Source organism: Chaetodon auriga, chromosome 8 (assembly GCF_051107435.1).
Source record: "Chaetodon auriga isolate fChaAug3 chromosome 8, fChaAug3.hap1, whole genome shotgun sequence".
Classification (NCBI taxonomy): domain Eukaryota; kingdom Metazoa; phylum Chordata; class Actinopteri; order Chaetodontiformes; family Chaetodontidae; genus Chaetodon; species Chaetodon auriga.
Genome location: NC_135081.1, coordinates 2030978 through 2175156, shown reverse-complemented (window position 1 = coordinate 2175156; position 144179 = coordinate 2030978). Strand labels below are relative to the sequence as shown.

General features: G+C 40.8%; 2 protein-coding genes and 1 pseudogene across 4 annotated transcripts; all 3 read right to left on the bottom strand.

Annotated features, from left to right (window-relative positions):
* Positions 1 to 49867: 49867 nt before the first annotated feature.
* Positions 49868 to 79951, bottom strand: hace1 (HECT domain and ankyrin repeat containing E3 ubiquitin protein ligase 1). Of its 2 annotated transcripts, none has more exons than XM_076736654.1 (24): positions 79648 to 79951; positions 78432 to 78486; positions 76876 to 76965; positions 73051 to 73155; positions 71784 to 71859; positions 71505 to 71636; positions 69490 to 69572; positions 69074 to 69170; positions 68872 to 68973; positions 68448 to 68554; positions 67200 to 67350; positions 65015 to 65334; positions 63564 to 63632; positions 63302 to 63389; positions 61640 to 61751; positions 59586 to 59683; positions 59367 to 59454; positions 59120 to 59269; positions 57653 to 57849; positions 55988 to 56119; positions 54691 to 54789; positions 54283 to 54353; positions 54085 to 54198; positions 49868 to 52672 (listed from the first exon to the last, which is right to left on the bottom strand). In XM_076736654.1, exons 1-24 carry the CDS (start codon positions 79736 to 79738, stop codon positions 52570 to 52572), a joined length of 2730 nt encoding a protein of 909 aa, XP_076592769.1. In that variant the 5' UTR covers positions 79739 to 79951; the 3' UTR covers positions 49868 to 52569. The 2 variants fall into 2 exon arrangements, with proteins under 2 accessions (XP_076592769.1, XP_076592770.1); XM_076736655.1 differs by having other exon boundaries at positions 65015 to 65319; positions 79648 to 79948.
* Positions 79952 to 86669: 6718 nt separating this feature from the next.
* LOC143324309 (uncharacterized) lies at positions 86670 to 106470 on the bottom strand (annotated as a pseudogene). The gene is made up of 12 exons (XR_013077457.1): positions 105903 to 106470; positions 105263 to 105371; positions 102732 to 103004; positions 99687 to 99849; positions 99296 to 99362; positions 97998 to 98250; positions 96104 to 96228; positions 95443 to 95630; positions 91992 to 92100; positions 91602 to 91769; positions 91312 to 91453; positions 86670 to 87745 (listed from the first exon to the last, which is right to left on the bottom strand). The product of XR_013077457.1 is annotated as an uncharacterized LOC143324309 (transcript).
* A 9560-nt stretch (positions 106471 to 116030) lies between these two features.
* Positions 116031 to 127073, bottom strand: LOC143324775 (syntaxin-12-like). Its single transcript, XM_076737498.1, has 10 exons — positions 126712 to 127073; positions 125000 to 125155; positions 124091 to 124160; positions 123876 to 123975; positions 121540 to 121677; positions 118737 to 118780; positions 117753 to 117858; positions 117580 to 117652; positions 117396 to 117478; positions 116031 to 117036 (listed from the first exon to the last, which is right to left on the bottom strand). Exons 2-10 carry the CDS (start codon positions 125097 to 125099, stop codon positions 116944 to 116946), a joined length of 807 nt encoding a protein of 268 aa, XP_076593613.1. The 5' UTR covers positions 125100 to 125155; positions 126712 to 127073; the 3' UTR covers positions 116031 to 116943.
* Between the last annotated feature and the right edge of the window lie 17106 nt (positions 127074 to 144179).

Sequence of the window (144179 nt, the reverse complement as noted above, 5' to 3'; positions counted from 1 at the left end):
TTGGTGTTGGAGCTTCTCAGAGTACAGCCGTTTAGCCTCTTTCACCGCCTTGCTAAACTTGTACTTCGACTCTTTGTATCTGTCTTTGTCCCCACTCATGAAGGCCTCTTCCTTTGCCAACCTTAGCTGCCTGAGTTGGGCTGTGAACCAGGGTTTGTCATTGTTGTAACTCACCCTGGTGCGTGATGGAACACAGCAGTCCTCACAGAAGCTGATGTAGGACGTCACAGTCTCCGTGTACTCATCCAGACTGTTGGTAGCAGTCCTGAACACATCCCAGTCAGTTGAGTCCAAACACGCCTGGAGATCCTCCACAGCCTCACTGGTCCACTTCCTTGATGTCCTCACTACAGGTTTGCAGAGCTTTAGTTTCTGCCTGTACGCAGGAATCAGGTGCACCATGACGTGGTCAGAGTGGCCCAGTGCAGCACGGGGGACGGCGTGATAAGCATCCCTGACGGTGGTGTAACAGTGATCCAGAGTGTTCTCCTCTCTGGTCGGGCATTTGATAAACTGTCTGTATTTAGGGAGTTCGTGGGTGAGGTTACCTTTGTTAAAGTCGCCAAGGACAATAACTAAGGAGTCCGGGTTGGTCCGCTCCACACGCAGTATCTGGTCCGCGAGCATACGCTATGCGTCCTGCACGTTGGCTTGCGGCGGGATGTAAACGCCGACCAGAATGAATGAAGCGAACTCACGGGGTGAATAAAAAGGCTTACAGTTAATGGTGAAATATTCCAGGTCCAGAGAACAGTGCTGCTGGATCACTGTCACGTCCTTGCACCAACCACTGTTGATGTAGAAACAGATTCCTCCACCTTTAGTTTTGCCGGAAAGTTCCGTGTCTCTGTCCGCGCGGTGGAGTTGGAAGCCAGCCAGCTGCAGCGCAGAGTCCGGTATTAATCCACAGAGCCACGTCTCGATGAAGCACAAAACCGCAGATGAAGAAAAGTCCCTGTTTTTACCCAACAGCAGTTGTAATTCCTCCAGTTTGTTGGGCAGTGAACGCACGTTAGAGAGAAATATTCCCGGTAACGCTGTGCGTAGTCCGCGCTGGCGAAGGCGCACGAGCGCGCCGGCTCGTTTTCCTCTCCTCCGGCGTTTCACTGCGTGAGCAAGGGTGAGCACACCTTTGACCAGTATGTCCAAAATTTCCACTGTTGGGAGCAGAAATTTAGGAAATAAATCCTCTGGTGTTGCTCCCCTGATGTTCATGAGCTCTTCTCTGGTGAAAGAGCTCCGGGTACCGTCACAAAAAACAGAGTTAAAACACAAAACAAAACAAAACAACGCGCACCAACACACCGAGGCAGCCGTCTGCGGCGCCATCTTGATCAGATCAGAAACATTTGATCTAAATTTGATCTAAATTGCTCTGTGTTATAATAACACAGAGCAATGTGCTCTAAATATCTTTACATTTATGTAAATGCATGTACAATATTTGTACACCTGAATAAATAATAATCAAATGTAGAGACAGTGATTTAACAATATGTTAAGGGGTAGTTACATTTATACAGTCAAACAGTTATAACCAACCCTTTGGGGGTAACCATAATGCTGATGTGAAAATGAGTTTGACACCCCTGCCTTCACAGATTCAGCTGAGCTATCAGCAGGCACAGCTGCTAATTGTTAGTAGCAATAGTTCTTCAGTTTGACTGTTAGTTTAGAATTGGCTTTATGATAGAACTTGACTAGATATGTTGGGTTGGCAAGGCTTCTCACGCTAAACTCTGATTTTCTGAGTCTTTTCTAATATGAAATGCCCCTGTGATCATCGTTTAATATAGTGAAACCACAAGTTTCAAATAACAAATATGCTTCTGTCCTCAGTAAGTTTTTTTGTTTGTTTGTTTTTTGGCTCTAGCACAGGATGCTGTCAACAAAGGTCTGATTGGCTCTGTTGTTTTTCCAAAAGCGCAAACAGACGTCAATGAGCACACCAGACCACATTTCAAAAATACAGCCTTGTCTGCCTTGTAATATGGAAAATAATCAAAATGATGGTTCATTTTTTCTGAAACGACCTGGTGGCATGATTCTTTTCATTATTTATAAGGTCTTTCCACACTATATAGAGACTTGGATATCCTCAGACATAGTCAAAAAATAACGAAAGAATTTTGTGTCCTTGAGAGCTGAGCAGTGTGTCCAGATGGAATAACTTGTGGTGCAACTGTTGTGTAATATGCCTGCCACCTGTCTGCATATAGGGGAGGCCCCTCAGCTCACCAAACATTATTTGTGGGTTATTGTGTATTAGAGTATTAGAAAAATGTCAACGTCTGTCTAACCAGGTCTGGAAAGTAATTAATTTCCCACAATACCATTACGAAATGTGTGTGTGTGTGTATATATATATATATATATATATACACACACACACACACACACACATATATACATATATATATATATACACACATATATGTGTATATATATACGTCTATGTATATATATATACACACATATACGTATACGTATATATATATATATATACGTATATATATACGTATACGTATATATATACACGTATACGTATATATATATATATATATATATATATATATATATATATATATATATACACACACACACACACACACACACATTTAAAATCATACCCAAGCACTGTCCACTGTCACTTCCTTTTTAGCATAAAGCGTGTACAGAACTCATGTCTACTAACACAATAGTGGCGGTAAGTTGTGGAACACCAGGACTAGAGACAATATCGATCCTATATGGGCTTCGAGCTAACATGCAGTATTAAAGGTTCACCTGCAACAGGTGGTAGAAATAATAAAGTTTCAGAGAACTTTGGGTTTCTTCCAGTTGAGTGAAAAAAGTGAGTCTCCACAGTGCTGATCTGTCTATTCTATTCTATTGCTGTCAGTTTTTAGAAGTCACAGGGAAAACAGAAAGTAAGAGGGAGGAAAAACAGCTGGATACCCTAATGTTAGGTTCAGACAAATGTTAGCACTGTAAGAAAACAGCCCAAGTTCTTACTCTAGTAATGTCCAGTCAGTGACAATGTAGGAGGTAGTATGACTTTAATGTACCGAGGTGAAGAAAAGGGAAACTCTCAACTGACTACTACAACCTGCAAGGCAAGCACAATATGGCAACAGTGTAGTCGAGCTTGCAGGCTAATCTTTTAGCAATTTTCCTGCTGGCTGACCACTACTGGCTGTGTGAGCTGCAGGTTTAACAATGTTGTTGATGAGCTGTTGATTAAAAAGAGTTTTTAAATGGATAAATTCAATTTGGATTTGTTAATTGAAAATGATGTGTTTTTCCCCACCGTAGGCCATTGAACTGTGCCTTCTTCATTATCTGATATTTCCCCAGCCACATATTCTGAGCAGAGCTAGTGGAGGTCTTTTGCTGGGCAACAGACTCACACATTAAAGTATATGAGGGAGAATTCTGTGATAATAGACCTGACATAAATAGGCAATCAACTTTACATTTAATACATACTAAATTGACTTAGAAATGTTTTTTTAATTATTATTTTATTAAAATTATATTAGCTACAAGTTATGTTTGCATAAATATTCATGAAGGGTATAATGTCAAGTACTGTGTGATGTGTTTTGAAGAGAGGTTAGTTCATTACAAGACTTTATTTAGTATGTTTATGTTCCAATCATAATTTTTTCATTTGAAAATATTTGTGGTGATCACATTTGGATCACAGTGATGAGGCACCACTTCGTTATAAAACAAAGTAGAGGTCAAAAAAAGGAAACACTGGAAGTCTCCACACCACACCACAAATCTTTCCCTTTGACACTAAATCATTTCAGCAAGACCTTAAATCATCCAGCAAAAAAGTTAAACCTTCCACAACTTGTCACAATGCAACATGATGTCATCCAAAGCCAAATGCGCTGGCCAATCTAATTTGAGCAAGTGCACATTACTTGTGGATTACTTTGTTTTCAGAATTGTTTACCTGAAGCAACATGTGCCCACCAATGCATCCTCTTACATGTTTTAATACAGTGCTGTTTTTAGTCCATCTTCAGAAACCTTCTCATTGTCTGCATGGATCTCTGTCCCTTCCTCAGCTACGAAGCCTGTAAAATGCAAGGGGCTGTACACTGAGTGACATTTAGAAAAAATATCAATACTTAAAAAATCAGTTGTATTACCATGGAGTTCACAGCCACTGGGATGTATTTTAGCTCCATGCTAAGGTAGGATTAAAGGAGTGAGAGAGGGTTGTGGTTGAGGGGGGCTCGCAGGGATAGTGGGGCCACCGAGATGACTCGCAAAAAACACCAGGCCGTTATTGTCATGCTTTAATGGAGAGTTTAGCATTCAACACATCAATTTTATTCTGCTATGGTTTGGGCTTCATTTGGAATTCAGTTACAGTTTGATATTAAGGCAGCGGTAAGATGGGAGAGGTAAGATGGCAGAAATAAGAGAGAGAAAAAGAAGGTGAAAAAGCAGAGGCCTTCAAGGCAAAGCTGTGATGGTGGTAATGGCTGTAATTTTTTGCCACACATCCAGAGCACATCAACAGCAGGAGCACATTAGAATAAAGAATCTGTGTTTCTTTTGTATTTTCTATCAGAACTGCCTCGAGTTCAGCTGAGACAACAACAATGTCCAAGGGAGTGGAGTGAGGACTCAAGGAAGACAGAATAATGAAAGACATGTTGGGAAACTAACAAATGGATGTAGATCAGATGGACATGATGGTTAACATGCACTGCTTTCACATGTACAATAATAATGTGTTAATTCCCACCTTTCAGCAGTGAATTCTGGATAATCTGTGCAGATACTAATAACAGTTTCCGTCTACATGCAAATACTTAGAGTATGGGGGGTTTCCAGTTTAAGGTGATAGTACAGCTAAGAAGTTGGCATGGTTTACCAATGAATAAATCATAAGTCACGTTTATATACTTTCAGCTTCTAGGTGCAAAGCAGTAGGCAGCCTGTTACAGCAGCTCTCACTTCTTTCCTTGTTTTTGGATTTTGTCTTATTTTTCTGACTTGTGTCGATTTTACTCTCGTGAATCACTTGCACTTTAACTAAACTTGCACTGATGAAACTGTTGCTGCAGGAGGAAAACTAGTGTAAAGGTTAGAGAGAGGATTGAGATGCACAAGAAATTTAAACCATCTCTTCCATTAATTACTATTGGGAATGTGAGGTCACTTGCCACCAAGTCGGATAAATTAAACGTCTTGGTGAACAGCCAGTGTACCTACAGCGAGCAATGTTTGCTCTGTTACACTGAGAAGTGGCTGAAAGAGAATTTACCAGACAGCCTTCTTGAACTCGCCCTTCAGACAGGGCAAAAAGAGAGTCAAGAAGAATTGACCAAGTATTTGTTGATATACAAAGAATTTGACTCAAGTTTAAACATTGCACTCAGTTTATTTGCAAAAGACATACAGCTCAAGGAGGACAAAACAGACAACTAAATAAGAGATTGCACATAAAGTTAAGTAGTGCAAAAATATAAAATAAACAGTAAACAATATATATAAAGAATGAGAATTACAATGCGCAGGGATTTATGTTGAATCAGACCACAACCTGGTATACCTTGAAACCACTGGTAAGCCAACACATAAAGAGCACAAGGACCGTGAAGGTCTGGTCTGAGGACCCCAAGGAAGTCCTCCAGGAGTGTTTTCAAGTCACAGACTGGGATCCGCTCCAGATGGACTACAGGTTCTCTCACTGCGTAACAGACTACATCTGTTTCTGTGAGGACAGCATTACAGCCTCCAAAAGGGTTCACTGCTTCCTGAACAATAACCCTTGGATCAATGAGATCAAAGGCCTCCTGGAAGGAGCAAAAGCTCTAAGAGAGGCCATTAACAAATACAGGGAAAAGACTGAGGACAGAACAATGCCAAAGAGGTGCAGAATAGGATTAAATGAATGACAGGCTGTCGCAAGCCAGAATTTGCTAGCTGACCAATTTTTCAACTGATTTGATATAACTTTAATTATGGAAGACCTCTTCCATAGTGCCAAAGAAAAAACGCACCAGTCCTCTCAATGACTACAGACCTATGGCACTTAAGTTACATGGTATAATGATCATTGAGTAGTTGGCTCTGTGACATGTGCTTCCCTGGACTTGCTGCAGTTTGCCTACCAGCCACACATTGGAGTGCAGGATGCTGACATACAGGGTACTTTTTTGACTCTTCCAATGCTTTGAACATCATTCAGTCCTGCTCCAAGGGGAAAAGCTGCTGGCAATGCAATTGCACCCTGAAAATACATCCTGGATCATGGACTACCTCACTGGCCACAGGATGTCAGAGTGAATGGTGGTTCCTTTTAGGTTGTATTGAAAGACTTTTGCTTCCTCTCAGGTTCCTGCCACCTTCAGAAGTTTACCAACAACTCCTCTATTGTTGGATGTATCAACAAAGGCAATGACGATTGCAAAGGGCTGATAGAGAGCTTCAACACATGGTGCAACAAAAGCCATACTTCAATCAAAAAGTGAATCTACCTTGTTTCACCCAACCTAACCCCATCTTAGGAAAGACAAATAATACAGATGCAACTATAGCTTCCATATATGAACAAAAATGTGTTTTGAAGGGAGTAACCCGCCCTATAATTTAAATTAATTAATAAATATAATGTGAATAAATTCTCTGAGTAGGATAAGACATCTCAACAGCATTTACTCTGACAAAGCCAAAGTTTATTATATAAGTACGTCTAGGCAGATAAGGCATGTCTATCAGGTACAATAATTTACATATGGCTATCAGGTACAATAATCCTGGTTTTTATTGGCGCTATCCAAAGTAAAATGATTAGCATACACATATAGCCAGTGTGTGCAAATCATTTTCTAGTTTATATAGTTTTTGCAGTTGCTGTGGGGCCATCAAGTTAATCCACTGGGTGTTTCCTTCCTCGGATGGTGGGAGTAAGTCAGTGAGAATGTGCATAGCCCTTTATCTGCATGTTACTGCAGCCAAAGTACAGCACATTATTTTTAATATGCACTCATCATGGTAATGGCATAATTGTAAAAACTATGTTAATAGAATTTGAATTTGACACCGGTGACAGTGACGGAACTGGTATACCACCCACCCCTACTAGACACACAACATTGACGTCCTCTTTAGGAAGGAACAGAGCAGTCTGTTCATCCTGAGGAGACTCAGGTCCTTCAGTGGTTGCAACAGGCTCCTATAGATCTTCTACCATACTGTAGTCACCCGTGCTGTCTTTGCCATGGTGTGATGGGGTGGTGGCATCAAGGCTGGTGAGGCCAGCAGAGTTAACAGGCAGAGGAACTGGATAGTCTGTACTCAATGGTGGAGTAGGATAGAGGACAAGATCAAAGCCATCCTGAATTACCTCACTCACCCTGTCCATGATGAGCTGTATACCATACCACCCAGGTATAAAACACAGCACTTCAGGTGCTCATTTATGCCATCAGGCATGATTCAGACCATCCTGCTTTGCCTCAATAACCTGAAATGGTACAAAGATAACTGGTAAACAGAGGTTAAAAACATTTTTAGGTTACAAAAAACTGAAAATAATGTAAATTTCAGAGTTATGAAAAAGGCCTTTTTAGGGAACAAGTTATGACTTAACAACAGCTCTTCTCAAGTAAATAAAGCCTTAAAAGTTGTTGCTAGCTATTCCTAGAGGTGTTCCTTTTTTTTTTCTTTTTACCTATAAATCCTCTGTCTATATAAAAGCAATGTTGGAAGAAACTGGGTTACTACACCCTCTGAAGCATTATTTGGATATTACACTGAAGGAAGTTATATAATGCTATCATAATGGCAAGGAAAGTACAATTAACAAAGGAAGCCCTTATAACCTTCAACTGCAAACCCTTTCCTTTAGAGAAACGACAAGTAAAGCCAAGGTGTCCATATTTACAGTTTCTTACACCATCAGAAGGCACTTGGAAACTTAAGAAAAGTCTGACAGGAAGAGGTCACAAAGTCACTACAGAATTAGGACACAAAACACAATAGTCACAGCCTGTGTGATAGGCAATTCACAGGAAATCAGTTTCAAGCAGAGCTCAACACTGGTCAAAGTAAGGAAGTCTTGATTCCAACTGTGAAGAGAAGACGCTGCGCCACAGGTTTGACAGGGCAAAAGGCAGTAAGAAAGCCACTGGTAAGATGGCAATATAAGAAAAAGAGGCTTGCTGGGGACATGAAGCAATTGACTACTTTGGAAGGGAGACCTGGAAGAGAGTGTTCTTGAATGATACATCAAAATTTTCAAACTTTGGGAGTTTACGAAAGGATGGTTCCTCAGTGTGACACCAACTGTCAAACGCTGATGGTCTAGGTCTCTTTTGCTGGATATACAGTTGATGACTTCAATGGGGTGACTGGCTCCCTGAACCAAAAGGGCTATCATTTTGCAATACCATGCAATACTCAGTCTGATCTACAGTTAATTGGTCAGGGGGTTCAAATCATGGCTTCAAATCATGAGACCAACAGCACAGTCTCCACACTTAAACCATACTGAGTTGGTTTGTAATGAATTGGAAAGAAGGATGAAAGCAAAGCAACCCAGCAACACATTTGTGAGAACTTCTGCAACAGTGTTGGCAAGAACTTTCTGAACAATATTTGATTTCCATTGTAGAAATTATGTCGCAAGTGTTTTCCGCTGTTATGTCTAACATGACACGGTACATCTCAAGGCAGCTACCTTGAATCAGGAATTTTGATTCAATTTGAGAGGAAAAAAAACGTTCCATGATTTCCTTTTCTCTCCATTTGTATTGTTTTATGCTTTATTTTACATAGATACATTAAACTGTCTAAATTTGAATAAAAACTGGAAAAATGAAGGTGTTGTAAAACTACTTAACAAGTAGTGTGTTCAACGTTCCACCCAATACTGTATTTCATGTGCCATACTGTATTTTATTATATTATATTTTACATATTGTGTTAATATGTTGTATTTCTATTGTATACAGCTTTGCAAGTCATGCCAAAACAGCTGATGTAAATCCCTTCCTAAAGAAAGCTAAGAACGATGGTATCCAACCTTCCATTCCTAAGAGATTGGAAAAGATTTCAGTGCTGTCCTGCAGGAATTTCTGGCTTTAGTGTAAAAACCAAAGGTGGTTATGGGTGTGGAAATTGATGGTTTGGAAATATTTGATACATTTGTTGTAATTTAGCAGGGCTTTGTGATGATTTATCGGGGTGAGAGCAGCTCTGATTGTGATCAAGGAGTACACAACAATAGACTGGGTTAAAATCATTTATTGTGGTCTCAGCTAAATAGTTAAAACACACAAGTCCACCCTAACACTGAAAACAGATCAGATGATTAAAAATGGGGGCAATAAATTGAGCAAGCTAGAATAAAATCTAATTAATTGTCATAAGAAGATTAAAAGTCCAAATCTCAAAACTAAAGAGCTAAAAAGGCTAAAAGTCACTTGATGGCGATGTGCGGTCCGTCCCTGTGTGTAGCTCGACCTTGGCAGTCCTGTGTCTCCTCCTGGGCTGCGTTGGCTCCTTTCCTCCAACCTCACATGCCGGTAGCCGTCCAGCTGCACTCTCGTTTCTCTGCCCGTTGCCCCTCCATCCGCATGGCGCCTGCCTCCCATCTACACACGGGCCATCTCTACCTGTCAGGCTCAGCTGGTCTCAGTTTTTCAATCAAACACCATGGGCGCTGCCTCTATGTGCTTCTCTCTTGTGATTGGTTAATAAAAACCAACCATTAATAACTCCACAGGTGTAGGTGATCTTACATCAAGTGACAAGTGACATTCAGTCCCCGTTTACACATACATTCTAAAAATTCTGGCCAGAGTGGACATTTTGGAAAACTTTGGTTGCACGTTTGCATGTGAACTGAGAAAAACTGAGAAAAACAGAGTTTTAGGTAGCCAACGTCACATTATGCGCCAGAACTTGCACCTGCGCCTAAAGTGCGACCTATGTTTACATTTTCATTTGGCTATGGTGATCATGGATGCATTCAGAGTAGCAGTTGCATTTATGTTGGTGCAAACCCTTTTCGTATGTTTGCGTTTGCAAATACAGCTGCTCTATTATATCAAGGAGCAGAGAAATAGAAATAGCCAGCCATGTGTAAACGTAGCCTTAAATGCTGGTGGCACGGTGGCACGGTGGCAACACTATCGCCTCACAGCCCGGGTTCGATTCTCGCTGCGGGCACCGGGGGTGTGTCCTCCACCATGCCTTCGGTGCCTGCTGCTCGAGGAGGGCCTTTCTGTGTGGAGTTTGCATGTTCTCCCCATGTTCACCTGGGGTATCCTCCGTAAAAATATACCCCCACTAAAAAACATGTAAGAAGATCACCACCTGACTAATGGTGACACCGAAGATGGGTCCCCGGGCGCCGGTCTGGCTACCCACCGCGGTCTGCCGCGGAGGGGGGACGACCAGTATGGGTTAAATTTCAAATTTCAAAAGTCAAATTTCACCTCGTGTGCAGTGTCCAGCATGTGCATGTGTGTGACAAATAAAGGGGAATGTCTCCCCCCGATTCTTCTTCTTCTTCTTCTTCTTCTGAAGTGAGCTCTACAACGTCACTTAAAAGCATGTAATAAATAATAAAACCAGGATCAAACAATAAAAACACATCTAATAAAAGCATAAAACATGCAATAAATTAACTATTAAAACATGCATACAATCCATGAATTACAAATAATCACAATAAAAGGGGGATGTGATTTTAAACACATATCAAAGGGATGTGTGTTTTACATCAAGCATGGAGACATGCAGATGACACATAAGTGAAGCATAGTGCATGTTCAGGGCAGGCCATGGAGGTCACGCTCAACCCGCATTATAGCTTCAAATGGCTGATGGCTCTGTGGATCTTAAACCAGCCCACATCAGCTGATAGCTCAGTTGATTCTCTATTTTAAACAAATGAAAGAGCAGAGTTGTGCTCTCCCTGCTTCAGGTTTTTCACGTAAGCATGTGAAAGGACAGGGAAGTCCCAGAACATAGCCATATATACCGCCAAGTGTAATTTCTGCAGTATTAATAAATATTCTTTGATTAAGTGGTCCTGACTGAACTGTACATCTGTGCTGAACCAAATGGCACTGCAGCTATAGGCTCTATTTTTAACTGTCTTTTGGAAATGAATAAATGGATGAGCAATCGTTAAATGAGGACAAAACTGAAAATCTTATGACTCTGCCCAAAACAAAAAGAGAAATAATGCTTGATAATTTGGGTAAATTAACTTCCTGGATTAAATCTGAGTTTGGTGGCACAGTGGCAACACTGTCGCCTCACAGCTAGAAGGTTTTTGTATGTTCTCCCGTCTTCACCTGGGGTATCCTCCACAAAAAACCCCACTAAAAACATGCAAGAAGATCACCACCTGACCAAATGGTGACAGAAAGGAACTGGCACCGCTGTCAGCTGACAGCCCACCTCTCCTGGTCTGCCACGGAGGAAGGACTTACCAGGATGGGTCAAATGCGGAGGAAAAATTTCACTGAATTTCACTGAAACATAGCATGTGCATGTTGTGTGTTGTGATTAATAAAGTATGTTCTTCTTCTTCTAAAAATCATGGTGTTATCCTAGATTCAGATCTAAGATTGAAGTTCCATGTCCACAAGGTGTCGAAGACATTGTTTTCCCCCCAGAAACATAGATAAAGTGCGAACATTAATGAATAAAAAAAATGCTACAAAAAAGATTTATGACTTTATTTCAAGATGACTTGATTACACTTACTAATTCAAAATTCTGCACTAAACACTGCAATCATCTGCAGCTGGTTTACTGGAGGTTCCCAGCAAAAGCTGGAACAAAGGCTGCAAATCGGGGATGCAGCCTTTGTCAGTTATGCCCCAATGCTCTGGAACACACTACAAATATACAGTACATATGAGAAAGACCAGCTTGCTGAATATTTTTGAAAAAAGCTTAAAAGTTTTTTCTTAAATTTAGTCTTTAACCAGCTATGACTTTCCTTATTTATGATACAGGCCTGAAACTCTTGTTTGTGCTTTGTCTTGCAGTTATGTACTGTTGCACTTCTTTTAAAATGTTGTATTTTACTTGATTTTAAGCATTCTGTGTGCTTTTTAACTGTGTTTGATTATTATTGCTATTATTATTATTATTTTTATCATTATTATTTGTTAAGTTTTATTTCTCAAATTATATACATTTCTCTCCCTGTTTTTGTGTTTGTTCTGTCTTTTATGTCAAGCACTTGGTGCATATAATTTCTTTGTTGTAAAGCACCATAAAGCAGCTGCATTTCTTGAATAAATGGTGTTAGTTTGATGCATTCTGTCTGGTTTTATGTATTTGTGTACTCTGAGGTTGTACAGAAGGTGGAAACAATTTTCCTTGCAGAAGGACAAATAAATCTAAATCTAAATCTAAATCTAAATCTAAATCTAAATGCATGCATGTAACGTTACTCACCAGTGGAAGAGTCTCAGTCCATCCTGAGTGTCATCATTGATTAGCCTGCCAACCCCTGGCAATGAGCCAGAAATCCTGTAATTCATAGTTCACTCATTCTACAGAAATAGATACTCAGACTTGTCTGATGCAAAACTTGAGTTTCATTCATTGTATTGAGTGTATTGAGTTTTTTTTCTTTTTCTTTTTCTTTTTCTTTTTTTGCTTTCTGGGATCCTGAAGAGGAGATGTTTGTTGAGATAAGGACTGATTCACAGCATTATCTAATCAAGTATCTATGTGTCACTATGGAGTGTGTTCACACTGATATAGCCTTGGACAGTCCTTGAAATTATGAGTTTTCCCAATTACTGTTATCATTATTATTGTTATTATTACTAGTATTATTGCAGTGTAGTAATTCCCCAATGTAAAAATACTCATGCAGGCAGAAGTCTTGCATGTAACAGTTTGTGCAAAATTGCAAAAGTAGTTATTGTACAGGGTGGTTCCATTTATAGTGTTATATTTACAGTATACTATAGTACTCCAGTGGTGTTACTGATGATGATGTGTACGAAGCAGAGACACATTTTCACAACTTATACTCTTGGGTTGACTGATGTGTGCAATGCATCATTTGCATTGATCTATGTTTTAAAAAAAAAAAAAAAAAAAAAAGTTAATGGTAACCAGTTTGAAAGTACATTTCCGAATCAGTAGGGTTTTTTTTTTACTATTACATCCGCCCTTCCTGGATTTTCAAACTCCATTCCTCAAGTTCCCCCACACAAGCTCTCTTTTATAATTTTGTATTTTCCAGCCTTAGATTATTTCCTCTTAATCGACAAAAAAAAAGAAGAGAAAAAAGAAAAAATTGATATCGAATTGATATTGACTTTGAAATTTGTAGGCTACTCTTTCAGCACAGAAGGATCCTCAGTAATGCATATGGATGTATGTAAAGTAAAAATATTTACAGCACTGACCAAGCTATATTTAAACTGAGGTTTGAAAGTCAATGGTAGCATGTATTGACTTGAAAACACACAATATGCTGATTGCTTCAGATGACAGCATATCTGCCCCTTATAATTTCATATAGTTAGCAGAATCACCATTTTGCCTTTGTGGAACTTTCAAAGCCATGAACGTAGCAAAACAGTAATATTTATATGCCCACGTTCATTTAAATGTGCTTACAATTCAATGAATTAAGAGCAGCTGATTGTATTATCCACAGGAAGGGAATAAATAATATTTTCTTTTTCTTTTTTCTTTTCTCTCTCTTTTTTTTTTTTTTTTTTGAGAGGATCTTCTTGAAAAGGTCAGCACGTATGTGACAATCTAGCAATCTGTTTTAGACTTTAGCCAGAAGGCTTAGGCTATTGAGTCAAAGATGGCTGGCTGTCAAACAGTGTAATGACTGCTGGTATGCTGCTGTGTGAGGATGATTAATGTCTCAGTGAATTACTCCACTTGATAGCGGTCAAGTCATCAGTTGCAATACATCTTGCAGTGCATAAATAGGTGCTTTAAAAGCATTTAGAAAGGCTTGACATGTACTGAATTAAAGAACAGCCTAAGCTTGATCCTGAACATGAGGATGACAGTCACTGGAAAATTCCTCTAAAGTCCCAAAGCCATGATGTTAAAGCAACAACAGCAAACTCTAAACTCTTTGTAGATTAATGTATGGTTCAGTGAGAGTCAAGGCCAAGTTTCATGCCACATCACAGCTCTTCATTCATTAATAAAGAACAGTGGACTGGGTCCGTCAACACTGGTGAATAATTCATCCACCTGTGCAGTGCTCAGAACTTTTAAAAAGGCCAGCATCAGCAGTCAAACTGGACTTCAAATGCAGAAACAAGATTCTGACTAACATTAAAACTGTTAAATACAAGTGGTAAACATCAGTAGGAGAGACCTGGTTCCTCTGATGCTGTTGTCTGTGAGGCATCAATCTTAGATGCCATCAGCTATTCTCTGACACCAATTTAGTCTCTGGGGACAATAGCCAATGTTTCAGGGCTTCCGGTGTAGTCAGCGGATATTGGATAATGGACAACAGATATCCAGGCCAAGACTTCCTCTTCTACACGGCAGTCATTGTTTACAATCTGATTACAAACTTGACTTTCAAACTCAATAACAGCTTTACGCGCCCATTAGTTTTTACTGACAAGGTAAATCTTCTGTGTGTTACAGCCACTTCTTTCACAATGAACTGTAGGTCTATGGGGAAAAGTCTTTTTGGCCCCATGTGCATCATGTGATATAATGACACAGTTCGGCCACTATGTCAACCGGGCCTCAAAGCCACTTCTTTGGGATTTTGGTAGCCTAATGATGCCTTCAGCTGTCTCGTCCTGCCCTGTGATTGGTCAGTTGTTTCTCTAACTATGGAAAGAGAGCACAAGACCTAGTCACAAACCTGAGATGGGCAGTGATTCAGAGGTCTGAGACCTCTTTATTTATTAGCAGCAGGACGGTGCATGTGGAATTGAGTCAAAATAAATGAATGTGTGTGGTTATGCTAATGAAGGAGTATGTCACCCAGTGCAACAATGTGGCTCACTGATTTTTAGACAACAAAGGAACTGTGTGGCACAGAGGAATAAGATATATCACAAATAATGCTGTCAGTATCATTTCATTGTTGGTTTTGTTCTGTACATGGAATTTACAAATAAAATAAAAGCGGCTACACTACTGTCAAACATAGCAGTGAAAGAAAAACGCCACCCCGGGAGTTTGCAGAGTTTATCTTTTTGACCTTCTGCCCTGTGCTCTTCTTGCTGATATCTGTGTGAAGTTTTTGCTCAAGTGCTCAGCCATGGAAACAAAAATAGGAACTGAGAGCTTTTAAAGACTCCATCCCTGTGCCACCCATCCGTCATCTAACAACAAGAAGTCATGTCATTATTGCCTCCCTATGGGATGGGAAGCATCCAGACGAGCGCCCTAATCAGAACATGGACTCCCTGGCTCAATCATCCCTGTCAGGGGCAATAATTACTCTACCGTCATCTTAATTAAAACCTGGCCTGGTAATTAAGAGTCATTGTTTACCTTGCAGGGGCAGCATTGATATGCATGTCGTCAGTCACTATTCCTGGCTTTCATTGCCCTTCCTCTGCTTCAGGCCATGAGCCTGTCACTCGTCTCTTCTTTTATTGATGCTCTTTTCCTCTCAGAAAGGCACTATAGGCTTCAGGGGAACCTCCACCAACACCCAATTATCCCATGTTTGCTGATTGTCCCAGAAAGGATGGCAGTGGAATGCTTTGATGTGCAGAGGACCTTCCCAGGAGGTACAATAGAGGAGCACAGAGGGAAGGAAAGGCAAATAGGGGTCAGGGATGCAAATTGAAGGAGGGACATAAGGAGGGTTACTGCAGAAAAGTTTAGTATGTGTGGAGGAAACGAGTTGATGCTGGCTGTTGAAATGTGCTCATCATCTTCTCTGTTGCAGATCATTGAGAGAGGCTGGTTCAGAGGACCTGTAGAGAGAGCCCAACACACTACAGTCTCAGTGACACATTGTAAAGAAACAATTCTCCTCTCTAGCTGCTCTTCTCCTACAAGTTAAGCAAGATGAACATTTGTCATATCAGGAGACAGTGCCAGGAGAAGCTCCAAAAATGTCAACATATTTACAAGAAAATTACACAATAACAAAAGCAGCTCTGACTAGTAGACCAGAAAAGGGCTTGACCATGTGGATGTGTTGCTGGGTAACAGGCCGTCTTTCTGTAGCGCAGCAGCAATGAAAGAATTGTCACTGCTGTTGCTACCCTCACCAAAAGACAACGTTAAATCATGCTAATGCCAACCTCTGATGCTAACCACTAATGGTGGAGAATCATGGCGTTCATACGGTAAGGGTTTGCTAAATGGCCTTTTAAAAATGACATTGTGTTAATGTGATTGCAGTGAGACGGAACCTAAGATTGATTTATTTTTTCAGATGATTTGGGCAGGCGCACTGAACTGCAGGATGTAGAGACTAGTGTGTTTACTCCTGGGATAACCAACAGAGAGAGACAGACAGACAGACAGACAGACAGAAATACAATCACAGTAACAGTGACAGTTCTAATAATAGACTCTTAACTATGTGTTGTATATATCACATAGTACATACATATATGATATATTTATACGTGTGATATATGTATATACAGTGTATGCAGATATTTTATTCTCTGAAAAGAGATGCTTGACTCCTTTTCCTCAGTAGATGGTTTTCTTGAAACAGAACAGTAGAAAGCAGGATGGAGGCCAGTGTCATAACAATGTTATGATGATAACTTTTTTATGTATTTTAGTCTAGTCCTTCTTTCAGACTAAACAGTGTTCAAGTGTTATAAGTTTACTGGCTATTTGTGCGCTGATGTCTGGAACTTAAATGCACATTATAGCATCGCGCCAGAAAAGGGCCAAAAATTTGTGTTTTCCAATTGGAATCAATACCAATTGTAACCTTTCCCACTGAAAACAAAAAACAAACGTCGGATGTAAGATGATATGATGGCTGTTGTAATGAATACAGTTTAGGCTGATGGGAACAGCCAGCCATGGTATTCCCTGGTCCCAGACTAGTTGTGGCCTTGTGAGTTGGGTGATATTCAGTCATCACCTTGGCAGCAATCTTTACTGGCAGCACTCTGGGCACTCAGTGGCTAGAGAGGACATTAAGCTTCCAGACTCAATGACAGAAGAAGATATTAGGTGTCCAGTAAAGGGAACAAACTTAAGAGAACTGGCAACAGCTCTTGGAGCACAGAATAAATCTGGTGATTTGTTCGGAGCCTGTGATGGAGTGAGTGTTTGTGTGAGTTTTCCTCTGCTCAGCTCAGTAACGAGGCCGTGGGAGCCTCCAAGGGACCAATTTTCTTCAGTTCTGGGGGCCATGTTGTGTCTTTGTGTTTAGTTGAAGGGAATGAGGAGAAAGAGGAAAAGGAGGTGAGATTAGAGTAATTGGTGTATGTGTTAACACCCAGACACCTGCCCCTATGCTATGTCTGCCACAGTACCTCAAAGATCACTGTTGACTGTTTTCTTCATTCCTGTGAGACATTTGTTCACTTTAAGCTGAACAGAAAAGAAAAACCTCTCCAGAGGATGATGAGTTTTGGGACAATACTAGACAACTACTACTGTAGTGATTTTCTACAGCTCCCATCAAGTGGACTGCTCCATATTTCACATTCCAACATAACCTCCCTCAAACTTCGCTGTTTTTCTGCCCTTTGGCCAGAGTTGCACATCATTCCCGACCCTCACCTGTACAGAGGTGTTGAGCTACAACAGAGAAGATCTCATTAGAAGTCCACCACAAGAGTGAATGTAACCCCAAGCCAGACAACTCATCCACCCTTCATTACTGCAGGTGCTTCTGGATGCAGCAGAGAGGAGGGTAAATGTCAGATGCCGCAGGGTCTTCACAAAGAGGATGTGACCGGCAAGTCCGAGAGTTCCAGCTTTGTTTCCACATACTGAAGTACAGTGTAGGTATGCCATTCCAATGACCCTGGGTCAGCAGCCTCCTGTGCAAAGTATTTATCCCAGTGACATACGAATGAAATACAGCAGTTAAGTAATTACATTGGAATTACTCACGCCTGCTCTCAGAAATGTTTGACAGGATTGGAGAGTCAATTTATTTATGGTTTATTCACTTTTTACTTAGCAATCTAAGTTTTTTGGAATCTGTGTTGAAACAAGGAAGTGTTTTGCTATTTTTCAAAAGCACATAGTACATGATCTGGAATGCAGAGCTGACTGGATATTTTAATAATAATTTAAGTTGTGTCTAAGTCAGAATGAACGGTCCATGGCAGCAAATCCTGCCAAAAAAACTGTTGAAGCACATGATAGTAATCTTGCCCATGACAAAGTAGTAGCAAAAGAGTCTTGTCCTTTTACAGATAAAAGTGAAAATTCCTCAACCACTGCAACGGGCATAGCACAAATTTCTGGACTCTGTACAAACGTATTCTCTATGCATCCCTCTCCACATCTGCTATGCTATTCATTTTAATGTCTCTGTGGGCCCTCCTCACATCAGGGCCCTGTATACTCACCCCCCACCCGATTGTTAAATCAGTTACCATGTGTTTCATGTTGTGGCTGTCTAATTTTTGCAATAGCATTCTGTTTATCTGCTGGAATCTGGAACCTGTTTCTGCCTTACTGACCTGCATGTTTGACCTTTAGCTTGTTTATTGGAGTTTGGATTCCTGTCTGCTCCTTATTGGATTTGCTTGCTGGTATTGGACAGCTTTTTGGTTTTGACCCTCACCTGCTTCACTTACTCTGTAGCTTATGTACCTCAGTTTCTATTATTGAATCACTGAACTGTACCAGGTCTGCCTTAGTCATTGGTGTTTTTTTTCTCCTTCTTTCTGCTTCCTCTGTATTTCTGTAACCCTGTTTGCACATCAGTTGTGACATTGCATCTCTTTTGTGGAATAGTACACTCTGGTAAAGCAGGGTTATATACAATCAGTATAACACAGATAATGCAATTGCTTGCAATTTGATCATTTATTATGACACAACTCTGCAACTGAACAGTAGTTTGCATCTGATAGATGTCATACTTACACACACACACACACACACACACACACACACACACACACACACACACACACACACGTATCATGCTGCAAAAGATATGCTTACCATCCATGGGTGCAGTGAATTGTGTTTGCAATGTGTTGCAGCCCTTCCTTATCATTCCTAAATGCCCCAAAAGAAATAATAGAATTGCTGGAGGAGACAACTGGATTTGTCTTGCTTTGTCAGGATCTATTTCAATATACAGACAAAATAGTGGACAAATAAATGAAAACATATCATAATATGAGAATATCAAGTAGTGGATAAACATAGAGCCACCTTCAGGCCTTCCTGTGTCACCTTGAACCCCTACGAAAATCCATTGGACAGTTTTACATGAAGGGCAGTCTATCTATCTATTCTACTACTCTCCCTTGGTATGTTTAGGTCTGCTGACTGATGGCAGGTCTGTTCATTACTATTATCTGCTGTTTCTTCTGACTGCAGATAATCAGATGGTGGATGGTGAGTGTTCATATGAAGCACTGACTCCTCCAACCTGACCACAGAAGGGAAAGTATAATCACTCAGGCTCCCCCACCCTCTGCCTCGCAACCCTCCTTGCCTCGCTGTCTGTCTCCACCACCGCAGTACCAAGCCAGCAGAGTGGAAAATTGTGTCTTGTCATTTAATTAAAAAAAAATCTTTGTTTTCACAGTATTAATCTTTTTGCTTTGCTCCACTTAAGTTGAAAGCTCAGCAAAATGAAGCATGTCGTATCTATATCAGCGATCTGTGGGGATGAGTTTGAGAAGGCACAAAAAGATGAATAATGACCAGCTGCTCTTTTTGCCAGCATGTTAATGTTTGCTCCTGCATGAAAACCATAAATTACTCCTTCCCAAAGCCTCAAGGTATTTCACTGAAATCCTTAATTATTAAGAAAATAGCAGTCCAATTTGCTTCCAACAGGTGGACGCTGTGCTGCTGTGTTCCCATCAAACTGTTTGATTAACCCAAACATAGGCTTTGTTCAACAAATTACAAAATAATCTTGTCATGACTAAAGTGGAAATAAAACAAATATAGACATCAGATAAATTGTCATCAGGTTTTGAGCATTCACATAGGATGAACACACAGGTACTAGTATAAAACAACAACCATGGACACAGAGATTACACCACAACAGAACAAAATGGCAAATACAACATTTTCCCTCTCAAACTTCACTTTATGTAGGATCAACAGCTGTTCTATTCTAACACATATATAAGCTCAGAGCTAGAGGTCAGCGACAATTTTTATAACTTTCCAATTTCTGGAGTTTTTGGTGCTTGAGGCAAGACTATGTAAATTTACCCAAGTTTATTCAACTTCTGGTCTGTGTCATGTCATCAACGTCATCTGTAAATACATGAAAAAATTGTCCCTTAATGACTTATCAAGTCATTAATATTTCCCGTGTAATTCTGTCACTATCCAGGTTATTGATCACCTGTGCAGTGTATTTGACTCCTTCACACGTGATGTCTAAACTGAGGTACAAGTATAATATGAGAAGTTCACTTATGAATGTCCTGACTATGTTTTATGATCAAAAATTAATTTTAATACCAGTTTTCATTCGGCCTACTGTGAAATTAGCAAAGCACTAGATATTTTTTACAGCTGAATAGTTCTGCATTAAGAAACTTGTCAACTATCCTATAGTACTTTCTATAAAATCAGTGTCACTGTGCATGCAGAATGGTCTAAACAGGATGAGGACAGACATTTAACAAAATACTGAAGCAGCAGCAGCCAACCACAGCACTTTGATTGCATGTTCTTTGTTTGTGTCATGTTCACAACAATCACATTGAAGCAGTCACTGGCGATGAAACTTGTTCTTAGACATCTTTCAACAATGCTTATACAATGTTTGAACAGAAAAACATGCCCGTGAATGAGAAATGAGAAAAAGAGAATTTGAGACATAAGGCATACAATTGTTTCAACTACAGTATGGTTAAGTTTAGGGAAATGCCATGTTTATGTAAAATAAACTATTGTCAAGGTATGGTTAGGTTTAGGCAACTAAAACATTTGGTTAAGGTTGGGTAAAGATCATGGTTACAGTCAATAAATAGGCGAAGGCTAATTGCAGGTCAGTAACACGATGCACGAACTTTCTCTCGCATCTCTCATCTCCCAGTTTTATAAACTACATGTCTGACACCCACACCTCCACACCCTTACTCTCTGGCCTGCAAAAAAACTATATTAACTATGAATAGTGCTTCCTGCATTGAAACTTAACAACAAAAAGAATTTTGTCCAATATGGATGTAATTCCCATATATACTGTACTGCAATGGCCAGTATTTACATGACATGTCCTTGCACAGGGATACAGATAGTGGCTCTATACATCCTGAGATTGTTTGGTTAAAAATGTCCATAGTTATCCTTTGATCTCAGTCAGCAGATGAGAGCACAGGTGAAGAAATGCAGCCAATGCAAAGCACAAGCTAGAGGACATCACTGATTGTCAGTCATTATATTTGGTCCCCTGTAGCCTCATTAAAAGGAATGCATTTGGTACAGTCAAACAATCCCTACGTACAGTATGTCTGACAGGCTTGATCAATTTGGAGAAGCGATGGCTGGCTCATGTAAGGGGCATGTTGGATGAAAATACAAATGGATGTGGATGGAGGAAGGCTTTCATTGAAGTGCGGGAAGGGGATCAGATGGGCTCATGATTTCAACCACGGAGAGTTGGGAAAAGAAGGTTATACTTATTAACCTTTCTGAAATGGCTCATCAGCTGAGTCTTTATTGATGACCTGGGTTATGAAGTCACAATGATTTCTCTAGGAAGCTGAAATGAAAGGTTAAACTATTCACATTAATTGCTCTATGAGGTCGCTTATCAACAGCCCTTTAAGCTTCAGCCAGCACTGTAAGAAGAGCAAGGATGAAGGAAAGAGACTGAGAGGAGAGGATGAAGGTGGTCAGGCATTTCAAGTTGCTCCAAGTTATGAACAAACTGTTTACTGATAGTGTCTTGCTCTCTAAAGGGCCTATGAGACACTGACAACAGCCGTCACCATCGGCAAATAGTATACATTTGCACATAAATGTGCAGCTCTTACTGCTGGAGTCCACACCAAGACTGGCACTCTTTGTCTTACTCAGTAAAAACACTATATTGCCAAAAGTACTGGCTCACCTGCCCGACTTGCTTATGAACTTCAGTGACATGCCATTCTTAATCCATAGGGTTTAATATGACGTCGGTCCACCCATTGCAGCTATAACAGCTTCAACTCTTCTGGGAAGGTTTTCCACAAGGTTTAGAAGTGTGTTTATGGGAATTTTTGACCATTCTTCCAGAAGCGCATTTGTGAGGTCACACACTGATGTTGGACAAGAAGGCCTGGCTCTCAGTCTCTGCTCTAATTCATCCAGAAAGTGTTCTGTGGGGTTGAGGTCAGGACTCTGTGCAGGCCAATCAAGTTCAACTCTCTCATCCCTGTCTTTATGGACCTTGCTTTGTGCAATGGTGCACAGTCATGTTGGAACAGGAAGGGGCCATCCCCAAACTGTTCCCACAAAGTTGGGAGCATGGAATTGCTCAAAATCTCTTGGTATCCTGAAGCATTCAGAGTTCCTTTCACTGGAACTAAGGGGCCAAGCCCAGCACCTGAAAAACAACCCCACACCATAATCCCCCATCCACCAAACTTTACACTTGGCACAATGCAGTCAGACAAGTACCATTCTCCTGGCAACTGCCAAACCCAGACTCGTCCATCAGATCGCCAGATGGTGAAGTATGATTTGTTACTCCAGAGAACGCATCTCCACTGCTCTAGAGTCCAGTGGCGGCGTGCTTTACACCACTGCATCCAACGCTTTGCACTGCACTTGGTGATGTATGGCTTGGATGCAGCTGCTCGGCCATGAAAACCCATCCCATGAAGCTTTCTATGCACTGTCCTTGAGCTAATCTGAAGGCCACATGAAGTTTGGAAAAATATAGGAGTGAGGAAATTTCATGACTGGACTTGTTGCACAGGTGGCATCCTATCACAGTACCACGCTGGAATTCACTGAGCTCCTGAGAGCGACCCGTTCTTTCACAAATGTTTGTAGAAACAGTCTCCATGCCTTGGTACTTGATTTTATACATCTGTGGCCATGGAAGTGATTGGAACACCTGATTTTAATTATTTGGATGGGTGAGTGAATACTTTTGGCAATATAGTGTATGTACAGTATGTACAAACCATGTTGGATTACACAGAAAATACTGGCTAACGCAAATACTAAGAGTGAGGATTTTGGAAGGTGGTGCTAAGGATGTGTGACAATATTTTTCATCTCTTTCATGTCAGAGATGTGTACGAAACCCCCCTAGTGTCAGGTGAGAAAAAAAGGAAATCCGTGGATTTGGAATGAAAGCCCACGGATTTGCAAACCATACACACGGATTTACAAATGGTGCCAGCCGATGTGTAAAAAGAGAGTACCGGCTTGGCAAACGACTGTCACGAAGGAATGGGGAACAACATCCGTGACATCTACCTGAGTAAGTCCAATTGATCCTGATTTAAGGATGCAACTTCATGTAGAGTCATGAAGCGTCAAACAGGGTGAAGACAGTTTTGAGTTTTTAGGTGTGTCTGGCGACTGTGTCTGTGGACAAAATCATGTGTAAATTCCTCTGTGCTTCAATCTAGTAATATGAAATAGCCATTTTTCTACAAAGAGCTGCATTCTTGTCCTACTCCAACCTCGATAATGTCGAGCCCACTTTTGAACAATCAAATCATATATTTCCTGACATTAGATCAGGCCCATCATTCCTTTCTCTCTCATCACTTTAACAAAGCTTGATGGCTCTAATATACCAGTTAATTGTGACTTTGATTTGTGAGTTTGATGCAATTTATGTGCATATAACTGTATCTGCATGTATGGTCATATCCATTTTCTGTTTGTTCTAGGTGGTTAGGTGCCCGACTGCCTTGCGATATCAAGGGACAGCATATTAGAGGCCTTTGCACAGACTGTTTAGTCATCAAACAGGGTTGCCTGTAATTTAGAAACCATTGTTTTTCACATACACGTACAGTTTTCACAGTAGTTCTCTACATTTACTTCTTCAGACCTCAGAGCAATAGATTTTTTTTTGTGGTTGTATACAATCAGACAAAACTGACAAATACTGACCATAATGTTTTGGAGATAATATGTCTTTAGTTGTGTAACATATCTGGAAGTGTTGTTTTATGTTTTATAAGAAAGTTTTTAATGTTTGTTTTGTTAAATGTTTTTGTATTTGGGATTCTACAAAATGTACTGGATAATAGAATGTAATCCAGCCAATTCGCAACAGCACAGTGATACCTAGCTACTGGAACATTATGAAGTACAACCTTGACCACAAGGGACACCTCCTTACTAATATTGATGCATTTGTCCTGCTGCAAGGATAGTGGATGTAGGGTAGCTAAGACTGCTTCAAATAATGTCACAGGCCTATGTCACACACCAAACACATGTACTTGAATGTTGTAAAGCTGTATACAGTCAGGTAAGAAAAATGATAGGAATAGGAAAACTCCCTCCTGTTTACATATCCAAATTTCTTGCTGCATCTCTACTTGAAACACTTACTTGCGTTTCCAGCATCTTATTGTGAATTTTCCTCAGATGTTCATGGTAGCTATATGAAACAACAGTACAGAACAACAACAGCATGACAGTACATGTATTTTCTACAGATGGAGCTTTAAGAGTGGATTGAGTTTTCTTTTTTTTCATTCCTTCTTACAGGCTGTATGTAACATTACAACATTCAAGTACTTGTGCGTGATGTGTGATTACATGTTGAGAGTTTGTGATGTGTATGTACACACATACAGTGGCATGCATATATTTGTACACCTATTAAACGTATTACTTTTATTCATTTCTCAGTGAATATGACAACAAATCACTGTATTCTGACAAAGCTGAGTTTTATAAATATTTATTTTACTAACCAAAAAATGGAACTCCAGAATAGGATAAGAAAATGGTGCATTTAATTCAAATGAGCTGTTGCAAAAATTTGGACACCCTACAACAAATTCTACAGGTCTTAAAATTTTAATATTTTATATGGCCTACTTTATTTTTAAGAACAGTACCAACTCTTCAAGACAAATATTTTGCTGTATAGGATCACTGAGAAAGTATAAATTCTTAAGGAAACTAGCTGTTTTTCTGAAAAATCTGTTCCCCCCTATAGATTTCTCATATTCACTGAGAATGGATAAGTCATAAGTTTAAATACAGGTGTACAGATATATGCATGCCACTGTATGTGGAGTAGGATGTTTGCAGCTTATCTGGTTGGCTGATTTGCAGGTGTCCATGAATAAAAGACCCATGGAGTTGTGTTCTCTCACTTCTCTCACCGTTGTATTTGCTTCTTTTCTAGTCATTGTATCTAGTGTATGTATTTAAAATTCTACTGTTAGAGTTACTTAGGAGTGATGTTTCTCTCACTCACCGCTTTATTAATTTCCTGTTCAAAGATGTGTGAGCAGATATTTTTGTCAGACTTTCCAGGAATGAAAGACCAGAGTTATTTTACAAATCCAGTTGGTAAGATAATCTTGAAAATGAATTAGCATCATCTTGGTCATCTATCTTGGTCATCAATTTCAATCTTCTTGAATTCTAGAAGTTATGATGATGTCTTCTTCATAGGTAAATCTACCATTAAAAGTGTAGGCCAAAGACCTGACCACTCACAGCAGTAATGTATGCATGTACTCTGAATGTCAGTGTCATGGCCCCCCATGACAGATTATCCCAATTCAAAGTGCCCCTATTATGCTCATTTACAGGTTCATAGTTTTATTTTGGGTGTCTACTAGAATAGATTTACATACTTCAATGTTCAAAAAACACATTATTTTCCCATACTGTCCACCTCTGCAGCACCTATGTATGTTTGGTCTCTGTCTGAAATGATCTGTTTTAACTCCTGTCTCTTTAAGGCTCTCCTCTGTGATTGGTCAGTCGCTTAGCGTGTGTGTTAGAAATGTCCCACCCCTTACCCAGCTGCTTCCTGATCAGCTTTTAACAGCACTGTAAGAACATTCATTTTGGTGTCATTTTTGTCTAACCAATTTGAGCCTGAGTCTGAGACTAGAAGTCAGGAAGAACAAGCCAATAGACCTGAACCACCTTACAACCAAAACTGAAGCAGGGCGTTTCACAGTCCTCCGCTCTAAGAAACATTATCTAAACCAAACTAGCTGGTAGGTGGACTTTATGCTAATGTATTACATGTGATGTCACCATGCCACAGAAGTGAAGCTGGACTACAAACAAGGCATTTCAGGCATTTCAGAAGCAGTGTTTTCAGTGGGAGAGAATAATTCCCTTTGGTCTGGACTTTGGGCTTTGTAACTTAGCAGAACTTTTACATGCATACAAATGTAGTAAAGGGGAAAACCCAAAAAGGAGAAGCTTTTTCAACCTTCTTGTTGATAAGGCTGGAAATTATGGTTTTATCCGGCCTCTGTTTTTCTCTGAGCAATGACAGGAAACTTAGGTCCATTCTGTTAAAGGGGAAAGATGATATAATGCCTGTCAAAATTTGTCTTGAACGAGTCAGTTTCAAGTTCAATATGTACCAAGTCACCTATGGTATGAGTTTAGCCTACTGGATAAAACTGAATCAAAACTTGTAAGTTCTATTGGTTTCGGTTTCATATTCTCTTTCCTTACCTTTCTCCTGTCCCTGTCCCCTCAACTAGTCAAGTAATAATCACTGGAGGGGAGTGATGGTTGGCTGCTCCACCAGCGAAACAAAATGAAGCCAAGGCTTCCCGAGCATTATTTAAGCATCCACGCAGACTATGGTGGACTATGTTTCATTCTGTTGTTGTTAAATCTGGCACAATTCTGTTAGCACTTAGGCTCTCTGGGATTAAAACAGGCCTACCTGACCACTGTTTCCAGCCTTTTCATTCAAGCAATGATTGTCAAAGCATAATGAACAATATAAAAATTGTTGGCTAACTATTTGCTTGATGAACAGATCTCTCGGCAATGGTAGCAGTGTGACTCTGATGATGGGCTTTTTGCATGAAAACGCAGCTGCATTCTCCAGATGCCAAATATCTTAGCGTTATGATCACTTTCATTTCTGATATTATAGCAATATTCAATTCAATTCGATTCAATGTTATTTGTATAGCGCCAAATCACAACAAAAGTTGTCTCAGCACACTTTCCATATAGAGCTGGTACAGGCCGAGCTCTTTTATCTACAGAGACCCAACAATTCCCTCATGAACAAGCACTAATATTGCATTGAGTGTGTGTGTGTGTGTGTGTGTGTGTGTGTGTGTGTGTGTGTGTGTGTGTGTGATTTTTGTCCATTAAATCAGACAGAAGACAGATTTTTGCCCTTATCTGCGGTATGGCTAGTAGAATCAAGAGGCACTCAATGCCTGCCTGTTATCCATTCATTAAGATGCAGGCTGACATCCCTGGTGCTGAGCCTCCTTGTCCTCACCACCCGCAGAGTGAAATAGCTGTCTTCAGTCAGTTGGTGTTGATGGCATTCTTGGCATTTGTTCAGCCTTCAAGCTTATTGATTACTCATACTTGTAAGTGCTCCCTGCCCAAAAGACAATGTAGTTCTAGCTAGTAACAATGTGCTTTCATGTGACAATAACAACAAGAAAATAGACATTTCAAAAATGTATTCTGTTCACTGGTTTGTGTTATGTGACGCCATTATTTCCCAGGTGCACCGGATGCAATTCCCAAGTGGCACTTTTAGCTTCAAGCTATAAAGCCTAAAAGTGTCCAATAAGATAAATGAATGAATAAAAAAAATTCTAAATAACTGCATTTTATAAAAACATATAAATGAAGCATTTCTAAAATATGGAAAAACTCAGACCCAACTCATTATTATGAGAAATAAATGTTACTTTACCATTTTTATTTCTTGTATTCATTGTTCCTATTATTCTTTTCAGTCTCGCCTACGATACCCAGCACTCATTGCAATACACGCTTTGAGACTCAGAGCAGTTCTCCCGACCATTGGAAGAGCAGGATGTAGGTGCTTTCATGCGCACAAAAACACATATTGCCCATTAGTTGTAGACAGCTGTACGTAAGAACTGAAACATGAGAACAGCTGAATATTTGATACTCAACGGATATATTTTATATGGGTGGAGGATAGATAAGATGAATATATTCAAACAAGAGACACAACATGAGTTGTCCTTCCTAAAAAAATCATTGGTAATGTTTTATAATTGCTTAGAGATACATTTCTTTATTTTAATACAGTCATCCAATCTACAGAACTTAGGATGTTTACAGCATTCTCTACTTCCCACTCTCCCTCTCTCTCTGTTTCTACCTCGTCTCATGTGCCACTGAACAGCAGGATGAGATAATGTCTTTTTCAATTCAAAGACTTAGCATAGCATTATTGCTTCTGCAGATGTTGTCATGGTGTTTATTCTCCCAAAACAAGGACCTCCTCTCCTTCTCCTTCCATCTCCTCCTCCTCCTCGTCCTTAGTTGTGGGTCATTCATTGCTTTTTTTCATCCAGTGATCACTCATTCAGTCTTTCTTTTTTACATTTATATTTTACCCATTTATTATTCATCCATTGATTCATTTATATGCATATTTGTCTCCTCAGTATTTGCTTTTGCAGGTATATTTCAGTTATTCTTTAATATATTTATTTTTCATTCCTTTTTCTTTTATGGGTCACATGCACCAAAGTAGTTTCTCCTGAGACCAGAGCTTTTTGAATTGTATGTGATGGGAAAGCATCTAGGCATTTGGTATTTTATTCTGTCACCCACTGTTGAAAAATGCTAAAAACAATGGGTAAACCACTGCACTCATCAATACCACTTTTTACCAAGCCATTCAATTACAGTGGAGGTAAGATGGGACAAATAGAGCCTCACTTCAAACTGTATCTTGCTCATATAGAAGTGCTCCTTGAACCAGGCTCCGTCCAACTTCAGTTCTTGAACCAAATGATGGTACTCTCCGATGCTTCCTCACGCACAAAATCTCATGAACCCAAATAGAGAGGTCAGTCCATCCTCTCTACCGATGTACTTCAGTCTTCCCATCATCCAGAGCAATGGCTAGAGCTAGTACTCTGCCTTGTGTCTGTGAAATTAGGTACTTGCAAAGCATAGATTAACTTGTACTTCCATGGATATGCCGCATCATAGCAATCAAAACATCTCAGCTAAAAAAAATGGGCCTCAAAGCGTTCTCAAGTGCTACCAGCTGGGCATTTTCAGGAGAATGTATGTAGGAGAATGATATTTTCAGTTGAGAAAAAAGGCTTTATTGGACACAGCCCCTTATACATTCATTCATTATCATATATATTTAATGACTTGGCAGTGCAATGCAAAGTGGTCTGATGAGTCAGCATCTGAAATTCTCTTTGGAAATCATGGACACCGCATCCTCTGGGCTGAAAAGGAGAGGGACTATCCAGCCTGCTAACAGTGCAAAGTTCAAAGTCAGCATCTGTGATGGTATGGGATGCATTAGTGCACATGGCATGGGATACCAACAGCATGGTAAACATGACCCTGTACCAACTTTTTTGAAACGTGTTGTTTTAAATAATAATTTTAAATAAGGATAGAGTTTTCAAAAATAATGGAATTCCTCAGTTTCAACATATTATATATTGTCTTTGTGCTATTTTCAATAAAATGTGGGGTTTCAGTGTTATGGTTATGTTGTCTTGGCTAATGTCAAGTTGTCATAACACAGACATCCAAATGATGTCAATATTGAATTAAAAATAATTCATTTACTACACACTGTATATATTCGCGAACTCATCCATCCATTCAAAGATTTATTCTTTCCTGTAGTCACTTTTTTCATAATTGTTTCTTCATTTCTGAGAGATTTTTTGATATAGTTCTATTTCTCAAAGAATTCTTTCATACTTGCAGCCAACAAGCTCGTATCATTTGTCAGAGTAAATCTAGTGTGGATCGATAGAAAGCCATTCCAGCTTTTACGAGCTGCTGCTGTAGGGCTCGGTGAGGAGTAACATCAGTTCTCCTGCTGGGTGGCGTCTGTAGGCGGTAATTAGAGCCGAAGCAAGAGACGTCAAATCAAATCAGATCTGAAATGTGGCATTATGCAGCCTTAATGGAGATTAAAAACTCTCAACATCAGCACTGCACAGCTCAGCCTTACCTGCCCTGTCTTCACGTCTGACCAACAAAAACACTAAAAGCTTCCAACTGCAGCTCCACATCAAGGCTGTGCTCTGAAATGGGATAATTTTCCCTGTATCACAGCCACAGAGTACAGCACATGCTTTTAGACCTGGAATGTGAATGCGTGCCCTTGAGTCTGTGTGTTTGTCTGTGTGTGTACTTCTACTTACAACACACTGAGGATCAGTAAGTTTATAACTAACAGAGTGGAGACATTTTTGAAAAGTGAGGACATTTGGGGCAGTTCTCACAACTACGTTAGGCTAGAATTAGATTTAGGTTTGGGTTAGGGTCGGAGTTAGAGCTTTGAGTTTAGGTGGTTAATGTTAGGGTAAGGGAGGGAATGTTACGGTTCGAGCTAAGGAAGGCCAGGACCCAGTTGCGGAGACAAAGGAAATCGGGATTTATTGATCAAAAGTACGAACTAAAAATCACCTGAACCAGGGAAAAACGCATACAAGCGAAAAAACAGAAATTCACCACCACAGAAAGAAATTATCAAAACAAAGACGATCAGGAAAAGGAACTAAGAGCAATAACAAAGTAGCAAAACAATGAAACTCAAAATCACCAGACAACTTGGAGAAAACTACTATCAGAATAGCTGAACAAAAGGCGACTATGAAAAACTCAGTGAAAAAATAACAATTCGAGAGAGCACTGGAGGCAGGAGGAGCGGGACTAGAGCTGAGAGAGTTTATGGCAGCGAGCTGCATGCGACAGGGAACAAAGGGAATAGTCCGGCACAGGAGGTGAGCATGAGGTGCCTTAAGAAGCCGAGCTGATTAACTGATGAGGTGCAGGTGTGTCTCATGAAGCTCGCTCCCAGAGTAACTCGGCCCGCCTCTCTCTCCCGCTCCAACCTGCTGAGTGAGATTGGAGGAAAAAAAACACAGTATCAGGGAGATGACCCGAGACCACAGCCATGACAGGGAATGCATTATGTTAATGAGGGTCCTCATAAGGATAGAAGTACGGAGGGGTGATACCTGTGCATCTGTGTTTGTTGTCAGGCAGCTCACTGGGACTTCTCAGTGTTTGTTGAGCAGGAACTACCAAGGAGATCCAATAGTAAACTGGACCAAAGTTCTGCTGATTTTTGGGTTTGGACAAAGTGGCCTAAGTGACCTCTGTATAAGAACAGGAGTGACCCTGGAATAAGTGAGTTTTGATTCCAGAAGTGACCCGTTACACCAAACAGAGCAACTGTGGCTGGTAACACAAAACATCCATATTTGCAACCGCACAACATATCCTAGTGAATTTACATCAACGTAAACAATAGTAGCACTCAGCATATTTAAACTTACAGCCTCATTTTCCAGTGTTGATGAATCTGAAAACACATGCAGTGTTTAAAGTCAGTACAATGATGAGAACTTCATCAGTGATAGAGCTAAAATTAGACTACAGCTCCTTCTATCTTTCTCGTCTCTTATAGAGTCAATAATAAAACCTCAAAAAAGTTAATAGATTGTTTGCATTATACACACAAACATTGTCTTAGTCATTTTCTGGTCATTATTAAACAATAAAATATTCAGTAACACCCCCACCTCCTCTACCTTGCATTATTGAAAAACACAGGGACCACAACTTGCACCACTATCTTGGCGGACTGTCTTTGTTGACACAGTCCCTGTCCCAAACAGTGCAGCAGAGTCCTTCACTTGGAGCTCTGAACATCTTCACTAATATGGAGGAAAGCCAAGAATATTTAGAATTACTGAGTTTGTAATTTTTGATATTCTTGATCACTGAAATGTGACAATGATATATTTTGGAAAGAATGGGCAACAGTATAATGGCATATTACATTATATTTTCATTTTCAATTAAATTTTATTTACATAGCACCAAACCACAACAAAAGTTATCTCGTGACACTTTTTACATAGAGCAGGTCCAGACCATACTCTGCTCTAGTCTACCATACCAGTAGTTCACCCATTCACATGCACTTGGCGATGGCAGTGTGGAAAAACTTCCTTTTAAGAAACAGCGAGAGAGAGAGAGATGTACAGCAATGATAATAATAACAATGTTAATAACAATGACAGCTAAAATAATAGTACAAATGTGATAAAATTGTATAATAGCATATTTCCATATGAATATATGATAGTGTATGTATACAACAGCAATGATATGTATATAGTAATAATACAACTATGAAAAATAATAATAACATGTAACACTGGCTGGCTCGAGTTCTACTTTCTGAGATTTCAGGAAACATAAGTAAGCCTGCATTCCAGGAGCTCAGTTTTCTAGTGGGGTAATGGGGAGCTATATAGATATGGCCTGGTTTCTGCCTGGTAAAAGGAAGTTTTTCCTCGCCACTGTCGCCAAGTGCTTGCTCATGAGGGAATTGTTGGGTCTCTGTAGATAAAGAGTTTGGTCTGTACCAGCTCTATATGGAAAGTGTCCTAAGACAACTTCTGTTGTGATCTGGTGCTATATAAATACAATTGAACTGAATTGTATTTAATTGAATATGATGGTGTCTGAGGAAGTGCAGTGGTTGATGTAAATGATCAATAGCTTTTGACAAGTACAAAGTTGTCTTTTGCATGTCTTTATACATGGCAAAAATAAAATATTAAGGAGAATTATTGATATATACAAAAGTTTTGTTTATTCACCCAAGTGTCCTACAGCAACATGAGAGAATTAGTGACATATGGCTATATACTTGATACGTGAGAATTTACAACATACATCTATGTCCATTTTGTAAGTGGCCTTTTTGACCATAGTGTGAAAGTCTTCTCACCAGGGTTCAATCAACTTGGTAAAGATTCTGTTTTGTTTTCCCCACATCCCCAATACAGTTCAGTCCAATTCAGTTCACAACCACAAAAAGAAGGATACCGCAAAAGTCTGGGTTTTACCATGGATCCTCACAAAACTCCGCCAAGACTGGCAACTACTGCACAAACTCTGCTTGGCAAATATACGCATTCACCGGATTATTCCTCTTTGCTTCCTGACACAGACTCTAGAGACAAGGCTAATGTTTTACCATGAGTGCCTGGTACACCATTTGGGAACCACAAGTGTAGACAGCCATATGCCAGTGACTGATAGCTGCTAGTGCAGTAACAGAGATAGTTAAGGTTTTCAATGGTGAAGGGAAATGTCACCTGCACTACCTGTGCACCTTATGCTACCTCTGTCCTTATTTACAGCTGATGAGTGGTTTTGTCACATAACAGAATACTTTCACAAAGTTTCTACCAATCTGTATTTTCTATTTGTTCTATTTGTTAGTCTAACAAGAGAGCATAAGTATAACTATGTGAAGCACAGTGTCATTTCCTCTTACTCTCCAAAGGTAAAAGCACCAAACATATATTTGAGAAACAGTATCACATTCCTGTAGGATAAGACATACTTTTGGCTCTTCCTCAGTAAGGTAACTCAATAGGACATGATCAATAAGATCATGAGGCCGCTCTACTTTGATCCCTTAGACCTTTGGTTCCTCAGCATTAGCCAGTGTGGCTAATTTCCCAATCTTAACATTGATGTAGATATTATTTCTATGTTAACTATGAGGATTAGATGTCAGTCAGTGTTGGGTGTAGCAGGGAGTGATGATTAGACCTTTTCACTCCAGGATGCATTCAGAGACTAATCAGAATAATCACTTTAATGAGGCCTCTTTCCAAGTCACGCCACGGAACACCGGGGAACCTCACGACTTCTTCTGTGGGCCAGTTACATTCTCCTTAATGAGATGAGATTGGGATGAGAGATGAAAAGTTTCATAATACCCATATGCAAGAAAACTCATATCTGAAACAAAGTGTTGCTGATCAATGTCAATGGCTGCTAGAATCTGATGCTTTCTGTGTGTTTGCTGGCAAAGCTCAGCAACCACAAGTGGGCTCAACTACACACAGTGCACCATGCCAGCCTAGTGTTCCTGGTAATGTGTTCCAGTGTTACTAGTATCATTGGACAATCGGGCAGTGCATGACTGACACTCAGTGTCAATGTTCAGTGTCGCCGTTATGCAGAGAAGTGGTAACTACAACACGTGCATCAACTGCCATCTGCCATTCGAAAACATCATTCAATGGAGTGAATGTGATACAACTGAGATGATGCTGGGAAACAGTACAGAGGACACAACAGCACAGGTTATTGTGTTGTATCAGTTACCTGTATTCTGGTGGCATACATTTTTGTCTATTGGCTACAGTATCATTATTAAACTATTAAGCTACAATCAGATGGTACCAACATTTCTAAATCCTACACATAATAACTTTTGCATTTGAAAGTCAACTTGTCAACTTAGAAATTACTTAATTGTTGTTGTCACCATAAACATGGTTGTTGTAACCCTAAACCATGACAGAAATCTGTTGTCTATTTACAAAACCAGCAGAAACCAGGCAGCAGGTAGCATTAATTGGTTCAGCTTTATTTCATTCAACCATCATCGTTGTTGTTTCCTGACCTAAACCAAGCACTCACTCTTTTGATGGCAAAGCAACCACTTTGGGCAAGACTGACATGTCTCAACAAATGAACCCCTGTGGACATTTTTGATGACATTCCCATGAGCCTCAGTTGCACTTTTAGTAATTCACAAAGTTAGAATAGAATTTAGTTAGAATGCTAATATGATAAACCAAAATGGTGAAGATACCTACTTCAAATCGCCATGTTTGCATTGTCACTGTGACCATGTTACTAGTTGAAAGCCCTGCTATGCCCAGGCAAAGCCTCACAGAACGACTAGCATGGCTTTAAACTGATCATCTTTACAATCTTTACAAGTAGTCATTTTAAGCCAAACCATAATCTTTACAAAGAGTTTTTGTGCCTAAACATAACCAAACTTCAGTGGAAGATCAGGCAAGGGTCATATGAGTCATTTTTGATTTGGTATGATTTTAACAGACAACAACAAATTATATTGTTCTGATAGATCATAAATCGCTCAAATTAGTGATTTTTAAGGATACTGAGAAACAACATATTGTGTTGTTTAGTTCCGGAGGACATGGAAATCTGTCAGCTCTGAAACAGCCTCTGAAGCTGCATTTATACCCTCACAACTCTACAATTAACAGGTATGACGCTAATAATACTATTTATAATACTTCATGTTGATATGTGCTTGTATGGATTCAATTCATCAAGTTAGGTGCTTCCTAAAGACAACTACTGGAGTGCCGATCAATTCTGCTCTGATGTAACCAATGAAAATGCATCATATAGACTGACTTTAGACTGCTCCTTTATTGATCCCAGTTTGGGAAATTATTTTGTTGCCGTAGCGATTTAACATACAAATAAACACAGAATGTATATAACAATTACTTAAAAGTAACCAAAAAGTAACAAAAAATATAAACAATAACAATAACAATAACAGCAGTTTGTTGAAAATAAAAGTATAATAAGTATAACTAAATATATAGTTATATAATATGTATTATAATGTATAATACATATGATATAATATTATAATAATATAATAAAAATACAATATAACTAAGTATATAAACAAGTATTTACAGCAATAAATTTGTGCAGTTTCAGATGATAGGATAGTAACATATCATTGGTGGACAACACTGATTTGGTTTAAGAAAAGGCCAGAATTGTCCTGATACATGTTCAGTATGTATAGTCTACTGGTCTTATCCTAGTCACCTCTCATTATCCCCTATGCTTTGTGTGGAGGGCGAGAGGCAGATGAGGCCCTTTAATTATCCTGTACTGGCACACATCAATCATGTGTCCATGGGACCTTGCAAGCCACAGAAAGGCAGATGAGACGAAAATCCGTTTGACCTGTCCGGGACTAAATTAATTATCCAAATACTCCTTTCCTAGTGACTGTGCTGCCCAGATAACTTCAGAGCTATTTACAATAGACTGCCTCGCCAAGATAACAAAAGAGCCAGTTGCCGTATAAATCATTTCACATAGTAAACGATAGGCACAAAACTCCTGAGACTGCCAAACTCCTAAGACCTCCAAGGAGACATCAGCATATTTTACCTTTTCTCTCAGTGAAACTGATGATAAGGTAATGAGCAAAAATACACTGAAAAAACCTGAAAATAAGACAAACCAGAGGTGGTTTAACTTCATTTATTTTGTCACTCATTTGCTCTCATGTTCATCTTGAGCCCATCTTCAGTCTCTTCAGTTGCTTCTTTAGTAATGCAGTCATCCATTTTGTTTTTATCTTGCCTGAAGCACTGAGGAGTGGTTGGAGGAAAAGTGTGGTTGCAGGAACGGGTGTCACTCGTTTCTAAAGCCCATTTATATCCTATCCTATCCACTCAATTCACTTCAATTCAATTTTATTTGTATAGCCCCAAATCACACAGAAGTTGTCTCAGGACACTTTCCATATAAAGCTGGTACAGGCCAAGCTCTTTATCTACAGAGACCCAACAATTCCACTCATCCCCTTGGCAAGAGGCAGAGTAGTGATATTTTAATCCAGAGTTTTCACCGTGGCGAACGACCATAGTCGGGAGATTTCAGAGTTCTGTAACAATCTTGATTGGTAAAAGCGCCCCACCAAATGTCACCACCCTGCATGGGACAATACGCCTCCCCCTGTTCTCCAGGAGTAAGCACATTTCTCTCCAGAAAACAAGAACGGAATGAGCTCCATACATATTTTCACTGGTTGGAAAGAAGTGTCAAAGGCTGCCGTCTGTTATCTCTCTTGGAGCACCAAGACTCAGTCATCTTCTTACATATGCTAATGGGAATCCATTTCCTTGCTACCCAAGTCTTTATTTCTTACTGTTCTTTATCTCCACAATTTCAAGAGAAAAGCCTACCTCAAGAGACATTTTAGTTGTGATATTTTCAGAAAGAATCACTCAGAGAAGAATGGACACTGCATGTTAAAGACAAAATGATGAAAGTTAAAGAACAAGCAAGAAGTAATCATATTTAAACTGGACCTGTGCCAATCACATGGGAGGAAGGAAATTTGGCCTCAAAGGTCTTTGCAGTGTGTGACTGCTTGACATGAAGCAGGAAAAATGGAGCTGTAAGATCAATATGGCATGTCAGCGGCCCACAGGCCTGACAGAGACACCCTGAGGCCCAGCTCCACAGATGAAGGGTGGCGGTGAGTGTGGCTGCAGAGAACTGCAACCCAGTTCGCTTCACAAGTGGCAACATCAGAGCCAATGTCAAACAGAGGTGGAGAGAGTTCAAATACGGAAACATGATTACTGTTTTGAACCGCCGACCTCTCGAAAGCGCTCCAGCACTAATGTGTATTCATGACTGCCAAGCAAAAAGAGGCAAGGCCAGGGTGTGGGAGAATCCACACACACCTACACACACATACACACACACACACACACACACACACACACACACATTATAGAGTAGTTAATCCGTGCTTTCATGGGCTGACCCTTTCATAGTGCTGTGAGGCAGGAAAAAACACAAGGAGGGTGACCCTGCTCATAACCCTGACCTCTCCTCTGGGGCCAGAAGCAGAAGAAGGAGAGGAGGAGGATCCATGAATAAAAAAACAACCTGAGGCATTCACTCTTCCTGTCTGCCCTCCAGTGTTCACACAAGATCCTCTGCGTCAACGCTGCCACCTGGAGACACTTTTGTTTTCTGATGGTCTTACAATGTTACGCGTGTGAAGTTCACACTTTATGCTGTTACCTTTTTTATGTCGCTTTACATACAAATTTAACTCAGCTCAGTCATTTCTAATTCATTCTGAGCCAAATGCAAATGGTACCCAATGCACCATGAACAGGGACAGTCCCAGATGGTTGCATAGAAATGCTCATGGAAGCAGCTGTGTACTGCTCTGTATCAGAGGTGGGGCGGTTAACCAGTCATGCATTTGCCGAACCAACAAGTTAAACTTCATCCTTGAAGTCTCTGCTTTTGGAAAACTCTACAATCCTGTTTGAAAACACTTCTGATAAAGTATAAATCTTGAAAGGTAAACCTCCAGCCTCTGAAGCAGTAATGAGCACACCGCTGCTTGGTGGACCAGAATGAGACGACGAAGATGTGGCACTTAAAAACTGCCTCAGGCTAGCCTCATAGAGATGACAGTTTTCTTTAATTGGAAGTGTTTTTAAAAAATTAAGTTCAACTTTTAACAGTTAAAATCCTGAGGACTATGTGTTTGTTTTGGCTAATATACATCTGTTGTATATTATGGAGCAACTTTGATGTAGCCAGGTTTTCTTTGCGTGGGCTTTGACAAAACCTAGAACATCAAATAAAGAAAGAGAAAGGTGCTGTACATGTACATTTGTAAGTTGATATATTTATTTTAGTGCTCAGTGCATTTTTTTGTTGTTGACATCTGCACATCCTCAAAAGCTCTTAAGATCAAGAACTTTAAACTTGACACAGAATGTTACAACTGTTACATGGAAAGAAAGAAGTGTTTTGTTGCTTGAACTGACCGAAGATTACATGATCGACAATATTATGCACACTTAGAGCAAAGTATAGGGAAATAAGTGATTTGTGTCAAAATATGTCAAAATGTGACACTGTGAAAACAGCATAGCATTTAGCATAGCGCAGTGTCATCACTATACACAACGCTACACATCTAAAGTGCCACTGTTGCTTTGCCAGCTGGTAAAAAAATGCTAAGTGAACTAATCCTCCATGTAAACAGTTTGAACTGGTTAGACTTGGAAAAAAAAAACTGCTGTACTGATATATTTTTAGTTCTGTTCAGTTCTTTGCCAACTTGACCTGCTCTGTGCATCTACCAGTGATATTCTTTCACAACTTCTGCACACACAGGTGAGCATCTTGGCTTCAATTCTACTTTTTCACTCAGACACTTACAGGTTTGGTGAAGCATAAAGCAGAGTCATTCGGGTCTCTTCTGCATGGGACTGACATTGACTCAACAGGATGAGCAGGTGGAAATGACAAGAGAGGGAGACTGTATGTATTAAAATGTTGGTTTGAGCTTTTGTGTTCCAACACAAACCAATGTGTTGACGCTTTTTACTGTGAGCAGACAGAGTGGCAAGTGCTATTCAGACAAGCGGACACATTCTGAATACTCAGTAGGACTGACTATTCCGTGTTGTGGTGAAGCCTATTTCTGTTGTTAGCTCGTAGGGCTGTGACTCAACCCCCCCACCCCCCTTCAAACCAACCCTATCTCTGAGGCCAGGTTGGCACAGCTCTGAGTGAATTAATGAATGAAAGCAGCTCCTGTAACGAGGATGCCAGAGAACGTTAAGGCTGCAGCCCAATCCTGGTAAGCAGCAGTGAGGTCTGCAGTCTGGTTCAATGAGTCGCGCTCAGAGAGGGGGAGCTGGAGAAAAGGATGGGGGGGGGGATAAAGCTGATACCTGCACCTGCTGCAAATACCACCTGTGCGCAAAGTACAATCCCAACAACAAAGGGTTCAGTGGAGCAACAGAGAATGGATCTTTATGCTCAGAGCAAAGCTGAACAGTTCATTTACTTCAGTGTAAGGACCTCTGGAAGAAATATGACCTACAGAAAACTAGGTGGGTTCATTTAAATAATGGTAATTGTATTGGTAATTAACTAATTTTTGAGGGAGACCTGAGTATAGAAAACATGTATGATTTCCAAAAAAACACAACAGTGAGATGCAACAGTACATGCATTCACTCTGAACCATTTGGTTCAGGATGTTTGGTTTGGTATGTGATCACCTCCCTTAGTTCAGTATGCCTTTGACCCAAACAGCTACTTTCAAAAGAGTCTATTTATATCTTCTGCTTGCTCGTGCAGACAGAAATTCGAAGCTCCAGTTTTACTTGGAAAGTTTTGGCAGTGCACCAGTGCTAGTCAGCTTAGCCCGGACAGCCTCACTGCTCATGTAGCATTGCTGCCTCCAAATGACAAACACAAGTGAGAGACTAGAGCTGGAGGATCCTCCCATGAGATTTAGATCCACTGTATGGCCATATAACATTTCCCAGTTAGTTACAGAGAAAATGGAGTTTAGTGTTAAACCGTGCGCTGAGATAGTTCAAAGGAAATCAAGTAAGTCTGTGAACACACTTCAAACATCTAAAGTCATTTACGAAGGCATCCCCCGAATGTGTCGATCAGTGGAAGATAAAAACAGACTAGAGTCAGCAGCCTCATACTGCGGTCATAGAGAATACACAATTAAGGGTCAAAGTGCTTGAGCTTCGCACAATGTGCCCTCTTGTGTACATTTCAGTCAGTATGCAAATCTGCAAAAGCTGCAGTTGTTGAGGGCTTATCAACAGATCAGAGTCTTACGAACATTCTGACATTTGTGTTTTTTCTTATTGACAATATGCCTGTACTTGAGTGAATAACAATTATGGCTAATGAGCCACTGTTGAATATTTACATTTTTCAAAATAAATGAGAAAAATGTTATTTTAACTTTTTCTCTTTCTCAGTGTTACAACATAGGGAGTCTGCACACACACACAAAAGCCCAAAGTCAAATTATCTTATATAATTCACAAGAAAATGAGATGGAGTGTGGAGATATGGATGTGGTCCGTAGTGTGGGGCATGTGTGGATGAATGAAAGTATGGGTGTAAAAATTGCCAACCCAAGCCAAACTAAAAAGGTGTGAAGGCCATGAGGAGAGATCAAGCTGTTTAGAGAGCAGTCCTTTTGTGCCTTTGCCCCTCTCTCCTCTGCAGGCAGTGGTTCTGACCACTCACCCAGACTTTCGCAAGAAGGAGACAGAGCAGCACAGGCAGTGGCGTTGCTCAGGTCTCTTGGGGCTCCAAGCAAGAAATCCCTGGGGCCCCCACCCCACCCATGCACGCCGCATCTAGGACATTTGAGATGAATACTGAAAAAATAGATTAGTAGTTCTCAAAGTGAAAGCCTGAAGCCCAGGCCTATCAATACTCGTCATTGTAAATAAGTGGCCGGGGGCCCCCCTAGTGGCCAGGGGCTTCAAGCAGCTGCCTGGCTTACCTGTCCACAAGCCACGCCCCTGAGCACAGGAAAACAGGTGGGCCATCACACCCACTTTACCAAAAACAAATGTAATGTATATCAATTGTATTATATCACCAGTGTGTTGGAAATATACTGGAATATACTTCAAATGAAGTGAAATTAAAGTACACTTTATTTAAGCATGCTAATAGTGTATTACAATGGGTTTGAAAATAATTCAATTCAATATTCAATTCAATATTCCTTTATTAGTCCCAAATTACAGCAGCATCAATAAAGCAGATAGAGTAAGATAAGAAATGCATGTAAATTAAAAACAACATCAGTATATACAAAAGAGGGAGAAGTTTAAATAAAAAATAAAAAGAAACGTGATCTTAAGAAATTGTAAAAACTGGACTAAAATTAATGTTTCTAATACACTATAGTGTACTAATTTTTGACATATTATTTTTTTTATCCCTGTCTGCACTACTCCCTGTTCATCATGCCTCAGCAACCAATACTGAGGTCATATTGACTTCCCATTCAGTAATTGCAGCATGGTTAAGGTCAGGGAAAGATGGTATTGGCATTGATGATAAGGCATTGTTAGGGAAGAAAAAACACTTGGGAAACCTCGGAATATGGTCATACTGTAGTCTGGCAAACCTTTGGTAAAGGTTAGGAAAGGATAGTGGTCATGAAGCAGGCCTGTTACAGGAACAGGCACCTCTGCATTCTGTCTTTCCAATTGGAGGATGCTCAGCTTCCTGCATTAGCACTGAATGATGGCCCTGAACATCAACTGTGAGGACACACCTTACATGTCACTGATCCCTGTTTGAAGATTCTGTACCAATGAGCTGTACGGGATCATTGCTGATGCTGTGACAGTGTACAATATTGTGGTTATATTACATTTTATTCAATTTGTGAACTAAAAGTATTACATTTGTGAACTAAACTGCGGTGGAATTAATCGAATCCTAATTTTGCCGAAATCCCTCCCTCCCTCCCTTTCATTCAATCAAATAAAGGTCTGTTGTCATTTTCCTTTGCTGTGGGTGGGTAGGACCACTAATGTTAGTATGAGTTCTTGGGGATGCCTACATGGTTGTCTACTCATAGCCTAAGCTTTCACAGCTTTTCACCAAGCTTCAGCCAAACAACAGCTTTGACCAAACAACAATTGCAAAGGGCTTGTTTATTGTGTTTGGCTTCATAAGCACATAAAGAATCAAGGCCTGATTTCTAACCTATATTCTCTTATCTGTGCTCAGACATGTTCTTTACCCACAAGGCCAACATTAGCAAGGAAAAACAGCTCACCTATGCACAGCATCATGGTCACATTTTTTGATTGGCTGCCAAGTTTCAAGAGGGTGGATCATACCTAATATGAACCTCCTAGAGAACAGATGCCGCAGAGGAGAGTAGAGATATGGATGAGTTAGAGTGGTGTGCTGCAGCTGAAGAGCATCTTTTTGCTGAGGCTGTGATGGACAATGAATGATGACCTTCGATCCTTAAAAAGCCTTAAAAAGTATTGCATTTGATTTTAAAAATTTAAGGTCATAAAATGTCTTATTTACCATTTACTTGTGAGAGGTCTTAAATTATGAGATGACACTTAGACTAACTGGGACATGTCCAAATACCTCATCAAATCTACCTTTCTTACTGTAACTAACTTATATTATATGCTTTTCTATGACTCATTTTGTGTGGATTTGCGTGTTACATCTTGTATTCACACAACTCATTATGAATGCTGTGTGCGAACGGAAGAGAGAAGAAGCTCATGAGGAAACTTGACTCCAAGATGAAAGGTATGGTTAGTTGTCATAACAAGAACTTTCCAACAATTCCAAGGTGGCTTGGAAGATGTGACAAAAAAAAACTTTTAAACTTGGAACTATGGGAATTGAAGCAGTTGAGTCCCATATGAAATGATGTTATTGGAGAAACTACAGCACCGATGGAGTGGTGTCTGCTACTACATCGTCAGCGCCTGCTGGATCACCGACTGGTAAAGTTGCATCTAATGATACAGTGGTGGCTTCTGTTCAGACTAGTGTTTCGTTACGTTTTTCACCGACAGCCACTCTGAGGGCCAAAGTGATGTGGATTCTGCACACAAAGTCAGCATCATTCATAAAAGTCAAACAATGATAACCACATACTTTTCAAGACTGAGAACATGTAAACGTGTGGAATCGATCAATTTATGACTCCCCAGACTGCCTCAGAGCAGATATTGGTTTGTAGGTTGTTGCTGACTGATGTGTGTGTCCCATTGTTATTAGATAGGACTGATTCAGAGTCATTGTGTGATTCTCCCAGATACACAAGCTGACAGTTCTCTGAGGATGTAAACAGAGGACTCACACCCTCTGCATGTGCAAGCATGTGTATGTGTGAGAGAGGGAGACATTTTACCCATTTGGTTGAAATTAGGCTAGGCTACCCCATTCTTACTGAAAGGTTAAAATTAGATTATTTTATAATGCCTACAAACACTCACTGATTCTTTATTTTCTTTAAATTCACTTTGAGAGTAGCAGAGGACTTAAAAATTAATGCATAAAAAGTACAAATTTGTGCATAAAATTTCACCATAATGGAGGAAATGAAGTGCCTGTCACTCTCCAGTGGGCAGACCTCCAGACACCCACGCTTGATTTGTGTCCCCAGGTCATGGAGCTATTGGTAAGGTGTCCTTTATTTTCCACGTTGAAGGTGGCAACCCGACTTGTTGCAGAGATAAAATGGCAGATTTTGTATTGGGTCCTTTATTAAAAGACGGCTTCTCACAATAGTGACAGACAAGTCATTCATCATAATGTTCAAAGAAGGCGTGAATAAAACAACAAAAAACAGACAGCTAGACCAATTTGGACTGTCGGCCAAAGTGTATTGAACTTGGCAATGGTGTGTTTTCTTGTTCATGAATCGTCTGTACAAGAAAAAGTGTGTTGTTTCTGCTTTTTCTTCATTACATATGCGGCCTTTAAATTTTGCATATCTTGGAAAAATGACCCTCTTCATATAAAACAAGGATTGATTTTTCATAAATGGAAAAACTGTATTTAATTTTTCATAGAACACTGGCTCTTTTATTGTTTTCCATCATACATCCGCCCACTGCAGTTGTGGGATGACCCTGAGGCATACAACCCAATGTATTCAAATTTAAAACAACTAGCAGTTTCCTGCTGACTTTCTTAGTCCATCTTAACCTTCTGAATGCTTACTAAGCTCCCATGAATGCCCGCACCCCTGCATCTTTCATCCATAATCCAATCAAAGGTACCCAAAGGGACAAGGTGAGTCCTAATAACCATTCATTTCTCCTCAATGAGGACCAAGCTTTCTGCAGTAATAATTACTGGGGCAGTGAGTGTAATGGTTTGAGACTTGTGCCATCAAACTTGCTCACTATCTGGGCTGCCTTTTTTATCATACTGGTCTCAGGGGTGTTTGTCAATAACTTTTCTGCGGTCAGCTGCTATTAAACCTAAAGGATGGGTTCACAGTTGTTCAAGTCTGTCTTAAAACAAGAGTCAAGTGACTATATGAATGCTGAAACAGGTTTGCATGCTGGAATCATTCCTCTTGTTCACTGACCATTGAAAGATCACCTCCTAATGCACTTTCAGTGAAAGTGTTGGAGAAGAATATCGTGTTGACATAAAAAATGTGATAATGTCAAGGATGATGAATATGAGGTATAAATTCATTGAATAATACAAACTAGTGACTCAGTGAACACAGTTATCTGTTACAGACTTAAAGCAACAGGCCAAGTTAAAGTGGTCTGAATGTGTGTAGATCATTACAGACTTACAGAAACGTGAGTGTATGTAATGTCCCCAGAAGTGATGGAAATATGACTCTGTGTGTGTGTGTGTGTGTGTGTGTGTGTGTGTGTGTGTGTGTGTGTGTGTGTGTGTGTGTGTGAGGAGGTGAGGCAGAAAGAGAAAGTCAGAAGATAGGGAATGAGGAGGAAGAGGCAGGACAAGGTGTTTTGCAGAATGGAACAGGGTGTTGTTGTACAGGAGAGCAGCAGCCTGAGTGTGTTCCTGTGTGTGAAAGTGCAGGGTTGAACAGATGTAATCATCTTGTGTGGATGCAGAGGTAATAACTCCACAAGGGGAAAGCTGGAGAAGTAAATCTATCTCTGTCATGAAGACATGGAGCAATCAGGAAAAACCTCTGCCAGCAGATACAGAAGCAGCAGTTTAGAGTTTAGGTGCAGGGAGGAGATCACCTGTGTGGGATTTAAAGCCAGAGAGGAGCAGATGGGCATGTTAAGGACAGTCACATTATTTGACTAATTTGTGTACTACTGGTGTTTGTTTGTTGATAGTCACTCTTTCAATTAGGCCAGTAGTCTACAACACTTCATTTAAGGGTGAATTAAGCAACTTAAAAAATAGGCCAATTATAACAAGAAATATGCAGGGCACTTTGCTTAAATATGCCTTGAATATTTAAAACATGTAAGTTAAGTTCCAGAGTTCCAGCAGCAGGACCACTGGGCCACTATACATGACAGCATGTCCAAGTGGGCATTGCATGGGTTTGAGAGTTGTCCTTTGTCTCCATAAAGGCATCACATACATTTTCCCATGTGGGTTGCAAATGGTATCCAAGTGAGCTTCAGGTTAGGCCATGTGAGTAATCATTCTTATCAAAATGGGCCCTTACACAGCATAGGGGCCCCTTTTGATGTCCCATTTGTACCTGTAGCTTGGTTCACTTGGTGCAAACTAAGTCAAAAGACACAATCTGTTGTTGTTTTAACTCTTGCCTGGTTTACGTTCACTGCTGCACTGACAGCAAGTCATGCAGAAAGCACTCTGCACTGTTCTGGTGTGAATACACCTTGGTTACAACCATCACAAAATCCTATGGTTGGTCAGCTTTGTTCACACACCCCATAAGAACCACACCAGAGTTCAGTTGGAAGTGGACCGGGACCCAGCAATTCAAGCTGTCTGGTAATTTGGTCCTCAGTTCTTCCATTTGATTGACTGCTTTTACACCACGCTAAGTGAACCAAACGAAACTGGCAAACGCACCAGAGGGCGCTGAATCACACCAAACAGGTTAGGTGTGAACACTCACTTATAGTGTATGCTCTGATTTGCCAAGGTGATAAGAGAACTGGGGGTGGCAGCTTACAAAGGCCACACTTTTTAGCCAATCTTCACCCCAAGTAAAATGACAACTTCAAGCAGTCAGTATTAACACAAGGTACAACATGATGTTGGCTGGGTCGGAGAGTTGTTTGCTGATTGATAACCTCTCCTTGATCAAGTCCCATACACATTAGTTCAGCATGTATTGTGCGAACTGTAGTTACTATTCAGAAAGTGCATTTGTACGGAGGCAGAGGCCTTTAACATTTACTGCAATGTGTGCCCCATATGACTTGAATTTGGGCTAAATAGTAATAAAAATGGCTGAGTGAGCACAATCTGGAACAGGTATATTATGTGGGGCCAAAGACCCTGACCCTTATCTTACGTGACCTCTATGATGGCACTGTGGTACATAAAATATCATGAAGTGCCCTCTATGATGGCCCAATGCGCAGGAAAACATGATGCAGGGTCCTCTGGGGTGCCTTTCCAAAGGAGAAAATGTGGTGCAGTGCCACATAGGCTGCCTTACATGGTAGAGAATGGAACTGTTTTTACCGTAAATGTAGCTCAGCTTTCTCGTGCTGGGGCACCACAGCATGCACCTTGTACTTACCGTTTGTTTTTTTTGTTTTTTGTTTTTTTCCACCCCTGCCCTTCAAACAGCCTGAGTGGACCACTGCTAATGACCAATCAAATTCCCTGCATCATGTCGCTGTGGAAGATTTTTGACTGCACTGTGGCCTCATTTGAAGACAGGAAGCTTGTTTGTTTAGCTGCACATTGGAAGCATACTAAGGATTCTGACAGCAATATTATCCTACTAAATTAAATAATGTTTGAACACTAGAGAACACATACAGTAGTTAGATATTCAGCAGATATTGTACAGATCTATAAAGGTGAAGTTGTACTGTGCTGTGACAGATCCACAGTGTTTCAGGCCTGCCAGCAGGAGACCAGCAGCACTTGAAAAGCTGTGACCATGGCAATACCAGACTAATGTTATGAAGGCCTTGTTGCTATGGCAAGCACCCTGTGTTTAAAGAAGAGTGCAGTGCATTATTGGTAAGGGGGAGTGGTTACCATGGTGACCAGGTACCATGGTGAAGAATAAGGTTGGACAGATATAGTGTATGGGTTTACCGGGAGAGCAACCTTTCATTAGTAATCAAATTTTATCCATTTGGTGTTACCTATGGTGATTCTTGTGTGGCCTGGTCACTAGTTTAGTCTACACCTTTGATTCTTTAATTTTTGAGCATTAAAACTGACTGATTAAAAGACACATTGATATTTACAGCATTACAAGTATACCAACAACATGAGGCTTAATCAAAGGATAACAATATCAGAGTGGAAACCAATGAAGTTTCCTTACTATGGATATCACAGAAGTTCCTGTTACTATGAGTAAAACCCATTAATAAGTACTGCTATGATCCTGGAATGATACTTACTGATGATACTGAAATACTGTCACTGTTTTTCCTACAAAGCCCGCACTTTCTTAACTCTTTTTTTTTTTTTTTTTTTTTTTTTGCAATATGAAAGAATTTATTTTAAAGTAAGAGAAATCACTTTTTCCAGGTCTTTCTAAAATGCTGTTCTCTCTTTCTGTGTAACTGTGTACCTATCTAATTGGTCACGTGAAGCCCAGTCCCCTAGTAGTTGTACATCCCAAGATTGTAATGGATGACGTGTGGATTTGCCTGCTGCTTGTACCATGGCCAATTTGAGTAATTTGAGTTTTGATTGAAAGACATATTCTTGGTGGCCCAAAGGTTGCAACCTGCAACCTGATTTCTTTTTGTGACCTGACTTAAATTTTCAAATCTTTATCAGTATCTGAATTTGAGCAACCCGAATAAAGCTTTTCAAACATTTCAATTTCTAAACCAAGACAAAATTTCAGAGGGGAAGTTAAACCACATTCAGCTAGATGACTTTTTGAAGTAAAATACTTCAGTGGTACTATTATATATTATTAGGGTTCAAACCCCAAACAGGCAGACACCTATTGTGTTTGTGCTGTTTTATTATTATTAATATTATTATCATCATTGTTTATTTGTTGTATTTGGCAACAGCTCTAATTACCATTAGCTGAGATGAGCTACGAACATGAAACACAGGCCAATAACTGGAAATTATGTGCAAATGCTTCCCAAGAAATATGAGCCCAATCACCCGAAGATGGTGCTGTAATTAAGGCCCACAAATGCAATTCTGGGACTCCCATACAGCTCACATCCTCAATCTTCAGCTCAATTCAGTTTAGTTATAAAGCACCAAACCACAACAGAAGTTGTCTCATGAGAATTTCCTCATAGAGGTCACCTGGAAATTCCCCCATGAGCCAGCACTTGGTGACAGTGGCAATGAAAACCTTCCTTTTAACAAGCTGACACCTCAAGCAGAACCAGACTGTAGGTGTACAGCCATCTGCCTCAACCCATTGTGCTCTACATAAATTGGACCATAAAAATCCGCCATGATGGATTTTCTGCCATTTTGAATAATAATAATAATAATAATAATAATAATAATAATAATAATAATAATAATGAATAGAATTTTTTTTAAGTGTAACTATATCAACAGCAAATTGGGCATTCTGTATTGTGGGACTGTCACACAATAAACTTTGCAAGGAGCAGGGCAAAGCAGGAAAATGGCCACAGCTCATTGACAATTTGTTCATTCGGAAATCTGGGTACAAATCATCAGGGCTGGGCTTGTAAGTTGACCTACTGAAGCATTTTGAACTCAGCCAATAGCGGGTGCCACAGAACCCAAAAATGTGGACCACCAAACCCAGCAGACAGAATTTCACCAGTTTTGGTGTGTGCGTGTTCTGGAGGCCAGTTTTAACTCAAATCTGCAGGGCCATGCTGACTGGAGCAAGTGACCGTGGCCTATCACATATTTTGCTCATAACTGAAGATGCTACATCCTAACTGAACTCACTGGAGACATCCTGTACTATCTCTCGAACATATACAGTTCAAATCCGGGGGGGAGGGGGCAAATTGTAGAACTGTGTTTGGTCTCACTTGTTTTACATAAAATTAAACTAGCTGAAGTGACTTCGCTCACCTTTGTGTAACAGGGTGAAGAGCAAGCAAGTTTGCAGCCACTGGAATGTGCTGTTAGGACAGAGATGCAGCAGATGCTTAATGGTTAGGGGCCATTTAGAACCAGTAAACCTGCTGATCTAAACTGGTGACCCAACACAGCACTCACGCTGTGGCCACATATGTCTTTCCAGGCAAATGCACAGCTCAGTGCATGCACACATACATAAGCACAAACACAAACACAAACACACACACACACACACACACACACACACACACACACCAGAGGGCTTCACATCAGCTTGTACCTTCTTCTCACTCAGTGCCTCCTTTTTTCACCCCCACACAAACATGAGACATGTTTTTGTCTGCAGCTTGCTTGCAAAATGACCAAATCACCTGGATTGTCAAAACAAGTTTTATTGGATAAAATTTCAAAGCACAACATAAATTTATGGTAAAATACCATTTGATATTGTATAAATGCTCTTATTTTCAATACACTTTGACATCAGTTTACAAAAGCATTTCAGGCGAAGCATTCAAAACAATGCTGAAAGATAATAAGAGATATCAAATCAATATGTACTCTCCCTTTACAAATGGAAACATGGTAAACTTCAAGATATGATCCCATCTCTTTTAGAATAAAAACATATTTTCAGCATGCTTGTATAGGCAAAAATACAAAGAAAAGAAAGCAATAAGAATGATTCCAGCTTTGAGTTTTGGCACTGTGAGCCAAATATTTGTCATGTACATATCCTGTATTGCTCCTTGTGAATATCTCCTAAACTGGGACAAGTACAAACAGAAAGCTATCACTAAAGAAGATTGCTATTCGTTCATGAAGCACAAATACAGATCACAGCAAAACACTCACTTCAGAAATGATAAAGCATTTCACATATTAAACGATATGACATGTGCATTTCATGCTACAGGGACAGAGGGGCGTGTTCATGCAGCTCTGCAGACAACAGACAACACCTTGGCCATACACTGTCAAATACCTCCATAAATATATTTACTCTGCAATTTCTCTTCTGCAAAAACATATTCCATCACGGTTTGATAAGTCCAGTGGATAAATGGGGAATGACGGACAAGAAGTCCAAATGAAATTGAAACTCATCAACACATCAATATAACTGCTTATATGGTGAAAAAGTGGTTATGATTTTTTTTTGACAGACATTGTAATATCTGTGTGGGTATGCACAGGAGTGCAGTCAGGAATCTGAGTGCCTTAATGTGATTTATTCAGTTAACTGTTCACTTATATTTTCTGTAACTGTATTAATATTAAAGTCTAAATACTGTTTCCACCCTTCTTTACAGATGCAAGACTACAATTCTGGTGGACAAATACTGAATCTTTCATATTTTTGTTCATCTAAAAGTAGCCAAATTCAATTACATTCACTGGAGCCTATAGCAATCCTGTGGTATTCATTTTAATTAGCCCCCAAATTAACCCCAGAGTAACTGTGGGGGCATAGGACTGGGGGACAAAAGGGGACGGACTATACAGAGCTCATGTAGGGAGGGCCCACAAAAATAATGGAATTAATAGCCGTGGATGTGGGGAGGGGCCCACAGAGACTGCCAATATACAGGGTCCAGAATTTTGTGCTGTGAACCCTGAATAACTGGTCCGGTCATTTATCGTCACCACATCCGGATCCATGAAAGAGATAACTAATGCTGCCAATACCAAAAAATTATATGTCATGGGAATCAGTTAAAATGTTAGGCTAACTAACTTCAAGGCTGGGCTAATTAGTTTTGAGTCCTTCCAAATGTTAATTTTTGTAAAGGGACAGACAGCTTAAGACACTAACAGAAGTTGTCTCCTAGAGCAGGAAAAATGTCTCATCCAAATGAATGGTTATGGGTCCTGATGAGCAGGTGGCACCATGCATAGTAGTCTCTGCAAGCAGTGTATGAATGTGTGTGTGAATGGAGGAATGCTGACTTAATCTGTATGGAAACACAAACAGTCCATGTGTGTTTCCATTTTAGCGCAGAGCAGAGCATTCTGATGCCTTCAGCCTGCTGCAGATAAGAAAACAGCACTTAAAAGCATTGATTACTTATTTTTTCGTCAGGGTTCAGGAGTTTTTTTAATGTACACTCTATGGCCAAAAGTACGTGGATACAGCCATCCACATGGGTGGTGAAAGACTGAAAGCAGAGTAGTGGAGGCTGCTGTAACAGCACATTGATGCTCATGGTTTTGGAATGACATGATCATATGGCTGGAATGAAGGCTTTCCACACTGTTGGCCATGAGTGCATTGTTTTTACTAGATTTAAAAAATTGAGAATCTGATAAGTTTGGCTTATTTTGTTAAATAAGAGATTTTGATTTCTTCATGGTGCAATAAGGTTTCAAAAAAATCCTGTGTCCTCTTGGCACTGGTATCTTAGATGTCTGATGGCACCCAGCCCTGACAGTCAGTGGTTTTGGTAGGTTTGAGTGGAACTACTGGCCCAAAAGACAATAACCGTTAAAAGAAGAGATGGACACAAGACAAAAAAGAAAACTTAAACTGAGGCGAGAAGTATTTGTAGATTTATTCTATTATACCAGCGTGCCGATGTAGGCCTGATGTTGGCCCTTTAAAGTAAGCTACACTGTGAACCTGTTATATGGATATGATGCACTTTGATGAACTGCATGTTTGAAACGATCGATTCTACACTGGTTCCATTCAATTGATACCTGACATTCAGTAAGCTTGCGTAAATATGTTATGTTGTGATTTGTGTTTTAAGTAGAGAATTCATGGTATAAATGCTTTGTTTCTTAAATGAACGTGCACATGAAAATAGTCAAATTCAAAGATATTGAATCATTATTTGCATAAATTACCAGCGTCAATCCAAAAAATAGAAGTTCTGGCACAGGTACGAGTGGTGATCCAGAGGCTGTGCTCGCCGTTCAATCTGTCGTGCCTCTCCAGCAGCTCATTTACAAGAATCTGGTTTTCCCTTTATAGGTCCAGCAAACGCAGTGCCTGACTACAAAAAGAGTGTCTGTGGAGGAGGTTAGAGTGTTGCATGAGTCTGCAGACACTCACAGCAGCAGGAACTGATATGGTGTTTATGCCATGGTGTACCCGTAGCTCCCACAATGCAGTGCTACCAGCAGCCGGTCTCTCAGGACCTCCTGGCTCGGGTATTCTGGGAGTTTCAGCATGTTGATACTGCAGAGAGGAGTAAAATGGGGGGGAGTGGGGTGAACATAGTCAACTCAGTGGAATCCTGTGGTCGTAACGATCTATCTAGCCAGTGGAGAAGTGCTCTCATACCCATCCAAAAGAAAGGCCGGCGGCAATATAAATTACCTGTTGCACATACCAGCATGTGGAGACCTCTCCCTGTGTTCAAATTAGTGTATGACGATACCGCTGCCCAGTGCTAACAACACAGAAGAGACATACTGCCCTCTGGTGCTTAGTAATAGTTGTCAAATGTCCCTCAGTTAAGGCTAGAGTAGAGTAGTGGGTCTATTTATTCATTCCTTAAAGAGAGGGATCATTAGAGTGCTTAGTTTCGCCTGTTGGAGAATAAAACTACAACTCTGGCAGTAATGTTGAGCATCTTTGCCAACACAGTAGGATGTACGGCGCTGAACCAGGGCTGAAAGGCCATTTAAGGCGAGTCTGACATAATTCCAACTGTGAGCACTTTTGAGATTGAGTCCAAAGAGAGAAGACAGTTCTCATTTAATATTCTGCATATGGTTATTTTACTGTTGTTCATAGTCAGAGTCAACTGTGTCCTTTGAATTTAGATTTAGTTTGAAATGTGATAGGAACAGGAAACACAGTGCTGTAGTTTACTCAAATACTGTCAACCAGAATCAGATGATTTAACTGAAAGGTTCACTCTCCTTTAGAAATACATTTTAAATGTAATCTTAAATTTTGCATTATAAAATTAAAATTGGGATTGTAACTCACAACAACACAAATATTTAAGACAGACGTATTCAGTAACGCTTTTACAGGTCCCACAGTTTCTCATAATTTCTGATAAAAACTATAAAAGCTGATTCATAATCTTAAATTCAAAGAAAGGTTCCTGAAAATTTCAATATAATTTTGTGCAAAATGGAGAGGGTTGAAGTAGTACACGTCCAAATAATTAATTCAAATTAGCATCTTAGTCAGTGCACAGCAAGACATCTGAACATGCAAAAAAAGCTAAATTTGTTTGCAAGTAAGCGAACAATTCAACAAATATATAAAGAAAAGATGTCTACTGGGGTTTAAATTGATCTCTGTCAGTTTCTCATCAAGATTTGAACTGTTCTTTAAAAGAATGAACTATTGCTTATAAACTCAAACAACTTATTTGTTTTAGAAGCTAATACTATATTTTCAGAAAACTACAGAGGAAATTGTTATTGTTATTACATGGCAAAGACACGCAATGGAAAATGTGCTGTACCGGCGGCTGTTTAGATTAGATTCAACTCATCTGAGAAAATGAGACCATGTCAGTCAAGGATAATAGAATGAACACCTTAAAAAAGGACTCAAGGCAAAGACCAGACTCACATACTGCAGGCTTGAATAAACTGAGTAAATACAAGCATAAATAGAGTCATTACCAGGTACTAGAGGTAGGCAGTAGGTTGGAGGTGTATGGCACTGCAGCAACAGTGAACTTCTGTAAACCGCTGCCACCCATTAGGTAGGCAAAGCCCCCATGAGGAACCCTGGAACTGATAGAGAAGGATATTTTACTGAAATAGACATTCACACATTTTCCTGTATCAACAACCATAGCGGAAATTCAGTAAACAAACCTTCCGGTGACAAACTGAAGCAGAAGAACCCTTTCCTCCTGGGTCAGGTTCTTCACCACCTCCCAGAACCACTGCAAAAAGTTACAGATAGGTTAAGCACGACTAACAGGAAGACACAGAGAGTTAGATAACCAAGAAGGTGAGGTGGTTCTGTTTGTTGGTCTCTAGTACTGAGTACTGTTGGAAAACGTTGAGCTATTTCTTCTCAACCAGCTTCTTTAACATCATTCTCATCATCTTTCTAATGAAATTAGATATAATAATTTAAGTTATGAAAACCTGTGCCTAAGGCTTGGACAACCTCACTGGTAAACATCAACATCACTGGAAACCTAGATGACTGAAGTGAAACATAAGTGTTTAGTCTTAAAGGGTTCAGTGTGTCAGGCTGGAAGAAGAAGAGCCCACCTGGATGACTGGCTCCTGGGAGTCGTAGCCACTGGTGTACTCAGTGTTCCGACACCAATCCTGCACATCGATCTCTGGCATCCCTGACAGTAGGAGCTCCTGTATGCACACACACGCACATACGGCATGAAGAAAAACTACAGCTACAAACGCATGGTAAAATTAGGGTTAATCAACCAATACTGTCCTCTTATACGATGAATGTGATGCAATTTGTTTGCTAAACTGGTTATCCAGGGACAGTCACTCACCTGCACTGATTCTTAGGAATGCACAAATCCGACCTTTTCCCCTTATACCAATTGGATACCTCACCTTTGAGTATCTGCCAACACCGGTGTGATACCAGTGCTCAATTTTTCTAACATTTCATATCCTTCCTGCATAGAAGTCATTTGATCTATTTTTTTTATTGTGTTTTTATTGTACTTTATTGTGTTTAGACAAATTTAGCATTTGAGACCTTTGGCTTTATTTATCAAAGCCTGGTGTTATTCTGTATTTTTCACATTGTCAACAAATCCCATGGGCAGACCCAAGCCAACAACGAGTTGGTCTGTCACTCAATATTTTATGACTTCTCTACCCTGTCTGTGGCATCCAGGCCAATTGGTTGCTATTGAAGTTGTAAATTTTTCATCAGATCTCATAAATACATAGTTTTAATGTTAGTCCAGTAGAACAGTGTGTGTAGGAACAATGAAACTTTATGCCACAGAGGAATAAGATATATGAAGCTTTGGATATACACAAATAACTTGTTAGTCGACAGATTCAGCGTGGGTTTGGCTCTACACATGGGAGTTGTTGGGAATCAGAATAATATAGGATGTTGCCATCCTTACTTTAAACTCTATGAACATTCACACTGCTGATAGCAGCTGATCAGAGTGACAGTGAAACAGCTGTTGTGCTGTGAAAACACGAAACAGGCCGGTCAGTTGCCAGTTGCCCTGCAATGACAGCATGACCGAAACATGTCCAACAAATCCAGGGTGGGATAATCAACATGCTACACTATTGATCCTCGCAAGAGTGTGGAGATCTGCCGACACACACAGAAAAAAACCCTCTAATGGAGCTGGAGAAGAGGGAGGGGCTTCAAGGTGACCCCAGCCCTCCCACCCCCCTTTACCCAAACATGGCTAATCAATCCCTGCATCAGAACTGAGCAGGCGGCAGGCAAAAGGGAACAAGGAGAATACCAACTGCAAAAAGACAAAGAAGGGGGAGAGGAGGAGGAGGGGGGAGGAGGAAAAGTAGGGAAGGACAGGGAGGTCTGAGGAGGACGACTAACCAATTCATATTCGTCGAAAAGCTGGATGAGCGAGGCAGGGATGAAGGTGTGGAATCCGCGCAGGAAGGCGTTTATCTGAGGCTGGATGGCTCGCGTCATCCTCAGCTCTGTCACCAGCTGGACGTACTCAGCCTGAGAGAGGACACACACACATAGATCAAAGTCCTCCAGAAATACTGACGGACAAGAGAAAGAGACAGAGCTCATACATAGTTATTCTTCCTGCTCCTGCTGGACTGCTCTCTGCTTTGCAAGACAGTGCCATCTGCAGGAGCACCACAGTACTGCACTCTCTAATGAGGACTCTTCCAGGCAATAAGCTGGAGGAGAGAGATCAATCGCTCATAGGAGACCAACTATGTATGAATATATTGGAGGGGAGCTTAGGCTGGTCATTAACGCCACCTTCAGCCACACTGCTGCAGCATGACACCACAAAAATACTCAACTCAATGTCCAATGTTCTCCTCAGACTTTTAACAGAAAAAATTGAAGTACTTTCCGGGATTAAATTTGAAAACAAAAATTGAGGAAAAGAGGACAGGGGTTATTGGTAGATTCAAGTTAGGGTTGAATGATATGGCTTAAATAAATGTCACATTATTCTAATAATGACAATATTGTTTAGAAATGAAAGTTTGCATATATGGACAGTGTTTGTTATATCAGACATCTCCACACTTAGCTTTTAATCACTGCAACCAACTCCATACATAAAGACCCATGAGTGCTCTGAGATGTTTAGGCTGATTCAATCTGTCATAAACAACATACATGTAAGACCCCTGTCCCGATATTCACAGAACCAAAAGAGAAAAGGGAAACAAGGAAAACCAAAAGAAAGAGAGCACCCTGTCTTTAAAAACAAAAAAAAAACAAAGACATTCTGACTATTTCAAATAATATTGTAAACCAGGGGTACTCAAAGTGGGGGGTGGGCCCGCATAGAGCTACTGCAGTAGGGTGGAGGCTTCTGAAGGGGGGACATGCCAGAAAAAGTTTGAGAACCACTGTCGTAAGCCGTTTTCAATCTTGGCCGCCACACATTCAGATGCAAAATAAGCAGATATGAATGACTGTTGACAAGGCCGTCTACTTTAACTGAACTGCTTTCAAACACATGCAAATATCTGCTGCCTGGCTATTTACGTATTTACATACATGATGTGCTGCAAAATACTTCAATATTTTTAAAGAGATAGCTCAAATTTAAGGAAATATGCTTTCCAGCTCTCTTCCTGAGAACTCGAAAAGACTGATACCTCTCTCATGTCTGTACGGTACATATGAAGTTGGATCTAGGGGCTGGTTATCTTACCTGAACTTAAAGAACTGAAAGAGCTGTAAAGGGCAGTTATTAGTGAAAATTTGGAAAAATGTAAATGTATCACCTCGTAGAGAAGAATTTCATTTTTTTATTATTCCCTACCAATAAACATCTGACGACCACTTCTATTCTACTGGGTTTGTCTTTATTTTACCTATAATTAGTGTAAATTTATAGAGTGTTTTCAAGAAAACCTCATTAACTTCAAACTTATCAGAGGCATATGTACGTAAAATAAAGTGTTACCACCCAGCACTGAGCTTTGTCCTTTCACCAAACAAACACGTTCATGCGTTATGGGTGACATCATGCCTCTGACTGTGTTTGTGGTGACTCACCTTGTTGTCCTGGGTGACCAGGATGCTGGTACCTCCAGGTTTGAGTGGTACTTCCTCCATCGCCCCAAACACATCCGTCTCAACAGAGAAGGTGAGCTCCAGACCCAGATCACTGATGTCGTTGTCCAGAATCCATTGCAGGTTCTTAGCATACTCTGGATCAATGGACGACACATCCTGATAGTTCACAGGGATGCCTGGAAAACACAACCACACAACATACACTGAATCTAGTAAAGAAAGTCAAGAGCACTGGATCAGGACACTATGCCTGACTAAAAGTGAAGGAAGTCAGACACATAATGCTTAAACTGTAAGCCAAATTTCACATTTCATATTCAGTAGGTCTTGACATTTTCCATTTCCCTCAGATTCTGCCTCATTTCAGGATGGAAAATCTTCCAAATTGAATAATAACATTTTTCTCTGAGCAATTAAATATCTAGAACATAATAATCAAGGTCAAAATGATATTACAAATGAAATATCTCACAAAAAGGCAGTATTTCCATAATGCTAAGCTAATCTGTTGTGTGTAGTAACATACTTGTCAAGAATATAATCAAAACGTCACAACAGTCATGTCAGATTACCACCAAATCTACAATAATGTGTAACCAATAAAAATGATCGACCTCATCTAACACTGAATACTTTGAACCTACACTGTTTTTACTAAATTTCTTATATTTCTCGCCAACGTCTCAGCCAGACATGTCAAACTGTGATGTTTTTTTCCAAGCTAGGCTTCTCAGAAATAACATCATTTGTTATGTCAGTGGTTCTCTACTTGTTTTTCCAAACATTTTTCAGATTTGCTTTGTTTTGGGTTTTTTGGCCTTACTTGGACAGTAGAGACATGACAGGAAGTAAGGGGAGACATAAAGGATGAACTAGCAATAAAGGCCCGACTTGAACCAGGAACTTTCTGTATGTCCAAAGGCCACAAGGACAGAGGAAGAACATTCTTCATAAAAACAGTTCTAACGTTTCCAAATGATCTGTTTATTAACACAGATCAAATATCTGTACATGAATGGACAGAAGAAAGCTGCAGTGTTCCATGGATATATGAACCGTGTTGATGGGACGCTTTCAGCCTTCATGATGAACAAAAAACGTCTTCTCTTATTTCCATTTTGGATGAATGTGATCAGACTCCCAGAAGCTTTAGGTCATGTGAGCTGGAAATACGATGTCACCATGGAGTCAGTAAAAGTGATGCTAAATTAGCTGCTGGCTGCTCCTGTGTGTACCCTTTTATGAACAACAATCACCTGGATTACTGTTGATACTGTAGAAATGATCACGCTTTGTGATTTTGAGGGAAGATCTGATCATTTCTAATCCCATTACTATTACAGGAAACCACATCAAGCAAATTTAAAGGGTTAAAGGCGGACCTCATATATATCAACTTGTACAGTAATCTGAGCGTTATCTACACATAAGCCTGCATTCTTTTACCCAGTATGTGTTTGTAGAAGGAGCGGGTGAAGTAGATGTTGACCAGCTGCCGATGGTACAGAGCTAGGCCCAGGATATGACCTGCGAACCGGAAGTAGTTCAGGTGGTCTGGGTTCACTGACGAGTTGCTGTTGGGCTGAAAAGTGGTACCTGTACATCACACACACATAAACACACATCTTCACTCTCCATGATGAAATTTTGCTTGTCATTTGAATGTGATCACAGAAAGCAACACGTCATGTACCATCAGCTGACTGAGTGAACAGAGCGTAGTCTGGGTTGATGATCTCATTGGACAGGATGTCAAACCACTCCCGAACCACACCCTGACCCTGAAACACAGAGAAGACCCAAACATAACAGGTCACTGCTTTGGAGGAAATGAGTCCATCAGCTGACAGCAGAAACAGGCCAACAGAAAGCACTGAGAACTCATGCAGTGTCATAGAATTTAGAAACTCACCATCCCCTCCTCGCCATGGAAGCGAACAGCGATACCCTGTTTGAGTTTTTCATTGGTGGACTTGGATACCATCTCACAGCTACTCCTGAATATGGAGTCTGTTAGTATGAAGAAAAATATAATTAGTGCACGTGTAACAAAACTTTGAGGACAAAAAGATGGGGAGAATGGGAGGTAAATATGGTGGTGGGTTAGAGCCACAAGCTTTCTGTTGTGACTGTGAATGGGTCAATGCTGATTTCTGTTGTAAAAGCACTTTGAGTCATCAGTGGACAAGAAAAGCACTACATAAATGCAGCCCATTTACATAGTGCTAAAGAACTAAAGGATGTTTAGTTCTTAAATGAAACCTTCGCTACCTTTTATGTGGATGTCCAATCAGTGTTGATTGTAAATGTAGTCAATTGATGCAATAAACTCATTGTGCTGTATTGACTGAGTAAACTGAGTTCTCTGGCTGCGAAATCTGTTCATCTGGTTCCAGCACTGTCACTTCACATGTACCATGACATAGTTGGGGGTAAGGAAAAGCTACAGCCTACTTCAGCTTAGATTTCTAGCGTCCACCTCTGGGTAACCAGGGGTGTGCTGATCCTCAAAAACAAAACTTCCTTGTTCTCCTTGCTTGCATTCCAAACTAGCTCCTCCAACAGTGAAAATGGCAACCAAAATGTGAGTGCAGCGGATGTTGTGGGCGAGGATTCATTTTATAGTTTTGGCTGACTCGGATATTCAGCTGTATGTATTCTAGTATAGCTGAAGAAATGCAGCACAGGGAGGCATAGAAATGTGAGAGAAATGTCCCCAGAACAGCTGGAAACCTGGAAGGTGTGCATGAACATTACGCGGGCTGTAGTGGAATAAACTCTACGGACCTTTAACTTAGTCAATTATGTTTGTGGGCTGTACAGGAATTTGAAGATGTATGTTTTACATGTAAATATTGTCAATGATTTGTTTGAATAACTTCCAGACTGCAGCAAGACATTTATACATAGCACAGAATTTCAAAATATAGTAAAATTATAGTCTACACAAACCCATATGAAATAAGTAAATTTAAGGTTTGGCATGAGCTATTAGATGTAGATCTCAATTGGAAAATCTAAATTTGGAAGCCTGTGTCGTGGACACACAGCATCCCTCCACTTTCTCACATAGAGCCCGTGACTTGACTTCAAACTTGGAGGCTGTAAGTTTTAGCATGTTTCATGTTTTGCTGTCTATTTTGTAGGTTGGCCTGTTGAACTAACCACCACTTCAGCTGAACCAGAGGTGTCACCTCTGGAGGATTAAAACTCTAAGGCCTTCAGTGTTGTGTAGACCCACTGGGGGGCACCAGAGATCATAGGGGGTGCACACAATTTTATCTGCGCTGAGGTTGTGAGGATACCAAAATTATATTTGTGCATATTAAATTTATAAAATCCCAGTAACACATCCAATTGGATAAGAACAAGAACCTACAACTGCTGTTTATTTTTGCAAATAAAAGTTTGGAATTAATCACTTTATTCTTTTAGTGCATGTATGCAGGTAGGAGTTGGGGTTGGGGAACCACTGGTCTAGACCACTGGCCACTGTGTTGGTACAGCACAGATGCCAACATTGCACTGTGTTAGCCAGCATGCAAGTGTGCATTCCTGGGAGATGACTCTATAAAATGACAGTGTACTATGAGATGTCTGACAGTATTAAAGGCCCTCAAGCTCCTGGTTTTATTACTCAAAGCAGCCCTTCTTGATTGCTTTTTATCACGCATTTTTTTAAGCAGTGCCTAAAATAAAGTGTATGTTTAAACCACGTGAAATATCTGCAAAGTCAATCAATAAGGCTTTCACTGAGGAATTCTGGTGTCTGTTTGGCTTTAGCCTCATCCTAAAATGAGAGTAAATGTTCACAGCGTACCAACAGCTGGCACATTCTCTGTGCATTAGGCAATAAAACTGGCAACATTACACTGGAGTGTAAATTACATCAGCGAGTGGACTTTGGCATGATGTTCTCTTTATACATGAACAGTGGAAGTGTATGCTGGTGAGCACAGTCAGTACCTCTGTGGATGAGCAGGATGTCGTTCTCGTTGACTGGACGATGAACCATGTCTGAGTCTGGCTGGCCGGCCAGCAGATGCTCATAGAACCACTCACAGCGATCCTTGAAGGGCTGAGGAGGAAAACAAGACTTCAAGACATCCCACACTGCACAGCACTTTCCTAAACTAATTACCACTTCGCTGTGCTTTTAACTCGCAGACTGTGGATTTTTCAGTCTCAACCGACAGCTCTGAGAGCTTTCTGTGCTAAAATACTTGTCTGTAATACAGAGATGAGGCTGGGGTCTATTTGCATAATGTATGCCTTTGTTCTCTAAGCGTTGGAGGTAGAGTGAAGGATGAGCGTGGAAGAGAAAGAAACGCTTTTCTCCCTAGGGCTGCGGGGCGTACCGAGAGAGGAATCAGGAGATGAAATCAAATTCACAGGTTAAAGTCTGTAATTAAAATAAGGGCCTACTCCCAGGCGAGCCATAATCCATGGGTAACGAGGCTCGAACGCTGCAGCTCAAATATGAATACTGAAGAGTGAGTGAACAGCACACAACTCGGAGCAGCACTTAAAATTTATGAAGCCATATAAATGGAACTTAAGACAAGTGTTATCGCCATGGTTGTAACACTGTTAAATGATCCTGAAGTGAAGACGGGGGACTTTCAAAGTCACTTTCTATAAAGTCCCTGAAGACACAAACATAAAGACACAGAGGTACTTTTCCAAGTAGAAAATGACGAACAAGGTAAATACTTTTGGAGCTACAGTGGAGTTTGTTTATGAGAGAGAAACCAAGCAGTGTAGGGTTGATGGGAGAAACGTTATGGATTTTATTCAGTTTTGGAGCTAAAACCTTGATTCCACTAGAGTGCTATGTAAATGTTTTATAAAATCTAATAATGAGAAATCGCTAGTCTCTTTTTCTACAGGAACACATAAAACAAACATTTTTTTGATAAGAATACCTTGAATTCGGAATTATTTTGAAAAGAACTATAAGTACAATGGGTACAGTAGGGCACATTTTACAGTTGAAAAATGAACTAGATTCACATTCAGAGATGAATACTGCAGCTTATGCTTATTCACATTATTGATTAATCTGTCTAGATTTTTAAATACGTGTTTGGTCTCATTTTGTCTGAGCAACAGTCCAAAACTCAAAGTTTACAACGATATAAAACAGAGAAAAGAATCAAACTCTCACATTGGAGAAGCTGGCTTCCTACATGACTTCAAGCATTCTGAAAATACTTGCCTGTTACGTTTCTATCAAATGACTAATCAATTAATGGAGAATTATTCAATTGTTACAGAGCAATGCATTGTGGGTTATAATGTTGAAATGATTAGTCAGTTAATCAATTCAAGAAAGACTGAATGAATGATAAATGTGGGAGCTAAACAAAGATATTTTGGTATCCAATATACAGTATGTCTACACTAAATCTAACAAATATTGCCATGTCTAACAGTGCTGCAACAGACCATCCAAACTACAAGAAGAAAACATTCAAATTCATATGAGAAAAAGTTTACAGAAGTTGTGCACTTCTTGCTCAAAAAGGAACAGACCATATTTTCTGATGGACTGAAAATAGCTTCCAAACTTGTGCTTCTGTATCAAGTCCCTCAAAGCATTTAATCAAATAATTCATTGTGTCTTACCTGGCCCTTGATAATATGCATGAAGCGTGACATCAACTCTGGACATTCCAGGAGAAAGTGGAAGTGGTTAAAGATGATCTTTGGATTCCTGATAAAGGAGAGGCAGAGAGATGAGCAGAGAGATAAACAAGACGGGGAAGTGAGAGAACAGAGAGACCAGGGTGGAAATAAATTAAGAGGAATAGAAGTTGCCAGATCAATACTCAGTCTCTCTGTACTGCGTGAGGATTCTGAAGCATGGCACAGGGCCACGTTGACTCACCTGGTTACAAAACACTTGAGCACCTCGTCATGCTTGCAGACAAACTCAATGAAGCGAGGAGACGTCATTCTGGGTGAGGAGAGGGAGAGAGGTGAAGAGTGAAGAAGATGGAGTGAGAGACAACATCTCGGCAACAGCATCTGATTTACAATTAGATCAGTCATTTCCATCTGAAATGGCAAAATCACTAAAGTGAAAACGATCAGACATCACATATCTGGAATGCTGATGAAAAGAGCAAGAGCAACAAAAACAGAAAGACAGCTCACTTCAGCAGGCTGTCAATAACAGGCCTCTATCTGCTGTTAACTGTTATCTTTAATGATCTAATTGAATATAATTATGGACCTGGAGAAGGGTTAAAACAAAGAGAGATAAATGTGGGAGCAAACAGGAGGTAGATGAGGCAGGGCTGGTCACAGTGGGAGCTGTCTCAACTTCTTGGAAACTAAGTACTGAGAGAAAGAAATAGTGATACTATGTGGTAGTAATTAGTAGTATTTTTGCTATGAATCCAGATCTGTGGAGATGTACTGTATGCAATCAAGGGATAGAACGTTCATGTCCTTGTCCACAATGATACACCAAAATCTGCACAGCGGAGATTACATAGTGACAATTCCCACCAGGGGAATGTAGGCTGTCTGCAGAGGACGTGTGTTTCAGTCGTCCACCTCACGTGAGTTACGCTTCTATTTTAGTCACTACGGCTGTTTCAAACCTGCTGCAACTTGATCTGTCTTTTTAGGTTTCAAGTCTAGTTTCTTCAGCGATTGCAGTGATTGCATTTTGAGCTGAGTGCTGCCAAAATGCATCTTAGACCAGTGCAGTGCTGTGCAAGAACAAATCTGGATCAAATCTTCAGGACTGAAGCTGCTGCTGCTTTCACTGCACAGACAGTGTAGACAAGATGTTAGACTATGAGCCTACAGATGGATGCTAATGTAATACTATATGAACAACAGTGGGCAGGCTTCATACTAAATCATGTATTAGTACAGCAGTAGTAGTGGTAGTGGTGCTAGCAACAGAAGTGGTGGATGTGCTAAAAGTAAAAGTATCAGCAATAGAACAGCAGTATATTAATGGCTGTCAACTCGTGTCAGCAGTGGCAGTGGTAGTACCAAAAGTAGTCATAGTAGTGGCTGCAGTAGCAGTAAGGATAGTGGTATTAGTGTCAGAAGATTTACCACAGCAATAGTGACAGTGACAGAACACACAGGAGTGGTACTGCAGAAGTAGGAATAGCAGCAGTCGTGTGGTAGAAGCACTAATGTCAGCAGCAGTACAGAACAGGATTGTGAGCCAGCAAAAACAAAAATGTCACTGTGGAACTGTAAGAGGTCCGTTTGGATCACGGCTGATTATTATTGCTCTCCAGGTTAAATGACGCTGCTTGTATTTTGATGAGACACTGTGTGACAGCTGACAGATGAAGGCGGAGCACAAACCCTTGTGGCATCTGACAGGAGCAGCACATATAGAAGGCTTGAATCACAGCGCTGAGACGATTGGCTGTCATGGATATAACGTCCTCCCCATCGGCATACGCCTCAGTTTCCATGACAATCTGCGGGTCCAGTAAGGAGGGGAGCTTTGGCATGGAGCCAGAGTGGTCAGCCTCCCGCTGTTTGAGAAACAGAGAGGCTATCTCGCTGCTGGACGTGGAGGAGGACGGGTTCTTCCTGTTCCTGTCCAGCTCTGTGGAGATGAGAACCAGCCACTCATCGAGAGAGTGCCACAGCAGCTCCAGAGGCTGCAGAGAGACAGACTGGGTGAGAGACACTGGATCAAAGACAAAGCAGGTGGAATGATCCCTGAGGACATTTCATGGCAGGAGTGACTTTGACCTTCAGGGTGCCTGCAGGTGCAAGTTTCATTTAAGGTTTTAGGGCCCTTTTCACGTTATCTGGGATTGGAAGATTAATTTCAAAGAAAAAATGCTCCAAAGAATGACCTCTGTCTCACCGAGTAAAAGCCAAGACAGAATGGAATCTACCTCAGGTCATTTTCAGGAACATTATCAGGACTGTCAGGGACCTGAGAACAGCCAGTCAGTCACACCAGAACAGAAGTTTGCTTTTCAAGGGTCAGGTCATACCAAATTACAAAAATACATTTGCTTACTGACCTCTTGTCCTATCTAGCCACTGAGGGCTGTGCTGTATATGACCATGCTTTCAATCTCTGATTGTTTCTGATTATTTTTTGCCTCCATATCAATACAGTGGAGATGGATGGATTTTTGTTTGTAGAGCCCATAACAGATAACAAAAAAAAAATCCACATTCTGTGGTCTATAGATCAGTAGATAAACTTTCTATAGAAGAAAACACTCCTAATGAACACTCTTCATCTTCACTGTCTGAAAGGCAAGTATCTGAAAAGAAAAGAAAACCAGAACTATCTGTGTGGCTAGATATGGTTGCTGTTACTTAGGTGAACAAACCCTTCAAAAAAACATGAGAAAAAGCTTTTTTTAAGTTTATATCAAAGCAAAATCATGTGAGGTGATATAACAATAAAACTGTTTTTTTGAGTCCTTACAATTAGCAAATGGATGTGCAACCATGTGCCATAGATAGAAAAAGCCACAACATTACAATGCAGAGCTAGTTCCTCCTCGTTGTGAGTTGAAGGTATTTTCTAAGTGAAATCAGAGTAGTGTTCAGACAATGACACCATCCCAACCCCAAAAGCATGATGACACCATTTCAGGTTGAGTGACATTGAAATATATCCTGTGGAATTTGTCATACTGTCAGAGATTTTGTTGCACCATCTATACTCCTTCCATATTTTTGTTGTGTCAGGTGATTGCAGGCAGTGCTACAACTCACTGAACAGAAATGCTTTCTGACAATATTACATCTAAAGGATTGGAAGGACCTTCATGTCAGGTATGTAATTGCTGGACTAGCCAACAACAAACTCATATGAAATTTTATTATAAACTGACTGAATTTCCAGAAAATGTGCTGTTTCTACATACAGTTACACAGAACATCATGGCATTCTCTATATCTATGCTGTGACACAAAATGACATGAAACATGATAGAAAGTTTTATCACCTAACCCTGACTGCTTTCATTCAGTGACAGATGAAATGTAAAGGTGCTGCTACCTCGACACTGCAGAGTTTCATGTCATCATATTTGACATGCAGAGCTTAATGATTATGATCCAGTCTGGTCGATTCTTGTTGATGTTTTATTTGAACGGATACATAGATATATGACATACCATGTCTGTTGGTGCTGTTTAAAGCTTGATGGATCTCTTTCCTATCGGAATATTTCACAGCCATAGTCGATCAAAAATATTGTGGGAGCAATAAACAGTGTGCAGATTTTTTTTTTTGGCTTTCCTGTTTTTTTGGATAGTCATACTTTTCTCATGAATTAAGCTTTAAGCATCACTTAAGCATCAACCAAATCATGATTTCAAAAGTACAACTGATGATCAATTTTGATATATTACTTAGTTTGAACTGAAAAATGAAGCTTTCTCTGCATTTTAATTTCACAATTTTGCAAATAACACAGAGCATGCACACTTCCATCCCAGCAGCCTCCTCAGTGGCTCTTACAGCACCTACAGATCACAACACACTGTACATACACCGCCTACTAACCTTGAAGACCTGGCTGCGAGGCGTCTTGTTGCCATTGTAGCCCATGTCATTGCCATTGTTGGGTGATGAAGGCCCCAGGCGGAACACATGGCAGAAAATACGAACAATTCTCAGCAGGCTTTTCATTTGAGCCTCAAAACTGCTGGACAGGCTGAGGAGGGACAGAAGCACATCTTAGCACTACTACTCAAATTGAAAAGTAACAACATGAAATGAAGCACACTCAGATGAAACAGCTGCAATGGAGGGAGGCATCATATTGAAATATTTGCTGTTTGTGATTGTTTGCACACGTCTGCAGTCAGTGAAGGGCAGGAGCACCGATTCCTCAGATTCAACTGAATCAAACAAGGAACACTGAACCTTTTCATACATCTTTGGTCCTCTATTTCCTCTCAGGCATAATCTTTCCTGTGAGGTGCTGACTGTCACACGTGGCACATGAAGACATCTTCCCAGAAAAGTCTAAAAGGGGAAAACTGCTCTCTTCAGTCCATCAGTCATCACTGAAACTAACTGAAATATACAGTTACACATTAACTAACTTAACTAAGAATACTAGTTATGTGTCACATTTAAACAAATTCCCTAAATCATTAGATTAGATATTAAACCTTGATTTTTAATGTGAATCTGAAACTGTATCTCAGTTCACTCAATGGCTGGATTTCCTTTCAAAATGGTGATTGAGATGAACTAGGGGTGGATGGATTTAAGAAATGAATTTTAACTTGTGGTACTGAGGCTCTGCCCAACTAAATGATGAAGAGGACTCAGCTGTCAATCGTGATGTCACACCAACTTTATATAACATCACATGACTCATTAAAAGTAGGCGTATCAGAAAAATGAGCTTTTGAACATACATCAGTGTGATAAGAACTACCTAAAATAACGGAAACCAACTTTGGAAAAATGATTTGATTAGTATTTAACATGGAAGGGGCAGGGTTTATGACCTATACTGCAGTCAGCCACCAGGGGGCAATAAATATGCTTCATGTTGTCAGCATGTTGGCCATCTTTATGCACAATGATCTGAGCATCTCACTCTCAGAAATAAAGAGAATAGCCAGTAAGTTTTTCCCAGAACGAGTCCTACCTATAAAACTACAAATAAGTCTGTTTAAAACTAGAACAGTGTAAATGTTAGTTACAATAATGGCTATACAACAAGATCAATATGTAACAACATATAACAAATAAGAAAAACAGAGCAAATATGTAATTAAATATGTACATTTATACCTGAGAAGCTTGTGTCCATTGGTGGTTGCCACTTCAGCAAGACTGGTCAAGATCCTCTGGTAATGACTGTCACTCTGCTGAGAGACATGCTCCAGAACCTGCCTGAGCTACACACACACACACACACACACACACACACACACACACACATTAAACATAACCAATTAATGCCTCATCCTAACTTTAGCCTAACCTCACTAACACACCTTACCCCTAACCTTAACCTTAATCAGGACCTCAGTTTTTCCTCATAAGGACCAGGTTTTGGTCACCACAAGGACTACTGATCCCAACAAGGTTGGTTTTTATACCAGAGAAGCTCCCTAAAAGGCAACTAAAACGTTCAATACATTTTATACATGCATCACATCAACAGAAATGTATACACTTCATATCAATGCATATGGAGACAAACCGGTCATACCATGTTCTCTTTAATATCATCATTCTGTGTCATCTGGATGAGGGTCTGGAACAGTCTGCAGTGATGCTGGATGAGGATCTCACAGGTTTCCCCATATCCACCCTGAACACACACATTGGAGCTCAACATAAACAGAACAACATGACACTAAGAGGACAAAGCCTAAAGTGCATGAAAAGTGAAAAGGTAGTGAAAAACTCACCTGCACACAGAGATCCATGGGAGTGATTCCATTCTTGTCAGCGAGGTATTTGGCACCTCGGGAGAGCAGGATCTGTGCTGTGTCTCTTTGGCCATGGCTACAGAACAACACAAGGTTTCAATACAACTGGAGTAATGGACTATCTAATACTGGCACTTTGTTATGCAAAGCCATCTGTGGGGATGTTTGAACATGACAATCACTGGGTTATTACTGGATTATTTAAGTATTCTGACATGTAAATTGATAACTGTGAAAAGCCAGCTCCTGTGAGTTAAGACAGAGTCTGACAGATTTGGAAACATAGATGTATCAGTGAATCTCTACCTCTGAACAGTTAAGAGAAGTGTGAAAGAGGTCAGATGAGACCTAACTATGAACAACCAACATTACAATGACATGTCTGATGACATCACCTGCAGGCAAAGTACAGAGGCGTGGCTCCAGAGACATTTGGCCGGTTGATGTCAGCTCCACTGTCCAGAAGACATAACACCGTCTGAGCAGAAACAACATATGCTCATATCACATGCATGGAAATATCAAACTGAAAACTGGATAACAAGAAAAAAATAACAGATGTCAACAATCAACAACATTCAAGTACAATATGAATAATAATCATATAACGGCAAAGTATCCAGAGGGTGAAAAGACTGTAAAATTAGGGAATCCCTCTAAAAGGATAATTCTGGTTTACTGTTCATATTTCCAGAGGAAGGTTCATATTTCCAGAGGAAGGCCGAGCTCCATCTACTAGCTGTGAGCACAGCACAAGTGGGCGTGCCCTCTGCTGTGGCTGTCTAACGCCGTGGCCACAGTAGGGTTCCACCACAAGGCTGCACCATTACAATACTGTCACACATATGTATCTAATGGGTCTAACACCAACCACATGCAGGGCCTCTGCAGGTGCAGTGAAGTGACAAAGATGCATTGGCTAAGCAGGGTCCAAAAGATCTTTTTGGTCTGCAAAACTGCTGGAGGGAAATTAGAAGAGCAACTGTATTGTTATATATTGTATTAATATGTAGTATTAGGTTGCTGGGAAACTAACTGTACGTAACTCTGGATGAACACGTTCAACCTGCAGAGTTACTGGACTGTATACACGTGTCTGAGGAAAAGAGGAAGTCTATAAATAATGGCACCTGCCTGACTGTTGTTGATAAGAAGGGACAGAGGCATAAATCAACTGAGATTTGAAAAGGAAACGAACAATGAATGTTATGTCAGAAGTTCATCCATCATGTCAAACGGTTGTGCATCTTGCTTTGAAATGAGCTGACGGTGTAAGATGTAACCTGAAATGTAGAAAAGCTGAGGGGGGACTGCCTCTCCTCAGTCATATTAGTGTAAGGCTGATGATGGCTCAAGAACAGAATGATGGCTAACTGGAGCTGGTCTGAATACTTTCTCACCCAAACAAAAACTGACACTTCAGTTTCCATGACAGACACAGGGTTATTAAAAACTCTCCTCATGCTACGTCTCTGCAAATGTTCTTTAACTGTACTTCTTCCATGCTCTTAATCTTTCCCTATAGATTGATCTGCTCCTGCGATGTGCCACCACATACAGTATTGCAGACTCTCTTTGTGTTTTGCACAAGATTCTCTTCTGTGGTACCAGTGGCACTGGTACCTGGGCCAGGTAGTGTGAATCAATCAAACTGCAATACAGTCACTGACAATTATATACTGCACAGTGCACCAGTCTGCAGGTCTGATGCAAAGCAAGACATAGTCAAACAACTTCTGTGTTACAGTGGTGAGTTTGTAGCAAAATACAACTATTTCAGCAATTTTCTGTATTTGCCAGCTTGGATTGAGGGGCGGGTTCTTAATTTGGACCTGGTGGCGAAGCTATTCCTGAACACACATATCTGTCATATCTGATGGAAGCAGCAGGTTCAAATCCTGGCAGCACCTGGCTGTACAACACTGTTTTTGGCCCGTTTTACTTTCTTTGGTGCTATAAATAGTAGCCAGCCAGTCACAATCACTGCTGCAGCTATAGCCAAGTTGTGTTTCAGCTTCACAACCACAGCCAGGAATAACCAGCCAGTGTGCTGTTGCCACACCCAGTGGCTATGGGTGATGCCGAGTTCCCCAAGAAATCCGGATCAAAGAGAATGCAAAAAGTATTATGAGGGAACAAGAAAGTAGTAAACGAAATAAATTTCCCACAGTGATCTTACTGAGGCAAAACTACCTAACATTTACTACCCTCAAACTACAGGCCATTAAGTCCTGAAAGCCTAACAAGCAGCCATGCTGCTCCTAACACCCACCTGGACTAAAGTGGCCTGAGCTAAGCCAAAGGTCGACTTCTGTTGCCAAACTTTGAGCCCCATACTCTAAACATCAGGGCTAAAAATACATACAGTACATCATTTTTCAATAAAAGAGGTATTTTCGAATTTGCTCACAGTTTTGTGTCCATTCTGACAGGCTACATGTAGCGCTGTCTGCCCCATGGCATCTTCCACATCCACATTGGACACATGCTGGACCAGATCATGGAGGAGCTCCGTCCGCCCATTCACTGCCAACCAGTGGATCTGCAGCAGAGGTTTGCACAACTGTCACTGTCCTGACTACAGGTGTTAAATAACCACCAGTCACACAGATAACAATCATCTGATTACAATGATTTTAAGATATTAATTTACAATAACCACACCATGACAGGATCACATTGTACTCACAGCAGTCAGTCCCTCGTTGTTGCAGATGTTCACATCAGCATTATATTCCAACAGTCTGCCCATACACTTCTTCTGTCTGAGGGAACAGGAACACAAGAAAGTGTTTGGAGACAGTATCATCTCTCTCTCTGTCTGTCTGTCTCTCTCTCTCTCTCTCTCTCTCTCTCTCTCTCACACACACACACACACACACACACACACACACACACACAGGCGTATGGGGACATTACATAGATGTATATTCATTCCCTGGAGACTTTACGTTTTTATCCTCACCTAACCATAATCACTACTTGCCTTGTCCTAACCTTACCTGAACCTTAACCCCACCCTAAAATGTAATGATTTACATATTGGGGACTCGCCTTTTGTCCTGTTAAGGAAGGTGAGTCCCCACAGTGTAACTGTGTAAACAGCTATATGTCCCCACAATGTGAAGAATACATGGACACAAAGATACACACACACACGCACGCACGCACGCACGCACACACACACACACACACACACACACACACACACAGTCGGGTCCATTGACTACAAGTGACTACATGCAAATAACATCTACCAGTCTAATGAGCAGGCATTTAATAAAAGATGTCAGAGTCATGGATCGATCTAGATGTAGATCCAGATGTATTCTCTTGAAAATGTTGTGCTGTCTCCAGTCCCTGGGCCAGTTTGCTGATATTTATTTGTGTTTGGCCAGCCAGTGGATGGCTGTAGGATCTCAGATTAAAGAGGATGTTGCAGCAGCTAATGTCTACACATTAATACCACACCGGCTGGAGGGTGTCTGGGGTTTCACATATCACTGGAGTAATCATTGAGGAGCCTACATCAGGGCTCATATCGTCTGACACACTAATCCACTGGCAGCATTTCCATAGGAGAGTTAAAGGTAGAGGTAATGCACCAAGAAACATAGCAATGGTCAACACAGATGTAAACAATGCAGTATTTGATAATATTGCATTGTTTGATGATTTCTGAGGAAGGAAATGCCTTCAGCACTTCGCTGGACCTCAGTCATTCACACAATGTGTTTGGTGAGTTGTAATGAATGTAAACATACGTTTTGTTTGTCCACAAGGTCTATTTATGTTAAGCAGGTTGGAGATAACGAAATGAGCAAATAACTAGAAATGTCCAGCATTTAGACATCCCAGGATGTCCAAAAGTGAAGTTACTGTGTCACAAGACCTTGAATTATAAGTGAACCTGCAAACAGAGGCTGAATGCAGTATAAGACTCTGACTCTTCCTACCCGTTCCGAGCAGCCAGGTGCAGAGGGGTACAGCCTGAAATGTCCTGGTAGTTGGGGTTGGCTCCTCTCTTCAGCAGCAGAACCAGACACTCCACAGACCCACAGCTGGACAGAGAGCAACACACACAAGACACAAATGACTGCTAACGGAAAGACAGAGAGAACAGCTCTGTTGATTAAACTTGTTGTTTTCAAGAAATAACATATTGTGATTGATTAATTGGTTGATTGATTGATTGATTGTCTGTAGCTTCACTTCAAAAAGAAACATTAAACTCAAGTTTGAGTTGAGTTGGGTTGTGGTATTTAAATGAAATGATGTGTTTGAAGAAAGCAGATGAATCTGCTGAGCTCATGTTTTGTCTGAGAATTAGTCTGGCAAGTGTTTTAGCTCCAATTAAAATACAATGCAATTTTTTCATTTTTGGAGCGAGCAGTGAGTTGAGTGTGGAGTGATAACTGTGTGATACCAGCCTAATCTTAACAAAGGTCTGGATCAAAAGAGATTCCTTGATGGCTGAATTTGAGCTCTGTAATATTCTGAGATCATTTGAGTCACGCAGCTGTGACTGATCTGTAAATGACATGGTTGAACATTTCAACAATACCATGTCATCTGCTTTAAATACTGTTGCTTCACTAAAGGTTAAAAAGAGATGGACTGTCAGAATCTCCCTGTGATTAAACAACAGCAATGTTAACGAGATGAAAAGAATCTGCTGAACAGCTGGAAGAAAATGGAGGAAAACTGGGCCCACAGTTCACTGTTATACGAAGAAGCCATGAATGTCTATAACAAAGCAATAGGTCTGGCAAGAAAAGATTACTTTTCCAAGATTAACAGAGAGAATGCTGGGAACTCTAGAATATTATTCTCCACTGTGAACCAGCTAGTCAACACTGTCCCCAATGGTCCATACTTGCATTGTTCTTCAATAACAAAATAACTTGAATTAGAGGTGACATTGACGCTGAGGTGAACACAGATGAGCTCAACAAATTGAGTAAAAAGGATGGAACCATGGGAAAATTCACCTGTATTACATTAACTGCAAGACTGTCACGGACCAACTCATCCACCACGTGTTGACCCTGTGTCCAAAGCATGATTAAAGCAGGTATTTGGGAGTGTTTCATGTCATGTCCTGAGGATTATAAATACATCTCCACAAACAGGCATCTTCCCATATGCCTTCAAAGCAGCTGCTGTAAAACCATTAGTAAAGAAACACAACCTAGATAGTAATGTACTCAATAACCACAGACTGATATCCATTCATTAGTAAGATACAGGGAAAGCTAGTTTCAGTGCAAATTAACTGCTTTCCAAACGAAAACATTAATCAGTCGGTTGGTTAGTCTCTTTGACTGTGTTAAACTGGTGTAAAACAAACATCAAAGGGAGAAAGTTTTTCGTCAGGCTTGGAGATCATGTGTCTGAGAAACATGACATCTGTTTGGGGGTTTCACTGGGGAACTGCTTTGATCCATTACTGTTCTCACTATACATGCTGCCACTTGGTGACACCATTCCAATTACAATTACAATGTGTTTAGGTGGCACGGTGGTACAGTGGTAACACTGTCGCCTCACAGCTTCTCAATTCTCGTTTGTGGCGCTGGGGGCCTCCACCTTACCTTCGGTGCCTGCTGTTCGAGGAAGGGGCCTTTCTGTGTGGAGTTTGCATGTTCTCCCCGTGTTCACCTGGGGTATCCTCCATAAAAAACCCCCCACTAAAAACATGCAAGAAGATCACCACCTGACCAATGGTGACGAAAGAAACTGGGTCCCCGGGCACTGCTGTCGGCTGGCAGTCCACCGCTCCTGGTCCGCCACGGAGGAAGGACGGACCAAGGATGGTCGCAGAGAACGCGGAGAATTAATTTCACATAAGCATGGCGTGTGTGCTGGTAGTACATTGCATTGTGTTGTGTGATTAGAAAAAGTGCGTTTCTTCTTCTTCTTCAGGTAGGTCAGAGCAGTTTTGGTGGCAGTTTTGTAGGCGAGCATCAAGGACTTATACTCGATGCCGGCAGCAACTGGGAGCCAGTGGAGGGATATGAACAGCGGAGTGACATGTGCTTGTTTAGGCTGGTTGAAGAACAGGCGAGCCGCCGCATTCTGGATCATCTGCAAGGGTTTTAGCGAGCATGCTGGGAGCCCTGCCAGTAAAGAATTACAGTAGTCGAGGCATGATAGTACCAGCACTTGTACTAGGAGTTGGTCTGATCTTCCTGATGTTGTACAGGGGAAATCGGCATGACTGAGAGACAGAGGCCACATGCTCTTTAAAAGTTAGTTGATCATCAATCATGACACCCACGTTTCTGGCAGATTTTGCAGGAGTGAGCAGAGCTGAGTCAAGCTGGATACTGATCTGTTGTTGTATAGAGGGACTGGCCGGGATGACAAGGAGCTCAGTCTTTGACAGGTTAAGCTGAAGGTGGCGCTCTTTCATCCATGCAGAGATATTGGCGAGGCATGCCAATATCCGATATCATTAGACAACATGATGTATGTTTCCATGGTTATACAGCTGGTGTTGTACGAGATTCAGATCTAAGCTTCATGGTGGTGATGTTCGTGGTGATGGAAACACCCTTTTTCTACCTTAGAAATTTTCTTTATATATCAAGAATGACCATTTGTAAATCAAAAATATGCAGAAAAACTGATTCATGACTTTATTTCAAGTCGACTCGATTACAGTAACACTATTTACTGCAGCTCGTCTATTAACGAGAATCAAGAGGAGAGAGCACAGCAGTTCTGTTTCAGCTGCTCTGCACTGGCTTCCTGTAACATTCAGAATTGATTTTAAGGTCCTCCTCCTCGTATACAAAGCCCTAAATGGGTCAGGAGCTACACAACTGTTCATACTGTTCACTATTTGCCTTCAGGAACACTGTGATCATCTTCTGCTGGTTTATTGGAGGTTTCCTGTAACAGTCAAAAGAATTTTAAGGGATGCAGCCTTTTTCAATTATAGCCCACAGCTCTGGAACACACTACCCACGAGCTTGCTATGACTGTCCTGTTACAGGTCTGAAACTTTTGTGCTTTGCCTCACACTTACACACTGCTGTACTTCTCTTAAATTGTTATTTTTTACTTGATTTTATGCATTCCATGTAATCTATTTTAAACTTTACTTTATTACTACTATTCAGTGGTTTTATTTTCCATTTTATGTTATGCATTCTCTTTATTCCACTTTCATTCTTCTTTACCATTTTCACTATGATCTTTGAATGTGTATTAATCTCCATCATGTTTTACACTCAATTTCATTCCTGTTTTATGCTCATTCTATGTCTTTTGTTGTGTGCAGTACTTGGTGCGTGTCATTTCTTTTTTGTAAAGCACTTTGAGCTGCATTTCTTGTATGAAAGGTGCAATACAAACAAAGTAAAGCTGCCATTCATCTATTCTTGAATATCAACATCTTGTCAAGTCACAAAATAACAACAGTCTAAAACTGCTGTACACAAACTACCAGTAGGGGGCTCCAAAACAACGTTATATTGGAGACAAACTACTTAAGATATTTTGATGCCTCACTTCAACACACCAAAACCACACGGCCCTCATCCTCTGCATCATTTGTGGCTGATAATATCTGGAACTTGTTTTTACAGAAGTTTCTTGTAACTTACCAGACAACACGCATTAAGCTAATATTGGCCAGACTGTCGTCACACACTCAGCACACGCCTGAACCTCACATGGACTTGCGCACCCACTCCCCCAGTACACTGAACAGCAGGGACAGTCCTGGCAGAACTCAAGGGTGTGCTTACTCACAAATAAGGAGAATATCTTACTTGGCAGCGATGTGCAGCAAACTTCTCTTCACCCGTCCAAAGGCGTAGTTCACATCAAACTTGGAATTGAGCAGCAGCTCCGACACTGACCTTTAGAGACAGGATAGAAAAAACAGATAATTTCTTCTGAAGAAAACAACACAACACAACTTCACTGTACCTCTGCAGGTGACAGAATAAACTGCCACTCTTGGGCTGACAGTACTCCTCAAACAATGATTTTAGAGGCCTGTTTATCTGTTGTGACATCATGGTTGTCACATAATTTCCTGCTCCTAAAAATCCAATAAAACTGAAATGGTCACCCTTATGTGTAATTCTTCAAAGTTTAACTGTCAAAGACGTTGACGTTACGTTTGATCCTACCTTCTCCTTCTACCTGCAGGCTTTTCTGTTCATGGCTGACACAGAGACCTTTATTCACTTCATTGTTTCATCCAGACTTCATCAGTGGAATGTTTCTGTCTCTGCTACATGCTAGTATGAAAAGGCTTCAAATGGTTCAGAACTCTGCAACTAGTTTCATAACTTAGACTAGAAAATTTTACCATTTACACCAATTTCAGCTTCTCTTCTAATGCTCTTTATCCATGTCAGGTCAGACTTGCAGGTGCTTCTGATGACGGCCCTTCATCCCTGTCTGATCTCATCGAACCTTGAATCCCATCCCGTGCTCTATGTTCTCAGAATGTAGAACTCTTGTCAGTACCCAGAGTTAAAGAGAAGTCCACTGGCTGCAGGGCCCTCTCCTTTCACTCCCCTTTTCTCTGGAAATACTTCCTCATTGAGGCAAAAACGTGTCTTTTGTCTCTAGTTTTCAGTTGGTGCTCATCGTTTGACACCTCAGGACTCTTCCCCGTTAGCATTATCCTCGCAGTGGGCCAGTCTCAGTCTCAATTACTCTATTAACTTTAGTACATATGGTCCATATTTATCCTGCTGATGAGAAATCAACAAACTGAAACTGTAAACTTCAATTGTCACTGAATCTCTCTAACCTTCCAATGTTTTTGTTTCCGATTTTCTTCAAGCTGCCAAGCTGTGCACATCTCTCTCTCTCTCTCTCTCTCTCTCTCTCTCTCTCTCTCTCTCTCTCTCTCTCTCTCTCTAGTTTGCCTCTCCTTCTCCTCTCTTTTCACTCAGGTTCTTCTCCGCCGGACCTGTCTGTAACTGCTGTGCTGCCTCATCTGTGTTTGTGTGGCCTGTCCTCCTTCCAGGTCTCCATGGCTGAGAGGAGGTTGTGGTGCTCGACCTATCAGGTGACACTGACAAAATTTGTTTATATTGTGATTTTTGGCTTTTTTTTTCTGTACATCTATTGCATGTCTGTCTGCCCTGGGAGAAGAATCCTTCCTCTGCTGCTCTTCCTGGAGCCCCCCACCCCCCACTTGCTGTGATAACTGATGTGCAGAAGAAATTGAAAAATACAGTGAGACTTGTTACTACTGACAGCAGGTAAACATGCCGCAATACATGCACTCTTCCTCAAACACTGAGATCACAAAGTGCCAACATAAATACACAGCACATGTTGCACAGTCTGGTTTGATGCTTACCTGTGCTGGTCAGCCATGACCATTGGCATAAGTGTGTACACTGCAGTCTCATTGTCTGCGGAGGGAGAAACAGAGGAGGAAGAACATAACTTGACAGATGTTCCATCTCCAAACCAACAGTATGTTAGGCAGACAATGACAGGAAAAACTGGATTTTTAGTGCACTACATTCATTTCCCAGAGTGGAACGGTGTCTGTCCATGTACATGTCTCACAAAGACACAGATATAAAAAATAGGCCTTTTTCACAGAAGACATTTTGACATGTGATGGTAGAAAAAAAAGGGTAAACAATACAATGAATAATGGCTCAATTCCGTGTCACTGCTTCAGTCTCAGGGTCTTGGCAGCGCTCATGATGGCTCACTGTCACTCCGGGTACATCTTAAGTCTCTTAAATGGCACCATGTTTCCCTCACTTGCATCTTATCCTGGCGTTGTAGTCCCTCCCACTGAGGAGGTGTGGAGTGACGCACGATAAGCATGAGAGCAGCAATGAGGAAACGTGATTTTAGACAAATGAGACATCCTTTCCTCTGAAGGGTCTGAAAGGTGAGGTCTGTTTCTGATGATGAGGGCGGCTCACAGCTGGATCGGCTGTCAGTGGGCTTTAGGAGCTCTACAAACTGCCAATACCACTACAGACACACAGTTATCAGTGCCAGCAGAGCAGTGTTTTCTCTCTGTAGTCTCTTTAACAAACACCTGCACATGAAGAACAACCTGCCTTCTGAATGTATACTGAGTACTGTGTCCTGCTCACAGGCACCACAGGCAGAATGTCTTTATGTTACTTATTCGTTATTTGCCTCTGTATTTTGTGATATTCTGATTATGAATTCATTATTTAATAACCCCAAATTTGATTTTAGTGTGTTTTGAACATTAGAAATCATTTATCAGGCTAAATATTTCAAGGAACCTCACATGTGACTTCATGGGAATGACAATAAATGATGTAAAAAAGTTTCTTGCTCACTGACAGACTCTCTGACAGCAAATGTATCTCTAATAAAAGTTAAATTGGGAAATAACAGATCTATAGAACAACAAAGATTAGGAAGATAATGAATAATATCCCTGTGTGGCTAACAGTGCCATAGGCCGAGGCAGGGTGCTATGACACCTCACAATGACTGTATGCACGTGAACACCGTTGTTTACGGTGGACGCTCGCGCTGTTTCAGCTGCAGCCTTTAACATCCTGTAACGTTACCTTCCGGTAGTTCGACGGTCCTGGCCCGGCGGAGGGACCGGGTCAGCCGGTTGAGCTGTACGTTGAGCTGCTCCATCGCCCGTTCCATCATAGGTGACCAGTCCAGCGGGATAAGCCTCGGCCGTTGGGTTTATTTGTTCCTAATGGCGATGTGTTGTCCCTGGGCGTCGTCCATAGGCGCTGGCAGGAGGTGTCCGTTTCTCTGACAGACACACTGAATTACAGTACACTCATTTTTTCCGACCACACTGTTCTCCTCATACACAGACGTTGTTGCTGCCCAGCCTCTACTTCCTGTTGTGATGACATATACCGCTATGCAATATGGGTGATGTAGTTTCGAAGGCCATTGACCAGCACAGGACACTGCAACAGTTTTCGTTTGTTGTAATCATTCTCCCTGTTCACACTCAGTATAATTCATCGGAGAAAGTTCATTTTGTTGAATACTGGATTACGTGTCTTTGATAGTGTGTGCTTTTCACCGCAGACTTCTGCTCTCACATTGAGAGTTAACGTACTGTGACTATGAGTCAAGGCTGTCAGCCCTCCGTTTGTCCAGGGATCCTCCCCGTATTTTACCCTTCCTTCCAACTGTCCTCCCGTTTAAGAAATTACTTCAACGTTCTGAACCTCTTTAAAAAAAAAAAAAAAAGTCAGAAAAAAACTAAATTCTCCTCTGGTCCAGCAGGAGACAGTATGGAGAACATTAAATGAAACATGGAGAAGGAGGAACGAGCGAACAAAGGAGAGGGATGGAGTTCCTGCCAAAAGTTCCTGCTAAAGTTTGTGCAAGTATCTCAACAAATGAGACGACCCTTATGTCGGTCATACTTTTTTGTAAAATATGCCACACGGATTTTAGAGAATCAGACGCTGCAACAGTCAGTGAGCATCGACAAACCTGCCAAGTGCATCAACATGTACTTAACCCAACCATCCATCACCCTCATACCAGCTGTCTCTCTTGCCAGTAGCCTCTGTCAAAATCACAACTGAAACATAACGTGGAAGTGATGTGTACCTCTACCTCTCATTGTAATTCTTGCTTTTTATAAAAAACAAGTTTCCCCAGAGTGGGATCAATAAAGTATTAAGTAATACACTAAAAACTAAGTGCTGAATTTATCTGCCCTTTTGTGTGTCCAATTATGTAAAGTAGGGATGTTCAGAGTACTCTACTTTCAAGCAGGTATCTGATTCTGACCAACGAACTGGAGTCACTTAATGCAGGAATCCTTGATGCTCTGATGTTTAAAGCAAGTGGCTGTCTAGTGGTGATTTTAGGATTCACTGTGTGTAGACTTGTCTGAAGGGCAGTGGGACGTCAGGTTGACAGATGTGTGTGTGTGTGTGTGTGTGTGTGTGTGTGTGTGTGTGTGTGTGTGTGTGTGACAGCCAGTCTCTGTTTTGATTGAATGTGTTTGTGTGAAAGAAGCCGCAAAGTGGACTGAGTTATGTTTCCTTCGCTCAGGTGGATTAAGACACAGCTTTTCCCGCCGGCTCTGAGGCTCAGCTGGCTGCAGCCGCGGGAGGACACCGCAGCGTGGAGCAGGTCGAGACAGGTGGAGCCACAGCGGCTACATGTGAAGGCGAAGCGGCTTACGAGGTTTAGGTGCTCCCTGCCTCCTTGGCTGCTTCATACAGGTGAGCTGTAGCGCTCTGAAGGAGTGGTCAAAACAGTCCATCGTGGAATATAAGGAATGTCCAGCAGCTCCCATCTGATAGAAGGGGTGAGCTGAGACACGTGCAGCCAAATGTTTCTCTGCATCACAGTCTGCCACGCCAAGATCCTGGATGCAGCCATGCTGTCACCGTGGCTGGAGTCAGGACAGCCGTCAGAGCCTTCCCCATCGTCGGTTGCTGCAGGGAGAGACCCCCTCTGACAGAAAGGGACTGAGACGGCAGGCGCAGGTCAGACGTCTCGGTTCCCTCCATCTCAGGGTCTCCTCTGTGTCCCTGGAGTGCGAGGTCGAGGCGCCGCATCTGCGGCTTTCCCGGTCCCGCCGCCGTCAGGAGCTCCGACACAGCGGCTCTCTTTCCCTGTCAGTCTGCGAGCCACATTTCAGCCTTCAAAGGATCTTTCCAGGACTTGCCGGCACATGACATCCGGATGACTGGAGGGTCGCCGCTGTAGAAAAGCTTGTCTGTCTCGTCTCGTCCTCCGGGGGGATGAAGCCATCCGCTCGCCCCTGGAGCTCCGGGCCGCATGTCAGGATTGGGCACACTTGTCTGCCGAGTTAGGGGGAGGCAACGACGGTGAGGGCTGCCGGGAGGACGAGTAAACAGCTTCACAGCGTCTGAGCCTCCTCATCTTCACTTCGGTTCTTCACTTGATGAAGGCTGAAGGCTGAAGATCAGGCAGCAGAGCTCAGGTCCGGACGGTGCTGTGCGTTTAGACACGAGCACCACAGACAGGCTGTTAAGTTGATGGAAAGACAACGTTCACGACTGCGCAGCCGTGCCCGGTGGAATTTAGGTGTAAAGGGATGAAGCGTACAGGAACTGGAATTAGCACTTACAATTGTTGAATATATTCTGTATTTCTGTGTATTTCTTCGAGGCTCCTGTCAGGGTTCCTCAGTTTGCCACACTTGCGGAAAGCTTTCAAAAATTTCAGTTCTCCGATGAACGTTCTCATAAGTTCATCAAGATTTTGATGAATCCTTAGTCCAGCATGGTCTGGAACCACTTTAGGTGTATCATTTCCTAACCTAGTTTCCTCAAGGAACTTCAAGGTTTGGGGCCAATTACTGTTAGTGCTGCAACTATGAAAGGAACAGATTACAACATAAGATCAAATTTAATTTTTTGTTGTGTTTGCTCCTGTAGTATATTAAGAATTTAAAGGAGAATACACTAATGAGATGTCAATAGATAATCAACATTTCAAAAGCACAAAATAAATAAATAAGAAATCACACAAAGTAAGCAATAAGTAAACAAACAAGTCAAGAATTTGCCAAAGCAGTACTTAAATGGGTTTTAGTGGCCCGCTCATCGCCAATTTCAAGCTGAATAACACAGAAATCCTCAGTCATAATTTAAATGCTGGAGTATTAATTTAAGTTCTTTATCAAGCAAAAATGCATTTGATTGTTTGACAGATTCACAAATTCTGAGGATTATCTGCCTTTCTCACAGATTTGTATAGCTATAAAGTGAAACCTGAGCGGTTCTTTGTCTGTTCATATGTTTTTTGTTTTAGCTGCTTGACAGGAAATAATCTGCAGACATTTTTACATTTAAGTTTTGATGCGATCATCAAAATCCATGCCGGGGAACCACCAGAGTCCAAGAAAACTTATAAGAAGAATGAGTGTCCCAGCACCTTTGGCACACTGACCTCTAAAATGATTTTTTTTTAGAACATTTTCATGCAACTGTACAAGCAACACAAACAACTGCAAACTAGCTTGCTACTTTGTGTAGGTCTAACAATAGGTGTTTTCTATGTATTAAATGTTTAGGGTGCTCATTATCATCTTGTGATGGCTCTGTGTAATGGGAAACACTAACAGAAAAAAAGGAAGTAAAGAATCTGAGGGCTGGATGGAACTCCCTGCCAAAGAAAGCTGAGGGAGAGGCTAAACAACACAACCTACATACCATCAGTCAAATTTCATGAAAAGGCTCCCAGTTTGACTGAAGCAAGGATAACGAGGATAACATCATGCTTCCAAAGCAACACCAGGAAAACTAGCTCCACCTCAAAACACTGGTGCATTTGGTTCCAGTCCTTAGATAGGCATTGCCCATCTCATCGTAAGGGGATGCTGCACAGGTGGTGGTTTGCCGTTAGCCTGACTATTGTTTACTTCCACTTTCCAAAAGCAGAAACTGGCTAAGCCTGGCCGAGCGTACTGCGAAGTAAATGGATTTAACAGTTTCATACAGCACACTACTATGAAAAACAGTATGAAGTATGTACTACATACTGCATACTGCATTTATTGGTCGTATGTAGTAGTTAGTTCCAAACACAGTCAGAAACCTATGGCTGACGTCACAGAGACTGTTCATGTTTTACACAGTGCATCCCAGGTGAAAAAATATTATACTTAAATGACACTTTTTGAGTAGCCCTTGAGTACCACTTAAAAAAAAACTGCCATCAGTTTAGAAGTAGACTTTTTAAAGTATATGGCAAGCTTACTTTAAAAAAGTAAAAATGTACTTGTAATGACTTGTCTGTACTGAAATTATATTTTAATACATGAAAGATGCTATATGTATGAATATTATGCATAAACTCATAAAACTTGTGTGTGTGTGTGTGTGTGGGTGTGTGTGTGTGTGTGTGTGTGTGTGTGTGTGTGTGTGTGTGTGTGTGTGTGTCTGTGCGTATGTGTGTCTCTGTCTGCGTGCGTGTGCCCTCTCCTCAAGCGTATCTGAATAATTTTGTAGTTTTAAAGGTCCATGATTTGGATCAGTTCATTTAAAAGAGATTAAACTGAGAGGCACTTCAACAGTTGAATACATACAGTGTATGAGAGATGTGGAACATATTAAGAGTTGAATGCAGATCAGTATGGATTGTTAAGAATATTAGTCTTTCTCAGTCTTTTTTGTCAGTGTACTCTGTCTATTTCATGTGATACCTGGGTGTGTTCTTTGACAGTGCCTTTGACTTCAACAAGCAGATTAGCACTGTCGTTAAAAACAGTTGCTTCCAGTTAAGGATGCTTGCCAAAGTCAAGCCTTATCTTCCTTGTGGTGACTTTGAGGGAGTCATTCACACTCTGATCACGACCAGGCTGGACTACTGTACTTCTTTGTATGTTGGCCTCGATCAGTCGTCTCTCCGGCTGCAGTTGGTCCAAAATGGTGCCGCTCGGCTTTTAACTGGGACCAGAAAGCGGGAGCATATAACCCCGGTCTTGGCATCGCTACACTGGCTTCCTGTTCATTTTAGAATAGTTTTTAAGGTTTTATTTCTTGTTTTTTAAGTTTCACATGGGTTGGCCCCCCATTATTTAGCAGACCTCATTCAGATCCACAGACCTATTAAAGAACTGAGGTCGTCCAGTCAAGTGGTCCTGGAGGTCCCCAGATCCAGACACAGAACTAAAGGTGACTGAGCCTTTTCAGTGGCAGCCCCCAAACTCTGGAACAGCCTGCCGCTGGACATTAGGGCTGCTCGGACTACGGAATCTTTTAAGTCCCGGCTGAAGACCCATCTTTACTCAGTGGCTTTCAGTTCGGTTGGGCGCTGACATCCTGGCTGCATATATATTGTTTTTTTTTTCATTGTATGTTCATGTATGTTCTTCTTGCAGTGCTTAGAAGTCTGTAAAGCACTTTGATCAACTTTGGTTGTTTTTAAACGTGCTATATAAATAAAATTGACCTTGACCTTGACCTTGATACTGGTAGGCCTCTGTGTGTGCGTACAGTTTCATTTTCCAGATTCATTCATTTTACCTTTCAGCAAATCATCTCAAACTAGAACTATTATGTTTTTTATTAATCACAACCACACTGGAGTGGTCTATTATTTGGTTCATCTTGTCAAGAATATTGGTCACAGAAACCTCAGTTCACTTCTACAAGCTTTCTTGTGTAAAAGGAGTCATTGAGTAACCGTAGAAAAGTCCAGGGTTCCTAAAAGAACCATTTTTATTTTATGAAAAGGTTACTTGAAGCACCTACAATGCAATTTTTCGGTCTTTGTGTACCTAACTGGATATTTGAGTGACCTAATCACATGTAAAAGGTTTCTTGAAGCACCTAATATATATATTTTAACTTCCTTGGATACCCTGTTGAATATAGCAGCACTTTCAGTTTTTGCTGTTAGTTTTTCAGAATCAGAATCAGAATCTGCTTTATTGGCCAAGTGTGTCGGCACATACAAGGAATCTGACTCCAGTTTAAACATTGCACTCAATGTACTTGCATAGGAAAAAAACACAGCTCAATGAGGACAAAAGACGAAACAACAAAAGATTAAACAATAGGATAAAATATGAAATGAACCATAACATATACAATGAAATGTGCAATGTGCAGGTAGAGAGCCCAGCACATTTAAGACAGATCCAAACATGTTTAGCAAACAAAACATGAATTCTGATTACTCTTCTTGATGTTACTAGTACTGCTACTAGTATGCCTACTTATCTGTTGTAGTTATTCACAAGATAAGGCAAAGGCTTCCTTTTTATTTGTCAAACTGAAAATTTGTTGCTGCTACCTAACTACCAGTCCTTTGTTTAGAGGCGTCAGACACGCCTTTACTTCAGGGACTGCAAGAATAGTCAGTTTTAATGATGATACATCTTTAATAGTTGCTCCAAGAATCTGTTCTGCTGTGTGGTTATAACTGGCAAAAGACAAACAAAAGACTGCAACTGCTTGCACAAACAATATGCTGTCTGATTTATTTGACCATCACCATGCTAAAGCCTTAATTAACTGAATATAACTTTAGTTCTTCCACACTGACGCCTCAGCCATATTCTGTCTTTCTTCCAGATACTTACACATATTTGTCAAGAATCTCTCATAGTAACAGGTTTTCCACCCTTTAAGCAGGATGTTTTTCAAAAATAAGTCTTCAGAGTTGAATAACAGATAAATGACTTGTTAATGAACATGGATGCCGTCACACTGATTTATAAGCAACAACTGTCTGAAATGCACACTCAACAATGAAAATCATTACTGATTATATTCATTGTTCCACCATTCATTTCTGCTATTTTATATTTCTATTTAATTCTAGTATTTCTGTGTTCTATCTATTTGCAACATTCTTTATTTTATTCATCTGTATTTCATTTATTTGTTAGACTTCTGGAGATATGCACCTAAGAATTTCACTGTACGTGGTACTGTGTTCAATGTGACAAATAAAATTTGGTTTGACTTTACTGGAATGACCTGAGCATGGGTGGCACATTATGGCCACAGGGGGGCACTCCACTCCTACAAATCCTAGAACATCACACCCTTAGCCTGACATGGAGATTCAGTTCCAACTCAAAGCTTACACTAACATCGGAAAGGAAACAAGAGGGTGAGACAGCTGATTACATATTTTTAATGGGGTACAAAAGTGAAATCACAATAACTAAATCCGAAGCTTTAAGCTACACCAAACAACAAATAGGACAAGACAATTTACTGCAAATGTTTATTAAACACACAAAGCACACTGGAATACATTGATGAATAAAATAAGCTCACCAGAGAAACAGATTCTGTTGTGAAAGCTTGACTCTAATGAGCTAACAGGAAAATGCTTCTGTCTATAAAAATGTAATTAAAAAGTTTTTGTTGTTGTTGTATAACACAAGGACACTGGTCAGTTGTGTTTTCCAGAAGCAAATTAAAGAATTTGTATGATGATTTGAGATTTGGGCTGTCTGTCCAGGATAGCTGTTTTTGATGATTCTGATTCTGATATTGATGTTTGAAATTAAAGCTGCTAAATGTAATGTGAATAGTGTCATGTGAGAAACTCCAGCTCCAAATTTTACTGTTTTGATTCAGCCCCGCTGCTCTCATCAGCCGAGCTTCCAGCAGGAAGCTGGTTTCAGCAAAAAACTCTAAAAGTCGACTGTACTGTGTCTGCTCAACAGCAAAAAAACAGACACAGACTAGCTGCTGAACATAGCTGAGCATTTAGCAGAGCCATACATTTCACTCAGGAATAGTGAAAATTAAACTTATGACAATCTGATGTTGAAACTGAAACCAGACATTAGTATTAACTCAATGAAACTACACAGATAAAGAAATCGTAACATTCTAATCCATAAAAAGAGCTGAATGCAAAGAAGTGGGAGGACATGGGATAGATAGATAGATAGATACATATGTGTGTGTGTGTGTGTGTGTGTGTGTGTTTGACATGGTTGACTGTGTCAGCCATGCAGGTGTATCACTCAGGCTGTTTTTGCTAGTTTGTTAAACAGACTTAAATAATATGCATTTGATCTTGTGCATTCTCTCCCTGCTTTCTATATTTCCTTGGTGGAAGTGCTGGGAATACAATGAGACTTGGAAGGAGAAGTTTCTTCGAAAACGTCATCCTCCATGCCTTCTTCTATGGGCTTCATTTTTGAGGAACTCTTGGTGTCAGGTGATTTTTCTGAAAATAAAATATATATATATATATATTTATATATATCACAACTGAATCAATTATGTGTTTTCATTATATAACTTGAAATGTATTTTTGCTCATAGGCACTTAGGGATGAATAAATGGATCGTCCTGGCTGAACAACCGACAGAAGTGGTCACATGCAAACAATTCACACTAGAGGAGGTTATTATCAAATGTGCATCCATAAACCCCCACACCCCAACGCAAGACAAGTGGATGAACAGATGCTATGCAACCAGAAAAAGACCTGTGAATGTGTTTCCATTACCACCAACAGTTGCTACATTACAACTCTAAGAGCCCTTCTGCAGAATAGAAACAGAGCTGCTCTTCTGGACTAAAAGCATTCTGAAGAGCAACACTCCACTACAGGAGCTTTTAGTGTGTATTGAGGCTAGAACAGATACAAATATTTGGTTTTACAGAATGTCTCCTCCTAATGCATGTGATACTTTCACTCTGTTTTGGAGAATATGCATGAGTGATATTGCTTAGGTTCAACAAATATGGGTTGCTGAAGGAAGAAGTGGATATTATTAGATAAGTGATGCCAAAGTTGATAGTCTGTGCCAATATGGAATTAAAATATTTAGTTTTTTCAAGAAACTGTAATAATGTCACAATAAAATGCTTGAGACAGCTTTAACAATGAGAGATGCTAAATCCATGTAGTGAAAGTCAAGATACTCCAATTACTGATCAAGTAAATATGACTGAAAATACCTTATTGCATACATTCACTCTATGTACATGTAGACTGATCCAGTTTAATCGACTACTTCACAATTTAGTGTTGCTCTTCCATAAAGTTGCAGGACTCACAAGTGGCAGGATAATGCAACATAATACCATCGTTTGTTAGAACTCTCTGTCTGGTAAATGTTCACATCTTTCAAACTCCACTATTCTAGTTTGGAGACAATACATTTGTGTTAGACATGTACGGGTGTGATGAATATTCGAGTATCTGAGAACCACTAGCATGGCTTTAGACTGGTTTCTGCTCACGTCTAGTGGTTTAACATCCCACCTTGCTGCAGTTATGTGTGGATGTACACAGGAACCCGTGACATCACAGGGTTCACTGGGTAGGATTACAGAAGAAACAAAGCACACTCTCTGACCACACCCAAACACACCCATCAGCGATTCTGACTGTGGACAGAGGTTTGAAACTTTCAACCAGACAGGACAGGGAAACACTGCTTGTCAATCTGGTGTCAGTGAAACTCTTATAAATTAAACAAAGATATCAGATGTTAAAAAGACCAAGCAGGTTAGAGTAATGCTTTGGTTACAGAGTGAAGTGAAAATATAATCAGGATAGTCAGTCTTGGTTGGGGTTGAGGTAGTGATGGTGCGGTGAAATAAAAGAGGTGTTCTTACAGCCTATATCAGAGAATGGCTCAATCTGAGTGAGTAGTCACAGCTGGAGGAGGGACAGGAGGAAGAATATCAGAGAAAAACTGACATAAGTTTTAAAAAAGCATGCAGCCTGTCAGAAAACGGGCCACAGATATGAGGACATGTGCAAAAAAGCTATGACTTTGTATACAGAATGAAGCAGCAGATGAGACTTATGTAGACAGCTTTCTGATGACGAGTAATTTCAGTTAATTCCTTTGCTTTGATATCAAACACCAGCTGACAAAAGGACCAGATATTCCATTCTGAATGTTGTTGAAGCAGTTAGGTAAAAACAATATGTTATTGTTTAGAAAATTGAATAAAAGCACTTGAAAAATCTAACTGTGGTTGAGTTAGCTTTGGTTTAGCAAATGAACATCATTATGCCATTTAACCTGTGGTGTGTCTATTCCTAATTACAGCACAGGTTATACGAGGAGCAAACCCTGGGCTAAGGACAATATACCATATTAACTGGTTATAATTATTGGTGGCTTGATTCCAAGGTGACATCGATCATGGACAACTCATCCCAGCCCCTGCATGAGACGGTGGGGGGGCTTAAGCAGCTCCTTCAGTAGCAGACTGCTGCATCCACTCTATAAGAAGGAACGCTACTGCAGGTCCTTCATCCCATCAGCTGTCAGACTGCATAACTCCAGCATCATGTAATGTAGCACTGTGTTGATGCTATCTTTGCCCAATTCCACATCATAAACCTACTGTTTTTGTTGTTGTTTTTTTCATATACATAACTCAATTTTTAGTCAATACCCTGTATACTTTTTTATCTGGACCGTTTGTGCCAGTTTGCTGTTTTTGCTTTTTTTATTACTTGTTGGCTGTAATGACTTAATTTCCCCGGTGTGGGATCAATATAGTCTTATCTTATCTTATCTTTGTGTTGCTCACACCTTTATCAGATAATTTATAGTACATTCTTCATAAATAATATATATTTTGCTGACGAGTAGACCCTGCCTCTCCTCAGGCATTTAGCCAACAGTGAAGTTAAGTAACTGTATAAAATTCCAAGACAAAACCAGTTAAAGATTAAGATTAAAAAGCCTCTGTCAGGTGCAAGCATACACCTCATCATTCAAGCAAAAAATCAGGAAACACTGGCCACATTTTTCATTGACTTTTCACCTACATTCCATAATTCTGATATATCAATATCAGAAAGTTCAAAAATAAAAGCTTGTATTCAAATCATGGCCATTCCAGCACGTCCTGCACAAACAAGTAAAGGACGGTCCCCAAGAAGGCCAGGCAAAAAACAGAAAGGGGAAGAAAATTGCCTGCACTACAACAGCAACACAGTCATGTTATACTTACCACTCTGCTGCTCTGTTCCACTGTTATACAGTCATTACTGAAACTTAACTTTTCACATTAAAAGCTGATGAGGAAAGCGAGGATCATGCCCACTGATACACTGATAAACTTTTAATGTGAAATACCTATGTAGGAAGTGCTGAGTTTCAGTGACAGTAGCTTAACACTGATCTAGTTACAGCAAAGTAGTAACGAGTGGAAAAGGGACTGAAAACAGTATTCGCGTTAAAAAGAGAAAGTGAGAGTCATGAGTAAAAAATGACTGTTTTTATGCTGATGTAATAAGTGCTGTGGAAATGGACATTATATGTACTGAATTTATCAAGACAACAGGTAAACATGGAGGAAGTTTTAAGGTTGCATTAACCAGGGGACAGGGGAAATAAGGGATAAAGGCCTGTTTCTAATGTCGACCTGTTCCAGATAAAGACTTCCCTTCCATTGGGGCATGGTTATATTTTGTAGGTATTTGATTCCTGAAGTTTAGTAATCAGTTTTGGTTGATTAGGACGGGAGCAGTGTAATTTCCATTGTTTTATCGATGAATAAATTGAATCTTTGAGGAAATAGTCACATTTATCATATCATCAGAAGAAAATCTTAAATTCTCCACATATTGTACTGACTGTAATAGCTTTAAAAGTCGACTTGTATTACTATGAACATATTAGAATTTTGAGGTTAGGGTTTGGAAATCAAATTGGAATAATATCCCATAAACTGGTGCTCTGCTATAAGACACTCATGATTACAATAGCCTTGAAATACATTCAAACATCTTGGTGAGTGATAATGTGACTTACGGAGTGATGATCCAGCTGATCCTCCTCGTAGGATCTGGTTAAGGACATCATCAGTGTCGCTGGTGCTTGCCATGCTGTTCCTCATCTGCATCATAGACAGCTGAGAGCACAGGCTGGGCTGACGGTCCATCTTCTTCACAGCCTGAAACACATCAGCCCCCAACATCATCATCTTCTACACCATCAGTACAATAATCCTGTCAAACAATATAATGTTGATGCTTGACTACTTCCTGTGTTTGTGCGACTTAAACATTTTCATTATAATCTCACAGCAGAGCTGGACTCACCTTGTCACTGAGTGTGGGGTCGTTCAAAGAGTACAGTTTATTGGTGATGTCTTTGCCAATGAGGTACCTGAACACCTCATTGAGGAAAGTATCTGACTCCAGAAAGTAGGTGAGCCTCTCTCGAGACCAACACAGAAATTTACAGTTCTCCTCTGCCATGATGGTCACCTGTCAATCAAACACAATTTTTCAAGAAATTAGTATTGTATGATCTGTTCATGAAACAGAACCTTCATTCATTTAACCACTGCAGACATTGGGACTGATAACAAGAGTGGAGTTAACATGACAGGTCAGCCATTGTTTATATTTTTAGAAATGTTTCATCTTTGAGGTAAGTGATTGCATGAATTGAGTTTGTTCATTTCTTTTATCTGATTTTCTTATTACCTGGAACTTCTCTCCTCTGTGCATCTCAGTGGACCTGAACTCCGGAGAATCAATGAATGAATTGGTGTAGATGTTGTGGAGGAAGTGGCCTCGGTATGATACCTTCATCCTGTCACAGAGAAACTTCAAAGTCACATCTCTTAAAATGATTCATTGATTCAGTGATTTTAAACCTTAACTCTTGTGTTAAAAAAGTGGCAGCCACTTGATTGGTGAAGCCAAAGGAGGAAGTCCTTTGAAAGCATAGCTCCTCAGATGGCCAATTATTGTTCAGAATTACTCAAACTGTTGAAAATTCACTCTCGAAACGGTTTAAAAAGTTCACTCCCAAAATTTCCTTCTTACCTCTGAGTCCAACATTAACTGTCAAGATAATTCAATAAATTCAAAATTTAGTCCCCAGATTTCCCAGAAGTCATTCTCAACATTATTCAGATTCAAATGATTCCAATTTCAAATTTAAATGAAGGAAAAAGTCACAAGTTTATCATAAAATTATTCAAATGTCCGAAACTCCTAAAATTACTGACAAAATTATTGAGAAGATTAATTGAATTGACAGATTTTTCAAGGCTATTATGTATTAGATCATATAAACCTACATGTATGCTTGAAGACTGATATCCAAACTGATATATTTTAGATTAAATCAGCCAGTAGTCATTGTTTTGTGCTTATATTCATTATTCTAAATTCAATATATGTTGTGCAAGCATATTCTAAAAAGATAATTTTAAAGATATACACTCCCTAATGTTAGGTCATTTTCACCATCAGTGTTTTAAACTCAGCTGAACTTTGAGTTTCAAGAAGTCAAGTTATATAAGAGACAATATGGGGATTTGAGGGCATCATAAGGAGCTATGACTTACTCAAAAAGTGTATTTCCAATGTTCTGGTGTGGTGGCAGCATTTAGACCATGGAACAAAAATATTTCCTTTAGACAATTTTTCTTTTGACAATTAAAATTCTGTTTATTGTCTCATTGATTAACTGACTAGTCCTTTCAGACCAAACCATGATATTAAACTCAGTCATAAAAGAAGATGGCATCAGGATATGCTGCTCTGAGGAACTGTTTATTCTGAAGATATATTTCATGAAACTGATCCACACAACAAGGACCACTGTAGACAAGGACAGAGGACCTGCTGGACTTGACAACAATTTGAGGCATCATTGTGGATCTCTTCCCTTTGACACATTTATATGGTGATGATGAGTTGAATTATTTTAAGCATTGTTTTATCTTGCTGACTTGAGTAGACCCTAATATTAATATCAGTCATAAAAACAAAGATACTTCCATTTCAGTGAAAACTTTACACAGAATCCATTCCAGTTAGGTTTATGTCAGCACAGCATTTATCATTTCTATAATATGTGTAATGGGTTGATTTAGGATCCAGTTGTGGGACTGACTTTCTGGATGGCAAAGGAGCCAATGAACGAGGGTGCAATCTTCCTGGACTCCACCTGGAGAGGAAGGTCCCAGGCGGAAAGCAACATCCTCTGACCCTCTTGGTGTGCCTGGGTGCAACAATGATTGACGGCGGTCATGTAGCGACCAACAGAGTGGAGGAGTGAAGCTCTAGTATGGAACCAGGTGCGGTGGCGGTGGCAGTTGAAGGCTTGGATGGAGGGACAGGAGACCTCCTCCCCCAGGATGTCACGGTATGACTTGACATGGTGGATATGTTCCTCTCGGGACTGGGAGAAGATGAGGATGTCGTCCAAAACAAACACAATGCACACATGCACATAAAACCGGGTTGTCTCTTCCATATGGATTACTGCAGCTGCAGGAGTCTTCTTGCCAAATTCAAAGGAAATATTGACATTTGCAACAAAAGGAAACACATTACACTCAGTTTCTTCACAAAAAAAACTGTTGAGTGCATCTCATTGGACAAGCTCTAATTACCAGAAATCTACTGTATTCATTCATGTTGTTGCTTTTTTTAAATTTTTTTTCCGAGAAGATGAGGACGTCATCCAAGTAGACACAAAATGGTTCAACATCTCTCCGAGAGTCCCATTCTTCTTACCCATGGATGCTCCAGCAGGCAAAGATGAAGGGTGCATGATTCCGGCTGCCAGAGAGGCATTTTTGTAGGTCTCCATGGCTTCTCTTTATGGGGCTGACAGCAAGTACAGGTGTCCGTTGGGTGGGGACTGGCTGCAGGGTGATGGCGCAGTCATAAGGGTAATGAGGAGGCATAGAGGTAGCCTTTGCTTTGCTGAAGACCTCCTTGTAGTCATGGTATTCTGGCAGAACTGCTGACAGGTCAGGAACGAAGCTTGGAGTGGAAGAACGCTACGTGGCTGTGGCTTGTTTGAGGCAGACCTGGTGACATGAAGCACTCCATCCCAGGATGGCCCCCATAGTCCAGTCAATGTGGGGGTTGTGACAGCATAATCATGGGTACTCCAGGATGAGAGGGATGTGAGATGTGGAACTGGATGGTCTCATGGTGGTCAGCAGGACATGGACAGGTGTAGTCTGGTGGGTGACAGCTAACAAGCGAGCTCCCCATCCATGATGCTGGAATTGGCCTATGAGTCTATGAAAGCAGCCAGAGTGTGAGAGCCTTCCAGGAGGAGGAACTTGGACTGGAACAGTGGTCGTTATGGGGAAGAGGACTGAGCGGAGGTGTCTGCCTTTGCCCTGCCGTTTGTTGGGCATCAGCAGACAAAATGGCTGGCCTGGCCACAATACAGGCAGAGATTGGCTTGGTAATGCCTCTGCTGCTCCTTGGACTCCCCGCTGGGCGGTTCCCCATAGGCGAGGCCTCCCCGTCATGTGATTGATGGTGAAGGCTACCTTAACTTTCTCAGAGGCGAAGGGGTGGGGCTGCAGAGCAAAGAGGATGGAGCAAGAAATCAGGAAGGTGCTGAAGGTCTCCAGATCTCCAGCGTAGCATTCAGGAGTCCCCACTCGGTGTTCACAGACAGGTGGAGATGGAATGGTTGGTGGTGACTGGACTGGAGGTGAACCCGGAACCACCGGTTGGGTCTGGATCTATGCAGCTAATGCAGCTAGCCTCTCCTCTTGAGCATCAGAGCGTCGGGTTACTGGAGGGCACCCTCAATCCTCTCAAAGCGATTCTGTGGTGAGATGGAGCCTAATGGGTCCATGACTGGCCAGACGTACTGTAATGGATTGGTTTAGGACCCAGTTGCAGCACCACCAGTACATGGTGTTGCTTGGAGCCCCCGGCCACATCTGAATGTGAGATGTGCGATCAGATGAGTGGGCAGATGGGTGTGGCTCACAGGGGAGTGACAGTGGAAAAGTACTGACAGCACAGGTGAACAGATGAGAAGACACGACAGCACATACAGTACTGTGACCAATATGAATTAATCACTGAGATTTATCCATTATAAGGAGGTGAACACAAGAGAACAGCAACTGCACCCAGAACCAATCAAAGAGCTTAAACATACTTTCCTTTGATGAGAATGCTGAGGCGTTCGTCCACAGAGGTCTTGTCCTCAGCAGCATAGGGCTGGCCTTTCTTCAGTGTCTGGATGGTGCAGAACTGTCCCGTGAGCCTCTGGAACAAGGCCTCCTGCACATGGAGGGGCTCAAACATCCGCTTGTAGACTGACCGCAGCTCTCTATCGATCTTAATCTGCCAGAGCAGAGCCAGAGTCATAACTCATTTTTCAAATGAAAATTTAATTTAAAAAAAAGCAAAAAGCAAGCAAAGTTCATGAACGCCGCTGTGGTCTATGTGAAAACACATTCAAAGAGTTTGTGAAATGGTGAAGGAGCAGTTGCTGAGGAGGACAAGTCTCCTGTCTCATTATGAAAGTCTTGGTCTGATTCTGTCAGCTCACTGGAGTTCCCTTACTTATACAAAATCCCCCGGAGGGACCCATGGATTTTATCTGCATCTTGTTACCATAAAGCAGGACCAAACCCAGGAGGATATGCTGCTTCCTGCCTGAGACAGCAATGAAAACCTCAACACTGATCACAGGCATAAAAACACTGTCCCCCCAACACCAGGATCCACTATTTCAATTTGGTGAAACACTCATGTGACCTGAATGTAAAGTGACTGCTTGAATGTGAATGAGAACATGCAGATGTACAACTCACCGGCCTGCGCTTGTACAGGAGGAAAAACAAGTGCATGAAATTGACCACCAGAAATACCACATTCCAGACCATCACATCCAGGTTGCATCTGTACAGAGTTGCCCATGCAATGAAGAGACCACATCCTGTCAGGTTTAAACACACGGAAGAAAGTGCATTTAGAGTCTGAATGTTAATACTTGATTCAAAAGTCTAAGTTTCACATTTCTGACGACACCATGTACTGTATAGCTCTGTGGTTTCAATTCCCAGAGCCTCATGTATTGCACTGTGGGTTATTATGGCTTGCTAATCCTAATTTAGAATGCAAAACTACAAATATGGGTGACCAAAACAAAAAATAAAGATGCAATCCAGTATAGAACATTGAAATGAAATAAAATCTAATAAAATTTCTTAGAAACAACAAGAGAAAACTGTGAACATAATTGTGACTAGAGATGAAAATGTGTAAATGATTTAGAAATCATCAAGATTACTTTTCACAATAAAGGGCACACATTAAAAGGCAATGAAGTAAAAAACAAGCTGTACACTGACAGAAAAACCAATCCAACTTTAGTTTGAGACATCATGAGTAAAAGGGACAAATGCAAAAGCTTCTGTTTGTTTTCAGATCAGTGGCACCAGATTTGTCACTAAAATGCACAATTATAATCACATTACTACCCTTATTCCTAAAAAGTTGGGACATGTGTGTAAAATATAAATAAAAAAAGAAGAAAAAGAATGCAATCATTTGCAAACAATCTGTGTTTACCGACAACAGCTTTAGAAAGTGTTCCTGAGCTCATGTAGTAATATCCTTTACACAATCATGTGTTCACAGAGTGGTGAACCTCGCTTGTGAATGACTGAGCCTTTCCAGGATGCCCCTTTCATATCCAATCATGATACTATCACCTGTTACCAATGAACCTGTTTACCCGTGGAATGTTCCGAACAGGTGTTTTTGGAGCATTCCACGACTCTCCCAATCTTTTGTTGCTCCTGTCCCAACTTGTTTGAAACGTGCTGCTGCATCAAGTTCAGAAAAATCACATATTTACAAAAAACAATGAAGCTGATGAAGTAAAACATTAAATATATTGTCTTGGTACTATTTTCAATTGAGTATATTAAGATTCACAAATGATTCCATTCTGCTGTATTTATGTTTCACACAAATCCCAACTTTTTTGGAATCAGGGTTTATTGTGTTGTTGACTTTAAAGTTGTAAATCTTAAACATACAGGCTGTAAAAATACTCAGCTTCAGCTAAGAAAATGTATTTATTCATTATAATAAAGTGTTAACTTCCTTGTCCAAATAATTAATATTATGTTATACTATATTATGAGCCATCTAGGCTTTGATAATAAAACCCCCAAGATGTTTTCGAAGTTACCTCACAAGATTAAGTACTGTAGCTCCATTAGTTTCCTCTTCCATTTTCCTCTGTTTCTTTTTCTCTGTTAAACCCTCTGAGACTGGTTTATGCAAGAGGGAAATCTAAATAAATGAAATGTCAAAACTGCAACCACACTACCCAAGCTACTTCCTGTCTGCACTCTCCTTCCAAGCAGAAGATAAACATGTTGGAAGTGGTTTTTCCATTCGCCATTCTCCCCCTCTTTTTTATCTGTTATTGGCCGAGCCTTTTCAGGCTTCAGCTCTGTTGAAAAGATTCCTCTTTGTGCATGACAGCTTTAAAAAAATCTGTGTCCCCATTCTAAACAAAACTCAACCAAATCCTCAGCAAGCTGTTGTAGTAACAGATGCTTTGACACACATGACACTTCTGATCAGAGTAATGATCTGTTGAGGCTGTGATAAATTTAGCATCCTCCGATATTCTCAGCTACAGTTTTATCACCACAGGAATGCCATCAGCAGGGGGCGCTGTGTACAGACCTGTCACCAGGAGGAGGCGTAGCAGGATCATGTGCAGGCCCAGTGTGGTGGGGATGACCAGGCCCAACAGCAGGGACAGGTTTCCCAGATGGAAGAGGAGGTGGTGGGCTTGCTCCCACTCCTGGCATGAGGTGGCGTTGGGTTCCACAGCCAGGATTGCTGGAGTGGCCGAGGGGAAGGAGGGCAGCGTGGTGAGGAGGAGGGGGGGCAGCTCTGGAGTAGAGGACATCCTGCAGCAGGGTCACCTTCAAGACTAGGGCAAGGTTGGAGAAAATGTGAGTAGAGGATGATGAACTGCTCAGGGCATATTAGGTCGTCACAGCTGTTTTCCTCTCATTGTTGAAAACATCTTCTTTCTTATTTGTTTGTTTTGTGTATCTGTTTATCAGTTATGATTGTATTAGAGAGAGGGGATGACATGCAGCAAAGGACCCAGGCTGGGATGGAACCTGCACCGCTGCTACCATGCCGCCCACCCATTAGGACAGTCCTTTGAGCAATGTATATTTCTGTCTTATGTGACTTCAAGCTGCATTCATTGATTTTTTTGGGCCAACAACATAACAAGGTGAAAGCAACACCAGACACACTGTCCCCTTCTGAAGTTATTATGGTAAACATGCTGGCAACAGTTGCATATTTACATATCCAGCAGCACCATTAGCATTCATTTGTAGTGTGTGTGTGTGTGTGTGTGTGTGTGTGTGCGCGCACCCGATGAACATCAGTCTAATATTCACTCCTTCTCCTTTGAGCTCTGGCTTTGTCTCAAATACTATCTGACTGTTTAGTGGCACATGTATTGGTCCATGTTGTTCACCAGCTGGTTGCTGGTGATGAAAACTGTGTGGAACAGAAAGAACTGGACATCCTCCCTATGTCCCATCTCGAGAGTTATTATTAGCATTCCAGGAAAGTTACCCACTATCCTTGCAGTCACACCATATGAATACCTAAATCAACATTTTTTTTTTTTTATTATGATGCATAATTGTAGAGGTTTTGTTGCTACAGCACAGAGCTTCCTCACTGAAAACAGCTGCTAAGAGCAGGAAACTGAGGGCCAGAAAACCAAAAAATGAGTGAAAAGAGGCTAAAAAGCTCTGAGGAACTGCAGAGTTGGTGAGAACTATTTTATGTAAAGCTATTTGTGTGTTGTTGTTGTTGTTGTTGTTGTTGTTGTTTGGCTTACATGCACATAAAACCGGGTTGCCTCTTCCATATGGATTACTGCAGCTATGGGAGTCTTCTTGTGTGTTTTATCTGACTAACGTTGCAGATACAAAAACAGAACATACAGGCTCCTATTGGCCTGCGCAGGAGAGCGCCTCTCCAGATTGTTGCCTCTATCTGTTCTAGATTTGCCTTTGAAGAAGGAATTCCTGGGTTCACACAATAATAATAATAATAATAATAACAATAATAATAATAATAATAATAATAATAATAATAATCCAATTTAGCTGAAAACAAAACAAAACACATTTGTAGTTGGCAACTCTACTCGACATAATATTCGTCCGTTCTATCAGCTAAGTTTTCTCAGTGCATGGCTGATGTGCTCCAGCAGCACACATGCAAAAATAGAAGTGGGGACACACACGCAGCCTCTTGACTGAGAGATTTCTCACAAGTCCAACTTTGAGACTGTTCGTCAAATTACGGAGAGGAAAACGGATCTTAACTTACGGTTCAGCGGAAAGTCAGTCCGTTGAGCAGAGCAGAGAAAAGAGGAGGAAGGATTTCTGTGGAAGGCTGGAGACACTTCTGGTGACTGAGGGCTGGAGCCGCACACTGAGGGCTGCGTCGAGCGCGTCGCACATTCCTCACAGTCCACACAGCTGACAGGAGACTAAAATGGGCAAGAAGAGCAGAGCCCGCTTCTGCAGTGACTGACAACTCCTACAGGGGGCGACAGAGCACCGACTAACCGCGTTACCGGCTGAGTGGAGAGAACTCCACGGCCAGGAAGCATTTTTGTCTAAGTTTATTAGAATAAATATCAGTTATTTCCGTATATGATAACAATGTTGATGATGATGATGATATATATATGATGAATATAATATATATACATATATATGTATGTGTGTGTGTGTGTGTGTGTGTGTGTATGTATATATATATACTAAATTAGTGACTTATCTAATATCTGTGTGAGAATAATACATTTATTTTAAACACACCTCAAAAATAAACTCAGCAAATATTTGGTTACGTTGTATGTAAACCAAACACTTCATGCAAAAATCTGCTCATACATAACATATACACATTCTACTATTTTGTAATTATTGTATTTTGATAGCAACAGACCTTTGGTGTAAGGGTTTGATGAATGTGTATTATTTTGACAAAATAAACCTACCTCAAGACCACTTACTGATCCATCTCCATGACAACTGAGCAAACTCCATCCAGTAGTTGAAAGGTCAATTTACTGTATGTGACACAGATGTGACTTCTGGTACTGACAGTCAAACTAGCAAAAATCTACACAGTAAAATCAAGGACCATTTATTTCTATAGTACAATACAGACAATCAGGCCGTTTACATACACATTTACATTCACAACAGGTACTGATGTATTCTATCAATACTACATATTAAATAGAGTTAAGACATCTGCAGCCATCTCTTTATTTTGCTGTCTATATTCACAATGTACGTATACATCCAAGTAAGTAGCTTTTAACTGAAGTCTGAATGAATGCTCCTCTATAAGCAAAGTTGATAAGCACAGCTGCTTGCCACAATCGTAAGTGTCATGAGCCTAAACCCAACACACATTTACAAACTCTCCTCACTTTTATTCACTACTTTTCTGCAAATGCGTACAAGATGAGTTAAAGAGTCACGTCAGAAGATGAATCAGCTCCTCATTCAAAGTGCTGAGTAACTGTGTGATGTTTGCATTTATGTTGAAAATTAGACAGAGGTGGGAAAACGGCAAAATGGCAAGATGCATGTCTGCTGAGGGAGTTATCTTCTATGTCAATATATACTGAAAACCACCGACAGTCAAATAACTACCATAATAAGTTGTTATAAGTTGTTTTTTCTCTTAAAATTGCCAAGAAGGTTGCCTGACTGTATGCTACTGCCCAGTACTAAACAGCAACTTTCAGTAAGGACAGATGCTACTATCATTTCAGCTTTACAGAAAGACCAATGAAAGGGAACCAAGTCCGCTGCAGATCTGCCTTATAAACATCAATCACAATCACAAAAATTTCCATCTCAAAATGACAACATTATAGGAAAATGGCTGGGTTAACACACTGTGACGTGTTTGATTGTACCGAAGTGACAAAGCTCTTGCTGAAGGTCTGTTGAGCCAACAAGGGGTAGAAACCAGCAGTTATTTTTTTACTACAGGACAGCACACAAGCTTGTCTAATATGCAGTCAAGAGCAGCTGTTCAACACTTGGAAGATTTGTAGTTGAGTACAACCCTAATAACGAGTCACCAAATGATTCATCAAACCACCAGCTTAATGGAAAAGTTCAACATTTTGGAAAATATATGCATTCTCTGTCCTTCTGAGAGTAAGATGGCAAATAACAGCTGGTCACAGTGACTGCGCACCATGAGTGTATAAGAAGAGGAGGGTACCATGTCCCATGCTGGCATCCCTGTCACTTCAATAAGGGCATGATGACAGCATGTGTATTAGAAACTTCCTCTGCTTGAGCTGTCTAACTTCCTGTTGGTTCCTCACACACACGAATGACATGAAAATAACTTACAATACAGCATCTTCTGGCATTTCAAATTTTATTGGGTGAAATTCATTGGATGAGTCATTTCAGGGTCTTTGTGATGCTCAGACAAAGTGCATTCACAGCGCCACAGCTGTTCCTCGTGTAGTAACTGAGTATGGGAAATAATCTGTTTCTGTCAGTGTGCATCATTTGCCTCATAGCTCAGCACTATTACTGAGGGCCTGCTGTGCACAGCATTGTGAAGTGCTGTCAAGGTGATTTTGGCAGGTTTTGCATCATCATGCCTATACAGAGTGACTATGCTCACAGACCGAACATGGCAACCTGTGTTATAGCCAGACACAGCGCACAGAAATACTGAGTGGATGGATTAACTGTTGTTAGTCAAGAATAGTTTCAGCACTAACTGCTCCTAAAAATCACAAATTTCTGTTTATGTATTAAACAAATGAGAAATAGCTCAAGTGTCCCCAAAATGTTGAACTCTTCCTTTAAAGCCAACCTTGAACTTTGTTTGACCCCTTAATGTTGGATGTTTGCCTAACTTCACCTCGACTTGCTACCTCAAACTGCCGGTCAAAAATCTACCCTCTGACAGTATGAGCAACATCAACGCTGTTAGCGGACCACCATAAAGTAGCTAATGGATGTCTTAGGCTGTCTATCAGTCACATGACGCCAGACTTGTATGTTGTAGCAGTCTCTCAAGAGTATCATGTCTTTAAGTGGAGCTGTGTGGGTGTGTGAGTGTGTGTGCGTGTTTGTGTGTGTGTGGGCACATGTGTATTTATCACGTTGTGGGGACATAAATCTGTTTACATCGTCACATTGTGGGGATTCGCTTTACTTATGGGCATAAAGTAAATAATTAAATTCTAGGGTGAAGATTTGGGTTAAGGTTAGGCTAAGTCTCCAGGAAATGAATGTAAGTCTATGTAATATCCCCAAAAGTGATGTGAACTTAACGTGTGTGTGTGTGTTTGCACACACACAAGTGTGTTCAGGCCGTCCTTTCACCCTGCACTGGCACTTGCAGGAAGACATCTGTTTTCTCTAATTCGGTCCCTGGTATGTGACAGTAACTTGGTAAGCGGAGATCATAGCGGTGCCTGGACCTGTTGAAAGCCTTGTCATTAAGGGAGTACAGCTTTTCTGCAATGTCATTGCGCACCACCAGGGCAAAGATCTTGGCTATGTAGCGATGCTTAGCAAAAAGCAGATAGAGTTTCTTCCTCCTCCAGGCCACGTATTGGCAGGGGTTATCAGCACGCAGGGTCACCTGTGGAAGTGAAAGAATAAATGACAGAGATGACGCTGAAAGGAAACAAACTGGCACTCATACATGTCACTTCAGAGATTATTTCAGTTTATTACAGCTTGGATTGAATTTTGTAGTTTTGCCCAAGTAATTGCTGAGATCTGGGAACCACGGGACAAAACTGAGAAGCTGAGACCCAAGTTGTGATAAACTAGAATCTTTCTTGGATGAGGTGAGATGAAATCCAACCCAAGGGAAAATGTAAGACAAATAAGGCTTCATGCTATTTTTAATAGTCAAATAATTTATCAAAGTGACCAACAATACTAATGCTCATTAGCCAACAACTGGATTTGTTCCCAGAATTAACTGTACTCATAACCTAATTTGTTGGTAAATGATGTCACACGTATGGATTCAGGATAAGAGCCTTTACTGATCTCCAAAGGGAACATTCTGGTACATTTGGAGACAGGACCCACTGCTGATATATATAGATTGGTTTATTGGTTTATTGATATATAATATACACTTCTTCAATAATTACACTCAGTGTTGGGGGTAACAGTACACGTAACAGCCTTACGTACTTAAATTATGAAATAAACGTAATTGTAATACTGAGGAAATGTACAGGGGTTATTCTTTTATAATGTAATTAAAACGGTTACATTACTTATTACATTTTAACATGGTAACTAGTACTCTCAAACATGTTACATTTCAAAAGTAACCTCCCCAACACTCATAATACTGGCCTTAAAATAAATTAAGTGTTGTTCTATATTTTTCGTATTGTCATCAAATCCCATACGACCCAAGCCAACAATGTGTTAGTCCATCACTTTCTGACTTCCCCACCCTGCCTGTGGTACTCAGCTCCAAGCCCATTGGTTCCTTCTGAAAATTTTTAAAAACAGTTCAGAAAAATATGATTTCATTATTAAAAAGGTTCAGTAATTCCACTGTAGATTCTATCAAACGGGAGGAAATAGTGCATTTGTTGGGTTTTATTTTCAGAGGCAGATTAGTCCATATTTGGTGATCTACTGAATATTTTGGGCAGCGGGATGGCATATGTGGGATTGAGTCAAAATAAACTAGTGTGTGCATTCATGGTGATGAAGGAACATGTCAGCCAGTGAAACAGTGTGGCTCACTGATGTGATCATTTTTGGACAACACACCTTTTTACAGACATTTTGTCTTGTCGTAACAGGCAAAGCACAAGTTAAACACTGACCATCAACACATTCTCACTCCCAACTCGTCACATATGGACATTTGGACCCCTTTTGCACTTTTTGAGGCTCTGGGTACCCCTTGTGCACTGTTTTTCAATGTGCAGGGTAGTCTGCTAGACTTCCATAGACAGGCCATTCTCACTCCCAAAGCATCCAAATATTTTAGAATGAGCAAGAAAAATGTGCCTTTGGAGGAAAGTGGAGTGGTTGGATTGGTCAAACAGGGGACTTTCACTCAGGAGACTGGGGTTTATGTCCTGTGTGAAACCAAAAAGCGTTTGATTTCATATGTAACTTAATGTGCACAGTAATGTATGTAACTAACGTACATGTTTGAAGCCAAACCAATGATCTTTTCCTAAACCTAAACAAGCAATCTTGTTGCCTGAACCTAATCAAAATATGACTGTTTCACAACATTTACCAGATTTATTATTGTTCTGAGCAAGTTTGCATTTGAAAGTCTAACCAGGGATTGTTCATTCATTATTTCCAGCTTGACCATGGAGCCCTGCACATTGAAAATTTCACTAAAGGGTTACCCAAGGCCTTAAAAAGTGAGGCCAAGGGGGTCTTGACCAAGTGTCCATATGTGAAATGCTGGGAGTGAGAATGTGTAGTCATAATATTAATAATTAATAATATTAACATGGCTTAACTCTAGTAAGTGCCCCAGTGACCCTCAGTTCACAAAACCAGGACCCTGAAAGTGGCTAAACTAAATAGAAGGCAACTGTCATTAATGTTACTTTTGACAATTTAGCTCTGCTGTGGAGCAAAAAAAATCTATCAAGGTCTTTGGCACTGAGAAATGAGACATATCAGGCTTTGGATAGAAACACAATAATAGTTTTTAGGATGAATTCATTGTTAGTTTGGCACTTTTCATGAGAATCAATAAGTCAAGAATAATACAAACGTGGTGAGTGAGCCTCATCCTTTAACTGCACTTAAAGTTGAAACATTCTTGTTTAATATTCCTGACTTACTGATGCCAGATATGTTTTTTGCACATGCACATGAGTTAAAATGAACCTGGAACACTCCCTCCTCTGATGGTCTGAGAGAGTCCCACTCAGGTGAATCCAAAAACTGGAAAGGGTAGATGTAATGCAGAAACTCTCCATTAACTGTCACACGGATTCTGTAGAAGAATGGATGGAAATGTTGATGTTATTAATCCACTTCGTAATGGGCAAGTCAACAAAAATTAAACACTGTGTGACAGCAGTGCCTGCAGCAGCTGAGGGAAAACACCTGCTGTGACATCACAAGAGTGTGCGTGTACATGTGTGTGTGTGTGTGTGTGTGTGTGTGTGTGTGTGTGTGTGTGTGTGCGGACCCATTTGACCTTGCTTAACAATAGAAAATAAAACAAGCATAAGTTATTTTGCATGCAACAGCAAGGATTTATTTTTTTTTTTTCAATAAAACGAACTTTTCAATATTTTTATTTTGTTGAACGCCATTTCACAAAATATCGACCCTTGGTCAACTGACACCCTCAAATCCAAAGTTGTAATTTCAAATATTTAGCCGAATTGACAGGATGTGGCAAAATGTCATACTGTGTTAATTTTTGTATTCTTGTTTAACATTTTACACTTAAACAAACCATTTAGCAGATCTGTAAATGCAGTTTGGTGTAAGACGCTATCAGAGGAGCTGCGCTCACCTGCCAGACAGGAGCACTGACAGTTTATCAATCGCGGTTTTTCCTTCTATGGCGAAGCAGTGGTCCTTGTCTATGGTGTGGATGTCTCCGTCACAGCAGGCCACTATCTTCCCAAAATGTGTGAGCGACACTCCCAGTTTTTTGAACATGCAGTTGTAAAGTTCCTGGAACTCCTTTTCGAATGTGACGCTCCTCAGCCTGTAGGCGACGTGCAGGACTTGTCCGAAAGACACCCCGAAGAGAGCCAAAATCCACAGCAAAGAGTCCGTAGTGCAGGGGTCCGACCATGCCCATATTATGGTGCAGAAGAAGCCCAGAGTCAGGAAGGTAAACATGTAGAGGAGTCCATAAAAACCGCTGCCGCCCATGAAGCCGAAGAAAAGGAATATATTGGCGAGGTGGAACACGGAGCCCTCGGAGCCGTCCCTCCATGCCTCACACAGCGGGTACACTGGCTCTGTCTGCTCCACCGTGAAGTTCAGAGCTTCGAAGTCCGGAGGCTCCATGTCTGCGGAAAGTGAATGCAACTACTAGCACATTTCACACAAAACCATCCCGGGTCTGCGAGAGCCCGTGGAGGCTCCGAACAGCACTGCAAACACACACAGGCAACATGTCAATCAAGTGTCAACACCTGCCTGTGCGCAGAGGACTCAGCTGTGATGTGACCGGAAACAGTGGCAGCAGGAAAAGAAACGCACGCGGAGTTTATTAGATGAGAGAAAACGCGGTCAGATGGAGATCGAGCGGAATGGAGCCACCTCGTTTACTATGAGGACAGCTCTACTGAACAAAGGCAGGGTCGACGAGGAGCTGCAAACATGATTTATTATTGGGATCATGAAATAAGCCAATGAGTCAGATTTAACGCTGAAATAAATACATCTTACATTATAATCTAATTTAATAAATGATACATTGTTAGAGCTAAGCTGCTCTAGCAGTGGTCCATATTTACCCAGACATATTTAAATTACTTTTTAATTTCAAGTATGTCCACTGTGGCAGTGCCGTGCAGCTGTTATGCAAGAAAAAAAATGTGACAAACATAGATATTAAATAAAGATTCAAACTAAATTTTGCCCTCGATTCACGATATCCATTCCTGACAGACTACATGTAATCTGTGTGTCCATAAATGCTTTGAATTGTTCTTATTGGGGGAGCATTTTTGGGCATGTGTTGTATTTGAATTGCTCCAGATCCCACTCCAAATGCATGCAGCCTGCTTACATTCACCAGCTGGTAGTACAGTCTGTTTTAGATTGAGCATTGGTTCTATGACTTCAGACAGAGGTGAAATGTTTGTGGGGCTCTACAAACAACAAGCAAAATTGCACGGCTTTTATTACTATATTTCATTTCCCATGTGGCGTGGCTTGATACACCAATGATCTCCCCAAAACAGAAGTGGGCCTGTTGGTACTCATGTCTCTCTTATTCGAAACATGAAATGGTGAATGTGATGTAGAGTGGAGAAAAATAAAAATACAATAAATTAATAGTAAGCAGGATACGTGGCAATGTGAGAGAACATCTGAGTAAGAGAGAGGGAGAGTCATGAGAGTGAATGATCTCTGCGGACCAGAATAGCAGCAAACCTCCCGACATGTGCCTGGTCGCTACATTACAAATCCTACTATGGCAAAGGGATGACCCGCCCCACTCTGCTTCTGATTGGCTATTAGGTAGGTCAAGGTGACTTTGACTATTTGCTAGATGGGAGAGAGTGAATGTGGATGATATACTGTATCTGGGTCAGCAGAGACAGACCAAGAACCTCCGGGTGTATTTCACATCAGAAGGAATGGTGGGCTAATGGTGAAGGAAGCAAAAGGACTGAGGGCCACCACATGCCACTTCTGGAGCTATTTTTACTGGGCATGAGAGAACATGATATAATTGCTGTGTGTGTGTGTGTGTGTGTGTGTGTGTGTGTGTGTTTGCTCGCACAGATGCATGTGTCTGAGGACATGTTTGCATATATATTTGACAACACACAAGGCTCATATAAAAGTATGGCATATATATCAGAAGACACCTGACACCAGCTATTTTAGAGCAGATGGGCAGTGTGTGTGTGTGTGTGTGTGTGTGTGTGTGTGTGTGTGTGTGTGTGTGTGTGTGTGTGAGACTGTCTGCACATGTATGAAAGTATGTGTATATGTGCATAGCTGCTTTTAAGTCTGGGTATACAGCCTGAGAGTAAGTGAGCATCCAGGGGTTAAGGCTATATGCTCACTGCTGTTGGGAAGCAGATGTGTCCAATCACACACCACCTTCCCCATGACACACTCCTGAGAGACAAACAGAATTAATTAATGTCCTTCAGAAGATGAGGTTTAGTGTTATCTGCCAGTGCTATCTTATTTTTAGCTGCCCCTAGATAGAACACTAACTCTATTGGCAGGGAGGCAGTTGCAGGGATCCATTCTGGTGCCAGAAGGTCTCATGTTCCATCTCACAAATGACAGCTATCAGTGTGTGTTGAACTGTCCTGAACAACACACTAAAACCTGATTGGGTTGTTCTCAGCTCTCCGTTACTGCCAGCATTGGAACACGTGTTTCAGTGAAAAAGCTCTGATGAACTCACTGTGCGTTCTTGTGTGTAACATCCAGTAGGGACAGGGAAGACTGTGGCCCCCACTTTTTGAAATCCAGGTTCTGTCCCCCATACTTTTTTTTAATCCAACTAAAATGCATGGTTGCTCTCTCCCATCTGAAATTCAAATGTTTGGTCTTTTTGATTAGCCTACTACCTTGGTGTACATCACCGGGTCACCATTGTGCTTGTTTTAAAGTGATTTGATGGAAAACTCTGCCCAGTTTATGTAGCACCTTTGTATGCCAGCTAACAATCAAGTGAGCACCCTCTCGCACTGTCACACAGACAGTGGTAATGTTACTGGTAGAGTTTTCAATGAAGTTGCAAATGATATAGAGGAAACTGCCAAGAGGAATTACACATCAAGTCAAATGAAAGGCAATAGCAGTGCATGCAGAAACCATAATTACTGTTGTACTTCAGCTGCAACAGTTGATTAGTACTACATGAGTCAGAAAAGTATAACGGTATGGTACAGTCAGTGTACACCAGAATATCATATGATTATGGAATTACATTGTGTGTTTTAATATTGAGATACAGGTTTATGGGTTAAGCATGCAGAGAGTATAACAGCTTTTTTTCCTGATGTATATTTATCACTATTCTGAATGAATGACATAAGCATAGCCATCTTAATAATAATTTGTTTCTTTGAAGTAAGTGGGAATATGATATGTGTCTCCACCACTTTTCAAACTAATGCTACTCTCTTGTGTGCAATACCTGCCCAACACCAGATGGACAACAACAAAGTTAGAGACCAGTGAACATAGTGGAGTATCTATGGACTTGAACTGGAAACAGTGTGCTAAGATCCAGCTGCCAAAACTTTTGAACATATCTGCCTTTTGGGCCTATAGACCATGAGTCCAGCTTCTCAAGATTGCATTTTTTTTATTGGGCCTGAGGGATCAAAATCAGATAATACAAAGACATGTATGTATGTAATATGTATTCCCTGATTTACTGCCGTTTCTCCTGTAAGGAGTGTTTATGGGAAAAGTTCTGTTTGGGGTCATTGGTGTTATGCGATTGGAAATTTGAACTGTGTTCACAACCCCAAAATGGCCTGACAGCTCAATGCTGTTCCTTGACCTTACAAGCATTTCGCGGCTAAGTAGGCACAAATTTCTCTTAAGGAGTTTGTGGAGAGCAAACCAGAGTGAACAGGAGGGGAAATATCTGAAATATGTGAAACTTGTCAAGTATACATGATTTAAAGTACAACATACATAAGCACCATCAGTCTTTCACACACAAATCCCACCAGACACATTGTCAGTATGTCTGCTGATGTGTTTTTCAATTATGAATTACTATGATGTCTCCACATGGAGACAACAGCACGGTTAAGAATTGGTTAATGACAGGACACTACGTACAACTGCTTTGGTAACATTAGGGATGATAACTGCTGTTTTAAGATTTACATATTATTGTTTTCTTCTGGGCTGAAAAAAAGTAGATTACAGATTTAACCAGTTTAGTTTGGAGGTAAACTCAGTTTGTCCACCAAGTAAAGAGGTTCAGCTCATCTGAATAAATTGTTGGCTCCAAGATGTTTTTGTTCACTTGCTCATTAACTGACATACAGGACAGAAATTCCTCCAGGCCTGCTCTGATTTAACCTGGTCTTCTCTCCCTGTAATAGATTCCCACTTCTGGCATGCCAGTGAGACGCACTCCTGCCTGGAAGTCAGCGCACCACAGCTGGGCTGTCCAGTCCACAGATGTGCTTTGTACCTTGTTAGAGGAACAGAGACTTACAGAGAGCTACAGTACAGAGAAAGCATCAAATACAGAGTGGCTGAGGAGGGACTTTAGGTGGGCTTGAGGCGTGGGCAGACATAATGTGAGGGTGAGAGCAGAGAGTAGGAGGGAGCTGAAAGGAAAGTGGTAGTGGGCAACCCATTTGTCTGCCTTTAAAGGCATTTTGATAATGTTAGGAAAAACCAAACATTTCAGGATAAGTGCACAGAAATAGGATGTTTGCCATATGATGTGAGAGTAATATCAGAGAATTTCTTCAGCCTTTTCACCCTTGACCAACCCCATTAAACATCCATCAAGTGGTATGATAGCTGCACCGATGAGGAGAATAGAATCGCAGTTACTCTTCATGACAATCAAGAGAGCCTGTGTTGTCTCCTCAAACACAGAGAGGAAATTATTGTCACCCTCACTCTGCCCATCAGCAGGGTATAGCAGTGTTGGTTATGTGTGTTCAAGTCTTTATAACAGACAAAATGAAAGAAGAGCACAGATGATGGGTTCAACCCCAACAAAAGAGAATATGGAAAGCAGATTCACCCTCCTTTTATCCTACCCACATAATGAGAGAAGAGCAGACAGGAAATTTATACCTGTCCTTTTCTTCCGGGTATACCCTAGAGATATCTATTCTTTCAGGGAACAAAGATTTTCTCTACTCTAAAAACCAGGGTAGAAGAGTAACAGAGTTACATGGATGTCTTCAGATGTGCTCCTGAAACCACGAAGATGATAGAAGCTGCATTTAAGAGCTGTCATATATGTCTAAGTACTCCATGAAACAAACAGACATTGAACTACCATACTATTCTGAGAAAATTACAAATAAACTGTCATGATCTGGTTTGTTTGGTTTTCTTATTTCCTGTTTTATGTTGAAGGTTTACCTTATGTGTCACATTTTGCTTTACTTCCTGTGTTTTCCCACCTGTGTGACTATCCGATTGTTTTCACTTGTGCCTCATTAGTTCTCCCTCCCTGTGTATTTAAGTCCGTGTGTTCCCCTTAATCTTCGGTTCAGTTCATACATATTGTGTCAAGGTTTCCAGTCTGTCTGTGAGTCTTTCCTTAGATATCCTGTGTGTTTGCACTTTTGCTTTGTTGTTTTTTTCCCCCAGACCTACCTTGTTTTTTGATATTTGGCCTCCCTTTTCATTGGATTTTGTTTGCCTTATGGACTCCTTGCTTTGCTTTTGACCATCACCAGCCTCATCCTCCCATAAGCCTTTGTTTGGTTGCCTTTTTTCTTAATACATTTATTGAACTGCACCAGCTCCACCTTTGTTAGTCTGCATTTCGGTTCAATCCCTGTTTCTCTGTGATACAATTTCAATATAAACAAGTTAGACTAGGGCTAGCTATAGACTGAACATGTTTGACATGAGTTTCAACATTACCAGATAAAACTGTTAGGGGCTCCAGGCAAATATTTGCTGCAGGGTCCTATTAAACTACAGTGTGTCTGTGTAATGTGTATGTACCGTGTTGCCTCAGTTATGTCCAGTGCAACCAGTACTCTTATGCTGTGGTTACACTTTTGTAGTGATCTGAAGCAAAATTCTCTAACAAATTTGCAATAAATCAAATTACCAAAGCCAAATGTCAAGCAGTGAACCTGAGTGTTTTGCGGTCCATCAGGGTCTTGGGGCCCCAGGGCCGTTGCGCAGTTTGCCTGGTTGATAATCCATCTTTTTTTAAATGAGTCAAAATATGCCAAACTGCCAAATTAATTAGTTTGAGGGCCACTTGAGGGTAGAAAATGTAGTTATATGACATTGACATCACCTGTGTGAGGCATTTTTAAAGATTTACATCTACAGTAGTGACTTTTTGTTCTTTTTGGTCACTGTCTGAAAAGCCTTGACAAAGATGATTGTTTTAAAAAAAAAAAATTAACCCTTTGACCAAAAATCTTTGCTACTGAACAAACAGCTGGCCATAAACCAAAGTAAAGGACAAATTGAAAATTTTGCCTCATGATTGCACTAGATGAAAAGTTAGGACATCACGATAGGCCTTCAAATGTATCATGTAGACTACATGTGTCAAACTGACCTGCCATGTCATTTTATGTGGCCTGCAAGACCTTAAAGGGCATAGGATTGTCTTAAAATAAAAATCTATGCTGTTTTATGGCGTACAGTGACCATAAACTACATCTCCCACAATGCATGTCGATTTGGAGACCCGTGAAACCCGTGACACCATCCTGCCGCTAGAGCGCAGTGTTTTCATATCAGCGTTTAACTAAAATGGTTTTCTAACAAGTGCTACAGGTGAAAAAGATTGTTAAATAATCCCAAAATGTCCAAGAAGAGAAAGACTGATGTGGAGGGAAGGCAAGTTAATGAAAGATGGGAAAGCAAGTACATGTTTGTACATCAAGGTGAAAAACTGGAATGTTACGAGGCCGTGTCGGTGATGAAGGAGTACAATTTACGTGCAGACATTAAAATGAGAGTGTATCTGTTATGTCTCTGATAAAGCTCGTCAGCAAATTCCCTGACAAAAGCAATTACGAGGTAGGCTAACATTGCCATAGGGACCAGGTTATGCTGAGGCTATAGTAGCTTAAGCGTCATTATTACAAGCTGTATTATATATCGCTTGTTGTGCTTCTGTGATTACTTTGATGAAAGTAACACAGATGTAGTGTCATCAGTAACGCATTATTCCACACAATCAGTAATATAATTAAGTGACTTTTTACTTTCAAATGACAGTAACTAGTTATATGTATATTACATTTTGAAAGTTATTCAGAGGGGAAGCACTGCTGTGGACAGAAGCATTCTACTCTCAGGGTCAGTTGGAAAACATCATATGAAATGTTTATCTCTGAATTCCATAACATGCTTGACCACCTGAATCATGCAGGAAATGTCTATGGGAGGTTATTAAATTTAAAACAGGGCACCCGGAGTATGGCGAAGTAACAGGGACAACCCTCCAGGGGGCTGACAGGAAGGAAGGACAAACAGAACAGGAAGGAAGGACAAAGTTCACAGTTTATGTTGAGTGTTGAGTCATGGCAGCAGGGATGCGGCAGAGCTGCTGGGACCTGATGACCTTACAGAGATCTTGAGGACCATTCACTGCTCCTCCGCAGTCACAAGATGGTGTGTAACCAAGACAACCCCAATTTGAGCGTCATTACATCCCACCACACTTAAATTACTCGCTTATTATCTATTCTGGCCACACTCATAATGAAAGTGTCCCATTCCAACATTTTGGTGCCATTTACCATTTGAACATCTTGATTAAGTATGAGGATACCAGCACTGATGTAAATAACACACAAATATCTAAAGTACAATAATAGAAAACACTGCAGAGTGCAGTCTACAGTTAGTAACTGTTGAGTCCCAATCAGGAGAGCACATCCAGATTACAATTATTATAGAAGTCTTTTATAACATCAATTTCAGCTTCACTTTAGTGGCTACAAGTGCACTTCAGGGCTGATTTCATTGGCAATCAAATCATCCAAGTGCTTAGCTGACCTACACAGCTACAAGATATGCTATAAGGAATATGTGCTGCACTAACAACTGACAGCAGTCAGTCTTCAAAACGTAACATTTCAGCTGAAATAGCACACAATCGCTGGTCATACCACTTACATAATCAATACAGCTGTCAACAAACAAACACAAACAACACTCCAGGCCTTCCTTGTCTCCTCACTAACACCTCATAACCTGAAGTATCTGTACTGATGCCTTCAAGGTACCATTGCTGTCTGAAATGCATTTATTATATTCCTCACAACAGTTATCACACAAAATCCAATACGCATTAATTCAGATGGTTCCTTAAACACCCCTAAAAAAAACCAGTTTTCTTTCATGCAATTAACATTCTGTCTGGGAACATTACTGTAGGTAAGAAAGAACATCCTTACATCTAACTCCCATTGATAACTACACATTTCACCTTTCATAGTGTATATTACCCAACTGACATCTGTAGAAATTCTAAGGGCATTTTCATAACCAAACTTTAACACTTAATTGGTAGAGAAATCTCTTTTTTTCTCCACATTTCTGTCTGTTACCAAAAAGAATATCCTCACTCAACCTGGGTGAGTAACAGTTGTTGTCCCTTGTGTCTGTGAAACAGCTGCTCCAGCCAAGGTGTCTGTGTTTGAGTGATCATTGTTTATTTCCATCCCTGAATCCTTAGACACCTCTTACGTAACCTGCTCTTTAGATGGAGGTGTGTGTGTGTGTTAGTACTGTAGGTGCACTTACCAGATGGTTGTATCTGTATTGTGCCCCTTCTGCTGTCTCCACCACATACGATCTAGGAGTGGACAATACGTGGTGTTGTCCTTTGTTTCTCATTGTTCAGTATCATAAGAACACTGTCTCCTTGGTTAAGCAAAGGTAGAATTCTCTCTGCTATTGTCTGGAAATTAATACAGTTGGCATTAGTGGCTTTTTCCTCTATGTGCCTCTGTTCTCTCTGAAAAGCCTGCACTGAGTTACTCTTGTTATTATGTCCTGTGAAATTCTTGGCCACCACACTGACTGGGTGACTCTCTCTATGCATTTCACCTATTATTGAGGAACATCTATAACTATCAACTCTCCTCTCATCTTGAAGAAGACTGCATCAGGTATTTTCCTTTCATAAACTGACTGGATGAACTTCTTCACTACCTGGAGCTGGGAGTCTGTGGTTGTGTGGTGTCTGCAGTGTAGCTGTGACGGGCTCAGGACTGACTTTGTGTTCAGCCACATTGTTGCTGGACATCTCATCCTCAAAACTTTGCACTGGACCCCTGAGGAGGGCATTGGCTACTGCTAATGTCTTTCCTGGTGTGTACACATCCCCTGCATTGAAGTGCGTGAGTCTCATCTGGCAACTTATCAGGACAGAGCTCTGGGATGAATTTGGCCATGTAGTAAATCACTGAGCTCCAATACATTTTGAGGTTGTCGGAAATTTTCTATCACAGCCGCTTTCCCAGGGTCGGGTCTCAGGCCACTCTCTTAGAAGATGTGCTCCAGGAAGCAAATCTGCCACTATTTGAACTTACATTTCTGTCTGTGCAATTTGAGGACAATCATTTTCAGTATCTGTACTAGTACTTCATCTACGTATATAGACCTCTGTTCCTTCCAGCCCCTGAGGGTATTCTGCCATTATCCACTGGAAGATTTCAGGAACAGTTGGTAGCCAAAATGGACATTGGCAAAAAGCACTGTACCTCCCAAAAGGAATGATGAAAGTGATTGATTTGTATCTATTCTTCTGCAGAGGAATCGCCTGGTGGCATCTAATGATGTGAACACTTTAGATCCTGAGACCTCTGTCACCATGTAATGTCTGCTTGACATCGAACTAAGAAGAAGGCCACTCAGCAAACTCAGAACACTTAGCTGCGTTTAATGTATGACGGGTGGAAGCAAGGCAAAATAATTTGACATGAGAACTGAAAAACAGAGGAGTATAAATGGATGTTGAATGAAAAACTGAGTGATAAATTATTGTTTTAATTTAAATGTGTTTTAATTGAATTTGATTAAAATAGTTGTGATGCAATGAAAACAGAGACATGTTTCACCATCTTACATTCACCATTCATTCATGCAACTGTAGGACTGTGGTATTGCTTGTGTTTCTTCTAGTGCATGTCATGTATAATATCAAGGGAGCTGGTATCTCCGCTGAGCAGATCCTGGTGACTCTCATGCACAGCTCGCCCTCTGGTGGACAAAATAACACATGACAATCCAGTATCAGTACTTCATAAGGTGGTACTGTATTCAATTCTCAGGTGGACCAATCCAGTGAAACAAACTGTTTACTAAAGACAGACTCTCATAGGTAAGACACTCACTATATCAGCAATATACTCCATTTTCAAAGAAGACAGGGTTTACAGTATGTGAACTTGTATCCAAAAATGTGCAACATTGCATTTGATAAGACCAAGTCATAGAGTAGAGATAAAGGTTACACTGAATAACATTTTACTTATTTGTGTTGGAATGCAAGGTTTATTTGTCATACTCAATAATAATGTGCAGATATTCACATATATAGCTCTCTCTTTCTCTCTCTCTCTCTCTCTCTCTCTCTCTCTCTCTCTCTCTCTCTCACACACACACACAAACACACACTTTCTCACAAATGCACATGCACACACATAGAAAGCTAAAACATTTTGCTCACTGAGATGAATATTTTGTCATGCATAACCATAACCCAACATTCTTGAGTTAGTGCCTAATACAACCCCACTCCACTAGTAACACAATAGTGAAGTGTTTTATTACAGGGCTACAGCTGACGTTGTGAACTTCATACATATTTCCTATACATCCCCTCCAGTATGCAGACACCACATCTGATTATTATCATTGTTGTAAGGAGAAGCAGTGGTAGCAGTCATCACACATGGTGTCAAAAAATATGTCAAAATATAAGGAAGCCAGTGTTGTTCCCATTCATTTACCCCACATAAATACACCCACATTTAGTCACACAAAGTGACTAAGATTACACTGAGGAAGATTTTACTTTTTTTGTATTGGAATGTAGGGTTGATTTGCCGCGCTGAGACTAATGTGCGGACATGCACACATACTGTACAGTTCTGTCTCTCATACACACACAAACACACACGTTGGACGTCATTTGAAGGCTCTCATTTGATGGCCTGCCAGATGATGATGATCAGAATGATGAGCACAAGTGACAGCACCATGCCCAGCATGCACATCCTCTTCCGCGACTTCCTCTGCACACAGAAAAGTATCATGTCAGAGCCAATACATAATTGGAACTCAACTGCATCAGTGTTTCACATGACAGTTATAGCATATTAACAATGGCTGAGGACAGAACATCATATTAAACTTCATTAATATGAGTAAGCTGCATGAAACAGCAAGTCCAGTGTTAATGTCTCTTTCTTACTGTCAATAAATTACATGAAAAGAAAACTAACAAAGAGTTCTCGCAATATTTTCTGACTTCCCTACTTTCTTTGTGGCACTCAATGTCAGTCAATCTGTTTCATTTTTAAGGTGGCTTAAAATTTACAAATATCTTTTTCATGTAGTGTTTCCAATGTTTTGTCCAGCCCCTCAATCTTACCTGGTAATATGCTGCCTTCTGCAGCTGGGTGGCCCCTCTGTCTACATGAACCTCTGCAGTCTCCACATTGGCCTCGATGCTGTCTGTTAATCAGAACACATGATGAGCTTCGAGGTGCACATCCACTCTCACAACTAAATGGTGTGTTTAAAGCATCAACTCAGCTGAGTTTCTTCTGACTGACCAATCATCTCTCCCTGGTCGTGGATCATCACAGCCAGGTCCTTGAAAATCTGGTTCACATCCATAATGTCAGCCTGGAGAGGACATGAGAGGGTTAACTGGTGAACAAAAGTAAATGTGACAGTGTTGGAGTGTTCCTGCTTCTGTAGGATATCTTGTGGTTCAGGCTAATACCTCCAGCTGTTTGATGTTGGTCTCTCTCTCCTTGATGATTTCCAGGTCCTCCTCTGTGATGGTGGGCTCCTCCATGTGAGTCTGGTTCTGACCCCACTCATCTTCCCTGCACAATCATACAGAACTTTTTTTAACTTTAATCTACAGCTGAAGGTAGCAACACACCCTCTGATGAACAGGTATCAATGTATTATCTTAAATATATTCTGGCAATGATGTCATGGGGTGTGAAAGTATACGCACTGCATCAGTCTCAAACTTTAGTTAGCAACTTTTGAGTGAAAAAACTATTTCTACCTCTTCTATGATGAACTGCTCCCTATAATTATTGAATAGAAGTGTAGAGTGACTGCTTTAAGAGCATCAAGTTCTTAAAGCAGGACTTGATTTTTGATTGAAAGTGTTGTCACCTGAACCTGATTTTACTCTTTCAATAGGTGCTCAAAGGTAAATATTTAGCCACAAACAAATTAATCCTGACGTGGTAGGTGCTGGAAATTAGAGCCGGGCAAAAACTACATTTTTAGGTTGATAATAATATTAATATTTAAGTGTTAAAAAATCCAAATAGCAGTTTACAGACCAATATTAATGTTTTCACATAAACACTTGTCCAAGATCTTGTTGCTTTGGTTACTAAGGAACTGCAACTAAGATGTATACAGTAGTGACATTTCGAGTTGTAAATATTGTCACTGCTCTCTGGTGGACAAACTATGTCATGTCAACTATGTCATTGTTTCATTCATGATCATTTTAACATATAGAAAATACACGACCCACAAATTCTCATTCACTCACTGGTGTTTCACTGTAGATTGCTCCTTTAAAATACCTCTGTACAAGCAATACAGTGTGCAGGCACTCAAAGAACAGAGGGGGAACATATTCTGCACACCAAAATGCATAAAAATGGCGAGTGGAGGACATACAATACAACGCTAACAATATTTATACAATATTAACAACAATGAAGAAACATACTTTTCAAATGTAACCAGTTGTGCATTCACATGGCCTCCATCTCCCTGTAGACCGTAACAAAAAGTTTTATCAACATCAGCTCACATCACTTTTCCATCTTGCATGCAAATGTGTTACAAGTAATTCAATGAATCAGTGTGTGTTTAAAGGTATACTATGCAGGAATTGTATATTACTGTGTAAACACAACACTCAAACTTCCCAGCTCAATGCCACCAGGAGCACAGTCCCGATGGCTGTAGTTACCAGAACACGCACAGCCCAGTGTACCGCCGGCAGGATCACATACCATTCCATATAGCAGTGACTCAAGAGCAGTACACCAAGCAGTGCATGAAAATGAGTGATGCAGTATCTTACAAATATTTTGTCAAATAATGTGTTTGTTTTGAACAAATAGCAACGCTAATAGTAGGATTACTGCCTCTCATTAGCCTGTGAGTATAGCTGCCATCAGTCTACCTTGCTAATAGCCATAACAGTGGAAAATTATTATGTGCCATGATAATAAAATAATTACAAAGCAAAGTAATGTGTCCAGCTACAGACAGCAGTGAACAAACCAACAGCAACATTAGTTAATTGTTTTTGTGTCCAGACAGGAGAATTTAGCAAACTTCCCAACCTTCAGACACAGACAAGACAGATTACAGTGTCAGCCTGGTCACTACCTTTTTATAAAGTCCCAACCTCACCTGCACGTTGTTATTGGCTGGGTGCTACACAGCCACTACTCAAAGGCTGCAACTCCGAAACATCCCAGTCACAGAAAAATAAGAAAATAAAGGCAGAGAGTTGGGTCTCTGCAGATAAATACACTACCCAATAAGCTGTACACATTATATTGCCCACCTGGGCTACTGGGGAACTGTATAGCTGAACTGGACATGTTACTCTCAGTCATTCCTGAAGATGACACCCCACTGATTGTCATGGTTGACAGGCATATCCATCTTAACAAACCCCATGTGGTCGACTTCCTGTCACTGCTGTCCTCATTGACCTCAAACAGGTATCCACCGCTCCCACACACAAAGTGGGCAATACTCTTGACTTAATTGCGATTTGAAACTGAGCTGACTGTCACTCCCTTACATGTATCAGACCACTTCTTTATTCAATTCTCTGTATCTTACAAGAGCATGTTACACTTACCTCCGGTCCCTCACACCGACTCAGCTCTCCAATTAGGTCTCGGCAACCATGCCTCCTCACAGTGTTTTCTCCTCACTCCCTGTGCATGAGGCAACAGACACACTCTGCTCCTCGCTAGCCACCTCTCTAAACAATCTATGCCCACTCTCATCCAAACTTGCTCGTAAAACCCCCACCAGTCAGATCAGATAGACCAACTGGTCAGTCCTCTGTTCTACTCTTGCTTGACCTATCAGCTGCCTTTTGATACAGTTAACAACCAAATCCTCCTCTCCACACTCGCTGAGCTTGCCTTCTCAGGATCTGCTCTCTGGTTTGAGTCCTATCACTCAGGGAGATCCTTTGTAGTGTCTTGGAGGGGAGAAGTGTCTCAATCTCACTGCTTGTCCACAGGGGTACCTCAAGGGTCAGTGCTTGGACGCCTTCTCTTTTCAAGACACACCACCGCACTTGGTGCTGACATGGTGCTTCTCATACCATTCATATGCTGACGATACCCAGCTCCTCCTTTCGTTCCCGCCAGACAACCCCACAGTCTCAGCACAGATATCGGCATGCCTCGCCAATATCTCGGCATGGATGAAGGAATGCCACCTTCTGCATAACCTGTCAAAGACTGAGCTCCTTGTCATCCCACGACAACAACAATAGATCAGTATCCAGCTTGACTCAGCTCTGCTTACAACCGCAAAATATGCCAGAAACTTGGGTGTCATGATTGATGATCAACTAACTTTTAAAGAGCATGTGGCCTCTGTTGCTTGGTCATGCCAATTTGCCCTGTACAACATCAGGAGGTTCAGACCTTACCTGTCTGAGCATGCAACACAACTCCTAATACAAGCGCTGGTACTATCATGTCTCGACTACTGTAATTCCTTACTGGCAGGGCTCCCAGCATGCTCGCTAAAACCCTTGCAGATGATCCAGAATGCGGCGGTACGTCTGGTGTTTAACCAACCCAAAAGAGCACATGTCACTCCGCTATTCATATCCCTCAACTGGCTCCCAGTTGCTGCCAGCATCAAGTATAATTCCTTGATGCTTGCCTACAAAACTGCCACCAAAACTGCTCTGGCTTACCTAAATTCTCTCATTCAGGTTTATGCTCCCTCCTGCTCACTATGCTCTGCTCAAAAAGGCCCCAAGTCTCTAGCTAGACTCTTTTCTTCTGTGGTTCCCAGGCGGTGGAATGAGTTACCAAACTCCATTCGATCTACAGAGTCCCCCTCGATCTTTAGGAAAACGCTAAAGACCAAGCTCTTTACTGAACGCCTTCTTTCTTACAAAAAAAAAAAAAAGCTCTCTATGCACTCTATGCTTTACCTCGTAGCACTGTCTTGTAGCACCTATGTCCAATTGGACCAGAAATTAGCATTATGGTACTTAATCTTGTTGTTCTCTCCTGTCCAGAACCTTGCTTGTGATGTATAAAAATCTCATATGTACGTCGCTTTGGATAAAAGCGTCTGCCAAATGACAAATTGTACTACACACTTCAGGTTGGTCATAAATGATGACTAAAAGGGAATATTTTGTATGAATCTATACATTGTTTTTTAGGAATATCCTGCATAGTATACCTCTAAGAGTAATATTATTGGTGAAGGTTCTGCAACCCTTGTGCAGAGAAACGTCTGGTATTCACCGTGACTCTGGATCCACCTCTCGCTCTGACCACTGACTCCTTCTCTTTCTCAGCTGCCCTCCGCTGCACCACCTGGAAGTTGTTGAGGGCTGCAGAGAAATCGTTCATCAAGCGCTCCTTCCTCAGCTTTTGCTGCCTCTGGATTGGGACGAGGATAGGAAAGAAAAAGATCAGTAGAATATATTTTAAATGTTGTTATGTTACAGACATCCAAACGGACACACATTAAACCTGTAATTTCCAGTTCAGCACATTCAAAACTCTGCAGCTCATCTATTAACCAGAACCAAGAAGAAAGAGCACATCAGTTCTGTTTCAGCTGCTCTGCACTGGTTTCCTGTAACATTCAGAAATGATTTTAAGGTCCTCCTCCTCATAAATACAAAGCCCTAAATGGACTAGGACCAAGCTACATTGCTAAATCCTTTATTTATCATTTGCCTTCAAGAACACTGTGATCATCTGCTGCTGGTTTATTGGAGATTTCCAGCTACAGCAGAAAGAAATTCAGGGATGCAGCCTTTTTCAATTATACCCCAAAGCTCTGGAACACACTACCTATAGATAAAAAGGATGCCAGTATTTTTAAAAGAAAGTTAAAAACTTCACTTCAGCCTTTCACTAGCTATGACTCTCCTGTTACAGGTCTGAAACTGAAATACGAGAAAATTATTAACATTGATTCTCAGCTAATGTCACCCGCTTCTCACACAGTATGTTGCACAGACATACTGGAAACACTTTAAGTCCTATTATTTAGCATTAAGAAGAGTTAAATTAATATTTAATAAATGGTATATAGCACATTAATAAACGTTTTATCATCTTCCAAGTTCCATTCAACTACATTAATGTGCGTTATAAGCATTTCATTTGTTTGTATACTGCTTATAAACACTAAACGAGGGGACATCAAGTGTTATCAATAACATCATCACAGATTTTGAATGCTCTATTAATGAGGTCATATGCTGTAACTTGACTAATGTGGTATTCTAATGCAAGGCAGCAGAGATGTTGATCACGGGATCCCTTTGGACAGGCTTACACAGTGGGTTGGCCGGTTCTTAGGTGATTCAGATCCTCTTTATGTAAAATCAATTTTCCATGGCAGTTGGTGATGCTGCTGTTTTGTATTACGGAGTGACTCAAGGGTCTGTTCTTGGCCTTATTTTATTTTCTGTCTTTTTTCTATCTTTTAATTTGGTATTTTAATACACTGTATCTTTCCACTGTTCAAGGGAGCTTAAAACAGAAGAAAACAAAGGTCCTGTCAGATTTGAGACAGCACAAAAGAGCCTACAGAATTATAAATGGGTGCTTATCAGCCAAGGAGCTGAAGCCTGTCTGCAGATGGTTCAAATGCTACACCTTGTTTTCTAAAAAAAAAAAAAAAAAAAAACAAAGTACAAGGAGAACGTTACTCAAGTGTTCCAAGAATTCCATGCAAAAAATCAATCCTGATCATTTTAATTACTTCGGTCCATTATCAAGCAACAATGCCAATCATTCTGCTTGTCCGTTGTGATTATTTGCTGATTTTCTCTGTTTTGCATGAGAGTAAACTGAGTATCTCTGGGTTTTGGACTGTTGGTAAAGCAAAAAGAGAAATTTCAAGACTTAAGCTTTTAACAAACATTTTTAACTATTTCCTCACATTTTATAGACTAATTGATTAACCCGTTAAAAAAATAAAAAAATTTAGCAGATAAATTGGTAATGAAAATAAAGCTAATGTAAACATATTGATTTGTAATTGGAAAATGAATCACATCATATTAAAGCATTTCTAAGACAGAGATTTTTAGGGATGGAAAAAGTCTGGCCCACTGAAGTGGGTCACCCTTCAAGTGACTGAAATGTGTAAGCAAAATTAGCATTATTATCTTCACATTCCTTCTGTGACTCATATTTAATATGATTATTCTGTACTCTTTCCATCAATTAAAAGAATAACATTTTCATGTCCTGAAGCTAATATATTCTCATTGCTCAGCAGAACTCAAAATTTTCAATTCCCAATTCCCATAACTGTTGCTGTGTCAACATAACAGACAGCACTCTTTGCATCAGGTATGCATAAGTTAAAACATGTCGTATCACAGGTTAGTAACTGTAGCTCACATGATAGCATACATTACTTTTCTGCTGTAGAGAAAGAGTCTATTGTAGGCCTACGGTGGAGAGCCGTCTGAGAAGAGTGGGGGCTGGTAGAGCAGCAGACGAATTCTCATGGTTTTGGAATAACATGTATGTTCATTAATACTTTGGTATTTATTAATTTAATTTTGATTACTATAGTGATAAAAGTATCTATAGAATAACTATAGAATAACCTGTTCTGATGGAGACAGCGGTGGAGGCAATGACCCCAGCTCCTTCAGGTGTCTGTTGGTTTCTTTAGCCAGCTGGTTGGTGTAGTGTTGGAGCTGTTGGCTGTAGGGGAACACAAACACTGCTAAGACCTCGCCCAAAGACTTTACTGGTCAAACACTTGAAATATTGATCATATGTGAGATTACATGGGATAAAAAGCCAGGCCAGTACTTACAGCCTCTCCTGGAGCTCTGAGGTTTCCTGTCTTGTTTCCAGTTGGTAAAGGATATTTTTTATCTGACCAGCTGCAGAGAAAAGGAACCACTTCAGTAAGCATGCAGCTCATTGGGGAATAAATTTATGTGTATAGGTGTGTGCTCGTGATCTGGTATAGGCTGTTTGCATATGATGTCACGTCCCTCTTTTGTTGTCGCGCAAACTGCAGATGGAGGGCTGGAAGTGACTTTTAATATTAGGTATTGTTTTAAATCCATGGTGATAGATTTAAAGTAATGGCTACAAGCAACACAACAAACACTTGTTAAATTTGTGTTAACAGATTCACATAAGACAGGTGAACGTAAATAACGCACCCTTTCTTGTTTCACGATGATTAATGTCTTTAGTGGCATTTCAGCAGACCTTTGCGAGTGGTTAACCTAGCGAACAACTGTAACGTAAATGCCAACATTCAGTTGTAAAATCACTGCTCTTCATAAAGTAAGGGTCACATCTAACATATGTCTAACATATATACCTTTCTCTTGTAATTTCATCCACATCTCATTCAATGCAGTTTACCCTTCCTGCTCTTCCTCTGAATTTAATGTAACGTGACTGTAAACAACCTATTGAACAGATTATTTTCTGCTCTCTGTGTGTGTGTGTGTGTGTGTGTGTGTGTGTGTGTGTGTGTGTGTGTGTGTGTTGCCACATTTTACTCATGCTGTGGGGACATAAATCTTTACACAGTCATATCATGGGGACTTGTCTTCCTTATGGACAAAATGCAAGTCCCCATAACATTAATCATTAAATTTTAGGTTGAAGACTTGGGTTAATGTCAGGTTAAGGTTGTAGTTCGGTCAATTCTCCAGGACAAGAGAGAGAGAGAGGGTGATTTGAGCACATTAAGCACACTCACAGTTTTGACTGATCTTCTGGATGTTGGAACTGCAGGTCTGGATAAGGCTGCTGAAGTCCCAAGGCTGGGACCAGCTGCTGTCTGCTCTCATATAGGACATCCTGGCTCTAGCTCACCAGCCTGTCACACTGCTAAGGAAGACACTCCAAACACAACCTAAACACAGTTACAGGAGAATAAAGCATATTTAGTCATGTCATATTTTTATTTATTTATTTATTTATTTATTTGCATTTCAATGAATTTCAGATTTTGTATTCAAATTGTTATTATTAAAGATACTTTTTCATTGATGCTTTCGGGGTTAAACAGTCATACTAAATGTAACTGATTAACTGTATTACACATTACACATATGCCCTGGTTAGCTCTGATTTAGCCCTTCAGTCTGATAAAGGAATAAATTATTTCTTTTAAGGAACATATAGGTGTCGCAGATTATAACCAGTGGTGGGGGAAGCATTCAGTAGTCTGTACTAGCAGAAATAGGACAACAATGTGATCGTACTCTGCATAACAGCACAGTACTACCGACACATTTTACTTAAAATATCAAAAGTTTAAGTACCCAGTTTCCGCCACATACATGTAAATAAAATACTATATGATTAGATAAGTTTTACTGATAAATTAAAATGTAAACAACATTTTAATGTTGGAGCTTGTCAAGGTTGCGTCTAACTTAGTCTCATCTGCATCATCATGTTTCACAAAGCGGATTGTTGATTTATTAGCTTGCAGACTTTAAATTTATTTTGATAAATTAGTTTTGATAATCCATTAATCCTTAAATAATTCTTTAAGCAAAAATTCCAGATACACACTATATTTCCTGCATCTCATTTGTGGAGATTATCTGCTTTTCCTTGTCTTACATTCGAATAAAATTAATATCTTTGGGACTTTTGGTAATAGGTAAAAAAGCAATACAAGACTGTGATATCTGTATTTGCAAAGTAACTAAGGACTACGTACTCATTTATGATATCAATGCATTGGTGCATCGTCTGGATCCTGTAAAATCTGGTTTCAAAGCTTCAGTTTTCACAAAATTAGGTGATAGCATCCATCCACTTTTTTTTTTTTATTATTATTGCCTCACAAACTGTCGGGATCTCTACGAAGCCTATACGGGTCCTGAATGCACCCCCAAACATCATAGAGATTTAAAGTCTGTGTTTTTTAAATTTCGAATCTAATATGAAGGAATTCAGAGCCAGTAACACCACCAACAACACAATGTGGCACGGCCCTTCTGTATTGGTTTCTTTAGACCACTATGTTAAGACAAAGGCGAGCATGTACAGAATTCTCCGTGTTCTCCCACAATAAACCGGGCTAACACCAAACAGGCTACAGAAACAGAGAGGCCGGCGCCAACCAAACGTACACCATAACGTGAATTAATCTTCCAACAGACAATTCAGGAAGGAAAATAAACCTAGGAGACAGACACAACAGGAATTTAAAAATTGAAACCGTCATCATTTACTGTGAATTTAATGACAAAAAACTACTGTAAGGCAGCCTTGGTCAAACTCTAAAACAGAATGGACACACATTCGTCACCGTTATTCAGCGTTAATAACAGGTCGTGGTGTGTCTCGTACGTCAATTTCAGCGTAGATATGTTCTCGTGTTTTCCACAGACGCTTAAACAGAGCCCTGTTGGTTAATATAAATGTTATCAAGGTTCACAATAAATCTCTTACTTTGCAGTGACACTGACTCGACGGTGTTTGTTGTTCCAAATGCTTCAGGTAAAATCAGAATTAGAAAATCCAGCCCGTCTGTGACGTCACACGTTCAAACCCTAATCCGACGTTAGTTTGGTGCTGCGTTCACGGTCATCACAAAAGGTAGTAATCACACGTTTTCAGTGAGGTAATAGTTTACTGTTAACCTTCATGTTACAATTACAGCTTTTTGTTTGCTACCAGCTTTCGAACGGGACTGGATGAGACAGTTCCGGACCAGGCCGAACAACGAAAGCGACGAGTACTGGCCAATCAGAGCCAGTTCTCCACTGACTGGATAAAACAGGCTGTCCCATGACTCTCACGCTGACTCTAATAATAAGCCCAAGGGCAGCAGTGTGCTGCCTTGCATGTGACAGCAGACTAAAATCTGCATGGACCCTTGGACAAAGTATGAACAAATAGAATTGCAACTATGCATTAATTACCAGGATGTCTGTCCAGAAATACTGAGGTCAAATCAGCATACCATGACCACCATCACCTTTCCAAGATTCTGACAAGACATCAGATGGAAGTCTCAGAATGATTTTTTTTTTTTTTTTTTTTTTTTTTTTTTTTAGAATTGTCTCGATTGTTCATGTTTTATTTATTTTTGTCAACTGTTTATAATTTCTGTAAATTTTAATTTTGCCATCAAAACATTCACGTGTACTGGTATGAGACTGTGTGTCAGTCAGCAGGTCAATCATTTTATTTTTTTTATGTTGTATGTGAGAACGTTCTTTAACTTGTCGATATCTTCCTTGTATTATCATTTCATTAATTTGACACGTTGATTACCTCTGAAAGCTTGTTTGATGTTGTTTTTACGGAGATAGTGGTATCCATGACACAAATATTCATAAGGAGCCACTTGAGCAGTTGAAGATAATCAGAATCAGAATCACTCAAATCCTAAAATGTAAAATGTAAACAGGAATTTGACTAGGGGCTACAGTGCAATGAACGGGAAAGTTCAAAATGAAAAGATCAAAAGCTAAACAAAATTGAAAACAAGAATTATGCATGCTACATTATACTACATAGTATACTGTTTGGCATTTCTTTGTAAGTTAGGAATAATATGGTCATTATGCTGCATTATGCTATGTTTGTACATATTGCACAGTCCTGGCAAATACAGCACGTATTGTATAGACCATAGTCAGGGGTTGTACTGTCACAATCACTGTGTGTGTGATGCTTTCTGAGGAGGCAGTGTGATGTGTCTGCCACTATCCTACTGGTCTGGCTCTTGCATCATGCAGAACACTCAAAGGCACTTGATCCTGTCAGTGCATGACAGGTCATTTGACTCCCTTTAAAAAGCCCTTCACAGAAGGATGCGCCATAAACATCCCTCCATAATCATTGTGTAGAATGAAATGGCTGCAGCATATACTTTCATCATAGATGGAGCCAAACTGTTATTATCCAACATCTAAAGGTAGGTTAACACAAGAGGTACACAGTTGGGGATCTGAGTGTCTCTCCACACACCAACATGAAAAGTGGACCGTAGTAGAAGGGTCTCGCACCCTGGATAGTGCACACCATTGCAGGGGACAGTCCTAAAATTTGTAAGTGCTGCTCTTCAGTGGCTAAGGCCACAGCCATTGGTCTATCACCACTAGGAGGAGGAATGTGCTGTGTAGCTGTGACAGTGCATCTCTGTGCTGTGGGAGCTGCCACAGTTTCCCTGCCAGCAGGTGTAAGTGGTTGGGAAGCAAGACATACTTGTGTGTACTGATGCCACTAGAATGACTGCTAGATTCTCCACCTGAATGTGTAAGAAACAAGGAAGCAGTGGAACTGGGGGAAATGCACAGGAGAGGAGTGCTCTGGGCCATGGCTGGTTAGAGCACCATTGTGTGCATTCTGTCCATCATTCTGTCCACAGATCAATTCTAACTTTCCCAAACCTCTCCCACAACATCTGAATGAGTGTGGGACTCACTTTCCACTCGTTGTGGGAGGGAACTCCATGAGACATCCAGTCCACAGTGCGGCTTTGTACCCCAGGGGTGTAGACCACTCAAATGGAGAGTAGGTGTCTGTGTGAGCAAAGTAGGAGCCTCCTGACGATCTCCAGCAGCTCTATAACTGTACACTGCCACTGTCATGCTGTCTGTCTTTGCTTCAACATGTCTGTTTGTCAACAATGGCACAAAGTGTTTTAACACTTTCAACAACGTGGGCAGCTCCAGACAGTGGATGGAAGATTCTCCCATATTCTCCCCACCACCTGCGATTTGCACATCCCACCCCATCTGGGGAGACATGCATCTGTGTACACTGTTATGTGTGACCAGGGTTCTAAATTAACACCCGCCAACCCGCCAAATGCGGGTTAAAATTCATATTGGCGGGTGTAAATAAAAACTTACTAGCCAATTTGGCCGGTAATGCATTAGGCAATCATGTCAGTCAGAGCCGCTCTACAGTTCTTGGTCATTTGTCTCCCGGACAGTCCGTCCTACATTTCCCATGAACACGGTCGTAATGCTACGTGATGACGTACAAGACGCCCATTGGCTGTGCGCAGGCACACTATAGTTTGTAGTGCAACCGGCGCGAGAAACCACGGAAACACAAAGAAGAAGAAGAAGAATGAACGGCGGCGTGTAATAGGAGACTGAGCTAGCTAAAAGTAAAAAGTAAAGTTAAACTAAATGCGTGGTTGGGACAGACGTCTGGGGGGAGAAGAGGAAGGAGGCAGGGGATGAGAATGTCGACAAAGCGTGCGAAACGAAGAAAAGAAAGTTTAACGCTAAATGGCTGACAGGTCGTGAATGACTTGTGTTTGATCACGAAAATGCCGTCATGTTTTGTAAGGACTGCCGCATGTACACGAAAGAAAAAAAACAAGACGAATAATTTTGTGGTGGGGACTAATAATTTTAAAGTCGAGGCAGTAAAGGACCATGAGAGTGCCCGAAGTCATCAGGAGAGCCTAAGGAGTCTGCAATACTGACTGCTGCACTATTTGTGTTTTCTAGTTGTACATACATAATTCAATTTATTACCAATGCAATTTTTTTGCAAGTGTTTAAGTCATGGCTGTTACTTATATATATTTCTTATTAAAGAAGGAAAGCAAAAACACTTTAAGTTGAAAGGAAAAATACATTTTATTAGGAATGTAATGATACTAAATACTTACTGGAAAAATGTCTTTTATAAAATAATAAATCTGACAGCATTTTTTATTTGTATAAATTAAATGTTTGCACTTTCTGTGTATATTTTGTTTCATGTGTTGTACTTTCTGTGCATTTTTCAAAAATGATCAAATGCATTCAGTGGCACTCATAATCTCTCTTATTTTCACCGGGAAAAAATTTGGCTAGTGGAAATTCTGATTGGCTGGTAACTTTAGAAGGTCACCAGCCACATTGGCTGGTGATCAAAAAAGTTAATTTAGAACCCTGTGTGTGACATGCCTTTCCTGAGGGGAACCCCCATCAACAGAACACAGACTTTTCCAGCATGTCAGCTCCCACTAAAGTGAGAGAGGGATGGTCAGCATTCACCCTTTGTGCCAAATTGGGTCAAGGCACAGACGGCTGAACCAGCTCTGGAATTTCTTAATATGTAGGAGCCCTATGGTCCACAACTATGTGGCTTGCTGATATCATCCCCAGCAGACAAATCACTGCCAGCACTGTCACCACTCTATGGGGCCCGATACATAACAGCAGAGAATTTAGAGCATCCAGCCTGGCTGGAGACAGCTTTGCTCCAATGGTTTTGGAGTTAAATTTCACTTCAAGGCAAATTAATGACTGGGTGGGAAGCTGAGAGCTCTTTTGTCAGTTTATGGCAAAACCCATTGTTTGCAGACACTATATGACTTGAGTGAATGCATGAATGAGTGCTGCTTTGCCTTGGGAGGGAGCCATAAGGATCAATTCATCTAAAAAAACTAAAACTCTGATTCCTTTCTTGTGTAATGGCTCTGGAGCCATTCCCATACACTTGAAGAAAGTGCACAGAGCCAGATAATAGCCAAAGGGAAGCTAATTGAAAAACACAGGAATTTTCTGTCTGGGAATGGACAAGCATGGACATATGCATCTCTTGACAATGGAAGCGAATCAGTGTATGTATTCAAGCACATGTCTGATTGTCAGCATGCAGAAAGGCTGCTTCATAATGTGGGTTGATTGCAAGCTGGCAGCTGGTTCTTTCCAGAGCAGGGCAGAGCCTGCTGAGACACAGCCACTAGAGGAGGACAATGTGACAGAGGAGGAGCACCTTGTTGTACATGTCCCAGCCTAAGAGGCCACAAACTGGTGCAGGTTGTTTTGAAGGCATCATGAATGCCCCTCAGATCTACAACCTTCCTAATGGCAAGACCTGAAAAAACTCTTTGGAGACAGGCATATAGCTGGCAGACTGACATCTGGAAAGACAGAGCAGGTGGAGCTCCTGACCGTGGTAAGGACAAAGAAAGCTGGAGATATGGAGCCCCATCCCGACAGAGAGACGTGAGTACTGGAAGGGGAGCCCGAGATAGAGGGATTAAAATGAGAGTACGTCTGTTGTGTGAGACATGCAAGTAGGAAAACATGTCTGATGAAGCTTGTAAGTAAAATCCCAGTCAAAAGCAATCATAAGGTAAGGTAACGTTACCATAGAGACCAGGTTATGCTGAGGATGTAGAAGATAGCATTATTATCACAAACTGTAAGACAACCGAACAATAACCTCTGTTTTTATGTTGGTGAAAGTGATGTGAAATTAGTGTAGTCAGTAATGCATTACTCTACACAGACAATAATATTGTCAAGTAACTTACTACTTTAAAATGAACAGACAGGCCTGCATGTAAAACCAAAAACCTAAAAAAAGGCCCACATACAAAAACTAAAGCCTGACAAAGATCTCAGTAATAAAGAACAGAGGAATACCACCAAAATCCCATAAGGCATTACAATTTTATTATTGTTGTTGTTGTTGTTGCTGTTGTTAAAGTTAAAGTTGAAACTCACACCTGAGTGTAAGATTCACACAGACACACCTTAAAAATGCAGATAGTGGTAGTATACAGTAAGTCAGTTTTGATTCGTGTCATCTTGTTGTCAGAGATGTGCAAACACGTCCTCTGCTGTACTTCTCATATCTTTGCCTCGTGGTTTTGAACCTTGTATGATGGAGTCACTGATGTGACCACGTCTACCATCTTACTTTCTCTCACCCTCCTCCTTCTCTCCCTCACATGCTCTCTCTTTCTCTCTCTCTCTCTCTCTCTCTCTGATATGCACCAAGGGAGCTGATATAATGTTGCTTCCCTTGGTGCATGTACAAATATTCAATTGACCTTCAACTCTCCTGATATACTGTGTTGGGTATCCTTCTTGTACCACCTCCCCTTGTTTTTTTTTTTATTTTTATTTTTTTTTATCCTTTTCAGCGATGACTTGTGAAAGTTTAAGAAATACATGGTTTGTATAATGTTCATTATAATCACACAACTGAAGAAGAGACATAATATGGCCAAAACCACCTGTTATTTCTTGAGCCCCTCCTTGTTTGTTACATGGTATAAAATAATATGTAATCCTATTTAGAATGCTTTTTTTATTTTCTCTACACAGAATCACACTACTGAATCTCTGTTGAGGTGTTTGTATTGTGTTGTTATATAAAGCAACATTTAGAAAGCTTTGTTTAATGCTGTGTGGCATAAGAAATTGCTCATCACCCTCAAGCCTTGAAGGAGAATTTCCAACACATTTTCTATGAAGACATGCCCAGGTACTTCTACTGAGACATGTATAGTAGCTTCTCATGCCAGATATATGATCATTTGATCATTTCATCAAATTTTTAACTTCAGGATTATTTGCTACACGACTTCAGCAGTAATCTTCAACACACATTTTGTCCAGTAGATGGCAACAGAAGGCTCTAGACTTAGATTTAGACTTTTATTTACCAATCCCAATTTAGGAAATTCTTTTGTTGCAGCAGCAGGTTAAACTTACACATAAACATAAAACATATACAGTAAAGAAGAATAAGGATGAGAATAAAACTAAGAGAAAAAGAATGTTCTCAAAAAATATAACTAAGCGCATAAACATGGAATAACAGCAATTCTTAAAATATAACAAAGTATATAAAACATAAGGTAATGGTATTATAATACATAATTAGAAATAATATAATAATGCAAATACAATATAACTAAGTATATAACAAGTATTAACAGCAGTTCTTAAGAGAGAGACTGAGCCAGAGCTATAAACTATGTACCAGAAAAAAATGTGCAAGTTGCAAGTGATAAATAAATGTAAACAATAAACAGTAATGTGCAATATTGCAGTAGTGCAAATAATATGTAAACATTGAACTATTGGAGTTTGTGAGGTTGATGGAGATGAACTGTTTAAATTACTGTTGTATACAGTTATCCATGATGGATAACAATCTGTCCAGTGTCCTCTTCTCCACCACCTCCTCAAAGGTGTCGAATTTGCAGCCAATAATGGAACCGGCCTTCCTGATCAGTTTGGTCCTTCTGTTGGTGTCACCGGGTCCAATGCTGCTCCCCCAGCACACTGCAATAAAGAAAAGTGTGCTGTCAACAACAGACTGGTTGTTTGGATCTGTGACCTGCCTGTCCCTATTGTTTTCCTTTTCCTCTTTTCCCTTGGTGTTATTTGTCTGTCAGTCTGTTCCCTTGTCTGTCTGGGCTCGGTGTGGTTTCCTACACTCAGCTGGCTCCACCTAATCAGCGGCACACTTGTGGCGCATCAGGCTGATTAGGTGTGGAGTATTTAAGGTCAGCTCTCGGCTCTACCAGTTGCCAGATTCTCCTGAGCTCTCCCGTGAGTTTCAAGTTTATTCCCCATATGAGTATCATCAAGGCTTGTTGCCAGTATTTTTCTTAGTGTGCTATTTTTGAACTCTATGTTTTGATACTGTGGACCTCTGTATTGACTAAATAACCCTTGAATATGAGGAACAAAATAAAAGGAGATCAATTTTGAAATTTTGTTAATTATTCTGCTGAGTGAAACTGCACTGAAAAGAAGCACTGTCACCTGTCTCATTCATTCTCCTGTATTTACAGGAACCTGTTTATGGATCCTCAGCCCAGGACCTGTTACACAGACAACTCTCCACAAGGAAACCCTTGTCTACCATGATTGAGGAGAGACAAATTACCAGACTGTGTCAGGATCTCTGATGAAGGCTGCACAAAGAGCTGACACTGTCACAAAATGGGTTTCGGCCCAAGTGCAGAACCACCACAACATGAGTAAAGCTTTTATCAACCTTTTGATATTGAATTGACAGGACCAGGTTAGCAGCAACAAGTACAGTCTCTGGTATTGTGTCTAGTCTTTCCAGGACACTAGGGGGGCGTCCAACTGCATAGCTGTCAGTTTGTCCCCCAGTAGAGCTGGACAAATGGTGTTGAGTGCACTGGAGAAGTCAAAAACATAACCCTCACAGTGCTCGCCGGCTTGTCCAGGTGGGCATAGACACGGTTGAGCAGGTAGATGATGGTGTCCTCAACTCCAAGTCGGGGCTGATAGCGAACTGGAGGGGGTCCAAGAGTGGCTTGACCATGGGCCGGAACTGCTCCAGGAGGAGTCTCTCCAGGGTCTTCATAATGTGGGAGGTCAGTGCCACAGGTCTGTAGTCCTTTGTGTTTTCGGCAAAAAAAACAAACAAAAAACAGACTTGTGTATATATATTTATATTGTTATTTTTTGTATTCTTATTTTTAGTAGATGTGTCATACACCAACTTCACTACAACAAATTCCTCGTATGTGTAAAATCGTACTTGGCAATAAAGCTTTTTCTGATTCTGATTCTGATTCTGATTTGAGGCCCTGGGCCGTAATGTCTTTGGCACGGGAATGAGACATGATGTCTTCCACAGCATGGGGACCCTCTGGAGACTTAAGCTTGGTTTACGCTTCTGCGTCGCGGCGACGCCGTACCTACGCCGTCGACGCAGACCCCTACGCGGACCCTACGCCGTAGCCTGACGCGCACCTCCAAAAAATCCTGACTACGCATCGGCGTCGACGCGTAGTGACGTGAACGTCGAGGACGGTGATTGGTCCGTTCAGAACGTAATTTTCGGTTCAGTCGCAGCCCTATGGTCGCAGCACAACAACACCGCCATTTTCAAAGTTTCTGTGGTGAGAGCTACAAGAAAAACTGGACCAAGCCGAAGAAAGAATTATCAAGGAGGTATGCAAGTACGACCACCTCTACAACTCCTCTTCGCGGCAGCAAGAGCCCCCCGAAACCATACAAAGACACAGCCACACCCCCCTAGCGGCTTGGCGGTGAATTGCGGAGCAACGCATTCCCTCGACGCAGAACTATGAATGCTCAGTGACGGCGTAGGGTGTACGCCGTAGGTACGGCGTCGCCGCGACGCAGAAGCGTAAACCAAGCTTTAGGCTCATGTTGAAGACATGGTGAAGAACTCCACACAGCTGGGGGGCACAGGGTTTGAGCACCCTGGGGCTGACACCATCAGGGCCTGGAGCTTTGTTTGAGTGGAGTCTCATCAGCTGTCTTCTCACCTGGTCAGCAGTGAAGCACACTGTGGAGGTGACGGGTGGGGGAGGGGTGTAGTCCTCAGGTTGGAGAGTACAGTCAGTCTGAGGGGGTGTGAAGAGGGCTAACACAGGAGGATGGGGGGGGGTTGATAGTGGTTGTCCAGGCAGCAGAGGAGTCGGATGGGGGATGAGCCAGGCCTGAAGTGTCAAATCTATTAAAAAACACAGTTTCAGTTTCAGTTCTGCCTTCAACTTGTTGGTCATTCTGAAACCAGTGATGGTCCTCATTCCACTCCAGACCTCTCTCAAGTTGTTCTGCTGGAGTTTCCACCCCAGCTTCCTCCAGTATTTCTCCTTAGCCTCCTTTATTTTCACCTTCAGTTCCCTCTGTATCCTCTGTTCTCACCTCCTCCCTGTTACCAGCTCTCATTGAGGATAACTTTGATGTCCTTTGTCACCCACGGCTTGTTATTTGGATAACAATGGATAGTCCTGGTTGGGACAGTGGAGTCCACGCAGAAAGTGATATAGTCCTTGATGCGCTCTGTGAGCCCTTCAATGTCCTCCCCATGCGGCTCGCAGAGTGCCTGCCAGTCTGTCACCTCAAAACAACCCTGCAGTGTCTCATATGTCTCCTCTGACCATCTCCTCACTGTCCTTGTGGTCGCAGGCTGACTCTTCACAAGAGGCACATAACAGGGATTGAGGTGCACAAGGTTGTGGTCTGACCTGCCCAGAGGGGGGAGGGGGGAGCAGCTGTATGCATCCTTAGTGTTAGCATACAGCAAGTCCAGGTTTCTCTCCTCTCTTGTAGGACAGCTCACATACTGAGTGAAGTTGGGCAGTGCTGTTGCCATGGTGACGTGGTTGAAGTCACCCGAGATAACGATGAATGCACTCAGGTGTTGAGTTTGCAGACAGGCTACGGTGGAGTGAATGACGTCACATGCCGACGGCGGGTTGGCAGAGGGGGGGATGTAAACAGCTACGATAATGGCATGTGAAAACTCTGTTGGCAAATAATATGGCCTGAGCCCAACGGCCAACAGTTCAATGTCCGGGCAACAGATACATTCCTCGATGGTAATGTGACCAGGATTACACCATCAGTTGTTGACTAGGACAGCAAGCCCCCCTCCTTTACGCTTACCACTCTCGGTGCAATCCCGAATGGCCCAAACAGTCTGAAAGCCACTGATAGAGACGCTGTCATCGGGTATGTCCTGGTGCAGCCATGTCTCTGTAAAGCACATGAGACTGCACTCCCGCTACTCTCTCTGACTCCTGGCGAGTGCTGTTAGCTCATCCGCCTTATTTGCCAGCGACCTCACGTTGCCCATGATGAGAGAGGGGAGAGACGGCTTATATCTCCTCTTCTCCATAAACCTCCATTGTCTCAACCCAGCTCTTTTCCTTCACTGTTTCAGTCCTCCCCTGCATCCTTTGTGTGTTTTCCTTCAGAATTCAGCAGCAGCAGATTTCTGATGCTCTGGCCGACAAACCGGCTGGCCTCAGCGCAATCAGCTGATCTCTGGAGTAAACAATGCGGCCATGAAGTCGCTGCACATCGGTGCTGTGTCCCAGTGAGAGTAGCAATTCTGAAGCGAAGAAACAGACCAGAACTCTCTTGACCAACATGTTTAGAGAGAGCGCAGCCTCAAGATGTAAGTCCTAAAAATACCTGCAGTAAAACTAAAGAGTAAAGCAAAAAAGTTTTGAAAACAAACAGGAGTGACTGCAACAGGCTGCACGCACGGTCGGCACATGTGCACTACTAGTATGTACAGACTAGTATGTTTGAGTGACCTCTACATTTCACTACTTTGTGAAATTAAATAAAACTGAAAGTGGTTTAGATGAAATTAGTTTGACTACAGTCACTTATGATTTATGAAACATAAAGCATGTTTAATGGCAACTGGAAATACTCCTCAAAACAGCTGCAAGACCTAAAGCCTCTTGCCCTGTCATTCTAAATTCTGCAGCTAATGTACCTGTGGATGGTGATGCAGGTTGTGGACCTGGACCTGCTAGTGTTGTGCTAACCAGGATCAGAAAAACTGAAGAGCATAGCATCAATATGAATACCATAATGAGATCATGTAATGGCATTCAAGGACAAGTAGTCACAGTAGTGTTACACTACAAGAAAATAAGACATCAACAGATACTTGCACTATTTATTTCTTTCATCTGCATTGAAGCAAGTGCAATATGAATCAAATGGTAGTGACCAAATTTGAGAAAAATTCTAGTATTACTGTGTTGTTATAACTGTAGGTTTTGATCAGGTGTGGCAGGAAAACACTGCCACTTACTCAGAACTGTCGAATAACCACAGAATGCAATTATAGAAAACCAAACACAATGATAATCTTTGTTATTAGAAACATAGTAACCATTCAACAAGTCATAAAAAGGGCAGAAGCTTAAAACAAGAGAAAACTACACTGAGGTGCTCTCAACCAGACTGCAGATATTTCTGCTGCCCAGAACACAGTGTCTCTCCCGCCATGGAATCAGACACGCCTGTTGTCCATTCGGTCAATTAGTCATGAATACCACATACCTCACCTTCTGAAATACTGAAAGATTACTCAAGGAAACATATAAATTACTGCAAAATTCACATCATGGAAATGCTACGTCAAGCAAATCTACATGTCAATCAAATCTAAACATTGACGACTGATAGCACTGAGAAAAACGGTCATTAGCAGATGCCACAAATAGTGACAGTGACTGTGGCATGTCCTCGGGATCGGGTTCTGTCCAATCACAACCAAGTGTGGTCCCTCCTTTTTTGTAATCTGCAAAGTTGTTGCGTTTTGTCAAATGTCGTTGTGTTCTGTGAAATGTAATGTTTTGACCACCAGGGCCACCATACCTCTGTTTTTTGCTTTTGCACCATTGACCTCAAACTGGAGTCTGTTGTTCATAAAAATCTCAGTAGACCAGCAATTGAGAGCTACTCAATCCACTCATCTGGCATCAACCATCATTTTACAGTCAAAGTCATTCATATCATATTTCCACTCCAATTTACTTGCTGCTACACAAATGGCTGGTTAGACACTCGTATTAACAAGCAGGTGTATAGGTGTACCTAATAAAATGGCCACTATTCTGTTTCCTGTTATGTGACATCATTTGCACTTTCAGTAGGCCTTTGGACTTCAAAAACTGGAACATAATTTGTCATACATTTGGTACACGTGTTTCAAATAAGTATGTAGTGTACATATGATTGAATCAACATTACGCATAACCTTATGCGTAATGTTGATTCAATCATATGTGTATAGCATCATTTGGCTGGGTGGCTGTGGCTCAGGAGGTACAGTGCTCGTCCACCAATCAGGAGGTTGGTGGGTGGTCCCTGGTCTCAGCAGTCCACATGCTGAGGTATCTTTGGGTAAGATACTGAGCCCCAAAAACTGCTCCCGATGCTGTGCCATGGGTGTGTGAATTCATATGTAAGTGGCTTTGGATAAAAGCATCTGCCAAATGACTAAATGTAATTGTAAACTGTAATTTACATGTGGTTTGTGCCTATACATACAGCACATTTACTTGCACAGGGACGCATGCATACACTTAGTAATGGTTATTGATCTGAAATCCTCTAATTTCTGGGTGTAACTGATAATCGCTGCTGTCAGTCTGACATCTTACCTGCATTTCCTGGAGACTTAACCAAATCATAACCATAACCACCACTTTCCTAACCCTTACCCTTACTCCAAACTTAACCCAAGACCTTCACCCCCAAATTTAATGATTTATGTTTTGGGGACTTCAGTTTTGTTCCCATAAGGAAGGCAAACCCCCCACAATGTGACTGTATAAACAAATTTATGTCTCCACAACATGGGTAAAACAGGTAAAACACACACACACAAGCACACAGCCATCTGGCCTTCATCAACTGTCAGTTTTCCCTGCCAGCAGTATAATGAAATCAAGATGCAGAGGAGTTCCTGGGAACCAGACGAGGGGAAGAAATGTTCACAAACACGAACTGTGAGATACAAACAGTGCGCTGTGTGTCTGACATCACACAGAGCATCAGCAACCCGCAATCCAATGCATACACAAGAAATGTAACAATCCTATCACTAGACTGGATACAGACATTGGAAGATTTAAGATTCAAAGAGTGTTTCCAAAAGTTTGAGCATGTAATGGGAAGCATGTCAGCCCTGATATTTAAACTACTCGATTATGACTGTCTGGAGAAAGTTGCTGGCTCCTGGTCTGAAAGGAGGCCGGGCAAAAATCAAAGAAAAGATCCCCCTGGTTCTTGTCATATACTGCCCACACCCTGAACTTGGCACTGACCCAAAGACAAGCAAAGATGGGGGAATGTAAAATATCCTTCTCACAGCCTGGCTGTATCCTTTTCCTGAATTGCAAAATGAATGCAACTGCTTGCAGAAATATGCCAGAGGCAACTCCCAACAAGATGGTATTCCTACATTGCTATGCACAATGAAGAAGAAGTAAGATGAGCTGATGAAGCCTTTTCAGCATATTTTAAGCTCTGCTACAGATATTTTTTTCTTCAAACATTTTATGGTATTTTTTTTGTTTGGTGCTTTATGGTTGTGCAGAACAAGGGCTTAAGTATGTACTTCTGTCTGTCTAGAGTGGGTGTCAAAATATTGATAAGGAGAAGCCTGATTTAATGCCTTCTATCATGTGACAGTGGGGGTAACAGGTGCATCAAACAAAACAAAACATCTGCCACAAATGGGATGGATTCAAAGATCAGGCTTGCATTCCTCTTCATTCTGGACCCAAAACAGTTTGCCACCTTCAGCCGTACCATACCTAATTGTGGTTTGACCAGCTTGTACAAGAGCCAAAGGAAAATTTTTTATTTATTACAAATAAAAACAGAGTTTGATCTACGTGATGTCAAATTCTGAAAGAAAACCCCCTCTGAGCTTCTCTTCCTGAAGCAGAAGAGCTCAACCAAAGCATGCAACAACTCTACAGACTTGCTTGTCTAATTGTGACCATTCTGGTGTCTGCAGGTGTGATTTTCATCACTGGCACTGATATCCACAGAAAAGGATATGCTTTTTAATTTAAAAACCAAGGATGTCTTGTATGATTATGTCATTACTCGTTTCAAACAGAAGGAAAGCAAAACAAAAACAGAAAAACAACTCTCAGTTTATTCTATTGTATTCTGTTACATGAGTTTGTTCCTTTTTTGGTGTATTGGCCAAGCTAAGGTGCATTCAGAGTTGTTGGCTGTCTGGCTTAGTGGGTTATAACAGACTGTAGGTTTGCTGTATGATTTTAGCCTCTCCTATTTGTGTTGTGAGTGTCCCATGAATGCACGATTGTTTGTTTTCTTAACATGATGCTTGGTTATGAATAAGATATATTGCATAGACTGTATATGTTGCAAAAAGATAATAAAATAGACATTGTATGTTTACAGGAAAAGGAATTAATTTTAACACAGGGCACCAATTTCCAACATCCGTCAATGTTGGTTTTGTTAAATCATGAGCATGATTGGCACATAATTTTAGCCATTTGAAAAACCAGCACAATGGCCACCTTACCTTACATTTATTAATTCAACAGGTGCTTTTATTAGGTGAAGAAATAGACTTACAAGAGGTAGTGACATTTTTTGAAGCCAAAAAGGAGTAGACCGAATTGAGTTTGGTAACTCATCCCACCACAGAAGGAGTACATGGAAGAAGAGTTTGGATTGACATTTCCTGCCTCTTAATGACAGTAAGATCAGTCATTCTTCATTGACAGATCATAGTGATTGGCTCATAAACCTTGATGTAGCCAGTGATTACTCTTTCATCAAGGTCACCTTGAAAGATGTCAGAGTGCATGCCAGTGAGCCCTGCAGTAGTGTTATAGCGTCCTCTAACCATTGGGTGGCACAGGACACCAACACAAACACTACAAAACAGACTGTGAGGGACAGTGTCTTCTCATAAACATTGCTATAAATTTTACTGGACACATTAATCCTCTACATATGATGAACACTTTTGTTTTGGACTCTTCAAGTAAATACACTTGATGATTTTAGTGGTCCCCATGGTCTTTCCTCTAGTGCCACCCTCAGGACAAATTTCATACTTTTAACAAGTCCATTAAAACCAATAGGTTCCTACTAACTGTTCCACACATGTACTCATTTAGATGTAAACACAATGTCTCAGATTAACAACAAAACCTTGTTAAAGTTTACACATGCACTGGGGGATTGTTTACAGGGAGTTTGTCGGGAATGCATTTTTATTTATTTTTCTTTAAGTTACAGTATGTTGCATATGTATGTATAATTACTTCTTAATTAATTAATTAATTAATTGTTAATTGATGAGAAGTGTGAGCAGAAAATGTGCTGTCATTCACTGCTTTGTTGTTTGTCTACACACAATTCTCTTATGTTAAATTACTCAGTCACTCAGGCCCACAAAACAACTTCAAGATGCATGAAAAAAATAAATATAAATAATCATGTTATTTCTTGATTGTTTCGTCCAAAAAGTAGAAAAATTACACAAACATCCAGAGCCTAAACCACCAAGATCACAAGATATTCACTTTACTGTCACAGACGACCAAGAAAAAAACAAGAAATGTCACACCTGACTAACTGTAACACAGGGAAAAGTCCAGGTCATGGTACTTCTAAGTGCTTTACAAAGGCAACTGGACTTGCTTGAGGTTTGAGAAGATGTTTTGCCTCTCATCCAAAAGGCTTCTTCAGTTCTAACTGACTGGTGTGGAATCCCAAGAGGATAAATGCCTGGTGTTATGTAACAGTTACAGTGCTTCATTTGGTCACTGACTGTGAACAGACAGGCCAGCATGGACAGTGTTGACCTGTCTCCCACAATCAGATTGCTGTGGCAAACAAACAGACTAACAGTGTATTGTACTACACTGACAGTACAGTCACCTCAAATGTACATTACAGGGCTTTGATGAGCTTTCACTTCTAGCAATTTCAAGTGTGGGTTCAGACCAAAAACAGCTCTGGTGTTGGTGACATGTTGTTTAAGGTGTCTATGAGGTGCACAACAATTTATTACAGATTTAGCATCAAATTCAGAATACGCATATATGTACAAAAATCATTGAAGATAATGAGGTAAAACATTAAATATATTCTCTTTGTATTACTTTCAAATGATATGGTATATGTCAAAAAGAATTCGCAACTTATCACAATCTGTTTTATTAATGTGAAATATAAACCTGAATGAGAGATTCAGGTACTCTGGTGTAAAACAACATTTTTTTTAGTCTGTTAGCTGCTCACCCTTCACAGGTCAAAAGTTTTTAGATTGTTTCTAAACTAAAATAGATGAAATTATGTACAAATGACTTCCTCATCGCCAGAATTGGTCATGTTATATAATATTTATCTTAAATCCAAGTTAGTCTCAGTTGTCAGTCTGCCAGATAAACTTTTCAAAGATATCTGGGCATCTCTGGGACCGGCACTTGCTAAAATGGTAAATTATATTTTGGTTATTATTGACTTGGATTCCACCTGAGCTTTTCTGTTATTGGACCTCAGAGTGGCATTTGATACCACTGACCACAGTGTACTTGAAGACCTACTTGAAAACCAATTTGGCAGCTTTGGTCAGGCTCTCGTATGGTTAAAATCTTGCTTAATCTGAACGAAAGATTATCTGATGTGACATATGGCATCCTATAGGGGTCTATTCTTGCCCTTCTGCTTTTCTATGCATATATATATATTTCACCTCTTGGCCAAATTATACACATGGAATTTATTTCCACTACTATATGCTGATAGTTCTCATCTGCATGGGCCTGTGAAAGCAGATGACCATTCAAAAATTACTAAATTAAAGGCCTGCCTGTCAGTATGACTCTGTTGAGGCCTTCAGATGTAAACTTAAAATTCATTTCTTCACCTCAACTTTTAATGTGTCCTCTAATTACTTCAGTCCTCACACTGTTATCATTATCCTTCTGTCTCTCTCTCTCTCTCTCTCTCTCTCTCTCTTCTGCTTCATTTCTCCTCCTTGCTCTCTCTTTTCATTCAGGCTTCTCTTCTCTGTGGCCTGTCCTCTTACCAGGTCTCTGTCGTGGAGTGGAAGAGGTGTGGCTCTGATCCTTTCTATTTGGCAACACATTGAAGCTGCTCAATGTCCACCCATATTCTTCACATGTCTTGCAATTTACATGTATCTGTAACTGATTTATCTGTCATACTTTATCTATAATAGGGACTGTCTATCTATCTATAAAAGGGACTGTCAGGGACTGTCCTCTGCAGTGTGGGGGCCCCCCAGGGAATGGTGCTGGCACCGTTCCTCTTCACCCTCTACACAGCAGACTTTTCACACCTGTCACCCACTTGCCACCTGCAGAAGTTCTCTGATGACTCTGCCATTGTCGGCCTCATCACAGATGGGGACGACAGGTCATACAGAGGACTCATCCAGGATTTTGTGGACTGGTGCCAGCAGAACCACCTCCAGATTAACGCGGGTAAAACCAAGGAGCTGGTTGTGGACTTTCGTCGGCGCCCGCACTCTTCACCAACACCAGTGAACATCCAGGGAAAGGACATTGAGATGGTGACATCTTATAAATACCTGGGTGTTCATCTGAACAACAAACTGGATTGGACTCATAACACCACTGCACTTTACAAAAAAGGACAGAGCAGACTCTATCTGCTCAGGAGGCTGAGGTCTTTTGGGGTGCGTGGGGCACTCCTAAAGACCTTCTATGACTCTGTTGTGGCCTCTGCCATTTTCTATGGTGTAGTCTGCTGGGGGAGCAGCATCACTACAGCTGACAGGAAGAGGCTGGACAAACTTATCAAGAAGGCCAGCTCTGTCCTGGGATGCCCTCTGGAACTGGTGGA

Excerpts from the sequence above, each read along its gene's own strand:
- LOC143324775 (XM_076737498.1), bottom strand. The coding sequence starts at position 125,099 with ATGTCCTATATGAGAGCAGACAGCAGCTGGTCCCAGCCTTGGGACTTC. Across the intron at positions 121,678-123,875 it reads CGCTGTCTCCATCAGAACAG|AGGCAGCAAAAGCTGAGGAA; the intron begins GTTATTCTATAG and ends GTCCCAATCCAG. Across the intron at positions 117,653-117,752 it reads CCAACATCAAACAGCTGGAG|GCTGACATTATGGATGTGAA; the intron begins GTATTAGCCTGA and ends TGTCCTCTCCAG.
- hace1 (XM_076736654.1), bottom strand. The coding sequence starts at position 79,738 with ATGATGGAACGGGCGATGGAGCAGCTCAACGTACAGCTCAACCGGCTG. Across the intron at positions 69,573-71,504 it reads GTCAGAATGGACACAAAACT|ACGGTGTTATGTCTTCTGGA; the intron begins GTGAGCAAATTC and ends GTTTCTGCTCAG. Across the intron at positions 65,335-67,199 it reads CTCGCAGCCAGGTCTTCAAG|TCTGTCTCTCTGCAGCCTCT; the intron begins GTTAGTAGGCGG and ends TCTCTCACCCAG.